The sequence below is a fragment of the Anomalospiza imberbis genome, chromosome 9 (genome assembly GCF_031753505.1).
Source record: "Anomalospiza imberbis isolate Cuckoo-Finch-1a 21T00152 chromosome 9, ASM3175350v1, whole genome shotgun sequence".
Taxonomy (NCBI): Eukaryota; Metazoa; Chordata; class Aves; order Passeriformes; family Viduidae; genus Anomalospiza; species Anomalospiza imberbis.
Genome location: NC_089689.1, coordinates 11061248 through 11205426, shown reverse-complemented (window position 1 = coordinate 11205426; position 144179 = coordinate 11061248). Strand labels below are relative to the sequence as shown.

The 144179-nt window shown below is 37.2% G+C and overlaps 2 long non-coding RNA genes across 6 annotated transcripts; both read right to left on the bottom strand.

The window, feature by feature from the left end:
* Positions 1–44992: 44992 nt before the first annotated feature.
* Positions 44993–136946, bottom strand: LOC137479296 (uncharacterized). 5 transcript variants are annotated; one of them, XR_011002144.1, is made up of 8 exons: positions 136586–136946; positions 129218–129339; positions 118897–119126; positions 116881–117024; positions 106071–106255; positions 89799–90026; positions 67166–67317; positions 44993–45288 (listed from the first exon to the last, which is right to left on the bottom strand). It is a non-coding gene; the product is annotated as an uncharacterized lncRNA (long non-coding RNA). The 5 variants fall into 5 exon arrangements; XR_011002145.1 differs by lacking the exon at positions 89799–90026 and having other exon boundaries at positions 45169–45288; XR_011002143.1 differs by lacking the exons at positions 44993–45288; positions 67166–67317; positions 89799–90026; positions 106071–106255 and adding exons at positions 113694–114254; positions 114333–114404; positions 136041–136109.
* A 3148-nt stretch (positions 136947–140094) lies between these two features.
* LOC137479295 (uncharacterized) lies at positions 140095–143447 on the bottom strand. The gene is made up of 2 exons (XR_011002141.1): positions 143338–143447; positions 140095–141400 (listed from the first exon to the last, which is right to left on the bottom strand). It is a non-coding gene; the product is annotated as an uncharacterized lncRNA (long non-coding RNA).
* Positions 143448–144179: the final 732 nt, after the last annotated feature.

Sequence of the window (144179 nt, the reverse complement as noted above, 5' to 3'; positions counted from 1 at the left end):
CTGACAAAGCAACAGAATTAAGTGGATCGCTGGGTAACAGCAAACTGGGCAAGAGATCAGAGCCAGTGTCTGTTTAAGAAGCATTTTAAGAAAAAATGTATTTTTTTATTGTATTAAGAAAAAAAATCATATTCTGGTTATAATTAATTAGATTTTTTTTTTAATTTACCCATTCAAAAGAAGTGACATGTACCCAAATTTTTCTGTCTGCCTAAACAATCTTCATGTGCATGCTGGTCTGTAAAGGCAAGACAGGCATTGGAGCTACTTCATTTCTAAACAGGGCATCTATTTCTCTGCAAATTACTATCAAGCAGGATAGCTGGGAAAGAATGTAGTTTTCATTTTGAAAGTGAGCCTCAGCAAACACATATGTAAAACTGACAGTTAGCTGATGGCTTTCTTGACTCTGGTAATTACTACATTTGAATCCAAGTCAGACTTTGCAGTGACATAAAAAGCTGTATGAAAATGCTAGCAGGGAAAAGCTTAGATAATCTACACGTCTGCAGCAAGCTATCTGTAAGAGTCAGCTGCAAGAGATAAACAGTGCTGCATAGACAGCATTAAAACAGTGAAACAAAGGATCTTGAGAAAAATGACTATTCTTAAAAATGCAACCTCTTTTTTTTTCTTTAAAAGACTTTTATGCACAAAAGTCAAGTAGCAAAGTGCTACAAAGCTTAGCCGTGTAAGGAGATGAGAAAATTTAGAGACCCCTTGGAAACCTGGTTCTTAAAGATCAGAACAATGGAAACAATATTCTTACAATATTTCAAGGAATATTAGAACAAAATATAATAGCTCTTATTGCTGTGCATCTGCATCAAAGCAGTTAAGTGCATTTAAGTAACAGACTCCTTAAACAACCAAGAAACACAGGCCATATTCCTCTTGATTCCTGCCACTGCAGATTAGTAGGAGTTTCAGTGCAGGCAGTGGTGACAAACTGATGTATTGGCAGGACTATCAGGCTTTGCCCAATACCTTTGTGCAATTACAGCCTACAGCAGGACACTGTGGCAGTCTACTTATACATTCTTGATGCTCCTGAATAAAATACAGAATAATCCATCCCAGTTATGCAGCTTGAGCCCAAAATTCTACTTTCTTTACATCCTTAAGTATTATTACAACCTTGAATTGTCTAATATAGTTCAATTGATTAGGACAGGGCAATGTGATCTATAATACTTCTGTACTATTGACCTCTGGTGTGAGTAATCATTTTTTGCTGTAAAAAATTGACTGGCTAACCACTGACTGAGACAGAGTGACATGATCTTTGACCTAAAATAAATAACCCTTAAAACTGAAAAAAATGTCAATAATACAGCACAAAACTGCAGCAAAATATTACCAGGTGATACAGAACTCTGTAACAGTGATTTTTTCATTATTTATTACAATCTCAACTATTGTTACCCATTTATTTACACCGGAAACTAAATCATTCTTTGTAAAACACTTCTAAAGGCTCAACTTGTCTCTCATGAGAGTCTGCAAGGATTATGCCTGTAGTGACATTGGGTTAGTGACATTACCATGTTCACTGACTGCTGATTGTCACCTAACTACAGATGCACCCAAATATCTTTCAGAACAGAAGAGAATTATTATATAAAATGTCTTTGAAGATATACTGTAGAATTTCCAGCACAAAGAATAAGAAAACATGATAAAAGAAAATTCCAAGGACACTGAAAGATAACTTTGATGTTATAACATTATACTTTTATAAACATGGTATGCTTCTCCAGTATACAATATGGTGTTTCCTTTGTGACTGCAGAACTGAAAAGCTACAGCAATTACTCAGTGAAAAAATCCATCCATTAGAATTCACCTGCAAGAGCCTCAGACAGACCACTAAAGTGACACAGGTTTACTTTCTGCAGAAAAGACAAGAACAGTTAGCCTTGCAGAGCAGAAGGCTAAAGACTATAAATAGACACACACTTCTGGCTTGGCTCCACACAAACATTTTACTTTGTCTTACTTGCCACTTATTCTCACTTAAAATCCACTGAGAGGAGAATAATCACCCCTAGTGTATTTAAACACCAGTAAATATTGCACTGAAAAACACCTATTTCATTCCCAAACTAGTCCTCAGCTTACAAGGCAAATGAGTTTTGCCAGTCATCTTTTCCACATCCTGCTGAAAGTGCAGGACATTTGTTTAGACAAGTGCAACCTTATCTAGTGCTCTTTCCCCATAAAATTCTAACACTCTGAGGGATAAGGAAAACTAAATAATATACAAGACCTTGAGTTTTTCAAGTATATTCACACTACCTTGATGCCAATGACGGCTCTAAATTGAATTGCTGAGTAAGCAACTTCTGTTTATGAACTGATCTAACTTGGTCTTAGGGATGGGAATTTGAGTTGTTGATTGTCCATTGCAGCACAAATTATGAAAAGCTGATTAAAAAGCAATAATTATAACAATGTGTGAGGAATGGGATGCATGAAGCATTGATGAAGGAAGGTCATGAGGAAAGAGTATCATTGTTTCCAACGCAAAGGTTTTCTTTGCTGTTAGTCCCTTCATCTAATTCCAAAGACAAACAAAAAAAACAAAAAAACCTAATCTGCATACCCCCTGGTGCAGGATAATTGGTAATACTGCTCAGTGACCAAAGAGCAATTACTCAGAGAAACAGTGCTGCTTGCCCTGCCTATTAGAATTTTTACATTCTTAAGTAATTCTGTCTGGTCTTTCTGTCCTGGACCAGTTCTCTTGCCTGTCTCTAAACAACCATTTTCAGCTGTATTTTCATCCCAGAAAATGCCATCTAGATTGTCCTAGGAAGGGAATCCTTCCAAGCTTCTTACAGCCCTCAGCACTGGTCTTGCCTTTTGGAAGTTCTTGATTTTCATTTCTTACTCAGTGTAATTCATTGTAAATATGCCAATCATTAGCACTGGAAACACTAAAATTACTGTATGAAGAAATTTTTAGATCTCAATGTTATTTTCAACCTTCACATCCTAATTCCACAATGACCTTGTGACAAAGTTACTTCTTTCTCACATTTCAGAAATGCCTACTAAGCACAGAACAGCTACAACTCCTGGTTTCCAATAAATGTATATTTGTATTCACTTTAAACATGTCCTCCCTTTCAAGAGCCATTGTCTTCCCAGCAGTGATGTCTTTCTTCTTCCTCACACTGAACAAGAGAGCCAGAGAATCACTAAGGCTGAAAAAGACCTCTAAGTCAATCAGGAGACCCCACCTGGAATACTGTGTCCAGCTCTGGAGCCGCCGGCACAAAGGCCAGAAGATGCCATGGAGATACTCAGGGGGCTGGAGAACCTCTCACAAGAGGACAAGCTGAGAGAAATGGGGCTGTTCCATCTGGAGTAAAAAAGGCCTCCTAAGGTCTCCTAGGAGAAGCATATAGCACCATTCAGTAACTAAAGGAGCTGACAAGAGACCTGGAAAGGGGTTTTTACAAGGACAGGCAGTGATAGGACAAGAGGAAATACCCTTAAACTGAGAGGAGATAGGTCTAGATAAGACATCGGGAAGAAATTCCTTACTGTGAGGGTGGTGAGGCCCTGGCACAGGTTGCCCAGAGAAGCTGTGGATGTTCCATCCCTGAAGTGTTCAAGGCCAGGCTAGATGGGACCCAGAGCAGCCTGATGTAGTGGAAGGTGTCCCTGCCCATCACGGGGCAGGTTGGAACTAGAGGACTTTAAGGTCCCTTCCAACCCAAACCATTCTATGGTTCTATGGGTATGTACATTGGGGTATTTAGAGCATCAGTATGCAGTTTATAGGCCAAAAAAGCTGAAGCCTTTTAAGCACTAGGTGAATACTTTAAAGTAGATGCGTCATAAAAGACATCAGCTCTCAAATTGAGATAACAGACTTTTGCTAAATTCCACACTAGCACTAAGGCTTTTCTTTCAAATATTAAGTAAATTATGATTGAATCATAATTTTTATCACTTAAATAAAAGACTTGCTTCTATGACATTCTTATCATTAAAAATCTTAGATGTGCCCCGTTTGCACATTTTTTTAACAGAACTCAAGCAGGTAGAGAAGAATTTAGGGAGAAGTAAAGCACAAGCATAACTTTGCTTTTGCATTATTTAAGTGCATCGGCAATACTTTTGATGCTGCTCTAAGGTATAAAAAAAGCACTTTCTAAAAAAATAAAAATTACTACTCAGGTATAAAAAAAGCACTCTCTAAAAAAGGGTAATTTATTTAAACTCAAGAGTAGTATTAAGAAAATAAAGCCACCTCCAATGCTAAGCTAAAGGAACTTGAATGAGTAAACAATGCTTTCTGAACACATCAGACAGACTGTCTGAGGAGGAGCAATTCACCTCCAGGAATTCTAGTTTTACTCTTCTATCCTTGAAGAAAGTTAATCCTTAGCAGCTCCACATCCACAGTTATCATCAGCTCTCCTCAGGAAGTGCTTGGATTCTGCTAAGAGCACACATCTAGTATAGTCAAGTCAAATTACTCTGCTTGCTCTACACATTAAATTATTATTCATCTTTTTGTTATCACTGGCACAGTTTAGTGGCACCTACTAACAGGCAATACCAACTACTACATTTTGATGAGAAAAAAACAGCTGGCCTTTCTTTCCATGCATGAACATTCACAATTAGACACAAAGGCATCCTGGAACAACTCTACAGAACTGCAAATTGTTAGCACACTACAGCAACACTTATGTTCAGAAAACTGACATTTTAAAAAAGTCTAAAAACACTAAACGCAAAAAACTCACTTCACTGCACTGACTACAGGTTAGGCATATTAATTTTACTGCCTATCCTGTAAAAAGACACAAATGCCCCAAAACAGCCATTTCCTGAGCTCAAAGAAAAGACAGATTTGAAGTAGAGTTTGAAACCTGAATAACAGCTAACAATAGTAAATCAAGCAACATCATTACAAGGACTAAGTCATCAGCAACAGGGCAAAAATATTCAGAGGTGCCAGTCCCAGTCTGAGGGATACAATAGATACAGTGTATATTCACAGATGAAATAACTTCAGTAATCAGCGATGCTGGAATGAAGCAGTGGAAAACACACTTTCACCTGAGGAGTGGAAATTGCAAAGCAAACAAACTCAATGAAACAGAAAAGGTCACAACAAACAAAGAGGGGCTGTATCTCCAGAAATCCAAAACAAAGTGGTTAAACACAAATTTGCACAAAAGTACCAAACACCATCCTGTCAAAAAAAACCTAATTTGATACCCAAATAAGGTAATTTCCCAAACAAAAGGCTTCAAGGCACCCAGTTCATTTGGGTTTGGAATTGGAAAGTTAAATTGGTAGTTTATATCATCAAGAAATAATGTTTATTTTATAATTACTAATATAACAATCTCTCATGAAGCAATAGTTTCTCATCAAGGTATTTTTTCCTAAGTATGGGGTGGGGTAAGAAAAATCCCATTTCACAGGAAAGTTAGAAGAGTTTTACATAAAAATAATTATCAAATCAGCAAGGTAAATTCCAATATGCAAAGGACTCATACTGGCATGTTGATATGTAGGGTTACAGAAGTTAAGGCCAAAGGCAAGCATTTACAACATCAAATATCCTAAGCACAAAATGCCAGTGAATCTTCATTACTGGAGAGCCAGGATCAGCTCACCACAAATAGGAATAAACATCAGAATATATCTTACACGTACTGAGATCTGAAACATCACAACCAGTTCTAACTTTCAAAACCTCTAATGCCATTTTTCCTGAATTTGTTTTAAAGAGCATAAAGCTTCAACACTTCATTATTCATTGAAAAAAAGAGCAGAACAAGCTGTTCCGCTGTCATCTGTTCCGTTCACGTGAGATGCCAAAAAAACTCTGCAAAACTCATCCTTGCTAATACAGCAGTTATGCATACCCTGTTTTTGTATGGAAAGTCACAAAGACTGCAGACAAGCCCATTTGAATCAGGTTGTGCCATTAACCCATTGCACAGTATCTCTCTCAGGAAGGAGTTTCACAAGTGTCATCAAGAAATCCACAGGTACCAGTGGAGAATCAAATATATACCTGAGGGATCCCATAGGATCCTTAAAGTAGTCCAAATATTTTCTAACTGCAAATAATTCCAAGAGGGAGTGTGCCAGCTTTTCTTTGAACACACTGTAAAAATCACTGTAAACCAGCCAAAAGAAATCACAGGCCTGAGTCTGAATCAAACCACACTGAGCAATCATTATAAGGCTTGTTTTACCTTTTTATTTGTTCAAGAACAAAGAACGGTCTCCTACAAAGATGCTCAGTTTTGACATTTGTGAAGCTCCTATTTCAGTGTGTTAAAAGATGTTTAAATTCATAGAAATGGGTAGAATGTATTATTAAAAACTTCAGGAGAAGCTCTAGTTAAGAGTAGGATGGGAGGACTCCCCACTACACGTTCTCTTGACTGGTGATATCCTTGGACTTTGCAGTTTCCCCTGGATATATTATGTCATGGATATAGACTGCATAAATGGCTTAACTTTGTCCTCAATATGACAACACATTGTTTTATGAACTCAACAAAAAAATCTTCACTGAGTCTGATGGTTCATACCATCTAAATTCTAGGAAATCATTGCACAAATATTTCTGAAAGAAGTAAACTTGATTTAGCAAAATTCAGATATGAGCCTACCAAATCTGAAAAGAAAAATATTTCTGGTATTAATGGCCTTGGCCATATGGACTTTAACAGAGAGGTGTAAGAGAAAGTTCTCATAATACATACAGGCCATTATTATTTTTTAAATCTTCATCTAAAGCAGCCACTGATAGTTACAGACCAGATGTAACACTGATAGTTACAGACCAAACCAGGTCATGTTTTGGTCACAGAAATTTTTAAGGTGTCATAAATGTCTTTTTGGGAAGAAAAAGCAAAACAAAAAACAGAACAAAAAAAGTTACAAGGATGAACATGAGTGGCAAACAGATGAAGGGAAGAGGTTAAGCATGAACATGCAGATCACAGAGTGGCCAAGAAGCTTTCACCCCTTCTTTTCACACAAAGGTTTTCATGAAAGTCTACAAGTGTTTACTGTTTGCAAGGCTAAGCACAGGAGTTAGGTATGGACACCTGATATGTTCTGTTTGGGTGATAAAGGGGCCACTGTATCAGCTCAATAAAAACACATTAAAATTTGTTAACAAGAGGAAGCTGTGACTACAGCACCACACACTCCCTGCATCAAATGTGAAATGCATGTTATACATGCAAATTCTTCTAAATATGCTAGTCTTGTGTGGTTGGTAACAAAACAGAAATGCTGTTAAGAAGCAAACTGACACATGTATCAATTTCTAGCACATCCCTGAGACCAGCTAACAAATGCAACAAAGCACTAAGCAAAGAGCCTGACTTCCCTCTCACATCCAAAACATTCCTCCTTCTCCAGTGAAAAGTCCCATACTGATTTTTTAGCAGACACTATCTAAGACCTAAACCCCATTACCTGTCCCATTTTACTAGCCTAAACTAGTACTAGAAAGTTTGGAATATTAATGCAATTCTCAAAGGGAGGGAGGAATATAAAGGTATTTTGAAGCTTACAGGCACCCAGCTTTGCTCAAAGTCTAAAGGAAAAGTGAGAAGGAACCTAAGGAATTGCAGTAGGAGATACTTAACACCTTTGGTAGGAAAAACAGATTCTAACAATCAGAAACCGCTGTTGGAAAAGGAGAGCTGAACACAAAATGTTCATCCAGAATTTGAAGTGCAGGTCAGATGCAGATTATGGAGAAAGCAACTAGAACTAAAAGCCTTCTAAATGCAGCAGCTGAGGGCTGTAACAATGAGAAGCAAAACTCATTGGAAGAGAACACCACCACCACACACTTCTCAGTCACCCCAACTCGTGAACTGCCATAAATGCATTTTAATATTAGTCTCATTTTCAGCTTTGCAGTAGCCTAACAATACAGTTTTCTACAACAAGTTTATAGTATTTTTTTATCCCAGAGATGGGAAGCCATAGTAAAGTTGGGATATACAAATACTTGATCTTTATGGAAAGCAACTAACCTGAAAAGTGCAGACAGCAGCTCACCTGATATCCTTAAAAGCAGAGTATAAAGCAGCACATGAACTTGAGCAACCACAGCTTCAAAGCTGTGATTTATATACACCTCCAGTGAAATAAATCTGATATTATCTCCTGCTGTGCACTGGTATATTAAGCATTCAACAATAATATTTCATGACATGTAGCATACGTGACAAAGAGGCTGGAAGTACATTACACACATGGCTGTAACTCTGGTAAATCACTCCACTGGAGCTCAGCTTCTCTGTCATTCCAGCCAGAAATGACCTACACAACAGGACCACCACTCCAGAGGAAAGTAAATCAGAAACTATGAAAATATTGCAGCGCCCTGCAATACCTTAGCTGACCAATTATCGTGCTCTAATGGAAACCTGGTACACAGCCGAGTTAATTGCAAGAAAAGGACTCACAGGGGTTCTGCCAACCTCCCGGGACTCGGCTCTCCGGAGCGGCTCCCAGTGACGCATCAGCAGAGGAGGTGATTCACAGGAAAACTATTTAGGATGAAAAGCCCAGAAGAGACGGGAGTCTAACGATCAGGGCGATAGCGATCAGGCACAACAGCCATTGTCCTGCCAGAATAAGGACATGAAAAGCCATTAAGGGCTCGGGGCGCTCCGGGCCTCGGGCAGGCCGATGCTGGCGACAGGAGCGGGCACAGAAGCACGGTACGTACGTACCCACAGGGGCCGGGAGATCGCTGCCTTTCTGCTCAGATCGAACAGGAAAACTGTCCCTGCGTTTATAAAATCCTGAGAATCTATGGGCGCATGTGTGTATATCGGTGTGCGTGCAAACATATATCTATATACACACTCAGGGTATTTATTCATAGTGTATTTATATTTTATACATATATATGTATATATATGTATACATATACATGTGTGTGTGTATATGTATACATATACACATATACATGCGTGTGTGTAATAAAAACCACCACTCTGAGCGAAGCCAAGAGCCGCAGAGAGGTGAGCCAAGTCAGTGGTGGGCAGAGGTGGAGCACCCCGGAGCTGTGAAGGCATCACCCGAAGGTGGGGCGGCCAAGCCGGCAGCTCAGCTGATGGGGCTCGACAGCCATGGAGAATTATTCGTCACCAGGACTAAAATTGAGCACGTCCTCTATGACAAAACAAACTTACCTGGGTGCGTGAAGAACCGCAGAGCCAGAGGAGCGGCCGCAGCTCTCGGTCCTGCGCCCCTCGGCTGTGAGGAAGGCTCGGCAGTTCCGCCCCCCCAGCTGCAGCCAATTAACCAGGTAATTAATTGCACCTGGCGCGGCCGGGCTGAGCGCACCTGAGGCACGGACTGAGCCAGCCGGGCCCCTCAGCCACGGCACGAAGCTCACCTGCGCCTCCAGGGCCAGGCAACCACCTCGGGAAGCAAAGAAACACCCCAGAGCAACTCAAAGCACACTAGAAAGATTCCATCTTCTAATACTTAGACACAATACATAAAAGCAGATTTCTTAAACTATTTGAGGTATACGGCTCTGTTGTTTTCTCGTTGTCAGAAACACAAAGTAGATTTCTTCTGTAAATAGCTTCTGGGACTCCAGGCTGCCTTGTTTTCTCTAGCAGTACCTGAGAGATTTGCAAGAGAAAGAAGACAAAATTATAATGCCTCATTCTAAATTTGTGAGGGCCTTGTAAATTTTTTGTCTTATTTAGGTGTTCTGTGGAAATGAACTTCAAAAACATTTCATAACAGGATTCTCAGACTCATCAAGTGGATAAAATTATTCCCATCCTAGTGTACACATTGAGAATTGCCCAGTGCAGATGTATGCAGTCACTAATTAATGAGAATCTCAAAGAACATGGGGGAAATTCACCTGCAAGAGTAAAATACTTGAATAGTCTTTCAGATTCCCACCCTAAATTCTTCAAACCAAAACAAACCAGGTATTCTGACATTTGTAACCTCACTGGTGCTTTGTCTTCTGTGTTGTCCTGTAAAATTTCCCTGGAATAAGAAAGGGCAAGCTAAGTTTTATCAAGTTTTTAATACTGCAGTGCTCTACACTCATACAGCACTACTGCTGGCCCAGTGAAAAAAGAATTGATTCAAAACCCAGCTGGAGAGGAGGTTGAAGTTTTAAAAGGCTTTTACTGCTTGATCCCTTGCTGCTACCTCCTCTTCAAAGCATGGGAAAAACCTAGGGAGAATCTAATAAAACAGAATCAGGCCTCTTGAGATGAATGTCTTATGTTTTCTTTTACCAATTGCCCTTTGAAATTCTTTGATGGATGGCATCCATCGCATAACAGATATGTGGCAAAGAAGTGTGGAAGGCAAAAGACCCATTTTCTGTCCTATTCACATACCATATATGTGTAAATGTTATGAGTGGATGAGTGTCCCTGTAGGCTGGCAGGTACAGTCATTGACATCATTAAACGTATTTCAGATTGACATTTACATAGATAGCTCTTTTATGTCATGGTGCCAAATGCTCGCTTAATACAAAATAAATAAATATAATGTAACTAATGAAACATTTGCTTTCTTATTTTCCAATCAATTCAAATTTAGGAATATTCATACACACACAACCAATAGACTTGCTCTATATAAATAAGACAGCACCTTTAATAAAATACCTACAATAAAAATAATGGGATCTTTTAATGGGCAGTGTTTTAGAGATACAGTTCATGTTTAGTGTAGTAACATAAATCATTAAGGTTTAAGGTTAAATTGCAGCTATCAAGTATCAGGGGTGACTTCACAGTAGAGCCTATTTGACTCAAAACCCCACATCAAAGCCACAATGATGATTTTGAAAACCTTTCCAATCCATTGAGTAATTCCTTCCTAAATAGGAGATAATTTCCTGAAAATTCCATGCAGTGTACATTTCCATTATAAGAAAACTCTTGTATCTAGTTAATAAATAAGCAAAGCAGCAGTGAATTTATTGACTGTATGTCAAAGATGTTTTAAAAATCCTTTCTGAATGTCAAATGGTCTTTCATTTCCCCACCTTGAGATTCCTGTCTCTATTCTTTCTCTATATTTCATGTCTACTTGTTCTTTCAACCTCCTTGGAGTGCAGCCAGGCTCTCAGCCTCCAGTATGAATGTGCTGCTCTATTCCTGTTTGATCTTCCTCCCTTGATGTGTCAGTTTCTTTGTGGCCTGCCTACTTGTCAAACCATTTTCACTCTTCAAAACTTTTTATGAATTTTTAAAAAGCAATGCAGATCTCAATACATTTGATGAATTTTTCAAGAGCTAATCACACTCAAATATCACAAACATTGCTGTTCATGTGTTAATATACTAAGGACAAACATTTATTTACAAATTTCTTTGCCTAAACCAGTCAGACAGCAACAAAATAGATCACAAATACACTGAGTGGTAGGTAAAAGGGAGAATGCACCTCTTCTAGCTGTAATGGAAGCAACTAACTGTTCAAAATGTGAAAACCAGGGAGAACCATAGTTAAGTGTCTATGTCCACAAGCAAAAACCTGAACTATAAATCTTAGCAATACAAAAGACAGGCAAAAGAAGAAATAACAGGCAATTTTCACTTAAAATACATATTTAAAAAAAAAAAAACATATAGTGGTGCAACTCCTTGTTACGAGGTGGCTTCATCCTTCTATGATATAGATCAGGGCTTCTTATCAGCTCAAGTATGTGATATCCTTCACACAGTAGTCCATCCATATGCATGCATAATGCAGAGACCAATAGATGAATAAACTGTTTGCTAAAGGTCATAAGAGATTACTGACAAGACATTTTTTGGAGGTTAGTATGCTTTTCAGATGGTTAAAATGACTCTTGTTATGAGTTTCTCATACAAGCATACATCATATACATCAACATACAATGTTCCCTGGGTCAGATGGGAAAATAAATCCTAGAATGCTACAATAAAGGATGTCTAATCTCTAGACAGGAAACAATTTAAAATATTATATTAGTGAGGTTGTAAATAATGTTGTTTACTTTTAAACTAGAGTCAGGAATGCCATCAGACAAAAGCTATCAATTAATCTAAAATAACTCATTATGCCCTTTCCCAAAGAAGGCCACAAAAAAGCATACTTAACTGAAATGTGCAATATGAAAAAATACTGCTAATGTCTCTTGGAGTCAGTGATACAGGAGGAGACAAGATAAGTGAATTTAAGGGAAAAAGTATATATACTAAGTTGTAATAAAGCAGGTTTTAATATACAGAACATTCCAGCCAGGAAATGGTCTGTCCTTCCAGGATGTTGAGGGGGTTTGTCATAACCTGTTCCATGCTAACCTGAGGACAACACTTATTCTCAGACCACATCACAGGATATGTTACCGTCTAGCTATAGCATGACATTTTTGAATTGTATGCATTCTATAACACTAACACTGCATAAAGGGTCCCAAATAAATTAGTAGAGTCTACATGTAAAATAAACTCTTTTTCAGTAGTCATCTCTCTCTTAGATTTCCTGTCCCAATTGTAGAAGACACAACATGAATATTATATTTTTTTTTCAAGTAAGTTTATGTGTCAATGAGACCTATGTAATATTGCTTGCTTTAGTGTATTCAATTTTTATTTTCCATTTTAAAGTGCAGATGCTGGTACACGAATATGACATTTTTGTTTTCACATAAGAGAGCTAGAGTAAGTATAGTAATGTAGTGAAAATAGATTTTAGTTTCGAAACAAGAATAATTCCTGGAAATGGATTAATAGAATGGTTGGGGTGGACATATGCCAAGAGCAGGATGTTGGTACAAACTCAATATCTGTCAAGGTTGAAATGTATCAATTTGTCTGTTCCACTTTACAAATCACTCTGATATCTGCACATTGAGGGATCAGGTTCTCAAAGGCATTAAAGTTACTAGTTCCCATGGAATAGATTTGAAAATTGGTGAAAAGAAATTTTTACAGCAAACTTGATTCATGACCACTGACTTTTATATCCCATCAGAAACAATGGCCTTAAACGAATCTTTCAGAGCAAAGAGAAGGTTGATTAAGTTAAATAATTATTAGTTCCATTGTTATAAACCACAACTTGAGCAGGCAGCCACGGGGATGCTATTTTTTCAAACCCCCAAATTCATCATAAGTAAACAAAATGTATTTTTGAAATTATTATTAAAATTTTCATTTTTTGTTTACTAAACAAAAAAAATTTGGTCTGCACCATATTTGACACAGGTGAACTGTATCAGCACTCAGAGGGGATGCATGGAAGAAGAACCTAACAAACTGTGGTATATTTAGCATTACTGAATCATCCCTTAATGACTCCAGAGATTTGACTTTCTTGCTTATGAGGTTAAAAATAGTTTCCTTTGAGATGATTGATGTGATCAACCAACAATCAATTACAAATTGTCCTGTTAAAAAACAAAATACAAAATATTGAGGAGGAAGGAAGTGTAAATTTACATCTATTAGCGACTTAGAGCACTCTCAGAAACAGCTGGATGAGAAAAACAAGGCTTCTAAAATAGGGTGAAATCAAATAAGAACCATGTTGTGTTAGAAAAAGTTGGCATCTGAGACAAAGATAATTATGAAATTTCTTCATCTCTTACCTTAGATTTCATTAACTGAAGTTTTGCTCTTATTTAAAAAAAAAGTGATGATAAAAATGAGTTCTAAGTGACCCTGAGAACAAAAAGTTTTTTAGAAAGTTAATGTCACTTAGAAGGTTATTAATAATCAAGTCCTAGGAAGTACCTGACATAATATTAATTTTAGCTATGTGGATTCTAGAACATTCATTAGCCTTCTTTATTGTCAAATAATTTTACTGAAATTCTGTAGAAGCAGTAGATTGTAGCATGGATATCAAGAAAAAATCACTCATCTCCCTCCCTGCTTCACCCTTCACCATAGATTTCACATGCCAAGTACATAATTAAACCTTACAGTATCATTAAAAAACTTAATATTTCCTTGCCATGGTGCTGTTGGCAGAGTCAACACACTGCAGTGGAGAGTTTGCTACCTTTAAAATGTCTATGACAAGAAATCACAAATTTCAAATGCCTCAGGGGTGCATGGGATGTCTAAATAGGGACTTCACATATTCAAGCCATTTTTTCAAAGGGGATCATTTCTGTTGTCAGTCTTGGAAGAACAATGATGGCAGGTCATTATGGGATAAAAATGTGATAGAAATTGAATCCTGCTCTGACTGTCAGAAATGTCAAGACTGGATTTCATTCATTTTGGTAGAGGCTTTCCTTACACAGAAATATGTTTCTCACTGTGCCTTTCGATGTGTAAACATTTGTGTACAAACACACACTTTGAGGCAACTTGCAAAACAAGTCATTCCCACAGGTAAAAAAATTATAGTGTTAGTTCCTCCTGATGGTACTATTTGCATGTATTATTTATTCCTGAGCACAATACTCAGTATTGAGCAAGCAGGATGTAATCAATTGATAGTCATCACAACTCTGAAAGTCATAATCTACAAAGAAGCTGTTTTCAAGCCCTGGCTGTCAATGCAACCTAGCTCTGTAGTGCTCAGACTAGACTAGCAGCTAGACTGAAAAAGCCTACAGATGGTAGGTTATGCCTTGGTATACTATATTTTTATAATATTTAGGTTTATTTCATAAACCAACAGGTTTTGCTCTTACTGTCATTTTTTATATTACTATTATGCAAATACAAAAAGAGCTATGCAAACAGGAACTGCTCACCTTTCTGCTGCCTACACCCAGCCAGATACAAAATACAGAGACATTATTTAATGCCTATGTTAATTCCCAAGTTTTTAGCTGAATAGGCATAAGAGCCTACACACTGTAGTAAATTGGGGCCAGTGTCTTCAAACAGAGCTGTGAAAAAAATAGATGGGGATAAAACTGTTACATTTTGTCATTCTGCTTTTAAAGGGTAGGCAAGGCGTATTCTAATTGGATGAAGAGGCTATGAAAAAACACCCTAAAAGGCCGAAGTATGCAACTGAAAGGAAAATAAAGTGCAGCAAAAGTTATTTAAATAAAAGGAATGGAGAAAAAAATGATTAAAAGAAGTGAATAGTTCTCTTTGCTGTTAAAAGCAGAAAGTTTGGAAAATTTGTTCATGTTTTTCTGTGATTACATTATTTTTCATGTATACATATGAGCATACCTATAAACATGAAAGAGAGGAAAGGGACATTTCAATAGGCTTGTATAAAGAATTTGGGATTACTATATTACTAAATTTGGGGTGCAGACATAGATAAGAATAAAAATCCAGCACATGTGAGTATTGGTTTTTTCCTACTTCCAGCCATCTTTTTGTTATCTTTTTTTCCAGACACAAACTGAAGAAAACAGCCTATATACCTATACATCCTTCCATAAATTAAATCTTAATGTGGCATATCAAAACAAGCCACTGGAATAGCTGTAGAATACAGCTTTAAATTATTACAGCATTATGCTGTCTGAGCTGAGCAGTGGACAAATTGCTAACAAAATAAAAGCTGTGTAGTTCATTGCAAGGAAAACTTTTTTGCTTGGCTTTCACAGTGGTTTTGTGATGGGAAGAAAAAGTAAAGGTTGCAATACCACAGACAAATGGACCCACATTCCACTTCACAAGAAGCAATGGATCTGTTCCTTCTCATCAGCAGTCAGAAGCAGGAAACCTTAGAGGAGGAGGGCAATCAAAAGGGGTTTCTGTCTATGTTGACTCCTAAATACCAAATACAATATTTTTTCTCAATTGCCAGAGTCATGTCCTCAGATTACAATTACTAATTTATTCTGAGCAGATTACTGAAAAGCTTTATATTCCACATTCACTAAATACTTACATCAGTATTAGAAGTTTGTTCTATCCTAAACACCAGCACAACTTCCTTTGCCTTCTTATTAGTTAGGATACTGCAAAATCTTGAGAATATCCTGTAAGAATTGGAGATTGCCAAGCTTTAGATGAAAAATTCATTGGATCATTCTTTCCTGGAATACTTTCTCACAATAAAAGGTAATTCTTAGAGGCTAACAGATCAGTTTTGGAACTTAACCCAGATGACTTAGAGCATTGAAGTAGTTCATGTAGGAAATCAGGTAAAATAAAATTAAATCTCTATGGAATTAAAAGTCCTAAAGAAAGATCTATGTATTATAGCCCTGTTTTTATCAGGGATCTAAGTATTTGCAGTAGTGGATGGTCAACAAAATTGTTATGTTCTATAACAAGGTTATTCAAATCACAGACATTGGTAGGGACCTAAACTTTGAATAAATTTGGCCTAGATCTTCCCTGCTCCTGTTTCTTGGCACCAAAAGGTCTCACCAATGAAAATACCATTTCTTAGAGATCCTAGGATCTTTTTGTCAAAATGCCTTCCCAGACAGCATGTCTTTTCAGAAAGAGAGCAGAGGTGCTATTTTAATTACCATGTGAATTGTAGTAGTTGATCAAATGAGTTATTCCACTGACTGATTCTGAGGAACAGGCTGAAGGTCAATCAATGGACAGTGACTTTCTACCTTTGCTTCACTGTCATCTTTGTATGGATTTTTTCTTTTGCAGTTGACCTTCCAGCTCTGGATTCCTGCTCTACATACTCCAAGGTACTTCAGTCTTCATAATTCACCTGAACTGGCTCTTGTTCAGTAGTGAAGTTTGAAACCTTAATTTTCTTAGTAGGATAATTTTAAGTGCAATTTTAAAAGATCTTTCAAAGTTATTTTAGCTTCCTAGTCTTTCAAGCAAATTAGATAAGATTAAATTATTTTATTCTGTATGATGCAATTGTGAGCATTTAATGGAATCTGTCTCCCATTTATTATTATTACTTTCTTATCTCTTTGTTCTAAAAATTGCACACTGTTAAAGATGATTGTATATCAAAGTAATTTCATCATTAAAAGCCTCCTTATAGCCTGTGCTACAGTAACAGTCTAGAACTTGTATTTTGTTGAACCAGCTAAGAAAAATCTGCAGCATGGAGCCCTCTACAAACCCTTCACTTGTGCATATTTCCCTCCTGACATCAGAGGACCGGGTTTCACATTGGAGTAGGTTTTCAAGTCGACCTTGCAGGTATAATCTCAGTGTGAAAACTTAGGGAGACAAGGGAAAGAAAAAGAATATGCTGTAGATTAAGGGTCAGATAATACTCCAAGTCATCGTGATAAAGTTTCAGAACTGATCTATTCGTTTCCAAGAATTACCTTCTATCATAAGAAGGTGTTCAAAATAAGGATAAGTCCCAGTGAACTTTTCATCTGAAGTTTGGTCGAGTTCAATTTTTTTCTCTTTGATAATTGTCCCAGAGAAAATGGATTAAAAAAAACTTAAATAAGATCAGAAATAGACTATCAAATCAAGTTACAAAACAATCAATCTTTCTGCTACTTAGCTATGCTACAATGTAATTTCCATGGCAAAGCTGTTCCTACCATTAATTACCTCACAATCCTCTTTGGATATTTTCATGTTGCTGTCACAAAACAGTCAATAAAAATAGCATAAACTGTTGTTGCTACTGGTTATGTTCACCGACCAACAAATAGACTTTCTTCTATATCACACAGTCATCTCAAATGAATGTTTCTCTATGGCTGCTGCTTTAGCTAACATAGTCAGTAACCTCAGCTGTATTGTGTGCTTATTAATTAACATTATACTAAGAAAATTACCATTTATTTAAGAGATCTCTTCCATGAACTATCAAAAATCTTGAAAATGAGGACTTCTTTGCCAAGGTGTGTTTAGAACAAAACACATCTCTGCTCTTGGCTAAATTCTAAGTCACAAATAATGCCAAAACAAGCGAGTGATTTTTTTTTTCAAGACTATTTATAGTTCTTTTAAATAATAAAATGGGGGAACTGGTTCCCTAAGAAAAGTGTCAAAGGTGATTCTAGTGACAGAAGTCAGAAGCTCACCGTACTTGACTTGTGATTCAGCATTCATCTCCAGGCAAGAAAATGTTGGTTAATTAAAGGCTGTGCTAATTTTCAGTTCTAGTTTCAAAAATCAGTTCATAACAATGTTTGAAAAACTGAAACATCATTCACACCAAAACAACCCATTTTTAACCAACATTTCATATCAAACTATTTCCATAGGAGAAAAATAATATTGACGTGAATTAGTTTGCTAGAAATACAGTTTCTTTTTCTTATTTTCTTTTAAATTAAAAGAATGCATTTGGGAATGACAGCTGGATTTTCGGGGGGTGTGATGTTATTTATCAACTTCAAGGACTTAATTTTTAAATTTTTGTGTGACACCAAAAACATCTGTGTTTTTTATCTTGGATGCTTCTCTCATATAAAGATATTGACTTTACTCAGTTACTCAGATAAAGATATTAAGATTGGCACAAGAATATATTATGGCTATTTAAATACCAGAACCATGTAGGTAGCAAGATTAAATAGAAATATTGTAAAAAATAATCTAGTCCATCACAGAAAATTCTGCAACATCAGATTGACAGTTCACAAATATGTAAACTCTACTGAAAATAATCATATTTTTAACTTTGAGACACCTTTTTTAGATATACTTTTGAACAATAAGACAGTTACTAATATAAAATATGCTTTCAGAATTAAGGTTTGGAGATTAAAAAATTCCATCTTTTCAATTAAAATTAAAGTCTGTGAGGATTTCTGAGTTCCTGGTACAACCTCAGATCTCTCATTTATCTTTAAATCTCAGTCATATAATAGCATACTGATCACATTAGGAGTCTTGTTTGGGGAAATTGTAAGTAATCACATAAGTAGGGATACCATTACTATGTAGGCACACAAAACAGGCAGAAAAATGGGGGAATTTTAATGTTGCAGCTTTTGTTTTGCCATTTCCAAGCTGTGAAGTACTTGACTGCATGCTTCCAATAGTGTTTATACTAACTACATAGATTAAAATATTCTCATCCCTGGATCTTTATCTTATATTACTTCTCTGTGCTGAATAGCACAGATGGTACCTGATGCCTCATCCTCAATGCTTTTTTTTTTTTTTTCCTGAGGGTGTTTAATAAACCTAAAATTCCTGGCTTGTTCTAGTTTCCACTAAAAAAAATGGGAATGTTCATTTTGGTCTAAGTGCTAGAAAAATCCAACCAACAATTAGAAAGCACATTTGTATGATTTCTGACATGTGATCCAGCAAATAATTACACTTCAATTGTTCTCTACTACATCTTATTTATTTTTCCTGCACTGTTACAGGAAAGGGAAAAAATTCATCATAGGAAATTTAGAGAATTCCTCTCATCTGCATCTTGTAAAGTTACTTTTGTTTTCTTTTTCTAAATGTATGTAGCCCCCATACCTAATGTATACTTCCAATTATTATAATCATGTAACTGTAATTCAAATGATACAGAACTCCTATAGTCAACTGTCCAAAGGCAAAAAAACACCAACTGACCCAGTCTGAACTAACAAACAATAGTAAATAAAATAAGTTGCCCCAGTCTAAACAACAACAACATCCTAATTTTATATTTTCTGTGGTTTTTTTTCTTTCCTTGAGCAGTGTTTTGATATTCAAAATTTCCTTCATATTGTCATGGACTAAATCTATATTGAAAAAATACAACAAAAATATATTAACATATGAATAGTACAATTTTCTACATTCAAAAAAGTCAAACACGATTCACTATCGACAAGACCTGAAAATAGATCAATATCTATCATGGTAATAATAATTATAATTTCTATTTCAATATGTAATGTTTTTCCCTGTCAGGCCCAGACCAAAGTCAATGCAAACCATTGCTGAATCACTGGATAATTAAATATAGTAAACATATTTCATTTGGTTTTATATCCTGGAATTTTATTCTATTGCCATATGGTTTTTGCTTTCTGCATAAATGACAGATGATAAAATGTGGACCCATCTCTAGTTTATTGCAGAGAAATAGTTTGCCAAACCCTTTATTACTAATTTTTAAGTATAGTTAACATGTGATTAGTGCAGATCTGAGGAATGAGATCAAGTTTCTGGGTTATAAGAAAGAATAAAACCATGATTTATGTTCAATGCACAATTTTAGAAATTAATTCCTTGACCAAAGCCCAACATTACTATTACATGAAGTTCTTTCAATGCCTCAAAGAGAAAAAGCAAGGTACAAGCATCCAGCACACACGCCAAATCTGTAAATTTTATGAGACAACAGGCTCATAAAATTACCATTAACCCGTAATTTTACAACCATAGCTGATGAAGAGTTAAACAGATTGATCATCCCAGGCAAGATCCAGATCTATTTTGCAATACTGCAACAAAGCATGTGCAAAACTGATACGGTGTGGCACTCGCCAAAAATACTTCCCAGAATTCTGGTTCTGTATTGAGGTTGCACGTCATAGCTAAAATTAAAGTACATTTTGCCCACTACAGGCTACATGTGAAGGAAGTGTGAGAAATCAGCTGTGTAGTCCTTTCCACTTATTTTGAAGCAATTCTTCCTTTACAATGTGCTTCAAACTGCAGCACTGACATTTTCACCTTTGAACTGGCCAGAAGCTGCACAGACTGAGCCAGGATTTCTCTGTTGTGTCCATTTGGGATCAATGGGAAGAAGCAGGATCTTCATCTTTCCTCAACAAGGCACCTGCACAGAAGTCCCAGCCAGGACAGGCATGGGAGTGGGAACATCTGACCATGGCCTCTCTTCACTTGCTCCAGAAGGATGGAAGGAGTGACTTGTGCTTCTCCAGAGACACCTGGCATTGCTGCAAGGCTTTGCAAGGCACAGCTACATACAAAGTGCTTCCAGAAACAGGACCCATCCAGATGCACAGCCCTTTTTCTCTTCTCCCCTGTAGGCCAAAACCTGACCTTATTTACCTTAGGTAAATGTACCATCTGCAAAATGTGAGTTGGCTAAAAATGTGTTTAAATGCTCTCCTATTCCTGAGGGAAAGAGCTCTCTTAAGAATATTGCCAAGGAAACTGGAGCCATTTTCATGCAAAAGGCAGACTGCCTGGAAAGGCAGAAAGCAGCACAACAAAAAAGCCCTTTGTGTTGTATTTCCTACCCCTGTAGTACCAACAGGCTAAGTACTTAAAACATCCAAGAGTAGGAGAACAAAACCTAAAATTGGTTCAATTTAAAACTAAGTGAAAAGTAACATTATTTTCAAATATATATATTGTTCTATCTAGCAGAGGGACACCACTGCTTGAGAGTTTGAAATAAGGAAAGGCTGTCACTTTCAACACTAACATTCAATAGAAAGTTTAAAATTAGACCCTATTTAATATAAGCAAGGAAGATATTTCCAACGCAGTCTGCTATCAAAACTGGTCTGTCTGTAGCTCTTTGAGAGTGCAGATTGTGCATTAGCTTCTCAATATTAGAATGTGAGTGGACCAAAACAGTGAGATGATCCTGGTGCCTTAACCCCGAGTTTGCAGAGGTTATAGACAAGTTCACTGTAGGTACAACTTATTTCCTTGCTCTTAACAAGAATTTCTGGGAGCAACATTTTAGGTTATCAGTCTATTTGCATTACTTATACAAGAAGAAAAGTAGAAAAGGTAGAAAAGTAATAGATTTGGTATCTATTGTAATCCCACTGCTGGGGTTTTCTTTATCTAGTTCTCTTAGGTTGGCTGGTTTAGATTTTTTGGGTCTTTTTGGGATTTTTTAACTTTGTAAGCACCGTTATTACATGCAAAAAATATTACTTCGAAACAGTAGTTTCATTGAAAGACACTGAAAAATGTGCCGCCATTACAGAATTTACTGAAGAAAAACAACGATTGCCTCTACTGTGTCTTACTCAGTCACCATCACAGCCGTTAATATAAAATTAAATGGAAAAAACTATGCAGCACAAGAAAATAACTTCTCCTGGTTTCCTATTCTCATCATTAATACTGAAGAGACTGATTCATATTAAAGGAACTCCAGAAATATTTCTGGAGGCTCTTTAGGCGTATATATATGTTTCATTGTGTTTTGCTAGATTCAAAGATGCTCTCAGGGCTTTACCCTGGTCCCAGTTGAGCTGATGTAATGATTCTCACTGGTGAGTGCTGATATCAGGCGTATTATCAGTAAAATTCATACAACATCACAGAGCAATAGTTTGTTCTAATTTGAAAAAATGGTAAAGAATCTCTGTTACTCTGGTTTTTCTGGCAAAAATACAAGAGCCCTTTGCCTTGGAAAGAGAACAAAACCCAAGAATTTAATGTGGCTTCAAAATGTGATAGGAGCTCTGGAGTTGCAATTTTTTTCATTATTGGACATGGAATGTACTTTCTAATTAATTCCCCAAGAATACATTTGAAACAGGAACAGACTGTGTACTCAGTGCTTTACTCTCTGCAAGCCTGGAGCTCTAAGGTAGGCTGTGACTGTTTCCTACTGAGTTGTTGCAGAAACACTTCCTTTAATATCAAGCTCTGTGTTAATTTGTGATGGAAAATAACAGGATTATTAGGGGCTATTAACAGATTATTTTGACTTTTAACCAGGATAAATCTCAATGATGTGAAACAAAATCAACATTTTCTGAAATGCTGTCATTTACCCTAACAAGTCCAATCTTGCATTGGAACTACAAAAGATTTTAATTTTTTTTAAAGTTTGTTTGGGTTTTTGCTTTTTTATTTTTAATATTACTGTAATGAAGCAGTAGCTATCAGATTAAAAAACAAAATGCCACCAAAATTCAGCGCCCTGTATATTCTTTGGAAGCAGGAAATCATGAGTGAAGTGTGTAGATCTTGGTACTTCTCAATAGCCACATCAGTCCTGTTTCCCTGGAGTTATTTTCATAATGGACTTCTTATTGTCTGCAATTTTTTTCCCTTATTGTTAAGATATCATTATTCAGAGACATTCCTTCACCTCCACTCAGGCAAATACATGACCCTCAGTGTTCATGTGACCACTGCAGCCACAAGGCCAGATGTAAATGCTTATACTTCGGGGCTTTTTTTTTGCAAAAATAAATGGTGGTCACCTGAGAACAGGCATGCCTGCTCTGTGTGGGCACTACCAGACATTCAGGAGATTTGCCCCTTGATAACTGATTCTTGTTTGCATTTTAAATCAGACATTGCAGACTACAAAGAAAAGACACTTTAAAGAAAAATTAAGACAGGATACATTATAAATCCTGTCTCCAGACTTGATATGAATCAGTACCTTAACCTTTTTAATAACCTTCTAACTCATCAATATTGCCCAATGGGGCAAATTATTTTCTAATCTCTGATTTTCTGTTGAACATAAAAAACATATTTTAACTTATTTGAGGTTCTTACTTGCAAATTACGTATCACTATTCCATATGCAATACCTTTCTTCTGGAATCCTTTTGATGGATTCCTCTTTAGTGTTCCTTTCATCAAAGTTGGTATTTCATGTCAGACCAATACTGTGTTTCTGAGGTGATTTTTTTTTTCTTTTTTTCTTTTTCTTTTTTCCTTTTTTTTTTTTTTTTTTTTTTTTTTTTTTTTGAGGGAGTGGTTATGGGTGTTTTTTTATTTTCATATGTCAACATTGTTTAAAGTCCTTCGGTTTAGCCTCACAGCTTTTCCCAGTTGGATTAAGGTTAAAATGGACTTCATGGAGTTTTAGGTCTACAAAGCATAGAAGTGAAATTTCAGATAAGGTCCAATATGCACATCAAGGTAAATAATTCATCTAAGCAAATATCTCAGTTCTAGAATACGTTCCATAAAAAACTCTGTAACATCAATTTTTACCTTGCTTAATTGGACAATTGTTCCTAAGAGCCTTGTTTCACCAGCCCCCAGCTAACAGAGGCAAATAGCCATGGCACTGAGACTGAGGCAGTGAGAAGCTGTACAACTCTCCATCAGCATGGAGCTCATCTCCTCACTGGCTCTATGCACAGCACTCCACAATTTGCACTGCTCCATGGCCAGTCCAAGTGCAGAGGCCCTGGGCAGGGATGAACAACCTTGTATTATGCCCTCCAATGCCAGCCTGATTTTTCATTCCCGCTGCACCTCGTGTTGATGACTCCTACATTGCTGCTGGGTTTTCCTGCATACTAATCAGGTCAAACCCTTATCAAGCAAAATCTTCTGCATTTGCATATGATAGAGCCATGCTGCTGCTTGTAATCAGCAAAGTGCATGTGCAGCTTCTTAATACAGATTCAAGCCTATGCCATCATTCCTTCAAGGTGAAAAATCGACTTCTGATTCTGCTCCTCATTCAATGCTCTTTAGGTCTCATTTTGATCAAGATTAAAATTTTATGATCTTTTTGAGGAAGACAGTTAAGATATTTACCACTTCATCATTATAGAAGAATGTATATGAAAATATGCTGACACATAAATGAGTTTCACCCTATAAATATTTTGGAAGCTGTATCCTCAGCTAAATGCTTCCTAATCATATGACACCCTTTAAATTATAAAGGGTCTAGGTGTAGCTAGACCTGATAGTGGTCTACACATATGCAATTACCAATGACAATTAAGAGAAAATAAAATCCCCTAGGTTACAGTTTAAAGCCTGCTATAAATTCTTAAAAATGTTTTCAGAAGCTTACATCAGAAAAAAATGTTAGTTGTGTAGACTAATATTCTAGAAAAAAAAAAGATAAATAATGTGGAATAATGACACTGCAGGAAGAGGTAGAGAACTCTCATTACCTGTTGAGAATGTTTTACTTTTCAATCTCAGCTCTGAAGATACCAACTTTCAGCAAAGGGACTGATATTAGCATATAATCAGTGGTTTTGTACATATACCCACAATCATTTAACCCACTTAGTATTCTTATCAAGGGAGAGTGACATTCAAAGTAAATGTAAACAAATTACTCTTACTTGGGTAGTACTTGAGCCAGAGCCTTTGTCACATGGCTCAGTACAGAGGTATGGATGTCATCAAGTGGGCTCCCAGCAGAGCTCTGAGACAGGAAGGTGACAGAAGAGAGTTATGAAAACAGGAAGGAATGTTTGGCACTCTGCTGTATTAAACCAGAGACTATGAACTTTAAATAAATTTTGTCCTAGGGTACACTTGGAGAGCTTGGGGCAGGCTTTGACAGCAGAAGAGAAAATCTAGCCATTTCTTGTATAGGAATAATACACTGCCCTTTTTTTCTTTTCAAGGAAAAAGTTAGATACCTTACTATAATGAGGGGACAGAGATGTTGCTGAAATAGATCTTTCCGGTGTGATTTTTAACTTCTGAGTCCATCCAGGCTGGAATGTAGGGCAAGAAAGAATAATGTTCCAGGGTCCTAATGCAGGAAGGGAAGAGCAGAAATACTTGTGAACATCTAATGTTCTTCAAAGCAACTGCTTTTTTTCAGATTTTTGGTCAAAATAGTATAGAAATTTTGCTTTTGTTTCAGTTCCAGGAAAGCTTTTCCCGTTCTATCTTAAAATGCGTATTTATCAAGTTAACATTGGTACTTTCATCTGCTGGATCTACCTGCAATTTAGCATCTTTAAGAGTAGCTGGAAGAGTTTTACTGCTGTCAAATCTCTGATTGAGTCTGCAAGATTAGAAAATCCCATTTAAAAGATTTTTCACACAAATGTATAGTATTTTTAGAGACATGCTCATTTTTAGAGATATGCTTATTTCCAGCATTGCAGTGTCTAGAATTAGTTTTAGCTACAGTGGAAATAAAATATTCTTTGGTCAGATTGTGGGCTTAGCAGAAAGTGCTGAGTCTGCTTTCATCAAGAAATTCTATCCATAAATAACATTATTTTTCAGAGATAACAGCAAACAGAATGTAGTGCCAACAGAGGAAGCCTGAATCTGACTTACTGAGGCATTCAAGCAGTATGGAGGAGTGATATAATAATTTCAAAAAACTTTCTGCTCTCTGGCTAAAATGTTTAGTGTTTGGACAAAATAAACCTATTTTTAAACTGGATTGTGTAACAAAGGCATTCTTGGTACAAAATAGAAGGATCTTAAGTTTAGCATTACCACTGTAGTTACAATGGCTAATGACCATGCAATCAGTGATAACCCACCACTCAAGCTATGAGGAATTATCAATACAGTTTATCCATTTTGAATCCAGAGAAGAGAAGCCAAAGAAAATGCACATTTTTTTTTTCTAATGGAAGCAAGGAGCCATGAAAAAGTAATTCAGTGCTAAATGTCTTAGTTATTTGCTTATTATGTGGCTCCTTTCACAGAAACCCTGGAGTAAAACTAATTATAGTGAAATTAAAAGCATTACATTTTGGTAAATATTTGTCAAAGATCATTGAAACTATAATTATTTGTTGGTATCAGAATAGCCCTTACAAACTCCCAAGTTCCATTAAACCAATCATATTCATGGAATATATTTCCGCTGCACAAAAACTTGTAAACTAGAAAATGAAAAAAACAGAAGAGGCAGACAGAATAATTGTGGTTTGGTAACATGTAAATGGGAACAAAATGAGGGAAATTAGGACATGGGAAATTACCTGCTACTGGTTAGAGGAGGATTCAATCGCAAAACCAGCAAATAAATCCAAGTTCTTCCTTTGCATTACTGAGCACCCCTCCTTCCCACTCAAATCACTTGCCATTGTTATTTGTTTCAATTAGTTTGATGGAAAAAGGAATTGTCAGGTTTTCTTTTTCATTTGATCATTCTATCCTTTGTTATTATTTCTCAACAATAAATCTGGTTTATTGCAAATACTTAGTTTGAAAAAAATTTCATATGTATTATTTTTAATAGAGTAATCTGAATAAACACATCAAACTACAGGTAAATCACTAATATCTTTACAAAACTTTTTGTTCTATCTCTTTTTTCTCAAAATCTTCTCAAGATCATAATCTATATTATTATAAATGGTTTAAAGGTGAAATACTGAAATACTGGAAACTTTTTTTACAGAACAGCCTATTTTGTTTCTTTCATTCCCCCCACTAAAAACTGAATAATATCTTTGCTCAAATTCTAAAGTAATATAATATTTCATAAAGTCAAAAAATGCCAAAATTTCAGCAGGTCTCTGCACAGGTATTTCATCCTTCTCCTTTCTAGAATTACAACATTGCTTCTAAAAGATGTTTCCATTTTAACTCTTGAGGAGCTTTTAGTGTAAATCCTTTTGATGATTTCTCTAGAGGGTAATGTCAGATCTTTTACATTTTAAATCAATATTTGTTAAATCTGAATAAAGTTAATTCTACCCACAGCAATATCTTCCTGCTTATTTGTTCCAATGATAAAATGCAACAGATCAATGATAATTTTTAAATATGACTGAAAAAATATCTGCTTTTTTATTGTCTACTCAATTATCTGTGGAACTGTCAACTGAATTAGAGCATATTCTTAGACAAGTTTTCAGGTTTACTGTGGGATGTAAACACAACTAATTTTTACAACTTAAATTAAACCAGGAAGGGATTGCATTTCTGCACTTCCTTTTTAGTGAATTATTCTGGTAATACAAACTGAATTTTTTTTTACAATCTTAAAATCAAATAAACAAGAAAAAATAAAGCCTCTGCCCTCCACTGAGCCTAGAGACATCTTTTTTCCACCTTTAATACTCAGTTTGGTTTTTGCAGTATCTTAGAACAAGCTGCTGCCCCCCAGCTCTATTTCTTCTGGGAGAAAAGTGACTTAAGGTGTAGAAAGATTCAATCATTTTTCTGTAAACATTACTCTAAGCTGCTTCCATGGCTTTAAAGGGACTCAAGAAAATGACACCATAGCATCAAACATCCTGCACCACTGTCCTGTAATATTCAAGTACAGGCTCTCATCAACCCCTTACAAAACGTGTGTGACAGGTCTTTGAAACCTCCACTGATTGTCAGGGTCCTTTGTTTGTATAAAAACAGCCAACCCACCTTTCAGAGTTATTCAGCAATTAAGTACATAGACCTTCAATTCCTTCTCTCTGAAGAATGGATAAAACTATAAAAGGGACTGCAAACTTTGTGCTTCCTGGAGTGCAGGAATAGTAAATAAAGATACAAAGCCGATTAGATAGTGCAACTGGAAAGGGGAGGGAAGCAACTCTATCTCATCAAAAGCACATATTTATAAGACTAAAAATATGCAGTTCAACAACCAAACCAATCCTAAACTAGATGCCTTAATTCAGTCCACCCTGTATGTCCTAGCAGAGAGACATCTGGCCTAGCTAGAATATGGGAAATAGTAAACTTTACAGATATAAAATGAACCTGTTTAACTTTTCATTTCAACAAGGTGTTTTATTTCCAACTGTCAGTTTTATGAGCTGTAAAGTGCAGGATCTCCAAGAGTACTGTAAAACCTGAATACATGAACACTCATTTTCTGAGTGACAGCATTGTAGGCCAGAGTAGGAGAAAGGACAAGAGGAACACTTCCCAAGTTATTCAGAAGAGAAGCCTGATCAGTCTTGCCAAATGCTTAAACACCTCCATTAATTTAAAGGCTTTGTTACAACAGATATCAAAATGCCCACGCAATCCCTGCTACATAGCACAGTGTCAAAACTCTTCACCTCTTATAGTTACCAGGGAGGACAGTGATGTCTCTAGAAAATTGTTCACTTATTCCAGAAACAAAAACTCAAAAAGCTGGAAAATATTTGGCTCAATATACAAAAAATACATTCCAAATCTACACTAAGCTGAGAGTAAAAAGGAAAAAAAAAAAAACCAACATAATTTTAGAGTGCACTCACTCCAGCAATTTAATCTGAATTCTATTGCATGGCTTTAGGATCAAGAAAGCAGAATTTTATCAGTCATGCTGCCATCAGATTAACTTAGCCAATGTTGCTGAATTTACAGGAATATGAGAGAATGAGTAAGTTAGACATAAAGCATTCCTACCTTTACTGTACTTAACAGGTAGTAAAGAGATGGCAATAATATCACAGATGCAGAAAAATTAATATTTGAATGTTAATTTAGCCTTGGCTGTGAGTTTTATAAAGTATTTAGCTCACTACAGCATGATTTAACACCATGAGATATTCCATATCTCAAACACAGAATGTATGGTCAGTGAATATATTCACCAATGAAAAATTAATTTTACTTCATAGTTAATAACATATTAGGCAATTAGGTAATGAAATAATTTCAGTATACTTAAACACTATGCAGAAATATGCTTACGAAAGATTGCAGAAATTAATACTGAAATTTCCAACAGCACACATATGCAGAATTCTGCATGTTTAACTAGTATTTCTTTATTTCAGAAGTGGCAATAAATTAGAGGAAATTTTGTTTCACATTAATTACTATGATGAAGCAGTACATACAAAGCCCATCAATTACAGTGATACAAGTAATTAGGCTTTCAGTTTCTATGAATTAACAGCATGTCATGTTCTCAGGGATAAGTGGCATGCATGATTATCTCTGATTGTATCTATCCACTTAATTTTTAATGAATGTCATAGGATGTATGCAGATTCTAATTAACAATAAAAACAAGGAGATTTATTAGTAGTTTTCAACTTTATTAGTTAAACTTGTGCTATGTTAATGATCCTTATGCTCAGTAATGGAGATTTCTCAGTGCATTATTGAATGGCCTCAGTGTTACTTACAGGGTGAGAGCTGTGACAGTTAATAAATAGTTAAACTGCTAAATATGGAACAAACCAGCTGCATTCTGACTCTGCATTCCAGTAAATGAGAATCCATAATAAAGTCATAAAACGTCCTGTTGTGAAGCATGCTAATGCTAGTAGACTCCCAGGAAAATTGTCAGTTTAAATAAGTATTCAACAGTAGTTCAAATGGTTCCTTCTCCCTTTTTATTTTTCCATATAATACAAATGTATATTTTTTATCCTTTTGTAAAAAAGTTTTTCGCCTTGAGCATTATGAAGCATCTGAGTATAAGTGGACAGCTTATAAAACTTAGTATATATTGTACCTCTTATACAATAAATATTACATGTAGCTAATAATTAATTTTTTTCAGAATTATGAGGCTGGGTGCAAAAAAGTTAAGATTGGGTCCATTTTGTCCAAATGGGCAGACTACTCCACGAATTTTTTTTTCTCAAAGCTAAACAACCTTATTTTATAGAATCATAAGCCGAGGAAGACAAATTTTAGCAGAGATAGATCAAATAATTAAAAATATCAATATTATTGTTGACCTTGATATACATGAAATCTCTGCCATGCATTTCATTATATATTTATTTATATCCATTTATATATTAGAAAAATGTCACACAAAGTATTGCTTTCCAAAATACATGTTTCCTTCTTTTTTTTTAATGAAACTATAACTATTCACCCTCCACACAAACACGGACATACACACTGTTATAACATAGAAATTGCTGTAAAATCATTTAATCAATATGATGAATCAGTGCAGCACCATTTTCACAAGAATACGAACTGTGGTCTCATTGAAAATGTACCAGCAATTCAGCTGTGATTGCCACTGGAGAAATGCATTAGAGTAATAGCATTACTCATAACATATGCTTAGGGCTTTTTTATTTACTTAAACACATTTAATTATAGGATATTAAAGAAAGGACAGATGAGTAAGGGTCTACTTCCAGGAGAATAATGAGGAAGGTATTAACATAATTTTGTTTTTATTTCTGTACTTGTATACATCAACTGACATTCCTTTAAATGTTTCATGCTCACTTTCATGTTTGCTTTGCCATCTTTCATTTCCAAGCCTTTTGGCACCTAAAACACCCTGGGCAATAAACAACTTTCTTACATTTGTCATGGAAAAAAAAGTCTTGCATTTTAAGGCTGAAGGACCAGAGGCCAGGAGCACATGAAAGTCACACTTCATTCACCATCCATTACTCCAGCCTCGCCTTCCCCTCCTCCCTGCCTCTGGTAGGCAAAGTCTCCACTGAGTGTTTATGCTCCCCTTCAGGGGAGAAGAGCTCTTGGACTCTTTTGCTATGTCATTCTGCAAATTGATGTTTGAATCAACTCATTCTTTAAAAATTCATGAATTTAATTAATGTCACATCCTGTTGCCTGTTTCACTGGACTTAAAACATTCACTTAGCTTTACTGGACACAGATTTTTCTCACTGAAAGCAGCAATCAAAAGCAAACCATGGAGGGCTTTTTTGTTGTTGTTATTTTATTTTTTTCTCTTATTTAACATCAAAGAAATAAGTGAGGAAAGAATCAAATTTAACATACCACCAGATGCATATTTTAGAATTCTAACTTAATATGGTCTTTCATGAAAGGTAGCTAATTGGTTGTCTTAAGGTATAATGCAGCTCTTATCATTAAGTATTTTCTACATAAATTTGATCAACTTCAAGAGGAATGGAATGTGACAAAATTATCTTTTTCTTTTTTTCACTGATCACGCAAATATCTTTCTGCGACATAACTCATCTGGAAAAACAAATCACCTTATTTTCTCCTCTTCTATTTGATTACCTGTTTTTCTCATCTTATCCTCATGGGGTTTTTTACCTTTATTTTAGAAGGTGTGGACACCTGCCCACCTCTGCACATGGCTGAGCAAGAAGCAAGATGTTATTGGGTGATCCATAAGTGGAGAGATTCCACAGCAGTCTGGAAACACTTCCCCAGTTGCACACCAAAGATTACATGCAGCTCATAGGCAGGACAGCTCAGCCACTCCAGTGCTGCTGAGCTCCTGCTTCCAGCCTGCAGGGACACAGGAAGGTCATTGGCACTCAGTGGCACAGCAGTCACAGTTTCTTCATAATAAAGTAAAACATTTCTAAAGCTAAATTTTAAAACCGTCTGTGCTGGCGAAAGTAGTGTCAATGTTATCAAAGTAAATTTTCATTCTATGGTGACAACTCAACAGAATATTTTAGGTTAAAAAAATGGAAATGCAGTTCTTACATAAAACACATGTTATTTAAGTAAACAGAAAGTACAAGGTAGGAACCCAGTGGGAGATATATTGGAATTTAATCATAGATTACAAAAAACCTTTAGAATTTCCCAGAAAAGGTTTTAGAGAGAAGATATAAACAAACCTCATCAAATTAATCTCTTCATTGTTCCTAATCTCATGTGCTGTCATAAGATTACCAATGCTTGTTCTCATATCAGATATTAAATTACACCCCTACACAATGTCTTGTTGGAGAACGGGGTGGTTTAGTGGAAGCCTAAACTAGAACAGAATAACTGAAATTAATTTTTTGGTACCCTCTAGTTGATATTTTCTCTCCTAGTCCATTATTAAATAACCATAGGAGCATCTCTGAAGAAGGAATTGATGCAAAGAATATCACAGCTGGAAGACATAGGTCACACTAAATAATTTATCTTAGGAATGTTAAGGGAAATACTATATTTAATGTGGAACATGTCCAGGAAACAGGAGATAGTTTCACACGTTTACTGTGAAGATTTTTAATTACAAACATGATGAAAGACGGGCAGCAGCAGCATTTTTATGGTCTGTCTTGTTCACTTTTCCATTTGCTAGAACAAATGGGGGTAGGGAAGACCGGGTCTGAAGTTCTGTGATGGCCTGGGATATTTTATGAATAGCATAAAGTGATAAGAGACACACACTCACATGCAAATTGACACTCATGTAATCCCTGGAAAATCCTGCTTTAAACAAGGTTTTTAGTTCTCCATTTCTGGAAACTTTACAATTGTATCACTCTCTCCATTATAACTGCTTCATACCATCTTTTGTTTCAATTCAACCAATTTTTTTTTTATTTTGAAGGAGCACAGTATTTCACTCTCCATTTTTGCAGAGCTGCAAAGTGTCTGTCTTTGTGCCTGCTGGTCCAGTGGGTTCCGGGAGAATGAATCCCCACTGCTCGGCAGCAGGGAAAGGTGCAAACACTGTGCAGAAGAATGATTACCAGAAACCAAAGGAAAATATAAAGAACAAAACCAGGCAAAGATAAGGACTGTAGAGTTATATTTTTTAAAACCCACTCAACCATCTGAGGTTTGGATTAAGCATAAATCTTTGGCCTAATGGGATAGGCTGAAGGCAGAACATTAAATATCTCTGCCGTGTGACTCAGCTATTCAGCAGGTCAGAAGAGAAATTCAATGCAACTAAATAAGCAGATTTTGGATGAAGTCTTGCTCTGTCAGCCAGGAGTTGACAACAGACACAACACTAACAGACAGGCAGGACTGTCTACAGCAAAACCCAAGTCTAATACATGTACCGTTTGTGTTTGCATCCTGTGATGTGTAGCATTTGGTTTATTTTAACAACTGTTTTAAAATAATATGAAACACCCCAATATGCTTTTACAAAAGTACTTTGTAGTTTTCAGAGTCACTTAAATAGCTTAAATAGATAATTCCAGAAAGCCTCACTTGTCAAAGATTCTCAGATTAATCATACAGAATTTCAGGTGGTAATATGAAAATAGAATCAGTCTGCTCGCTTCAGCTCGATTTTTACATGAATTTCAGTTCAAGAATCTTTAACATATTATTAAGTCAGACTCCACTTTACCAACACATCATATTTTTCATGGATTCCAGGACACATTGGTGGTACAATCACTAGCTTTTTACTCTGCTAAAGCTTGTTGAGCTCTACTTAACACGTTTGAAACACAAGCTTCTAGTTTGCAATTTGCAGAGCCTCAGTTTCAAAGACTGTAAATTAACTACAAATCTTTAGAAAGTAAAGACCTGAGAAATCTCCTAGCAGGACCAAAGAATCTTCAACTTTTTTCCAATATTATGCTCTGACATTTACCAAAAAACAGGAACCAGAGTATGACTCTCATACACAATAATATCCAAAAATTAGAAGATGAAAGTACATTCAACAATGAACTATTAAGATTGCCTGATAATAAACTGAACCGTGGGATATCAACACCATGATTTTTTTCCCCAGTTACTGACACAAAAAATCTGACCTCATATGCAGTATTTCTTTATACCATTTGACTGAAAACATAACCAACAGAAAAATTTCATAAAATAACCTTTTGAAGTATCACAGTATTGATAAAGGAATTGGATCAGAAATAGAATAAATTTAGAATTCTCATCATAGGCAGTACTAAAGATTTGCTCTAATGAAATCCCTTAGATAAAATGAAAAGCGATAACAACTGCAAAATATTGGGGTACAGACAAACTGAGAAGAAAACTGGTGAGGCAGCTTGAAAATTCCTCTTCTGTCTGCCTGGCCTCAGGGCTATTGCAACCATATGATTGTGGCCACCAACCCTGTGCTTCTGCTTCAAACCTGATCCTGAAAGTCCTGGGCAAAGAAAATACTGCTCTGGAGTAATAAATAGTACATTTATTGTTAAAGGAATTTTTAACTGTCAATGTGGAAATTATTTAAAAGTAGAAGAAATTAAGAATCATTAAGTTTAGGCATTGAATGGCAGTTTTTTAGAATAACTGCCTAAGCAGTGTGAAATACCCAGATACATGTTTCAAGTACATCTAGTACAAGAAAACATCAGAGAATGAGGGAGAAGGAGGGAGGAAGGGATACTTGAAAGCATCTTGGACCCTGAAATCAATCTGACTTTAGATGTGTGCCCCAAACCTATTAACCTAAGAGCAAAAAGCAATTCAGCCAACTAGAGTGAAGGGGTTTACTGATTGCACCTTGTCTGTGCATTTGTTGCAGAAACCCATGGGGTTCAATCACAGGAGTACAACAGGCAGCCAGATTCAGGTGGATATCTGAGCTAACAGCAGAAAACTAGAGACAAGATCAGAACCAAGATTCTCCTCAGAGACATTTTCAGTCCACTGACCAGAACAGACTCCTTCACCTGCTCTGGAGAGATGGTTGACTACTGTCATTGCTGCACTGCTTTTTCTGAGTGCAGGGGGTGCACTGCCACAGACTACAGCTCAACAAAAGCAGCTGGGCTTTTGCCCTACGGTGGGGGATTCCTCTCTATATCCAACACAGTGTGATGGCAGCCTTCCTTCAAGCATACCTTTATAGAGTGGAAAAGAGACAGCATTTCAGAGAAATCAGAAACTGGACAATACAATGAGAAGGAAATAAGACAAAACCAAAGATCTTTATGGCAAAATAGAGTAAGCCTGCTCAAAAGGAAAGAGCAACATCAGATAGTATTGGTTGAGGGTCTAGCTCTAATTGTGGGGTTGGTTTTTTTCCTTCTTTCTTGCAAGGAGCTATTAAGAAACAAAGTTACTGAGAATATAGTCCAAAGAAAAATAATGTAAGTCCTGTCTCCCTCTTCTCTCAGTTTCACACTGTTATAATTTCCAGATCTACCTGATCCTTGCAATTTAGACTTCTGCATTAGACCAAATTTTGTTCTGCTAAAATCACCCACAAACATACCAGCTAAAAAATGATAACAAAACTAACATTTCTTCATTTTTGAATCACTAAGCTAAAATTCTAATTCTCCTACTTAGATTAGAATATAATTCCTGGGTATGCTACAAGCATTCATCACTAGCAAGTTAACTGGGCAATGATCCCTGACATCAGAAAACCTTTCAAATGGGATTTTTACCCTGAAATAATCCCTCCAAATACAAGCCACTGGAGCCACTGAAACATAACAAATATGCTCTACAGAGGTTTATATGTACTAAGAGAAGACTAAAACTGTTATTTCTGTGGCAGTTGTATGATCATTAATTTCTCTTGCTTTTATGGAAAATTTGGATAGGAATATCAAATTTGTTTACCCTTAAAGGAAAAAAGGTTCTGATGTTTCATTTTGTTTTGCTCAGTTGCATAAAAACATTACATACTGCAAACAATTCCTTAAAACAGCAGAGAAAACTTTTCTTGATTAGAAAGATGTATTTTTTAATATGTTCTAGTGAAACATTTCTTTACAAACATATATTTTGGAAGACTCATGTGTAAGAAAGAATCTAGAGTAAGGTCTGTAGAACAGTGCTAGACCTGGGCTCCTTTAAGCTGAAGTTGTCCTTTAAACACAGTATTCACTGACTAAAATGTCTTTTATATATATGAGATATCATTAAGAGAAAGTTCTACATCCCTTCATAAAACTGACGAAAAAGCACATTACATCCTGTAATCTCAGTTTTAGTCCAGGGAGTCAAAATAATTCTTATACCATATTTTTGAAGTCATAGCTATGATTACACAGTATTTCTCAAGTGAAAAGCAACAACAATTAGGCAGCTTCTAATTTATTTCTGACACTTAAAATCTAATGAAGATAATTGGTTTAAATTACAGAATTTACCTGAGGAATCAACATCAATTTAACAGCTGATGGATCAAGTTTATGATATGGGGCTTTTTTTTCCACTTCAGAAGTGGAAATTTTCAATTTAAGCAAACTTTAACAGTAAGGAGGAACATGGAGATTTTCATAGTTATTTCTGAGGTTCAGAGGTCTCCTCAAAAGTCAGAATTCTAAATTCCTTAATTTAATAATGTTATTTCAGAAGTCCAGGTACAGTGAACTGTCTGAAGTTCATGGTGCGTTTAAAAGTCCTCTACCTTGACTTAAGTATGGGAAGGGAAAAAATTAGATTCCTTTTAAGTCTTTTGCTTCTTATATCTATAACCTAGAAATGAGGGTGAGCTAAGCTTTCCCTGCTTGTTTATGACTGTTAATTGAATTCACACACTAAATTGATACATTAAGTTAACAAAGCCATCTTGGTGTTTGTTTTCATGTCCAGATCAATACAGAGAATTTTATTTTACTACTACTGAAGTTGTATCATGCAAAATAAGAACATATTTGCCTCTTTCCATCCATCAGTCTTGTACTCTTCAAAGATAGATACTGGGGTGCTTAGAGGTCAGGATGTTATTATTTAGTTGTTAAGAAAAAATTTTAGATTTGTTATAGAAAACATGAATGCTACTCACTGGATGTCTGCAAGACATTACAGTTTTGAAAAAACATCCTCCCCCAACCCCTTAGAAATATACACAAAATTCTTGGGTTTGACCTTTAAGAAGATGTGGATAATGGGATAAAATATGAAAATGAAATCACAAATTTCACACAATTCTGGCATCTGAATTTCAGTTTTTCAATTGTTCTTGATGCTAAAAAATTTTGAGGTTTTATATAGCTGAAATTGTTCAAACTAATTTTGCCTTGGTGTTGGTTTAAGAAACTGCAAGAAAAAAGCATAGAGCTCCTGCTATTGAACCAAAAAAAAGAAAAATCCATTCTGACTTAGATCAAGCAAATCACTCGAGGTGAAAACAAATTATAACAAAGTTCAATTGTAGAACAAGAGGAGTGGTGGCAGCTCACCTGTAATTATGAACACCTCTGAAGTAAACCAGAAATTGATGTGGCACTGCCATTATGTCGAGGAGGCAAAGAGCAGAGGAAAGACTTTTTTTCACTTTGTTTTTCCTCAGCAGACCATCTTGTCTCATAAGATTTGTGAAGAAAAGCAGTCTAAATTTGAAAACATAGTCCTGAAAAATGTTTCCTTTTATTGGTGAAAAACTGGACAAAGACGCCCCAAAAACCTGCTACAACTAAGAAACCCAGGTCCCAGCAGCAAAAATAAGAGATGGTAAATTAATAAGTAAGAAGCAATGATGAGATCATCCACATGTAGTATTAAATTTAGAATACCAGTGAGCTATCAAGTAAGAATAGCTTTTGATAACTAATGGCCCCAATGTGAAAGGCTTCTTATCCAATTTCAATTCTGTTTTGCCTTCTCTCCTTTCATACATCCTTTCCTAGTTTAGAAAGCAACTTTCATAGGCAACAGGAAATATTCCACTGAGTTTCATGTATCTAATGAATGCTGATAAGTTATTTTTCTGCCCTACTGGATACTGGAACTAAGCATCAATCTGAGAGCAAAATAACAGACAAAAGTTCATTATATTCAGAGATTAGCATCAAAATTCATGTCTGCAGTTACAGAGAATTGTGTTGTAATAGTTATTTAAAATTTATATTATATCTGCTGCAGATATAGACTTTTCCTTTGAGAATTTCTAAAAAGCTAGAAAAGGCAGAGAAAGTTTCCAAAGCCATAGGTCAATAAACCAAACTCTACTGAAGTTAATTCAAAAAATTTGCATTGTTTTACTTGAGCAAGGGATTTTTTTTGAGCAATCAGCACAGTAATACATTCAGTACTCGTGGTGAGGAATAGATGGCCGTTAGCCTTCTGCCTTGTGTTACCTCTGGCTGAAATAATTTCTTTCTCCCTGCTAGCTGCAAACAGCTGTGGATGTGAATTCTGCTGCCTCTAACTGAGCAGTCCACTGCTCTGACAGCCAACCTCCTGCAGGCTGTTAGCATCTCCAGAAGGGTAATCAAAACCCACCTGTTTAAGATATCACTGCAATGTTTTTATTCAGGCAAAAAATACCAAAATTTCACAGACCATCCAGGTTAAAACAGCACAGCTAAAATCAATGGAGGTATAATGATCAGACAAGATGATCTAGCCCAAAACCCTTACAAGAGCTGTTAACAAAAGTCTAGTAAAGCCTGTATTCTTTTACTCTCAGGAATTCACAGGTCAATGGTTATTACCATAAAGTGGAAAGGCTCCATTGACAAAGTACTAGATATCAGCAAGGACCCATCAATTTCAATATAATGTTGATAAAAATATTGATAAAAATATTGGAGGAAAATTATTGATAAAATACTCCAAACACAATTGGAATAATAGTATAAACCTAAGTCATTAAAGTCAGAAGCAACACATTCAGGTACTAACATGCAAATTACTGTTCAATCTAAGCATTTGTCTGTGAAAACTTGTAAAATGCATATTTTTACTTGATTACTGAGAGATTAAAGTAGATATGCATCCTCTTGGATTCTGTTTAAGACATTTGTATTGAAAATGAGGTAATAGAACCAGTCAGCATATGCATGTGATTTATACTACTAATGTTTTTAAAAGGCATACTTATTATTATTATTTAAATGTTTCTCTTCCGTATAAAACCGGGAGTGGGGAGGGGGAGTAAGGGGGACAACTCCCATTGTTTGGGTAAACAGTTCTGCAGGTTTTCCTAGGCAATAGAGGCACTGCTTCAGCCTGAGTTTAACAGGTGTGTATTGGCACCAAGTCATCATGTGCAATAATGTTATGAGAGGTGCCAGGAGCCACGGCCCTGCCTTGGGAGGGAAGCTGTTCCATGTGAAGCCCAGGCAGCAGGGAGGGGAGGGACACACACCCTGCAGCACTCCCAGTGCCAGGGTGCTCAGAGTGCCCTCTCCAGATGTGTTCTGCCACCCCTGCCCTGAGCCGGCTGCAGGGCCAGGCTGGCACACTGGGATTTCCATGTACACCTCTTCTTGTGGGATTTCTGCTGCGGCATTTCTTTTCATCTTTCCCTCGATCTCCCTTTTCTTAGGGTCATTGGGCTGAACCCACCAGCACACTGACGTGTTCTGCCCCGTGCTCCAGCGCTGCCAGCCTCTGGGTCAGCACGGTGAAGTGCCACAGCTCCCTGCTAAGCAGCACATGCCAGTACCAGAGCTGAGACTAGGAACGTGTTTCATCTACAAGGAAACCACGCATGAGGAAAAAAGCTGATATGTAGGACATGTTGGAAACACATGTTGTACAAAACTCTTACATCAATTTGATATAATTTTAACATCTCTTAGGGGTTTATCCAGTTATCATCATTTCTTAACACTGACAAGAAGAGCCAAACTCCAGAACTACAGGAAAATTCACAGAGCTGCTGCTATTTTCTCTTCTCTGAGGGACTAGGCTCTTGCTAGCATGTTTTTATTATGAGGAGATGGGACATGAGATGAGAAGAGAATGTATCCATAAGAGGAACCACTTGAGGCACTACAATTTTTAAAAATAATAATATATGTTACATGCAACAGAAAATGCTGCATTCCTGGTGTTTTGGAACAGTATACAAACACAGAGCTGCTCTTTCATAAACTAGAAATGAAAGAACTAAAATATATACTGGAGATCAAGAAGAGTGAACAATGCGGAATCTCTTAAGTCCACGGTACCACTTCCTGTTCAAGTAAAATAATACTACTTCTACTTTTTTGTGGAAAGAAAAAAAATTTGAAAATGGAGGGTGAAGGTGTGCCCATGTTACAGCTCTGCAGGCAGAGTTGCATGAAGACCCCCAAGTGAGAGAAAGTGAGTGAATTCCTTTACCTTGTGCCTTCTCTATCCACTGCAGGGAATGCCAAGCTCAGCATCAAAATTCTTTCCTCAGAAAATAAACCTAATGGCACATCAATGCAACTTTAGTCCCCATCCCAAACAGGGCCACAACCAAAATAAAAACTTTTCAATAGCATAAGATCTAGAACTAGTTTTGGGCCCATTTTCAATTTATAGTTATTAACATAGTAAAAATAACCCATAAAGGCAAACTGAAAAGAAAAAACACTTTCCTGATGTGAATTTCTTCTCAATCTGCCATAACTTCTTCATTTCTACATGAAGAAACTCCATTCCAAATTGGAAAAGGTTTCAAGTTATGCAGTAAACCTACAGATTATGGTTAAGAGCTCAGAGCAAAGGTCAGAAGAAAAACACCACTCTGTGTCTTATGTATATTTAAGTGTACTTCACAATCGGTGCAATATTTCCATAGCTCTATCGTCTGGGAGCTATACATAAAAATCAGATTTCCTGAACTGAATTTCAGCTTTTTTTCTAGTTGTGTAGGAACAGTTTTCATCCACAAGTACATATTCACTTAACTTACACCACAGTCACAATTATTTTTGAAAAAATCAGACTCACATGTTGCAAATCCATAAATGCCCTTGGCCAGCGGCATATTTCTTAAATTGTTTGGCTACCACAACTCAGTGCAGTTCTTCAGACACCTTATATTAGTAGTCTTCAGTCCATCATCATACTGTGGTGCCACCGTTTTTTCATTCTTTTCAGTAGAATAATCGTAAGCACAGTAGAGAAAAAGGAACTGAAATTACTGCTACAAAGGAAAATAAAGCCTATTCATGCTATTATGCTCTCAAACCTCAGTGTTAACCACAGTTCATTGCAAGATCAAAATACCCAACAAATAAACCATAACTTTATCTTAGACAAAATGCTGCACAGCACCACAGAACGCTATGCTTGTTAAGGTGATAGCACACAGTGTATTATTTCTAAACATTAAATTACTGTATGATTCATGACCGATTCACTGACAATCAAAATACACAGAAGTTAACTGCTCACATATTTGAGAATTTTATCTCTGCTTTGATCCAATACCATCAGAATACTTGTTAACTCTTCCCTGGATTTGTTAGAAACTGGGATCAACTTCTCTGTCGTATTTGCTTAGTAAGCCTGAAATTGCTGATTATTGCTATGCATTATTGACTTTGTGTCTCTAGAACCAGTGTTGCTGGGACTTATCTTCTGTGTGTGTGTGTCTGCCTAAGTGATCTGTATATTCTTCCTAAGTCACTGTTAATTACATCTGTGTTTCTTCATTAAAGAGAATAGAGTGATAAAAGGTGACTGGGATCATAAGACAATGCAATTCACAGATAAACAGGCACACGATGATTACAGATAATAATTAACAAAAACAATATAATACAACTGAATTTATTGTCCTAAAGTTGTTCTAAAGAACCTGGAAACGAGAAAGTAAAAATATGCCTCAGTTGTAGATTAAGTCTAGTATATGAATATTATTGACTAGGAATTGAGCAGAGTCAGTTTTGAAAGTTCAACAGCACTTTTAAAAATGTGTACTCAGTCTTAACGAGATTTAAAAAAATTAAGATGAAGTTACAGTATCTTTCAGGTTCTTTTCAGCATGCTAGTCTTGTCTTAGCAAAAAATACAGCTCCCCCACCTTTATTGTAAATATAAATAGCCATGGATATATGCATATACACATTTGCATTACCCACATTTAAATCCAATCATCCAGAGTTCAGAAAGGAAGGCTCTGAAGATCCGCCTCTGAAATGTTAATGTTAATGAAGTGTTGAGCCCAGTTTGCAACCAGAGGAATAATAAAGCAAAGAAAAAAAGAGACCAAAGGTCCTTAGAGCTCCATCCTCTGTAGTGGCAGAGTCTTCTGAATGGCTCCGTTCACTGAGTTGTCTGTATTTAAACATGTTGCTGTTACCAAACCAACCCACTCAAATTCAATGGGATGTAATGGACAATAAACAACAAAACAAAAAAATTAATTTTATATGCTTGTGCTAATCTCACTTTTAAAAGCACTTCATCTATCTTTAGCAAGAGATCTCTCAAATGATAAAAAACACAGCCAGAATCTTGCCAGGCACTAACTAGCTATGTCTTTGATTGCACTGTTTGTAAATCTATAACAGCACTTCTTCCATCTGCTCTGCAGTTACCTTCTATACATTCCATTTTCAAAATGAAACAGATTGTTTACAGATTTGTTCCAAAGACCTCTTCCAAAGTGGTCTTCCAGAATATTGACTGTTGTGGACACTACTGTAAAATTTGGACAAAAATAATAGAGCCTTGTATAGGAAAAAAAAAATTAGAAGAGCTGATAGGATGTTCAAGTGAAAATTTTAAAGAAATATATATCACTAACTCAGGCATTGACTTCTTCAACATAACGTACAACTAGTTTACAAACCTGCTTTGTTTAAAACCTCAACATAAAAAATACTAGCTGGTGTTCAAAAGCAGAGTTAAATGGAATTCCACACATTATCTATAATAATTTTATGGTAAAATTATCCATAGTTTCTGATATCAGAGGAAAAAGTTCCCTGTTATTCTAGGTATGACTCAGCTAAACAGTTTGGAAGTTGATTTTAAAAGGCTCAGATGCCCCTCAAGAAGAAGTTCAGAATTATCCATTACTTCATGTAGGTGATAAGTCTTGTCTTGCTCAACATCCTCTAGATAAGAGCAAACTTTGAAATAATCGTCACAATTTAATTTTTATATCTATATATATAGATATAGATATAAAAAGCCTAAAATACACGTTAACAGTTTACATTACATAGAAAATGACTATTACAAAATTACAGGTCTTTTTCTGATGCCAAAAGGCAATGAGATAACAACTAAGTTTCTTTAGAAAAAAATATTCCTCAGGAAGAATAACATTTAATGTTTTTTTCACTGGGTGACTGGGTTTTTTTGTTTAATTAGCCAAGCATTCAAAACAGGATCAGATTAGAATTATGTTTATGGCAAGTTCTCTTTTAAACTCATTTTAATGTTTGTGTATGTGCATGTCTGTTTGGAACTCACGTAATAGAGCCAAAAATGAGATTTCCTTTCTGTTATAATAGGACACTACCTTTGCCATTTTTGTTCTTATTGCTTAAGCATGGCACTTAAGCCCACAGTTATATCTAAAATGCCAGTAACTCTGTTAGGCATTACTACTGTTACTACTAAGCAAGGGCCTAACACTTCAAAGGGCTCAGTAGCTGAGCAAATCCTCCAAACACTGTTGGAATTAAATAACATGGCACTGATGAATATAATATGAATATAGCTCATGTTTCTTTCTTCATTTACAAGATGCAGTGAGTCAGAAAAGTAGCACTTTCTGACAGCCTGCTCTGCAGTGAATAGTGAGCACTGAGTCACCCACGCCACCCCAGAACAGCATCCTTTCCACTTGATATTTGCCATTCTATAATTACAACAAACGACATTCTTGGGACACACCAAAATGCTTTTAGTTAACTTTCTGCTTAAACCCATTTACAGAGTCTTTACTGTTCCTGCCTCAAAAGATAAGGTACACAATCATGACCTGTGCTATCTCCACTTTAGAGACAGACCTATTATTATAAAAGTAAATGCCACCCACTTGCTAACACTGGAGACTAATTAACTCTGCAATGGCTGCTTACCAAAGAGGGTAAAAATCACACTTGCCTGTACTAGCAGCCATCCTAGAAAATCAAAGGATTAGATAATACTTTGTCTTTACTGATCCCCCCCATTCCTTTTTCTTTATTTTTTCTTTATTTTTATTTTTAATTTCAACTTATTTTGTTTATAACTATATTTTAAATAGTTTTTTCTAAAAGTATAGAAGTTCGGTCCTGGTTCTCTCTGGTCATGAACCCATTTCCTGGAAAAATGTTTTGAAATCACTTTTGTTTCTTCATTATCTGGTTCATTTTTTGAAATTTTCTCTTTTAAAAGCAAGTCAGCTTGATTTCAATAGCTACACTGAAAACTGACAGCTGTATAGATTCATTAACCACATGGTATTGAAAGTAAATATTTAAAAATAAATTTGTCCTAAATCTTTTGTATTTAGGACAAATTTGTTAAAGTAAAAGTCAGTAACTGTAACTTTAACTTGCACTTCACCATCTACATATCTGTTTAAACCAAACTTGCTCAGTTTGAGAAAAAAAATCCAAAAGCATGTCAAATAAATATGCAACTCATCCAAAGAAATAAGACCCAAAAAAGTAATGGCCAAGGTTCACAACACCAACATAACCCATACCTGGAGGGAAATATATTAGTTACACCAGTATCAATAAGAATTATGCAGTTCAATTAATTGGCATTGGGAATAATAGCATAAACAATTTGCAAAAAGTCTCTGAACAGGCTATAAGTCAGCAATGTGCTTTGAGTTCCTACTTACTTACATTACTTTCTGTCTCCAGCAAACAATGAGCAAATTAGCTTGTCCTGATTCTCGAGAACAGCCAGCAGCAGGGAGGGGATGAATACAAATACTTTAGAACTTCAGTTCTATGAACACTTTTAATGAGAACTCTTTTCTTTTTCTATCTTACCATTTTTTTCGTGTCTAATATTGAATCCTTTTGAAAAACAGAAATGGTTTTTATGCAGGACAAAGCTGTTCAGAAATGGACCTCAGTCACTGCTGGCTGCAATGATCAAGTGAAACACATCTCTGCTACCAACTGAGCTGGTGACTGGATGTAAAGAAGTCTTCCTTTTGTTGTTCTGGTGTTCTGTCCCAGCTCTATGATACATAAAGAAGCGAGAGAGTTTAAAGTATATCATATTGCTGGTTTAGAAGGGCTTGCATGGTAGAGCAGAATTGCTAAAATGTCCCTCTGTTGCTACTTTTACAACCTCTTGCTGTAGGAATCAAGTGGAAACAGGGAAGGATGTAGAGGATAAGTGGAGGGGTCCAATAGCTGGTATGTGCCACCAGCACCACCCTAGAGCAACCATCTTGTCAGAGAGTTACAGGAGGTACAAAAGAGTTTCAAAGAAATGGCGTCCCAACACATTCCAACAAAAAGCACAACATGGCTGCAGTGCAGGAAGGGAAATTTGACTATGAGGTTCTGCTTGGCTTATCAAATGTGATAGCTGAAGTCATGCAAGAGTCACCCAGACATGTCAAGCTCTCCAGAAGGCCCTGAGATACAAACAGGAATAATTTAGCAATTGTTGACCTGGTATTTTTTGAAAACAGAACATATGGCCTGTGAAGGCTTCTTCTTCCTTTGGATCTAGTCCAGCAGTCAGGCAGATGAGTTCAACCTTGCAATAGGACACAACAGTCAGAGAACAAGTGCTAAAGCTCCCTCTTTGCTGCTGCTACTACCAGGGTCATTCTCCACAGCCCTTGGTCTATCCCACATGACCTGGCTCAGGAGCACAGGATGTCCCTGTCCCTGTAAGCTCTCCCCAAGAACTCTGGTGCCACCTCTGAGCATCCAGAGAGCCAAAGCTCCCCACTCAGAAATCCACACTGATTTGCATTCCACACACTTGATATTAATAATAAGACACACCAAGGGAATTAACCCACCCCAGCATTCTTTAATACAAAAATCAAAGTGGAATCATGCATTTATTTCCATTGTGGTAAATTCTGTGGCTAACTGATACATTATTTCATATAGACACGAGTCCAGATTTTCTGTCCTTTCATGGATTATACAAATCAGCATAGACACACATACAAGTGACAACAGTAACCATAGCAGCAACAAAACTGCATCTGAAACATTAAAGAATTGCTATTGTATAAGATATTAAAAAGTAAAAGGATCACTTACTATAGTAATAAACTGTCATTTTGTTCATCGCCTATTGAAAATTTTTTTTTACTGTTCAGAAATATTCCATCATTACAAGATTTTGATTCCAATCATGGAAGATTCTTTTCAAATTACAGAAATTCCTCATTCAGGCCAGAACTTTATTTTCATACACCCTGGAAAATATACTATAAATTTTCTTTACTCTTGAAATCAGTTGTGAATTAGTCCTGCTCAGATAGTTTTCAGCTAGATGAAAAAAAAATGCCTATTTTCTGGCAGTATAGAATTAAAAAACTGCAAGAATAAAAGTGTCTATTTACCTAACAATTATAATAACTACATTTGTTCTGTCAACTTTGACTTGAGCTAAGTGACAGATGCTGTTTCCTCTATACATGATTATCCAAGGGCACATTAGGGACACTAATTAATAAGCAGGGACAAATGTTAGTGGCTAACTCATATAACCAGACCCAGAAAGGAAAATTAGTTTATTTAATGTTTCACTGAAGCTTATAAGAAATCAATAGCAAATACTTTACTTATGTAGGAACTCAGTGTTGCAGACAATAGGGTTGGCTTGGGCTATAAATAAAATTAATACTTCAATATTTTTGGGTAAGTAATTTCATTACATATTTATATAGTATTAAATATAACAAAGATTCCATCTAGATAAGATCTGTGGTACTACAATATATATGAATATACGAAAAACAAGAAATTACAAACAAGCTACTACTCTCTAAGTACTTAATTTAAAATATTTGTTTACTTACTATGAACTGTGGGTTTCAGATTTTTTTTCATGGCATATCTGTAATATTTATTAACATAAATCTTATTTATAATTAAGAATCTTATTTTCTTTCAAGTTTTTCCCCTACAAACTGTGGCCCTATTTTCTCTTCATGGAACACATATAAGTTATATTAATACTAATGAGAGTTTAGCCTCATGAAGGGAAGGCAAAACCCTTTTAGGCTGAACATTTAATTAAAGTTCTTTAAAGAGTTTCATGTGTGTTATAATCTGCAAATTATTTTTATACCTAAAAATTTAAAAACTTGGAGGGAAATAATAGAAGTTGTCATTCTGACCACTAAGACTGCATACAAGTTCACAAACAGTCCAGATTCATGTAGCTACAAAATCAGGGCACAGAGAGTGATATAATTAATTTCTTGAGAGCTTTTCACAGTGCACCACTCATAACAGATGCTCCAAACCACCAGTTATGCCTTATTTGACTGTAATAGACAAGCTGTATTTGGGGCTTAGTGTTTTCAGCCTACGTCAGCAACTTACCAAACATATATTTTATGATGAACACCTTAATTTCTTCCGTGTAGAATGCAAGTGAGACATAGCAGAGCTCTTGGCAACAGTGTGTGCAGGCACACGGAGTGTTGTAGTAACCAATGACAAAAATAAAATTATAGTGGAAATACGTATGTAGGACTGAATGACATCCAGAGAGTAACTGAGAAAGGACAGCTTGGTGATTCAGTGGGGGCTGAGCTGTGCTTTGTACATTGTTCTTGTGATGCAAGAATGGCTGCCATTAATCATTCTGAAATCAGGCTGAGAAACTGTTCATCTGACTACATCCTACCCTCTGCTACCGCCTCATCATGGGGCTGCTAGAAGGCTATGAGGTGTCTGATGGTTTTTGGAGTTCTGGATTTTCTCCTTGCTGCTTTCATCCAAAAGACATTAAAGGATCTTTCCAAGCATTCACTCAGATATACATCTGCCATATGATCTATGCTCAGGTGTCCCCAAACCTAGTCAGAGGAGATACAGAGTATGCACAGGTAGACTGGCTGTGTAGTCCTCTCCATAGAAGAGAGCCTTGGATGGCCTTTAGCAGTTCATTAAAAATTACAAAGAATTCCACATAATTCACAGGCAACATGGCTATTGTGAGATTTACTGTCCAAAACTCTCCAGCCAGACCACTGCTAGCCTAAGAATTGAGGTAAAGCTGACCTGATAACAAAAGATTTGATACCTGCACCCAGTGCCAGTGAGGTGTTTTGAAAACTGCGGGGTGTGGGAAGAAAATCAAAGTGAGGATAAACTCAGTCTGCAGACATGCAACATCATATGCAGATATGACAAAACCACTCAGGGATGAATCAGATCCATTGTGCATAACTCCTAGAAGACTTAAGGAGTGGCTGATGGAGGCCTGAGAGAAGGCAAGAAAAGATGGCCTAGCATCATTGAAGAATAATGGGAGACTGCAACATAAGAATGGGAGAAAACAACATAAGAATTAGGACTGCCCTGTGGCTAGGCACCACATCTGATCAAATGTCATTGAGCTGTAGCTTTACTCATTGTTGTAGGTGTTAATTAGCAGATTTGGAAGCTATGGATTATAAAATCACAGAATAGTTGACTCCATTTTCATTTAGAAATGCCATGGAAAGCTGTAATTTACTCTCACCTTGGGGGCTCCCCTGCCCCCTCCCTTACAAAGCAAAGGGTAAGCAGTCAAAAGGATCTTAGTCAGCAGGCTCAGCTCATGAACACCCCACAGCACTATCTAATCAAATATTTAAGCATCATGCTCTTAAAATTTGCTCAGACTGTGAAGGACATTTGATATGTTTGTTAAATTGTTTGTATCTACTGCTGGCAATTTTTAGCTGTGGATTTACTCTTGAAACTTGACACTGAAGTGAAGTCACAGGAAATCTGGATGTTGACACTGGCGGTAACAGTACTCGCTCTAAAGTGGGAATAATAAGGATTATATATATCATTATTATTTGACCAAGTGTTGTTCACCTGAATTCCCATGTGTCTATTCCAACAGGAAACCTTTTTCCCCCCTTGTAATATACCACCTGTTCCTCAGTTGAGACTCCAATTATTTATTTTCAGCCCTTTTTGAATCACTAGCTAATCTAAAAGCAAATATGTCCTTTAATTTTGTTTCTGCATGAGAGCTGGGAAGCTAAATGTTGACCAAATTTATAACTGCCAAAACTAATAACATTTTAAAACATTGACATAAGGGAAATGAATAGGAAACCATTAGGACATATCCCTTAACCACACTGAAAAGGACAGAGGAGAAAGATAAAGTGTTTGAATTGGAGAAAACAGGTTCAAGCTCATGTCCTCACAAGTGTACTGGCCCTATCTCTTCATGCAGGAAGGGTACATAAAAGGGATACATGAAGATTATAGGATCTGTGATAAAAGAATTTGCTAAAAAGATGCCCCAGATTGTCAGAATTACTAATGTATCTTTTTCACATCTAAACTCTTAATGATACATATACAATTATCTCCGTAACTACTGCATGCACAAATCCATTTGCAAAATAAGGCCTTATTCTCTACAAATTAAATGCAGTCCAATGCTATTTTTGATAAAAACTCCAGGCAGTCTGAAGGCTGCTGCACAGCCTACCCAGCCTTCACCCTCCGACATAATCTGTCACTCTACAGCACTACAGCCATCTTATCCTCTGGAAGGCAAGGGGAAACAAAGCTCTCCTCTTTCCCCACCATGCATACCATTTCCTCTAACAAGGACAGTGTCTCCTTTTGAAGTTTGATTTACAGGTGCTATAGAGCCATTGTGCTGACTGCATGTCAGTCTCCAAGGAAACAGGTAGCAGATATATTCTAGAAGCATCCCAAGAAGAAAAGAAGTGTTATCAAAAGTATTCTCAGCATAACCTCTGCTATGAGTAGAAGCAGAGTTCAAGGTCTCCTCTTGAATGGTTGAAGGATGCTGTGTTCAAATAAAAGGCTCCTAAGGAAATAATAGCAGGTCAAGCTGTGGATCAGGCAGCCGTACAGTCTCCATTTCTGAAAGAGTTGGAGATTAAAAAATAATCTATTTAAAGTTTTAGAGAATCTTGATATTTGTTATAAATCAGCCAAATTTTACGTTGGCATCTCCTCTTCCTACTTAGCACTTTGTGTAATACATTGTCTTTTTGCTGCAATTACACTTCTCAGCCCAATCCATACCCGCTTGCCCATCTATATTTAAAAGCTGATGCTTAACCTCTGCCTAGATTTTTTTCTCACTCATTTAGAAGACTGAAGCACAAGATATTGCATCTCAGCCATCTCTGCAGCCCTCTGCTCCCAGGAGCCAAGCAGACAGGTGCCCTACAGCTAGGACAGACAGACAGTGTAGCAGCAAGACTTTGTAGTTGGAAAAGGCATCACATCAAAGTGTGAACTTCCATAATCATTAAAAATTGTCTGTGGCATTTTTAAAGTATGTACAGTAGAAACAATATCATACTTGAATTTTAAATGAGGAAATAAATTCCCCTCTGAGTTCCCATCTGAGTAAGGTATGTTTACTTCTTTTTGTCTTAAAGAAGTAAGAATTATTTTATCTTTGTGAGAGTTTTATCCAAGAACAGCTGAACTAATCCAAATCTAAAGTTACTAAAGCATTTTGGGAACACATGAAATTATTGATATTAAATAGTATGACATTTTAATTATTGTTGCTGTTGTTCTGAATGTTAGAAACAAAGCTTCTCAACACTGAAGCTAATTTTCTCTATTATTGGCACAGTTCAGTACAACCAAACAAAAGAAAACAGAAAACAAAGCAAATAAAAAAAGAATTCCATGAATGATGAATAGTTTTGTTCCCAGCTTGGATCCAAGTGGACCATGCTAATTCCAAGCATTTCCACAAAATAATTTAATTTCATTTTATCAAGAATTTGCGATTTCATAACCCTCTCTGCCCAAGTATGTATTTGAATAGATACATAATTACAAGAAAATATCTGAAGACTGAAGAAGGAAGATGTAGGCATTAGCAAAGTTCAAATATGATAGTGAATTAAGGGCACTGACTAGGAGATGAAAAGAGTTAAAGAAATTTTTCAGAGAAAAAGCAGTTAAAGTAATCAAATACTGCTGGCAATTCTTTTAGCATTTTTTTACTACTAAATCAGGAAAAAAAAAAAAGGCATGTCATAGACTTAAGGTGTCATTTGCCCCTGTTGTACTGCTTATCTTCACCTTTCATAACTATGAATCCTTAGGATACATATAAGCAACAACTTCAGTCACTCTCATCAAGAAAATGAAGATGTTGCAATATAACATGGCCAATCTTTAATTTTCTACAGCAATACTATCAGACCCAGAAATTAAACAACTCTAAGTTGGCACCATGGAACAAGACTTACCACTTCCTGTACACAGAAAAAGATCCTTTTACCAAATAACAACCATGCATACATCTTAACCTGGCTTATATTTTCTTCTCAGAATTGGCAGTAGGACAAATCAGTATTGACAAGACAGTCCTGCCAATACTTGTTCCCAAATCACCTGCCTTGCGGCACATCATCTGCAGTTACCATTGCATTATTCTCCCATTATGAAATATGATTTAACATGACATTGTGCAACACAAGAATGTTTTCAAATCCCTATACTACCCTTTTCTATTTCTTATTGAATTTGTCCTGCATTTGCCATATCAATAGACCTTTGTTATTTGATGTTAAAACATTTTAGGTAAACACAGATATATTTTTCTATTGATTTCCAACATCCCACGTGAAAACCAGATTAAATTTACAAGATTCTACCAAATGTTAACACTTCATGTGATATTTTACACTCAAAAACGTGCATCCAAAGTAGACAGCAAAGACACACTGCCAGAAATAAAATAGCAAAAATAAATTCAAAAGCTTTTTCATCATGATTTGCATCAGTTTTTCTCTTTTCCTTGGAAAACCTTTTGCAAGTAAAGAGACAGGTGATGAGAGTTTGATATTCATATACATAACAGCATCAATGTATAGCATTTTACTTGGTAGAAAACACAAGTCTATCTAAGCACCAGAACAAACAGACAGGGAATCCCACACGCTTGTTTAGAATCACGCCCAAGTGGGGAAAGCACAGAAGATCAGACATTCACAGGGCCTAATCTAGTAGAATAGCAAATACATTCTGAGAAATTGCCTATTCCTCCTCTATTTGAAAGGTGATCAAGCCTTCAAATATCAAAGGAACAAAAGAGCAATGTGCAAATTTACCAAACTCAAATTCTAAGATCTCTAGTGAGGGAGACAAACAGGGAGCAGAAAGTAATTTTCATCATCTGGCAAGGATGCAGATTTATGTCAACACCTGAAAACATTCTTGTAACAGTTTGAAGAAATAAAGGACTATTAGTAGTAGTTTACTCATTACAAGTCCCTCACCAGAGTGAACAAACCAAGTCATCTAAAGAACTGGGCAACAGTTAATTTTCAAATAAACCACAAAAAGTTTATATGAAATGATCCTCATTAAGATCCATTAACATTTTAAAATACTTGATGGCTTTATGCAGAGAAGCACAAGAGATATGCTTTTCAAACTGTAGTGATGAAAACATAATGAGCAGATTTTGTCTCCTGCTATCGTGTGTGATACAATACTGGAGGGATAATGAGCGCTCCTTCAGGCATCTGACCATGTGTAACAGAAAATCCTTTTCTACTCAAGTCTGAAAGATCTGAGAAAAACCCAACTCATTCTCTAGATGAGTTAACTTCTACTTAAGATGTTTAGTTAAATTCAGTCCTTCTCCATGCCCTTACCAATTAAAGGAGAATAAATTTCTGTTGGAGTTCTGTTGTTAGTTCAAATAAAAAAGTCTTAATTCTTGACCATGTATTGACACGGCACTGATGCTGAAACCCCAAGTGCAACTCAATTCTCATTGGATAACCTAATCAAATGCTTAGAATGCTTTTAAAGCTGTTGTATTGACCAGTGTACCTTGATTAATCACAACATTTTAATTTTTTAATTTGGAATTCAAATGTAAAAATTATCTTCACAGTTATAGGAGTAATTGTGCACAGCAGTCATAAAGTCAGGAGTATAAGATTATGGATAATTTGAGAATAATATGAAATTATTCCAGGAGTTATGCTAGCCTTGTTCTCTCTGTTTTAAATCAGGTTATTTAGAGAACTAATCCTAATAATGGAAAGATGCATGTTACTAAAATAAATTAATTAATTTTTTCTCTAGTCACTATAATAGGAGGCAATGCTCTTTTTATCTTAATTGTACAACATACCAAACATTATGTCTAATACTTAAACAAAAGGGAAATAAAAATAAATCCAAGAAAACTGGTGTGTTTGGTATGAACATCTGCTGACTTTTATAAAGGCACTTAGTTTTACTGACACTTCCCACTGCAGTTCCTAACAAACTGACACACTAATTATTCAGGCTGAGACTATCACCATTTTGAATGTATTTATTTCCCTTTATTTACACAGATTACACATACTGACCAAAACGATATGCTAAGTGATAAAACTGGCTTCCAGAAAATAGATGGTAAGTTGCAGAATGTCTTTTGTTTAGTATCAAGATTTTCAAAGGCTGGAAGAATGATCACAGGATTTAATTAACTTTGAAATCAGCTATTTATGCTCAAAGTAATCACTATTAAAATTATACCATTGCCTGCTACAAGTATTAATAGTAAACAGAGTACCTACTCACTAGCTTTGAGAAAGGAAGAGCAGGTGCACAGTCAGTACGACTGGAGAACGTGACTTCCACCACACCAAGTCATGTGTGACATTCATTTAAGTAGGATCACAAGCACTCTCCCATTGGGACATACACTTTCAGAAAACAGGATTCTCTTGTCCCCCTTTTGAACCCATCAAGCCCATGTAAGAAATAGCCTTTTGATTTCAGGACCAAATCATCAAATTTGAATAGAAGAACTTCTAAAAACCAAAAAAAATGTAACAAAAATGAAGGTTAAACCAAATTTGCTGCTCCATTTCCTTTTGTTTCCAAGCATTAACTTTCCCTCTTTCCAATTCAGCCTAAAATATCACCCTCATCCCCATTTCCTGAGAGGAAAATGGACAGTAACCTTCACTATTCCAATTCAGTTGAAGAAATCTGGCTTTTCATTTTCTTCCCCCATGAACACACGTATCGGTCAGTGATCAGTCAGGTTAGCAGACACCAGACTGTAAGCAGAGGTACAATCCTCCAGAGGGCTCAGAAAATACACTTGTGTTGTAACCTCTTGCCCATGCCAGCAGGTACAGCAAATTTGATTTCCATAGATGAGCAAAGAAAAGAAAGACTGATATCATCAGCAGATAATGTCAACAGAATACCCTTGTCAACAGAAGCAGGACAGTAATTCCCATGTTTGCAATGGAAACCAATGTACTGACTGTTTAAGAAGCTGAGCTCACAAGTATGTGAGAAATAGATTTCCCATTTCTTTCTGCCTTTACCCCCTCTCTGTCTGAATTTCTTGAAATGAAATTTTTACATATGTATATATGTAAAAACATCTGTTGGGAATTTTTTAAGTGAACATTTTAAAACATTTCATTCATCGGTTGAAATCTACTACTTCTTGACAGAAAATATCATATGACAAAAGCCAACTCCTATTTGAAAAAAACATAGGAGTCAAATTTACAGTTTTACTGTGTCAGTGATGTAACACTAAAGCACAATGTTAAGACCTTTCAGATTAACTGAGATGAAGCTTTCAATCTCCCCATGAACTTTTAAAGAAATTTAAAAGGATAAACCTAAGCATGTATAATGCTTTAGATTTCAAATTTATTTTGTCAAAATCACCACTTATAAGTGATCTAAGTAGGCAATGTCCTGACTTTTAATTGCATTTCTATTTCAGTATTTTTATAATGTTATTTCCACTTCATATTTACTGTGTATTTATCTTCATTTTTAATGCTGAAATGCATTTTACTGTTCCCATTACCTAGAAGAAAGAAAACTAGAAAAATAAAAACTGTTGCTATAAGAACTTCAGTGATCTCTCAGTTTACAAACACTCACATCTTCAATTTTACACTTCATTAATGTACCAGGTGGTGTTAATGGGCCCCTCTGATGTGTGCACGGATCTTGCATGGTTGGCTTTATTCCCTGACCTACACATTTGCAAGTGTGGCTCAAGAAACATCTAACAATCTAACACGGATGAAATACAACAAAGCTTTTGTTCCCAGATCACAAGACCACTCACAAAAAAGGAGTCAGCTCTAATCCTATCCGAAGAATTAGGGCTCTGTAACAATTTTTTGTTGTGTTTTTGTAAAGGTCTGCAGCATATTCCCCACTTGTTCAGGGAAGGGAGACTTTTGCTGGAATGAAATGAAATGCAGCAGTGGTTGGGAGAGCTGTGTGCCACCTGGGGTTACCTGGGAAGCTGAATAGCTCCAGTGGCTGATGGGCAGGGTACTCTTTGGGAATTAAAGGGAGGACAAAAGTTACAGAGCACAGGTCTCCCACACACAAGTACCTCAGCTACTCTCTCAGGCCTGGCTATGCTTCATTCCTCTCTGGTTTTATTATGTTGTTGAATGTTTAAGAGTGAAACAATGAAATAAATCTTCATGCAAGTAATGCACTTCATTAGTTGCAAAAAGCTTCAAGAATCTACCCAGGAGCAAACAGATACAGCTAGGAATGTACTGAACTGTTGATGACATGATTTTATCCTTTTTACAAGTATCAAGACCCAAATACTGTCTTTTGTTTAATCGCAAGGTATTTAAATTTGGGTTGCATTTTCTCTGTTATTAAGTCTAACCAGATAATTAGATAAAATTCTTTTGCAAATAAAGAAACTGAGACAAAAGTCTTACCTATCCAAGGTAAATAATAAGAGCTGTGAAAGAGTTATTAACACAGCATGACAACATGTCAATCCTACAGATTTTCATCTCTCAAAGAATGTCCTTGTATAAGAAATGTATTTGAGATACCATATGGTTATTTGCTTTCTACCAACAAACACCACATACTCTTTCTGCATCAGGCATGAAGCACACCTGCCATCTTCTTCAGATTAGCACATCATCATCCAAATTGCATCAATACATCTGTTACTAAAATTTAGGGTTATGTTACCATTATTATGCATAAGAAGTTATGCACAGAAATTCCTGCAATTCAAAAGTATTCAATACACATGAGAATATGAAGATATTAAGAATTATTGTCAATGTGGCAGTCTTATTTACCTTATGTTCCCCAGACCCCTCAGATTTTTTTTCTTCAAAGCATGAGAAATAGGAACTACGATACATTTCACAGAAGAGCCGAACAAATGAAAAACCTACTTTTTTTTTCAACATAAAACTGTAACTGCCATTTTCACATCTAAGACAGGTAATTAATAAACATTAAAAATGTTTGTAATAGCTGGAACAAAACCACCTGTGTTAAGAGTACAAGTTCTTGATGTAGACTGGTCTCATAAAACACTTAAAACATGTAATTAGCAACCACCAAAGCAAAATAAAAAAACCCTAAACTTTTACAGATGAAAAAAGCCTCAGCTTCTTTACACCTATATGCATCAGAATAGGCATAAATATATTTTAATATTTTAATATATCATTCCATTCTAATAAAACAGCAAACATGTGTTGTAGATACTACATAGGGACCACATTTTTTAATAGCTGTGTGCATTACTTATGCCCAGAAGAAGGTAGAAGAAAGAAGGCAAAAACCCCCACTCACATTTACAATATGCATTCTGGCTTTACTCAGAGAAATCTCTTCATAACAGTATTGATACACAGATGGAGAACTTCAGCGTGGATAAATGGAAGAATGCACTGGGGGAAAGTGACATTTTCCAAATGCATATAAATTTCTAGATAGGAAAGATGATTTTTTTTCCTCTGTAAGGAAGATATAATTATATGAGATCATGGGTAAATATTCTGTGTCTGACCTCTTTCTAGCAAAAGGCAATAGAATTAAGCCCAGGCTTCTAAGAGGTGACTAAACAGTACTGTCCAAGGTAGACTTTTCTTTTTCAGTGTTTTTCATGGTGTTACCTGGTTATCTCTGATACTTGATGCGGATCCTGGCTGCACAAGTATTCAGCATAATTTTGGATGCTCTAAGATTAGATGTGCTGCCTCATGCTCCTTCCCAAGGGGCACAGGATTGTCTGTGTCCTGGGATGTATTTGCCACCCTCTGCAGGCAACCTGAATGCCAAAGCAAGGTACCTAACTCCTGCCATGAGGAGTAAGGAAGTGACTCTACCCTGGGGGGTGCCTTGTGGAAACCAGCCCCCGGCTCCAGGAGTGACTCCTTGCAGGTAGCTGCAGCTGGCTGAGCTCAGGGCAGCCTGAGCTCTACCTCCAGGTGGCCTGAGAAGTGCAACTCGGTGGAAAGGCTGACATTTCTGTCACTCTGTTTCTCTTTAGCTTGTTCTGCAATTTTTTAAAAAGTAAATATTATTAATTTGTAATATATGTTTTGTTTAATGTTTTGTATTAAAAAAAAAAGGAAGTCTTCTTAATTTAAAATTACTGCAAATAACAGCCTAGGAAATTTGCTTCAATTGAATAACCAAGGATGTCTGACATAGTGTCCAAGAAGCAATTTTCTGCAGTCTATAATCCTCATTTGGACTAAAATTGACCTAAACATCTCCTCATTTTATATATTTATTTGATGTTTTGAAATTAGAATGTTATAAATTTTAGTAAAATATGAGTTGCTGAAGAAACACAGGGCTACTTTTTCCTTCCTCAGCATGTCTCAGTCATCAACTGCTGAGGTTTTGGCTTTTAAACTTTAGCTTATAAAGCATCGGTATGGCATGGCTTCTGGCTCCCTGCTGAAGTGGACTCCCTGCTTCCCAGAAAATCATTAGATGCCATTGTAGCTCACTCTATTATTGTATGATTTTGCTGTCAACTGGGTAGGAAAGAAGGAAGTAAAAAAACTCAGAGCCACCTATTGTTTCTCAATTTTCATCAGTTGATCCCTGGTACTATATGCTTCTGACTGAATGAATCTGTGATCTGCAGAGCCAGTACATTCCAAATGTAGGGCCCAGTTTTAATAGTTTAATGAAATTCATAACTTCTGCTCTGTTGCAATAAACACTTAATGCACAGCTAATTCCTAAGGCTCCTGTTGTTAGGGATGATTACAACAGAAGGATTAAAGGAGATGACATTTTTAAATGCTCTAACAGTCCTTCACCTTACACTAAAAAACAGATGCAGCTAAAAATTAGGTGTGAGAGTCATAGCATTGTGGCTTTCTGATCATACCCTGGCTATCTGTCCTGCTGGCCTTTGTGCCACACACTCCAAAATCAAATCACGGCACTGCTTTGACCACAAGCCCAGGCAGGTTTGTGGCACATTATCCAAGTCCTCTAATGCTGAATCGTGGTGACTGTGCTTCATTTGCTGCCTGTATCCTCACACAGAGGGTGAGGGACAAGTGAGATCTACTTTATGCTAGGCTGCATTTTGCTGTAAAATAATCCCAGTGAAATGGGAGCAATAAGAGATTATGAATGCCAGGCATGATGGATGGACCCTTGAGAAGGACAAAAAAAGGCATCAGCACCATTGCCATGGAGAAGACATCCATAGTACTCTAATCCAAATGGTAGAATTTAGTCCACATACAGGTCCTTTATAAAGCTTTGGAGAAGTTAGTATTTAATTAACAAGTCATTCAAAGGTTTTCCTAGCTGTTTTAGAAGTGTAACAAGCTGAAACAAAATCACCCAATAAGCAATAAAAACAAACCTTAGTTATATAGAGAGAAATATTTAAAGACAAAGGTTAAAAACAATAGTTTAGTCACTACTTCTATTAAAAATAGAATTTAAATGAAGTTAAAATTGTAAAACTATTTCTGAGTACACAAATAAAAAATGTCTGACGTGCGGATTTAGCAGCACTGAGAATTATGGTTTGGGCATGTAAGGAAGGCAGAGAAGAGAAAAGGGATGAAAGGTAACCATGAACATCAAAGACTATGACCTGTGATTAAAAGAAGCTTTAAAGCTAGCAGACAAATGTGACTTGTTAGGGTAATAACAGATCAAATTTTTCTTACACCTGCACTTTTATAAAGACTTTCTACAGCACAGCAATGTCATCTTAAAACCGCATGTTTCATGTCCCAAGCAATCTGCTTTAAAGCCCTAAGAAGAGCTTTAATGATGAGCAGTCTTTCAAAAGAAAGAATAAAATACATATTTTACAGCCTCCATAAAGTCATTGTGCTATAGTTTTTCTTGATGCAAATTGAAAGGTTTAGGTATCTACTTGAAATACATCAAAAGTCAGATGAAAGCTGTCTGTACAGACAGAAAGCCAAAGAGCACATGAACATTAGAAATTCTTAAAAAATAATAAATTTATATTTATCTTAAATTATAAATGGCCACATCCTAGTAAATATGATCACTTTCCTGTTTCTTTATCATCTCCTCTCTCCTGTTGCACTGTGTTTTTCCAGATTATTCTGTTTCATGAAGCAGGGAATCATCTGCATTATACACATGCATGCAATGCCCTCCTTCTGTTCCTCAATAATCCTTCTTTCAGTGGGGCCTTGAGTGTGCTGGTTTTGGCTGCAGTAGAGTCAGTTTGCCTCACAGTAGTGGCTATGGGACTACTTTAGATTTGTGCTGAACACAGTGGTGATGATATAAGAGATGTTTTTGTTATTGCTGAGCAGACCTTGTGAGGAGCCAAGGCCTTTTCTGCTTCTTGCAGCACCCCACCAGTGAGGAGGCTGGGGAATGCAAGGAGCTGGGACAGGGCACAGCCAGGACAGCTGGCCCCAGCTGACCCCAGGGATGTCCCACACTCCATGGAGTCAAGCTCAGCACAGAAAGGTGTTTACCTTCCCAAGTAACCCTTAGACGTGATGGAGCCCTGCTTTCCTGGGCATGCCTGAGCACCTGCCTGCCCAAGGGAAGCAGGGAATTAGTTCCTTGTTTTGCTTTACCTGTTAAACTGTCTTTATCTTAGCCCACGAGTTTTCTCACTTCCACTATTTCTATACCACAAGACTACAGTGACTCCTTCTCATGATGAGAAGTTATTCTGGTATTTTATTTTTAACAGAGGTCTTTAAATATTTGTTCAAAGTGGCTTAAAATAAATCTGCAACATATTTTTAATCAAACACTGTGAGTTAACATTGTTTTCCATATTACATTTCTGAATGTGCAAATCTTAAATGTGCAAATTTATAACTCATTTTGTAGCAGTGCTAGTCATGTAATTAATGAATTGCATCTCTCTGGAGAAAACACAATATACAAAGCATAAAACCTAAGTAAAGGCCTTAAGCAGATAACTGAAGGGTCTTTTTACTTTTCTGTGTGCATGAAATTTACCTGATTCTAAATACAGACTCTAAGCTAGTTTGAAGTGGAATGCATGCCTAAAGAATCACAGCAGAGCCTGGTCACCACCAGATGTGCTGCTTTATGGACCAAGAGAGCCCCCAGAAGCCCACGGAGTTCACTCCTTACACCATCTGTGTCCAGCCTTTTGCCACGCTGTTCTCTCAGCACACAGGGAACTGAGCACAAGATTATTGTCTCTGCTGTGCCTGTGGCTTCCTTCCTCAGCTCATCAGCCTGCCAGAATTCCAGAGCTTCAGATAAGATTTTGAAGGCTTTCCCTCCTTCATACAACAGCAGACACCTACCTGCTACGGAGCGCCCTCATTTCCATTTCACGCTATGCCAAATCCATTGCCACAAACAGCACATAGTATGGTGTGGGGACAATGTTATTCTTTCCATCTTATGGTGACAGTGACTTGTAGGAAAAAACACAGGAAACATCACAGATAAGGCAGCTCTGTTCATGGTCCTTAAGGCACTACAGGACAAAACATTAAAAATAAAGTTCTAAAGATCAAAAATGATAACAAATGATGAAGTTTCTTCACCAAGGGAGATGAAAGTTACAAAGTTTTTCTTCTTTCTTTGTGTGAAGTCAGTACAGGGAAATTCCATGTCTGTAGATTAATTTTTTAAGAATTTCCTTTTAATCTGATAGTACTATCCTTAACAAGTATTCCTACTAGAGTTTTGCTGCTTTTTCCTTCTGCTTACAGCATTAATTTTTTTTTCCAGAAGTAATTTTTAACTTTCATTCAGACAATATTTTCTCCCTGTCAATTGCATTTTCATCCAATGAAAATGTTAAAAATCAAGTTTAGGTTTGAGGCTGCTGACAACCGGAAAAAAAATTCCATTATAGGATACCTGCCAATGTAGAAGAAGATAATAAAACTTGAATAATCCATTGTTATTCTCTCCAGATTCTATAGGTTAGGCTGAGGCACAGAATGAACTAAAATAGAACAATTAAACCCTTCTATTTAAGTCCCCAAAGAAGAGACACTAGACCTATTGCCATAACATTTGCAGATTAATAGTACAATAATTCCTACCAAAAACCTCCCATCTCTTAGTATCTCAGGGAATATCTCTTTGCCAGCTCACTAGACCTAGACCTTTAATGTCATTTCACTACAGGCTGATGTTCAGTCATTTAGCATAGGAAGATGCTAAACCTATTGCAAACCTGTCACGTGTGCTGTGTCTCTTCAGCTGTACAGTTTCATCCATCAGTTCAAATTTAAAATCTGCAGACTGCTTTCTGTACAATAATCAAGAAACTGAAGACAAAATATAAAAAATATCATCTCATGCCACTACTATTTCACAATATCCAGAAGGGCTAAACTCTACTTAAAAGAGATCTGTCAGTTTTCAAAATACATTGTTTAGAGATGGTGCAGGAGCAGCAGCAGAACTGGCAGTAGCACCACAAAGCAGAACTGTCACCCCTGCTTAGCTGCACTTCAAAGCATCCTCAGGAACCAAGACAGAGATCTCCAGCTGATCTCAGGATCCCCTCCACACCTACAACCTTGAAAAACACATTAAGTTTTCTATATCACTAAACCTTAGAATTCTACCAAGTTGGATAAAAATTATGCAAACACTGTAGATTTACAGCATATGTTCACAGAAGGTTAAGCCCTATTGAGAAGTACATGTTTAGCTGTGTATACACAATTACAGAATAGGTACTCTAAGCACTAAATTACATTGCATACTAAGCAAGGAGACTAGTTCTTCCTGTAAACAGTTTTTATTCTGTGCTAGAGAAAAACATAAAAGGAAAATACATGTTTAACAGAAGATTTACTGAAATAATTAATTGACAATAAAACAAAATCAAAAAAAAATTATGGAAATGTTCCAGGTGTACTGAAATTACTTCTAACAAAAGTCAATTCTCAGAAAAAAAATATCTCAGGATATTTTTGGTATCTTTGTTACCCTGTAGCTGTAAAAACTGTAGCAGTTGTGTATGTTGGCTACACATATCCTGTCAGCCTTTCAAGTGTAGCCCTATCCTCACAGACACTTCCCAAAGCTCAGGCTGCCCTCTTGCTTTTCCCTGCATTGTCAGAAGGGAGCAGGGCAGCGGTCTCATTTGAAAGACTCCCTGGGGTTTTTGAGCACAAGGATGTGCAAAGATGTCCTCTTGCAGCTGCAGGACTGAAGGCCTGAATTTCTGCTCACTTTTGTCCACTACAGGAGAGGGAACATATCTAATTCACCTTTAGAAATCTTCATCCATCCCCTCCTGCAAATGAAAGTGCATGTTGTTATGGAAGACCTCCAAAACTGCACTAGTAAAGAAAGGAGATGTGAGACAGCAAGCAGGACATGGGCAGACGAAAATTTGATGCTAGAAACCACCTCAAGATTTATTACTAACTGGCAACTTTTCTCTTCCAGCTAGTGTTTCTTTTTAGTATGCATCAAGGTTACAAATAAAAGGACTTTTGATATCTTGAATAATAAATATCATCTACTGAAAGGACTGAAATACAAATTACTCACTAGGCTACTGAACTGATAGCTAGTGATTGCCCTCAGCCTGTGTACCTATGGAAAGATAGGCAGGCAGGTACTAAAATCTCCTCCTTCTCCCTCACCCTCTTTACTTTTTCATATTTTTCACAGGTTTCTCCTTTTCTCTCTCATGTTTCTTTCACAGCCCAAAGTGGAAGGTAAACCAAATAATGTTTGAGTTAGATGTTTGACTCCATTTGGTTAAATTTGCCTGGAAGTCAGGCAAAACAAGTACGACCCACTTCAGTCACTGCTGTTGAGCTATGATTTAACAGTGGACAAACATAACAGCAAAGAATATTTACTTGAAATGAAGTAATCCCTATAGAGTTTTGTCCTTCTGGCAATAAGGAGGGTCTACACCTGGGCAGGACAATGACCACTTAACAAAAACATAAACACAAAAATGACTGTTTTAAGAAACATTTAGCAAGCTCCCACTGAGAATACTTGTCCACCAAGAAATGTACACATCCTTTCTAATGCAAGGATCATATTCCTTTTGCTTTCATTGCAGCCACAAGTCACACATGCAGCTCCAGTTCAGCTCTCCCTGAGGAAAATACACATACAATTGAATTCCCCTTGCTGCCTCTTCTCAGGTGCCCTGCACAGAGGTGCAAGCTCCTTTGCCAGTCTGGGACAGTCAGCAGGGTAAAATCACTCAGGTGAGAATATTAGAGGACATGGCACATGGCATTTGTGGGAAGAATTCAGTTACTAACATTTTGAAGGATGCACAAAATATTAACAGTAAGTAAGGATGACAAGCATGACAGTGAGGAAGCCAAGTGCGCAGCCTTGACTGAAAACTCAAACAGTGGCAGGGAGGGGATTTAGGGCTGTTCCTCCAGTTAACTGGGCCCTACTGATGCCAAATTCACATCCCTGTGTGGGCACTGTGCATAGCCCCAGTGTCAGGTTGTTGTTCTCTGCCAGAGAAAAGATAATGAAACCACAGGCTAATAACCTGGGGTTCATTAATGTTTCTGTAGTAGCTGGAATATATCAGGACAGCTTGAAGCAGCACCCTCCCTGCTCTGCCTGCTCCCAAGGTGACAGCCCAGGATTACACTCAATTACTTTAGGTCTTTGTTATACGGCAAATGGAAAGGATGGAAACTAAAACTGCACTCCAATTGAATAGAAAAGTAATTCCAATTTATTAAATTATTGCAGACCACACAGTTCTTGTGAAGCTACTTCTGAAGAGTATGTCTTACTAAATCTCTTAAAATATATTGACTTTGCCAGCTTTAGCCCACATGGCAGATCTTCCATTCAGTAACCAAACTGTTTCATGTAGAGATTAACCCAGTGATCCCACACTTGAAAGAGATCGCTGCAGGACTTCATTCATATTCTAACACCACCATTCTGTTGGGAAAGGCTAATTAATCCCCAGTAATAGCACGGTGATGAAACCTGAAAGAACTGCTGAAAGGTGGCTCTGCTAAGGTGCTTCAGTCAAACCAGGAAATTTTACATATGTGCTATAAATAAGTATTATGTTATCTTATAGGATCAACAAAATTATGGGAAATAGAGGATTACTTTAGGACACTAGCTGGTTATTATATTCATAATTGGCTCCTAAATATTCCACTTCTGACACGGTGTTTGTGTTAAAACATTGATCTCTGTGTAAGAGGCAACAGGCTGCAACAGCTAACTAGGATTTTTTTATGGTAAAATAAATTGAAGAATTTTTTTCTTTATCTTATCCTTGGAATGCAAAAGATTCTTTAAAAAACTTTCCAAATTTCAAGAGCTGTTTCAAGAGAATTCAGTCCTCATACAAGATTTTTGATTTACAACTTTACAAAGAAGTATGCAAGTTCTGAGTGAACACAATAGTAAATTCACTCTTTGAACTCATGTAGCAGTGCATAATTGTTGGAACTATTTGTAATACACTTTTTGGGAAATACAATTTAAAATGTATGCACATATGCTTATATTCCTAGCATCACACATCTGGGCCACAAACTTGGAGAGAATTACAAAGGTACCTAATTTTATACAAATTAGTAATCTTAGCAAATACAAATTTCCATCTGAAAAGATAGTTATCCTAATTTGTGGACCTAAACAAACACAAAACATTTACCTTAATAATCTTAATACTTTAAAAATCGATTCTGACTGCTTTTATCTGCCACTTTTTGTCCTTGATAATAACCAGAATAGATTTCAGTTCATATTTTCCTTACACTATCCCCTTGTTAGCATAACACAGAGAATTAAATCCAAAAATTCTATTTAGACCATGTCCTCTAAACAATCAGTTTCTGTACAGTTCAGAGAACCGTCAGGGAGCCCAATGTCTCAAAGGATTCCTGGAAAGAGATCTATTGTCAGGACACAGTTTCGAGTGCCCTGGGTGAAACAGAGAGAGTTACTCCCAAGCACCTTGGGCATTCACTAGTACAGGACTTTAAGCTGCATTTCTCACAGTCAGACTCCTCACCTCCCTTAGAAGTTAGAAATTTTAGGGGGCTAAAAGCAAACACTCAGACACTGGAAGGGCATCTGAACAGTCTCTCCATTCTGGGCTAGTGAACAGGTAGGAAAATATCTTCAAATGTTTTCCTGAGTTTAAAAAGATCATCTACAATTTTATTCTGTGGTGACTAATCAAATATTTGCATATAGTTCATTAGAATTAAGCAATACCGTGTTTCTCTAAAATTGTCCTCAAGAGATCCTGGACAAACATCTTTACACCATGACTCCTTGACAAGAGCTGCTGCAAACAACTGTGTCGGAACCGGCGCCGCAGCTTTCCAACGGGTGAGAAGTATTTGTCAGAAATAGGCTACCTAAAGGTCACTTCACCTCTCTTCACCTCTCTCACACTTGCATCCCTGTCCAAGACAGCTTTAGTTTAAAATCTTCAAGTTCAGTCTGCGAATGAAATCCTGTGTAAAAGTCAGGAGATGAGAAGGAATGTGAGTGATGCAGCAGAACCCATTTGCCAAGCCAGTGACTTTCACAGAACCCTGAGCAAGCACACAAAGCTGTTCAGTAGCACCACACCGCTGTCTTTACTTGAGCAGAAATCATTTGGCTGTCTGAAATAACAGCACAAACCCGAAGAAAATAGTTTTCTGTGAATAATTTGAATTTAGACATTCTTCCTTTCAGCAGATCAGACTCAGAGATGATACCAACTCACTCTTGCATGTGAAAAGCCAGTAGGGACGATCAGGTGCAGCAGTTCTTCAACTGAAAAATGGTGTGGGGCCCAAAACCACAAAGGGATTGTGAGGTACAATAGGAAATAGGAAGTGGTATTCCAAGAACCAAAGAAAACAGGGTTTGGGAATGACACTGTGCACCTGCTAAAACCTGGACAAGATTTGACTTTGCACTGGAAAATAATTAAGATTACTGCATTCTAATAGGTGAATAAAGTGAGATCAGGAAGTGGAAACTGCTGATAAGACTGTAGAAAAAAATCTCACCAAAATCTTGTCTTCTGTAGAATGGCCCAGATCAACCAGACAAAGCTCATTAAATTAGGGAATAATAAATAAATGCCTCAATAAACAGATAATTGCCTTGTTCCTGTTCTGAGACAGTGCACTGAGCCACACTGTCTTTGAAACTACATTTAAATAATCCTTCTAGAAACCCCGAATATAAACAAATACTATTTATCTCTTCTCCAAAGCAGGAAATTGAAGTAATGAGATTAAAATATTTTTCCAAAGCTACAATTCAAGCCATTTGCAAATAGGATTAGATCTCAAGATCCTAGACCAGCCTTCTGCACACTAGAATATATGATGTCTTTATTAAGCTTTGGGGAATACTACCTTAAAATAAGAAAAAAAAAATCACTTTATCTAAATTTGTGTGTTAGACTGTAAATGTAGTAGTAAGAACCATCAGTACATTTAACTGATTAGGAAAGGATTATATGTTGATTAAAAAAATCTGATTGGATGGCTGCGCACACTGCAGAGCAAAGAAACACTTCACACAAATGAGAGTGCGGGAGCAGGTGCACAGATTATTCTGCAGAGCATCAGATGCAGCAGTTGATTTCACCCATGCAGGCTTTGATTCTGTGGGTAATCTTAAAACAGTACCAGGGGGATTTTCTACCTTCCACTCTTTCTTGATTTGTAGTTCTGATTCCTTGTAATCCAGAAATTAATATTAGTTACAGGGAGAAAATGAGAAGAGAGAGATGCTTATCAGGGTGTTCTGAGGCTTAATTAATATTTGCAAAGCTCTTTGAGCTTCTTTGATGAAAGAAGCCATATAGGGCAAAGTGCTATCTTATTATTATTTTTATTATTATTAATCAGTTTTCTATTGAATTCATTGTGTCAATATATGGGTTGTTGAACCCACTTGCTTCACCAATTGTTGTGCTGTGCTCTTTACAAGTGCTCTTTAGAAGCTTCACTGTGGTGATTGAGAATATTGAGGAGGAAATAAAACAGAGAATAAATAAAGTCTACTTACAAGTTACAGACACAAGTTTGAAACAAGCATTTTATCCACTGATCTGGAAGAAATCGTTGCCATAGCAATGATTACATCCGATTACACTGCTTATTTCCTCGGGTACTGGACTGTCCCTTTAAACACTGAGCTTCTGGATGTTTGCGAATAGTCTGCCAGAAAAAAAAGAAAACTCAAACATGACTGTGGAAGTTTAGTTCTGTGTTGCAGTTTTTAATTACCCTGTATCCTGCCCACCCTGGGAGCAGGGTGAGGTGGTGCCCATGGGGGGTTCCAGAGCACAACTGGAGCCGAGGTTACAGGAATGCCCACAGCAGCTCTGCAGGGGCCCAGCAGCCCTGCCCATCCCTCTGCCCAGCCCGGAGCACTGCCTGGGCACCATTTACTGCCTGGATGGAAACTGGTACAATCCATCCTCCACAAGGGCCAGGTGCATATGAGCACTACAAGTTTTTACCACTAGTGACCATCTAAACCCCCAAACAGCAGATGAATCATTGAAAAGAAAAAACACATCTAGAATTCATTTGTAAATCATTCAACTTTGATTTCATATTCAAAAATTAAGGCCACTTGTTTTGGTGTTCACTTACTTAATTTTTAACACTTCTTTTCTGTAAAGACAGGAATGTTAATTTAAAAAATTAATTTAAAATTTCCCCCTAATTGTTTCTCTTTTCCATTGAAAATAGTGACCAATCTCATCACAGCTAAGCTCATTTTGAAGTTTCTGGGAAATAATTTTTTTAGCTCAGTGCTATTTTATGTACTTGCATTAACTACAGATAGGAAATCTGAAATTACTATGATCACTTATAATTGTATTTTTTAAAAATTATCAATTACTGTTTTTTATTGCTGCTGAAGTTAAAGTATTGGTCGTCAGCTTATGTAAGTCTACATTTTTACAGTGGAAGTTCATCTTCCACACCAAATTCCAAATCTTTTAGCTGTGTGTGACTCACTAGCAAGAGAAAACTTCTCCCTCCTGTACACAGGGGTATTCAAAGGCTACATTTCCATTTAGAAAAACCATGGTTATACACTTTAGGAAGTGTGCATTGATTTATTTCCTCAGCCAAGGATACAGAGGAGCAGAGACTATAGAAAAAACCTGCTTTTTCAAGGGTTTCCAGAGCAGCTTCTCTTGTGCCAATCACTCACTTCTACCAGTGACTATTCCCACAGGCATTTCCATACACAGGACAGTTTTCCAGCTGGACACCAAGCTTGACTCCATTGCACAGATTTGTCTGTAGATCACACTTCTCCCCTTTCCCCTCCCCCTATTTATGCCAGGAACAAGCTGCATTATTTTTCTCTTTGCGAGGACATACTTTAGTTTTCACTCAGCCTTTAACAAGGTTATAAACCCATTAAGAATTAAGTATGTTTTGCCACCAACAGATCTGACCGCTGGAACATACTCATTTTTTAATTTAATGCTGTTTTAAAAAAGGAAGGCAAAGCTAAAATCATTATTATGAAAATTAGACTAGCATTTGGAAAGAAAAGACAAGCAATTTCACAGCAAACAAAGAGATCTGTAATAACACATCTCTATAGTCAGCCAAGTACTTTGATTATTTTTTTTAAGCAGTCATTTTCTTTTATTTATAAATTTGGGATTATAATGAAAGTTGGCAATTGAGTAGGTTACAATTTTTAAAAGATCTGCCAATAGGAGTGACAGTGAGAGTACTGAAAGATACTATGTGAAATGAATAAACACTGTGGAGAATATACAGAATATTTTACTCTTTGGAAGTTTGCATAAAGCTTGGAAACCATGGGAATACCTGTCATTGCAGGCTGGAGAGCTGTGTGGTGATGTTCAAGCTGCTCTGCCCACAGAGCTTGAGTGCAGACCCCTCTACAGAGCCACATCCTGCAGTGCCCTGCTTCCCTTAGCAGAACTGGCATGGGATCTGGCAGCTCATCACTCCGTGCCTGCTCTGCTCAGACGCTGGGATGTGCTCACACACAGCTCACACTTTGCAGTGCTACCTCAGAAATGCTTGCAAAGCATCTGCATTGCATTACAGACATGCTAAGGGGTTTAAGTGTGGCGTGCCTTGTTCACTGATTTCCTAACTCACATTGACTTCCTTGATTTCCAAGGAAAATCCATTAGGACCAATCTCATTTGTTTCTTCCCACTGATTACTAAAGGTGCTAAATCATTCTATAAAATGTTTCTCAGTTTATTACCTAGCATGTTTTATGACTGCAATAATTGCAAGACTTAGTTCTTTAATCTTCAACATATCATCTCAATGAATTCACTTTATTAGATACATTGAGGGCTAAACTGCTTTTGTATTGAAAACCCCTGAAAGGTATCTGACTAGACTTGAAATATCAAATCTTATGACATAAGTGCAGATAACATAATAATAGCCACACCATTCAAGAATATACCCCATCAGAATGTTTTCATTCTCTAAATGAAGGACGAGAGCAAACACATATTTAATTAACCATTTGATCGTGTCTTTATAGGTCTCATTGCTTTGATGCCTAAAACCAGTGTTTCTAACAACTAAAAACATGGGCAAACAAGATTCTTGAGGCTGCTGTTGCTTTTAATCCCCAAAAGCTGGATGGTGCAATCCTCAAAGATCCTTACCAAATGGAAATACCGTACTTAGAACTTGAAAAATTTTTCACCACAGTGCAAATTTCTGACTCCTGTCCAAGAAACATTCCCTTCTCCTCAGCTTGCTTCTCAAACCCTGTAGCTGTTCTTAGCAACTGATGATATCATCTGACCTTTCTCTCTATTCTCACTCTCTGAGGGTATGTTCACATTTGGAATTGCATATACTATTGAACTGGATCTGATATTTAATTCTGAAATATTAATCCTGAAAGAAGAGAATGCACTGACTGGCCCAAAATGGATGACATGTCACTAGGGTATCTTATACATAGAAAGTATCAAAATAAACTCACAGGAGGTCAATTACTCTGATTCAAATACTATAATCCTCTACATCATCTACTTGGGTTTTGTTTCAAAAACATTAAGCATTTTGTACAGGAATAATATTTAGTGTAATGGAATTTCCTAGTGTTTAATTATTTTGCTGAAATTCTTGTAAACTTAGAGCTCAGTGTTCCCTACAATGCAAGAAACTGACACAGGCGTGACCCCTCAGGATTAAGACAGTTGCCTGCATAGTCTGCCCTGCCTTAAAAGGTGCTCAATTAATGTTGTCAGAGGAAATTGTAAAACCAGAGCAGAACTACAGGTTACCTTTCTAGAGTGTCTCCCCAGTTTCAACCTTTGCTTTTCAGAGACGAGCTCAGGCAGAAGTGATGTGTGTACGTTTAAGAGCTAGCTGACTTGCTGTATATATTATAGCATATGTACTTTAGTCTTGCTGCTGCTTGCTACATTACTATTCCAATTACTGTAAGGCTTTCTTTTACACTGATGTCTTAGATACCACCACTTTTGCAATTACTAGCAAAATACTCAGATGGCATAAGTATAAACACGTCACTTTCCCCTCCAATTCCTGCATTTTAAATGCTTTGAAAGAAATTTGAGCTTAGCAATAAAAGCTAGCACAAAAGAAAATGAAATAACTTAATTGTGGAAACTTAGTTGGATTTTTTTCCCACTTTCAAAGACACATTTATACGTCTTCCATATTTAGACACTAAGAAATCTCAAATTATTTTCACTGCTCTGTGAATATTGTTGATAATTTCGATTACACCAAATACTAGCTGCCTTGGCCACATGAAATTTTTTCACTGCCTTTGTTTAATTCAAGTAATTAAAATGCTTATTTGGCTACCACTTAAACACATAGGGGTTCTCCTATATATATATAGGGTGTAGCCAAAGGAAACACATATCCTTGTCTCTCTAATCTCTTTTTGTCTAACTGAATCAGCTTTCCTAACATTATGTAGAAGAAAATAACTTAATGTAAATCCTATTCTCTAAAGTAGTTCTTATGTTGACAGATTTATTTCATTGGGTCTCTAAACACATTATTCCTTTACAGATGCTAAGTATATCATTTCATAGGCCATTTACCTTTATAGTTATGGACATTTTAGGACTATTGAAGTATTAAAATACTAGATCTTAAGCTTTATGCACTGCAAGTTTAAAGATAAATAAGCTGAATAAGTGTATATACATCTACCTCTCTGCACACTATACAACAAAGGCACGTACCAGCATGAGGTGATATAAACATTTTATCAGCAGAAATTTAGAATAACCTCATTAATTCTGAGTGGTGCAGCCCCAAAATGAATTACATCTGTCACACTATGAAGAGCTATACAATGCCAGTAGAGGGTATTACAGGAAAGTTTTGCAGAAATGGATAAACTTCATTTACACTGTCTTCTTGATAACCCTTGGCTCTTGAGGTTGGCACTCTAAAATCAGAAAACAATAAATTTCATACATCCAGTTGCGATGGGCAGATATCTGTCTACATCACAAAGTCTGGCTTCTCTACATTTTTAATAACAATTTTATGCATGAGTGAAATGCTAGTTTTCCAATGGCATCTTCATACAAAAACAGGTAAGTATATTTTATCTCTAGGTCAGCAAAATTTCTCAGGACTGCTGCAAAGTAGACGTATCTCAAATAATTCTGCCTACAGGTTATGCACCAAGGGAAACCCGAAAGATATGAAAACTGCAGTCATTTCTGTGTCTGGAACAGATTTAGCACAGCAGATTTGTCAGAGCTGCTTGTTGAGGTGACATCGGCAACACAGCCATGGCAGCACAGGAGAGGGCTCCGCAGAGGCTGACTTTCATTGAGTGTTCTTGTGACAGCACAACTTGGCCTAGATAAGCAAGCTTAAAGCCAGCTTCATGTACGAAAGTGCAGGGGATCACTTCACACTTGTCACTCTTGGCTGTCCAGATGGTAACAGGGAAACTCTATAACCACCCAAAACCAGAACCAATTCTCTAGCACGTGATCTCTCGTGTGACAACAGCTCCATGGCAGTGATCTACATTGCTGTCTTCACCAAAACACTTTGTACAAGAAACTGCCCACACAGAATCTCCAGGGCATCCTGCTGCAAGCCTTTCTGGTAGTGATCACAGCACACCTGTATTCCATTTTCCACACAGAGGAGTAAAAATAAAAAATCAACGGTAAGTTCAGAGTAAGGTCAGTAATTTTAAAGCCTTCAAACTGGCATGGGTCAAACTATCTTGTGGTTTCTTTTGTCATCTATTACACTTTCTGGAAGTGGTTATCATCTAAAGTACTATGGGGAACATTCCCCTGAGAGGCATTCTCTGGAGCAGAGGGCAGGCTGCCCTCCATCAAAGCCCACAGCTGTGAAATATACTATACTATTGCAGAGCACCACGAGCCAGAGTCTTCAGTGAAGTCCCAGGGTAAAATTAATCTTTTTAAACAGACATTTATCCATTAAATCATCAGTATGATAGCCCAGTTTTCTTATGGAAACAACTTAAATTAATCCTATTTGAAGGAGCATTTTAAAAGGAACAAAAAAGAAAAAAGAGAATGGCATTTACTTTTTTATTTATGTCATTTTCAATATAGATAGAGCCCACAGAAATACTCATAGTTAATGTAAGAAAGCACTTCTCAATGTAAATATCTTGCAGTTGCTCTCTTTATGCTACACTTTAAATATCTGAGATTAAATTCTCCCTCTGAATGTCATTTAAAAATAGTTTTAGGAAAGTAATTCATCCATTTTTGAGACAGGGGCATTCTTCAAATGTGAAAAATAAATCGATTATGAGAAAGCTTAACAGCTTCATGATTTGCAATGGGATTTTGCAAAGTTTGGCAGCAACTTAATTTTTAGGATACTGCACTGGAGGTAGAATATGCTCTCTACCAATCAGTCCTAACTGAACTGTAAGGTTCAGAATTATTATCTGTGCATGCTCTTAAAAGGCAACATCAAAATCCTCTAAAAATTTAATCTGCACTGAGCAACCTTCTTCCCTTTAATAAATATGCCTAGCTTTAATTTCTTCATTTTTATTTATCATTAGAAAAAATTACAATCCTGGTAAGCAACTGCTACAACATAATAAAGGAGAAATGTGGTCTTTAAATTTCTTACAGAGAGCGAACCTTATACAAATAAGAAATGTAGCTTATTTACATTACATCTGTAGTCTATCTTGTTAAAACAGATCAGAGTTTTTCCCTGATTCAGAGCAAGTCAGATCATAAAAATAGAACCCATCACTTTTCACTTACCGAGCAATACAATTTACCTCTCCAAACCCTTCAAGCTACTCTCATTATTAACAAACTAGCTCAATGTTACTGCAGATGTACAGGTGGCATATGAGGTTTTTGTTGTTATTTCTTTTTATGTGTTGCTTCAGATACAGAGATACAAATATTAAACTATTGCTTATTTAAAAGATAGTACCAAAACAGAGAAATTGAAGATGAATATGAATTTCTTTCTATTCCCAGGTTTTCTCACTACTGGTTTCATTTAAGCCAGCTACCAGTTTGCTATTAAAGGAAAAAATCCCATGTAACTATAAAATTAAATATTTGTTAATTATATAATCTTTTCCTGTGTATGTTTTAACTGACAAAAAAACCATCCAGTGGCACAAAAGAGAGCTCTACTATCCATGTCAGGATGGGTGGTAAGGGCACTTCTGAGAGTTATAAATATTTGTGTGCACTCTAAGTCTGGGTCATCTAGCCCAGAGAAGGATTTGTGTGGTGGACAAGGCCACCACCGAGTATATCCCCAGCCATCCTCTCCCTAAAAGGGGAAGAGACGGAGTCCTGATCTATTGAAATTCTTGGATTGCTCAGGCACAGTGGGGCAGGAGAGGAGTCTTCTCTCCATTACTGTTTTATTTACTGCCCTGGGAAAAAAATGTTTCCCTGTTAGAAATTGATTTAAAAGTGTATCAGGAGATTTTAAAGAGAAAGAGCTGCAAAGAACTCACCACTGTTACAAGCTTTATTATGAGCTATATTGTAGTGCTACAATTCAATAATAGTTGGAGATACTATGCTGGTTTGAGGCATAAATTTCCTGTAGTGGTCTCCTGTTCAGTGCTTAGGTCAGGATCATGAAGTCAGACATTCTATAAACAGTTATTATAAAAGTATTAGCCTTCCTGGGTCTCAAAAAGAAGAGAAAAACAAGTCTAAACTATAAGTTATTTTCCTGGCATAGTAAATCACAGACAGAGTTTTGGCCTTAGTGAGCTGTAGCTCAGCAAGGTATTCCACATTTAATCTACTTCAGTCTTGTCATTACTCGTCCTTATGTCACTTTTTCTAAAGTTGCAGCAGACACATTTGCTAGCACAGGTGTATGCCAAGCTCTGCCATTTATCTTTAAACACAATAGCACTGATTTGGCCCATCAAGAGCAGGCAGGATAGACTATGACAGAGGGAATTAAAGTCTCACTCTGGGGAAAGTTTGATGAGGTTTTCCCACTGTCACATTCAAAATAGCACCAAAGCAAAAGAAATTCCTGTACAGGCTATATCGATATTGGATACCCTCCTTTGGGGTGCAGGGTGACCTGCTGGGTTGGGGTAGCTGGTGTCCCAGCTCCTGGCAGATGATCAGGTCTCTCTCAGCTCTGTGGGGCACTAAGCTGCCCCTGCTGATGTGCTCTCACGGTTCAGGCTGCAGCCCCTGGGCTGGTGCAGACACTTCTCCTCACACCTTTTCATAAAGGACAGACACATGGACATGATGAAAGGTATGGACCTTCCTGCACCATTTTGGAAGCCAGAATTAGAGTCAGAGTAAATCTAGGAGCCATGTAACCGTGTCACTGATTCTTCTCCCAAGCAATTTCCTATGGTCTAAACCGGAAGCTCTGAGCAGCCTCAGGCAAAGTGTGGCTGGCTGGGGCTGTGTATTAGGATGGGGACCAAGGAAGAATAAGCACACTTGTAGCTCACCTAAGCAGCTCTATGACCTTTGCCAGAAACTCTACTTCATCTAAGTCCATTTGATATCCTACATTTTTGTCCATTTGGGCTCACTAGACTGTTAACTCTAAGCAGGGGCCGTTCCAGGAAGCTGAATGGTTTTTAACACGTGGTACTTAGGTATAAGGGGCTTCCTAGAGGTTTGCTAAATTAATTGATAGCCAAGAAATTAACAGTGCTATATCATGATCATTAAAATATTTCAAGACACACAATATTTACCTTTTAGAACCCACTCTTATATTTTATATTAGTTTCCAACTCTCCTACTCAATAATAAGAAAATGTCCATAATTCTTGAATGGCATCTTTTACTTTTATGAACATGGAGAATGGTTGTTCTGTCCTTGAATACACTTAAAATCTACACAGAAGAGTAAATATTTAGTCCAGTACATGAGGATTTAGCTGTGTGATTTTGATTTGCATTAATAAATACAAATATTTACAGTACATTTCTCCCAGAATGTTTATGGTCAGATTTGGTGCAATAAGAGAATCATGGGGAATAAAGTATCCAAAAAGTACTCTTCCATCAAGAATATTCTCCAATCTCTAATGTAAGTAATATCCCATAGGAAAGACCTTAGTTTAAGAGTGCCCTAGGGTGTTTTACAATAAAAGCATTTCTCCATATTAAACCAGTAATATCAGAGGTAACATGAGGAGGAAAGGAGAACATTTGCAGCTTTGGAACCACCACTTCTCTACCATACAAGATCCCTTTTCTATTCACTTCCAGGCTAGACCAAAACTTTGCAGAAACTGCAACACCACTGACACACCTGAGCCAGTTTTAAAGCAGCTAACTCAGGTACTAATTGCAGTGTGTCCGTGACAACAAAGAAGTCAGTCAAGATAAGATTTGTCCTACCAGCCCCTATCATACTGGTAATATCCACCTTTGTCAGCAGTTTCTATAGTCACGTGCCTTACTGCACAGCAGCTCAACTTAAACCTCCTTAGCAGGAGATCTTCTTAGCCCATTCTAGGTGTCTAAGTTTCAAGAGTTGCCTTTTTATTGGGAGAGACAAAAAAGCATCAATAAAAAAAATGTATTGCTTAACTAACTTACTCAACTAACTCTTAGAGCTGAAAATGCTCAAAGATCAGCTCAATGTTTTAACACAGCCAACGGTATCTGAATTCTGTATGTTGAGTGGTAGCTCTGGCTCTTCTTCACTTGTTCACTTCAAAGTTCTCAGCAGCAGCAACACTTCCTGCCCCACTGAATTGTGGTGTTGGGGTTGGTGCCAGCACATTCATGTTTAGCACTGAGCCAAAGAGGACTCAAATTTATGCAGAGTTACAAAGTCCTGGTGAGTACAGACCCTCTATGAGATGAGAACTGCTCCTGGTTGTCTTACTCAGGTGACCCTAGTTAATCAGCACCACAGTATGAAGATTAACACCAAAAGAAGCACAAGTTTGCTTCTCCACATCCTTTGAAAAGATTCCAGCCATAGTCTCTCATTAACATTTGGCAAAGCCACCTTCAAAATCACTCAGATCTACTTTTTTCTTACATGCATTTTCCTTTTAAAGGCTTCCCATGACAAAGGCCCTGAGGGAATAATTTTTCCTTTTTCCCAGTGGAATTTATCTATTCAGTGTGCCACTACAATTTTTAACAGTTAGTTCCTTTTTCATGGAATTAAAAGGTAGTGGGATTATTTTCACTTGCAATCTGAACTAAAATGCAAACTGAATAGAGAATGTTTATGGCAGAATCTCAATTCAGCAATCAAAAAATTAACAGTAAATTAAGAAATTCCATAGATGACCCCATCCCATCCACCAGACAGATACCCAGTGCCTGCTGTATGGTGCCTTTCCTGTGTGTTGTCCTGACATCAGACACACCCAGTTGCCATCAGAACTGCATGTAAATAAAATGCTCACTCTGCATGCTGTGAACAACACTTGCTGTCCAGCAGCTCTCCTAATCCACCTTTCTCAATTTGCAATTGTCCACTAGGATACAGGAGCATATAGCCAGCTGGACAGATAACACAGTTGTAGCCAACCTGCATTCCCACAAGTCTTAAAGTTAAATTTCCTTTTAACAGTTTAACAGCAAAAATCTAGGATTACAGGGATAGAGCTAATAAGCAGCTCCAAAGCACTGTCTGGAAAAGAACCAATAAAAGATTAAAAACCAACGCAGTGATTAAATAAAAATATATATAATAAAACAAACACAGTCAAGCTATCGACCCCACAGCATAGGCAGAGCAGTTCTTCTCTGCAAGGAAGAACAGAGCTTTTTCATTGGCCACTTACATTCTGTTTCCCATAAGAAGAAAACTAAAACCAAAAGCTATGACCTTAAACCAACAGATAATTCTCATCTAAATGGTGTTTTAAAATCAAACCCTTCAGATGTCTGTTCTCTTGGGAAATGACACACATGAGCACGGACTGCAAATGGCTTCACAGTTTCTGTTTGCACCACTGTAAGAATAAAAACAACTAAAGTACTGCTATGGATGTCCTTGATTTTATTCCTTTGTCACTTTAGAGGAACTGAATTATTTTGACTATTTCCCAAACTTATAAGAGAAGACCAGTTTTAATACATACCAAGAGGAACTTTGATGCTATACAAATGAATCACCAGTTTTCTTCTAAAAATCAGGCATCCTCCAGGTCATTCTGTGCCCTCACATTTCAGAGGATGTTTGAAATGCTAAGCAGGTCTTCTTCTTCTGTTTTTGGTTTTTTTGTCAATCCTCAGTCTGGGATTTAAAACTGCAGTTACTCTAACATTTCTGCAGTTATTGTGCATATAGAACTTTTATTCAAAAACTCAGTAATAATTTTTTTCAGAGTTCATTAGTTAACCCACATAGGCTGCTGTACAAAACAGATGTTGCAATGCCCATTTCTCAGATTGGAAATCCTCTTCCACAGAATTGTTTCTTGCGTAGTACCAAACTGAAACAAATTTATGTCAGCATTTCCAGGCTTATTCCTTTAAACTATATTGTCAAAAAAAAAAAAAAAAAAAAAAAAAAAAAAAAAAAAACCCACAAAAAGCAGGGAGACAGACCAAGTCCAATCCAATTTGAAATTCTGGGTGTTTTTCAAACAAGAATGAATCATAGAGCCATACATAGAGAGACCACCTAAAAATTGCTAAAGAATAAAAAGTATAAACAGATTTTTGATTGTGTTCACCTATGGTTCTCTACCAGTATCACCCAGACTTCTCAGTGGGGAAAAAAAATACAAAAAAACCAATGTATGATTAAGATTAACTGAAATATTTAGATGGTTTTGTCTTTCCCCCAGAACTGTCTCTTAAAAAAAGCCCCAGTTCTTCTTTGGCATTTACAACATTTACAAGTCTTTTTGGTAGCAGCAGTATTGGTGCCAGCAGTGTGGTTATAGGTCAGCTTTGGAGCTAAACAGCTTGTGAGCTACAATGTCTCTTCTCTGTGTCCCTGAAGTATTAAACAAAATGCTTCACCAAGGCATTGCTGTACATACCTGGGATTCAAGTTGGGAAAGAAATATAAGGAAATGTGAAAACATGGGCTTTAAATCATCTAAATGAAACCCTATCCATATTTTTCTAGACATTAATTTGCTCACTTCTCCCTTTGCTGCTGCACAACCTCTAACAGAGGGTACAATCCCCTTTTACTGCAATAATAACAACAAAAAGCTTTTTCAACAGATGAATTTTGCAATAGTAGAGATAGAAAACTTAATATTTTCCTGCTAGTCAAGTAAAACAGCCTCAGGGAGCATCAGTAATTTGCTCACAGTCACTGGGAAATTCTGAAATTATTTATGTCTTATCAAGGTCTTGCTTTGTACCAAGAGCAAAAGATTACCCTTCTCATTTTACATAAGGTTAGTTCTAAAGGAGAATCTAATGTCTCTGTCTTCACAAGAATCTTAATTTCATACAAGAAAAGAGAAATTCCATCAAAAATAGATCTCATTGGTACCATTTTTCTTCAATTAGAGCACAAAATGCACAACAATTCTCACATCTGTTCAACATCTCCAATTTTCTTCTGTGTACCCAATTAAATGTGTTTGCAGTAAACATAAATAGACCTTCCACAATACTGTAACCTTCTATACAACAATCTCACAGTACATCAGGTTTCCTATCATCACAAAACACCTAGGGAAGTGTGATGTTTACAGCTGCTTCTGTATTTCAAACCTTGACTTTTTGCACCTCCCACACATAACACACTTTTTGAGATTTTTCTCAAGGTGAAGATCACTGATTGTTTAACACTTGGCATATAGCACTGGACATAACCCCTTACGAGAGCGTGGGACTGACACAGGGATTAATTAAGCAAAAATTACAGTAACTAAGCCAATGAAACACGAATTTTTGCTTTCTGATAGAATTCTTCAAGTGAATGGGTTTTTTTTCCAGATTGTCAAGGAGTCTTGGTCTCTCTTCTAAAACTTGCAAACTGCCTATCTTGAGCTTCATTTGTCATCTGGACTGATTATTGTCTTCAGGAAGGTTTACAAATCCAAGAATCCAAGATTTAGAATGCAATTTCTTGTTGATCTATAAATTGTTAAGCAATAACGGCTTCCTGTATTGGCATGGATTGCCTATCCAAAATGTTCAGCATTTTAAACACAGAAATACAGAAAACACAGGTGTTGCGCTATGCATAGGGAAGGATAAAAACTTCAAGTGCAACAGACCATCCCATGTCTGATAGTGAAACTAACAGTATCACATAGGGATTCTCTATTAATATTTTGGTTCATTTCTAACAATGAATTAAAGTCTAAATTCCATGTATAGAACTAGGGCATTCCCACTGATTGCAGAAGCAGGTACCTGAATTGTATTGCTGGTACAAATACCCGAATTCAGTTTTAAATGTTTGTAATTATTTTTTGTATGTGTTTTTCTGATAGCCCATTACTCTAACCAAAAGCACATGGCTATGTGGTGACATCCTTGAAAATCAACAAGCATTTTGTATTTGGCAGTTAAGGCCAGGGAGTCAGACTGATGAATAGTGCAGAGCACTGTAATAAAAACACTTGATTCATATCAGGAAGAGTGCATTTGATGGGAAGTGTTGTGTTTATGACACACTAACAAGTATGCAGATTGAGTAGATAGTGTTAGCATTTTCATCATTCAATCTTAGCCACTCCAATAAATAATGCTGGCTTGTGGTCGACAGGACTCTTTTACTGCAGTATCTCAGATGAGTATATAAACATTTATACTTATAGCCACTGTGCTCTCCTTTGTAAAGGAAATTAGGTTCAATCCCATTATTTATTTGCCATGAACTTGCCAAAGGTCACTAAAACGGCCTTTGGGAGATCCTGGAAAAGAGCCCAGGTTTATTGCATGTAAATCACCAAAACATTTAGCCCTCAAAACCTGCTGAGTAGAGAAATATAAAATATAAATAACTTGAAATGGTTTTTCCCATACAAGGGTCTAAGCGACAGGCTGGCTTTGGCTTAGATTGGATCTTTTGTAATTTTATCATTTAAATAGTTAAATATTTCTAATAAATAATAAATGAATTGAGCATTTCCTCTTATATTTGGACAGTATATATTATCTATGACTAGATAAAAGATACACCCAAAATAGATTAGAATTGTGAAAGAAGACTAAGGGATATAGGAACTTGATTTCTTTGGAAATACAACAGTAGTTGGGTGCCTGACTGCATCAGGCTCTAAAAAAAAGGTCTCAGGCAAATACCAAAATAATTTTCCTCTTCAGATATGTGTTTACCTGAAACCAAATGTAGTGGCTCTGTTGTGCTCCCCTGGAGTTCTAATCAGGTTATATTTGCCAGATCTGAAGTACCCATCAATCTACATAATTTTCAGAATCTCTTTTCTCCTTATCCCTAATGCAAATAAAATTATTGATGTCTATAAATACTGGAAATTAATGTAAAAAGCAATTTGTGTAAAAAGAGTTTAAGTACTGTTAAGGTACTTAAATATAGTTTTATAAAGTCTGAGGACCTTTTTTCCTCTTTGTCATTTGAAGAGTCACATGTGGAAGTTGATGATAGAAAGCATAACTAAACTCAGAAAAAAAATCATTAAAATAGAGTAAATTTGTAATAGTTAAAATGTTCTAATTATTAATTAGGAATAATTTTTTAAAAGTCAAAATGTAAGGTGGAGAGAGAAATGAGATAGAAGAGAGATGGGGAGCCAGAAGAGATGTTGATAATGAAACGGTTTGATTTACTGGAAAGGTGACACATCAGAAATTTGCCTGGCCAAAGCCAGGATTTCAGTCTCCCCTTCGACATTCAGAGAAGACAGTTCAATCTGGTGTCATGGTTTAGGAATGGTATTCTCCAATTTAGTATTCACACTAAAGCCAGGCAATTGCTTCCCCTCCCACCCCACTCCAGATGGAGGCACAAAAGGCAAAGATCACAGGTTGAGATAAGGATGATTTATTGAAAAGAGAAATGAGATAAGAAAATGAATAGTAACAACACAATAATAAAATATATAAGAAAGGAAAACAATGTACACATAAAGGCCCTGAGAACAAACAAAGACCAGACTGCTCCAGCTGCCACCTTTTCTTTCCTGGCAGGAACTCCTTTTCCCTGGCAGCAAATCCCTTTCCTTCTGCCCCCAGCAATCCCATGAGGTGGTATAGAATAATCTCTGTTCCCCCAGCAATTCCATGAGGAGGTACAGAATAATCTCTGTGTCCCAGCTGTGCCCTCTCCTGGCAACTGAAAAAAATTAACCCTGTCCTGGCCAGAACCAGGACATCTGGGCAGACTCCTGCGTCACACCATTACAGCAAATGAATATTTCATCATTAATTTTGGATGAACAAGGAAACCATATATTAAGTTTTGCATGCAAAAAAGTTCTTATTGCACAAAGTTCCTTTAGCATGCTTGGGTTTTAGCTGCTGTCTACAGTAAGAGCTGTAAGAATTTGTAAGCTGTACAGGTCGTATTTGAATCTCATCTGCTGTCACTCATGGGACTGCATTTGGCCACCAAGCTGGTGGCTTTGCTAATGGTTTATCTGCTCTAGAGTCTATGTGTTGGCAGACTTAAATGCAGTATATTCCACAGCTCATGCCTGATACTGTCCTATAAAATAAAACTATGGACATTCAAAGCTTCAAGCAAACTGATGTGTGGCACTCAGCATACAAAGAAAACATCAACTGCTTCAAAAAAGCTGAAATCTTACCTAAATGGCTTTTGCAGAAGAGAAAATAAATAGACATACAATTCCTACAGGGTAAGTTTCTGGTTCATGCTGAAAAAAGACATATGAAATACATATATACTATCAAATTATCTACAAAAGCAATAATTTCAAAACCAAATCAATTATATGTTTACTCTTTCAAATTGCAATTAGCGATGGAAAATGATCATTTAAAAAATATTTTAAGCATATCTACCTCCTTCAAAGGCACACTGGACATCAACCCTTTGGTGCCCAGAATAAACTATTACAGAGAGTTAACAGATAGCATCTCAGGAAATTAACTAAAAGCAAGACATAATGTAGCAGTTCTCCATTTTCATCACTGTTTACTGTTTAATTACACAGTGTTTTTCCTCTATTGTTTTCATGTTGCTGAAATAGAGCAAGAGGTTTTTTCATTGATGTAAGTACAATTTGCTTTCTAAAACTAAAGGTTTCTTTAATATAAATACTAATGAAACCAAAAAAAATTAAGAGTGGCAGTTTGTAGGAAAAATGAACAGTTCAATGCAGAAAATGGCAGCAATATATAGAAACCCTGGGCCAATGTTTTTTCACATGTAAGATTACACATAATTCTCCTAAATATATAACGGGTTAAACTTACCCTGTCTTATGCAGTTTGTAGCAGTCTCAGAAACCAGGAGATAAAACCTCAGGACATGTACAAATAATTGTAAAAGAGTAACATACTAAACCAAACACCATTGTAAAATATTTTATTATAGGAAAAGGCAATATGACATTACAGTTGCATGATACTATAACTGTGTATGTAACAGACTAACAGAATACTGCCCATTTAGAAATGTCCTAGAGGACATACTGAGAGAATGAATGCTCTGTTATAAATGAGAGATTCCTGGCAAAAGCAAATTTAACATGGCCCAAAGCAGCAGAATTAACAAGAGCAATGGAAACAGCAGCAAAAAAAACCCAATCTGCTCATAGAATGCAAATAGTCAAACTAAAACAGGAATCCAGGTGCTACGGTTCTAACCAGTCAATTTTATTTAACTTTATACAATAAAAATGATCACATGTTTTAAATAGATGATTAGCAAAACAAGCAACCAAAATCAAGCAAACAATTAAAAAAAACCCACCAAACTGCAAAACCCCAAAGATGGAAAGCTGTCACTAGCCTTTAACAGGCAGAGTCTCCAAAAGAATAAGGGAGCCAGTGCTTTGTGGTTATATAATAACTACATTGCACCAGAAATGGAAGAAAATGGGAGTTTCCCACAGCAAACAAGTAATTCAGCAACCAATTAAAAATATTGTCTATGAGCACAAGTCCTCCGCTGATTTGAGCTGTAGCTAACATGAATTAGTTATGACCTTAGCTGTGGTTCTCAATTAAGATCTAGCAGGTGGCAATTCTAGTGAGCACCCATCACCTTGTACTCACCTTCACAGAAAACTTGGGAGCCTGAGAGAACATAACAAGTTCTCTTGTATTTATAATCAAAATCAGAAAGAGATATCAAATTATATCCCTGAGCTCTTACACCCCAGGAGATAAGGCATGAGAAATGGGGCCAGGTCAGCATGGTCTTCCTCTTGTCACTGATTTAGGAACACCACATATTAATGCTAAGAATGTCTACAGGAATTGGAAGCCACAGTGAAGAAGATCACCTGTCACTATTGGACACGAAATGAGTACACAGAAGCTTGGTACATTCAAAAGAGAAAGACCCAGTTTTATTTAAACATCTGGTATTTACAGAATTCCAAAGGTGACCGTGGATTGGAGGATGGAATTACCGCCTCTCCAACCACACTGGTCCAAAGATCAATCATTTCTCTCCACCCACACAGAAATATGTAAACTATTCTATTTATACATGAAATTGTGTGGGAATTCTGACTCTCAAATATGTAAACATTATCAGTAGGCTAAAGAAGTTTTATGAGAACTTTAAAACTTTCAAAAGAACTGTAAAAGAAAACTTAACACTTTTAAAATCAGGGCAACAATCACCAAGTTAGAAATTAACATGCCCCATGAATAGACAACATTAAGTAAACCTTAATATGATGGTGAGCCAGATATCTTACAATGCCAGAAAAAAAAAAGAGAAAAATAAATAAAAAATCCCAAAAAGCTATAAAAAAATGTGCTGCTAGAAATAGTCACAAGGGGTCTGTATATTAGGCTGCCATATAGAATATTGTTTGGAGTTTGTCACTTACACTGAAAATTTGTTAAATATTACCCTGCATCTTGGAATCAGAATTGGCAATGGCTTTGCCATTTTGACCTGTGATATTAAATATCTGTCAATGCAAAGAACATATTCCAAGCACTGGAGGTAGTAGTAGTAGTTTTTAAAGACAAAATAAATTTTTCTTATTGCTGCTGGAAAAAAACAAAACTGAGCTAAATGACAGCAAAGGAGGATATAGTAAGAGAATTAATTGCCCCAATACTGTCAAGGGCCACAGAAAGAACAGAAGTGCACATCAGTAGGATGAACAACAACAGACATCAGGTACAACATAGGAAATCTTGATTTGTAAGCAAACATTTTCACAAGGAGGATGTCACATTCTGGGAACACATCTCTTAGAAAGGCAGTGCAGCTCCTGTCCTGTAGGTACCAAAAGCCTGGCTGGACAATGCTTGGACCTGCTTTGTGCAGGGTGGTGGACTAGAGACGCCTGACGGTACTTTGCAGCCTGCATGGCTCAGTGATAAGGGACAGAGCTTTACAGAAGTGTGAAAAGCCACTTCAGTTTTTCAGCATCTGTTTCCTCATTTTAAGATTTTCCCAGGTATTTCATAGTTCTGTATAAAGGGAAAGAAAGGGTTCCCCAGCACTAGGTGGGATAAGATGAGATGAAAGTATAGTAACCAAAACCAATCCAGTTTATTTGAGGGTCTCTGTTACCAGAGACTGCAGAAAGTGAAGTTGTTCATCTGTACACAACAGTATTTTGTGAACTACTGCGACTTAGAAGCCCAGGTTACAAAGGGATAACAGGTACATTTTAAAATTATATTTGTATAACTTAGTTTTGTGAATGAATGAAGGCTTACTACAGTCCAACCACATCAAAGCACATATCAGGCAGCTATCCAGCAGTACAGTTGGAGTTTAGTTCTGAAACAAAAACCCTAAATTATTATATGATAAATTATTTTCTTAATTAGTTTTTATGACTTACTGATTCTTAAATTATACCATTTTTAGATAATGTATTTTCACTAATTTAAAGAGACACTTTGTAACTGCTCTCCTAACACTGTCTCAATAAAACAACCAAAATGAAAAGCAAGAATTGATAAATATGATGACCTTGCTCCAGGCACTCAGAAGTGTTCCTCACACCCCATGCAGCAGCCAGCAGTTGTCTTCCTTAAAGTCCCCACTATTGATTTCAAATCTGTGGAAAGTAAGCTCTTTATCAATTCTATCCCACAGTTCCTAATGCATTCCTGAAGAGATTGACGTTCTCTGAGTGTTCAGATTTGGACATATTGGAAAAAAATCAACATTTCGGAAGCTAACATTGTTTGACTTGAATATTTTTCATTTACTTTTTTATTGTTTCTATCTATCATGCACAGCCATGTGTAATAAGCAGTTACAAAAGATCCTTGATGAAATTGCATTATATTGTGTTATGCTTTGTGCTACATATGTGACACAAGACATTTATCTCCAAAAAATCAAATCTATTAAAATATGGGATGTGTGGAGGATAATAAGCCCTAGTCATACAACTATTTGACTTGTAAACTGTTGGACCTGATTTTCAAGGTAGTATGAAATACAGTAGAATGTTTCTTTTATTTTCATTTTTCTAGTTCACAACCTTATAAAAAATCAATCACAAAAAACATGGCAGTGATGTTAATTACATTCACCTAAAGCTAGTTTAGAACCAGCCAATTCACACAGCAGTTGTACAGCAATTTTTTCTGGTTTCCTTGAATTGGCACCAATTAAATATATTCAATAGGTTTCTTCATTGTTATATCAACCATTGCTGCCTGCATGATGTACCCTGCTGAATTTTGTAACTTGACAGCATAAAGTAAAAGCAGAGAGAAAGAAGGTCAAAAATAATTTCCTTAACTAAATAACTCCATGCCTAGGATTAAAATGCCACCAAGAATGCCAGCTTTTTCCTCAAAAATGTACGTAACTTTCCACATTATCCCAGTCATTTGAAAACTACAAATTCCACATAGAGTCTACAGTTCCAGGATTCAAGTAAGATACGCATCAAATAACTCTAAGGAATATATTAATATAAGGAATATTTGACTATTTTGGAGATATTCTCACAAGTCTGCTGGGACTGATGCATTTCTATTATACTTCCTGCCTTAGCAAGACAGAAATCAGACACTGGCCCATTTGCTCTTTTTTTTTTGTAGATGACTCCCCCTGACCTCCCCTTCCCCAATAGTTGTTTTCCAGAAATACCTCAGCCTTTTACACAACAAAATACATAAAATACCTTCACAATAAGCAAGAGACCCCAGAGAATATTTATTCACAAGTATTTAAGGTTTTGTTCATTTATTCCCATAAGGCTCTCAAATATTACTCATAGCATTCTCCCTAAGCAAACCTTTTCCTCACTATCATTCTGTTGAGAGCCCTATCCTGTGAATTATATCTCAAGAGTCTCAGCAGTCCTTTGCCTTTCAAAATCTTTTGTGCAACTCTCTTTTTCTTTAAAACTGCAAGATGTTCCTTCATCATCTTCTCACACAGGCAGAGTAACTTCAGAATTCAATCAGTACCTGTAGTGAACTGCCACTGTTTCAGAGGACTGGGAAGCGATGAATACTGTGTTCTAGTTTTTAAAAAATGTGCAAATAATCCATAGAATTATGGAATTAAATGTGACATATAACACATCAATATTGACATAAGAAAGAGTTTTACTTGTGAGCCTAGTGGACACGTACAAGGCCGATTAAGAGAAACAAAGTGTATGGCATATCATGATCAAGTAAGGTACAATCAGTAAAACAGTTTCTCTAACTTTATATTTCTCAGAGCATGAAACACAATCACATGAGTTTCCAGACTGAACTTCCAAGAAACCTGTGAAAGGATGATTGGTTTCATGTGAAAGCTAGTTTTCATTTATCAAGAAAGAAGAAATTTCCCTACAAAACTACCAAGAGCACCACAAGCAGTGATTTAAACTTCCTGACAACAGCTTTTTACTCCAGACCCAAAACAGCCAATGACAATATGTCCATTTGGCACATCCTCCCACCAAGTTGAAGATGTGTACAGCAGTGATGCTGAAGACCTGCTTTTCTCGAAAGGCCAATTGTTTATCACTTTGAAGTGCCTGATTTCTTTTACTTCAAAGCATCTTTCAGAAACCTGTCAGCAATTCACTGTGGAGATGGCTGAGAAAGTGAGCTCCTGGTGCTGGAGTATTCCTTGCTGGACATGCTGTAAGTGATGGTGAAGTGTCAGCCTCTCTCCTGTGTGGCAACATGAGGTGCAGGTCCCTAGGGGAGTTGGCAGCTCAGCATGCAGCTCAGCCAGACAAACTGTCCAGGGTATCCTGGGGGTGTGGAACTTGCAACATTGCAACAATCTCTCAAAGGAAAGGTTCAGAGGATCAAAACAGCCTGAAAAGTCTGGGAAGAGCTGCATGGCAGCTCGCTAGGCTGGCAGTGCTGCTGCTGAGAGGGCTGGCTAGAAACTCTGCAATCTGACCAGCTCTCCTGCCAGACTTTCTACAAAACCTTTTGATGTCATCTCTGTAATCTTGAGAAAAGTTTTAATATCATAGAACCTTCATTTTCCAGGAAGAGACCACACAATGGAAATGGAAGTGAAAGCTGCAAGTCCAGAAATGCAGATGGGGAGAAAAATTTAAATCTATGTTACACCAATTACGATTCTCTTATCATAAAAACACCACAAGAAAGGGGTGGAACTATCATTGTGGGCAGCTCAGTGAGAGTTTCTGTCAAAAGGTAAAGAAATCATAGAAGAAATGTTAGGTTGTCCCAAGAGTAGGACAGAAGTAATATCAAAACATGCATATCTTTTCATACATCACTGATTTTCTTTCTTCAAACACTGGTCCAGTCATTTTATGTAAGAAAGGTTATTAAAAGACTGAAGGAGCTCCAAAAATAATCAAAGGTTTGGAAAGACATTCACATAGCAAGACATTAAGTATTTGAAATTATTTCCTATAAAAGGCAAAGGAAGCAGAGGGAGCAATAGTGCATGAGTTTCTTAAAGAAACTGGGATAACTTCTGTCTTCCAGGCCTCACCAAAACCACTCATTAAATGAAATTAAACAGTGTAAATTCTGGTAAAAGCTGATAAGTAGCAGATGACAGAAAAGCAGCCTAAGCAAATACCACTAGAAGTTTGTTCTTATTATACCTCGCCCTCTTCAGACTGAACATTTTGGAGTTGCTATGGAAGGAATCATTTGGATCTGGGCCTCAAATCTAAAATTAAATCTAATCTTAAATAAATAAATGAAGCAGCAAGCAAAAATCACCAGCAACAACCACCAGATTTGGGAGTTAAAATTGTTTTTCAAAACCTCTCACGCTGCTACTCATTTGAATTATGCCATCCTTTTGTCATTACATGAGCTGTAATTTCCTAAAGTCTAATTCAATGAACAATCCCTAAAAACTGGACAAGTAACAAAAAATGTATGGCTTCTTGAATGCAAGGTAAAATGGAAAAAAATCACATGTAATCTTAAATATACATCCAAATCCAATAAGTTATAAAAATAGAAAAGCTGATAAGAAACTAAACTATTATTGGCCAGCTGGAGGAAGCCAAGATTGAATACTGACAGTCGCTACTGCTGAAAATGATAGTAATAGCAGTCTTTTCAAACTTTCACTCCAGAAATTTCCTGTTTCACCATCTATAGATTATAGAGCATGCTCCAAAGACCATCTAAACTGTATTTTCAGAAGAATTTAGCATGTATAAAAAGAGTGAAATAAGTAGTAAAATATGTAAAATACCTCTGTTGCAGGGGATGAAGCATGTCTTGCAATCTGACCTTCCATTTTTTACTGGAATTATGGGACACTGCTTCCAAAAATTTCTTCAAGTTTACTTCATTGAACATTTAAAACTTTGAATTTGAGACATTTTGTCCTTTCTCAGTTTTTTACTTACATTGACATCTGTGCCAAATCTACTGCCATGACTGCAGTCTGTACATCCAATGTTCTCTTTCATTAAAAATGTTAAAATATACTATGACCTCTCTTCCTGTTATTGTGCTTACACACAATAAAAGCTGGCAGTAGTTCAAAGGGGCATAGAGACAGAACTGTGATCCCTGACAAGCTGGGTGGGGACAGTCTGCCTCTGGCCAGCATTCAGGGAGGGCTGTGGGCTGCTGCCCATGCCCTGTTCCCTGTATCTCAGCCTGTTGTTGGGACCTTACCTCACAGCCAAACCTGCTTCTGTGACAAAGAGGATTAGGAAGGGAGACATTTTTCCCTCATGTATGGGTACATCTGAGATGGAGGGGCTGAGCACCCAGGTATCCAGTGTGGCAGTACCCATTCCAGACCTGACAGGATGGTCTTCACCTGACCGGGCACTTCCCAGCACACAGATCACTGAAATGTCCTGTAGATGACCAACTGCTGTCACCAAAGAGATGAAAGACCTGTAAAGTGAGAAATACTGAGTTATAGCTAAAAGGCACTAATTCAGGGGTGTGTGTGAGAGGATGAAATTTACTTATGAACCTTGTGTGATTCTTACTTTTCTTAGACAACAATCCTCCTCTGAGAAGCACTAACTATGGAAAATACTCCTTAGCCAGAGTACTCCATCTACAAGTGAAAAAAGAGACAAATCCCAAATGGTCCTATAGAACAAAGCAGTGACACTTCTCAACACTTTTTCTTTCTTTTTTCTAATGGATGGTGTGAGGGACGGGGTTGCAAAGTGTAGGGGGGAAAAAACATAGCCAACACTGGAAATAAATCCTGTTTATAAGATGACCACTGAAGAAGGCAGAATTTTCAAGCAATAATGGAACATTGAATAGCAGCACTGGTATGACTGAGGCAGCTACAATGTATAGGATGCTCTGTTGACCTTCTCTAGCTGCCACATGGCTACCCAGTCTCTCTATCACTCCCCCTTCTCAGTAGCACAGAGAGAAAATGAGATGAAAAACCTTTTGGGTCAAGATAAAGACAGGGAGATCTCTTGCCAATTACTGTAATGGGCAAAACAGACTTACTTGAGAAAAATTAATTTAATTAAACAATTAGAATAGATTTGGCTGGTTAGAATCAAAGACCAGAGTTAAAACAGTAGAACTGGCCTGTCTGCTGGGATGCTACAGAGAGATCAAGAGTGGAATGCCGTCACACGGTGAAGTGAAGCTCTTCACACATAAAAGCTCCTAACCTCATCCACCCCCACACATTAAACCGTTTGCTCTTAAACTGCTTGGCAGCTCCTGCCTTTAAAATGAAGAATCTCTGATTTTGTTTCTAAGTAATGAAGTAGTGACTGCTGCCATCATCCTGTCAGTCTCTTTCCAGGGCCAGGAGTGCCCTGGCTGACACCGTTCAATTAACTCATCATCAGAGGGTGCCATCAGAGCCCCACGCAGGCACACACTTTATAAATGGCTCTCACAGATGCTCACTGCACTGCTGCAGAGGTAATAGGCAGCCCTCACGTACTGAGGGCTCACTAAGTTTTGTTCTTTTCTCTGTGCCTATAACACTCCCTGTAATAGCATTCATTTTGTCCTCTCAGCTCTAGCAATTCCTCTTCAATCAAAACAAGTGACCATAAGAAAGCATATTAGAGCTTGACACAACAGACAGCAGGCACACTCGTTGCTACTGCTTTGAGGAAAACCCTGAAAATGGTCCTGATAACATGAATACAAATTATCTGTGTCCCTCTCTTACCACAAAAACAATGATCGCTAACCACTTTGTTCACATGTAGCTTACGCACAGATTTCTGAATAGTAATGAAATTTGATTTACCCCACTGTGAGGATACAACTTAAGGTAATAAAATGTTTGAATTTAGTAATGCATTCAGTCTTTTTCTTACTTGCAACTGTGGAAAGGAAGAACTCTTCAGATCAGATTTTAGGACTATCAACCCTACCAAAGTTATTATTAGCAGATTATTAGCAGCAGCTATCAAAATTATCTACCAGCTAAAGATGGTGCAAAAACCATGAGGCCACAGTCATGGCTGGCTCCAGAGATGTTAGTGGGTCTATCTTCCTTGCTCCACCAAAGTGATATGAGAAATGATACCACTCAGGCACAACGCCCTGTGGGCATTTGTAACTAAAAAAATCATTCACTAAGAGAGCACTTTAAATCTAATTACAGAAAACATCTACACCTTGAATATGGATAAACATTAATCTCCTTATCCTGTTGAAAAGACAAGAGCTTTTCTTTCTCCCAGAGACAATAGTCAGGCCTGTGTGACAGGAAATATGCTAATATTTAGAAAGCTCCACCAATATCTAAGCAACATAGAAAACAAGGAATTGTATTACTAAGATTTCTTGAACATATTATTAATATTTTCTCATGTAATTGGCTAAGAAAACAATCCCTGCCATGGGCCTCCTCATTTTTTTTATGGCACACACTCAAGAATACTTAAGTTCATCATCCCTTCCCTTTGGAAACATTTAGGCAGAACAAGAGAGGACCACAAAAGTTGATCATGAATTCCAAGATCACTAACCTCAAATGCCATCACAGTTTCCTATTTTAATGATGCATATCCTTGATTCTGCAATGCTATATTCACTGCTTTCCTCTAATGATATTCTTTACATTTACTTAAATATCAGCACTTAATAACTGCTTGTCCTTTATTAGAGCACTACAAATCTTAAATTAAGGAGTGAGAGCTTTCCTTACTGATCTTACATGAAACTTTCCTTAGTGATCTTATCTATTTAGGCGGTTCCTATTTGGATTTTACAGGAAGGGAAGTAAGGCAGAGAAGAGAAAGGAGGCTCATGCTGTAGGATTGCACAGCTCATGGAACCAGACCTAGCAACTAATCTCTCAGATGATAAAGCAAATTTGCACAATTGCCCTTGAAGGGGATACTCTGTGATTGGGGTCCAAATCTTCCTGAAATGTTCACAGAAGGTTTAACTGTCACAGAAGAAAGCTCTGAAGTCACTGCCTCTCCTTAGGCTTGTCCTCTTTAATTCTCGAGGCAAGATACAAACAATGCTGAAAATTACATACCCAAAGGGCATCATCCGTTTTGTAAAAGCCTCTAGCCTGCTGAAACGATTTGGCCAGAAAACTCCCTCAAGAATAATCCCTTAAAGTCTTTTCCCAAAGGAATTATGCTCTACAAGAAAGTTAAAATCTACAGTCTCCTACACACTCAACTAAGACTCACTAACTAGTGCCAGTCTTCTGAAGGCCTGCAGGAGCCATGGCAAACAGGTGGGAATGTGGAAAAGGGTTTCAGTAACTCACCCCAGCAATGTCTTAACATGTATTCTTTTTTCAGACTGAAGTGCAAAGTTATCAAAGACAGAAATTAGAAAGTTACATTAGAACCCAGCCCCACCCCCCCCATCACCTTTTAGTGGCTTGGGAAATTAAATTGTTATAGTGAAACAATAAATCAAGATCCCTCCCCCACTTTATTTTCTTGTGTATTACATCACTTAATCACGTTGACTTCTGATACAATCACTGTCCATACATATATGGCCCAAAAAAATTGGTACAATATTGATATATCTTTTCTCCCTCCCTACTATATTTAAAAAATGGTTTCATTATTAAAATATGTCAGTACATCCTGACTTTTTAATTTAAAAAGCTAGACTTTTAAAAATGTTAAAAATCCATGAATCTAAAAACTTTATGATTTCTAGCTCTCCATAATTTATTGCTATGTGAAGCCCTCTGTCATTTCAACCAGTAGCATGTATAGACTGCAAATGGTGATGCATTCCTGTTTCTTCTCTCTGAGAATCAACAGATAATATAATTGTTCTTTGCTCCTAAAGGTAGACAGAAGTGCAATACTCCATTGTAGTACTTTGTTTTTAGTTCTCAGTTTGTGCAATTTGGATTCGCTCTGTCAGATCTGAACATAAAAATTTCAGAGATAGGAGCAGAAAGAGTATAGGAAGTAATAATCAAGGATTTTCAAGGATCTAAAGCACCTAAATTGGGCAAGAGAGTTTGTTCGGATTTGGTTTTTTTTTCCTCTAATCATCATATGAAAAGAATCACCATCAATAAAAGCAAAGATACTCAAGGACACAGAGAATTTTTGGACTGAAGAACCTCACCGCTCTATACCTATAAGATGTCTGTAATTACCAAGAAAGTTTTGAGCTTTACCTTCATCTGGGGCTACCAAGAGACAGTTTTAGTATTAATAATCACATGCAATTATCAGAACTAATTTGATAGTCTGATTTTTTTTTTTTTCTTTTAAATAAAAAGAGGTGAAATTCCATCTAACCTGTAGCACACTTTAAAAATTTATCATTTTCCTTGAAATATTTCAATTCTGTCTAAACACTTTCTGGCAGAGAATATTTCCATCTAAATATAATAATTATTCACATAAAAATTATTCTGTTATTCTTTTCTACAATTTTACAGGAGAAAGAAAAAAAAAACCCAACCAACTATGGCAAGACAAAAGGCTTATATTCATGAAACAAAACCAGTAAGAATGCCCAAACTAATTCCAGATCTTTAATCTACTACTTGACGATGACTGAAAACAGTCTTAGGTGACAGACTTCAGGTGAAACAAACTTTGCATTTGATTCACAACTTTTCTGAATGAAATTCATACCAGAAAAAAGACTCAATAAAATGTATAATAGCTATACAAAATTACACTTCAGATGCAGAACAATGCACATTTCTCATTTCTACCTCAAAATCCATGACTCTACTTGTTCCTTACAGAAGTGACTAACATGAAGGAACAAGACAAAGAATCTACTGCCAATTAACACTGTCTAAAGTGCAGAAGGATTATTAAGACCAGATGACACCAGCAGAAATTCACATGTTCAGTGAAACGGGTACAAGTCTCCAGGCACAACAGGGAACCCACAGGCATTGCTCAGTTTTTAACATCAAGCATTCTAATTAGAAAGTGTTGTCTTTACCACAAATACATCTAAGCATTGCACCAGAAACAATTTCCCCCTTAAAAATAAGCACATTTTAGTTATTAACACTCATCCTTTAAATTTAACTGCCTTAATTTGAATTTCATTTCTATAATCCAAGAATTTTTTGTTTTGCATTCAAATTATCCAATATATAGAAAAAAAGATAGAGTTAATATAGAGTTAATTACAAATGAAGTTACAATTTTAAGTTCAATTCTATGTTGTTCCTTGTAAAATCTTCCAAGTTGCATTTAAGAGCTGCATTTGGATATTCAGTTTCATCTACTAAAATACATTAAGAACTGCACAGAATTTGTTTGTCTTTTCTATAGCCTAAATGAATGTAGATATATTAAAATACTAGCAAATAATTTTAAGAATAGATCAATTTCTTTTTAGAGCTTCAATGTACAAATGCACTTATAGCCCATTATAGCACAAAAGACTTTTTAAAAATCTATATATACATAACAACCAATATCACAAGTTCAAATTCAATCCATAAATCACATTTTTATCTTTGCATGGTACTTCATTTTCTAATCTTTAAGTAATTTCTCAGTGACTGCAGATCATTGGAAAAAATGAACACCAATTCACAGCCTCCAGGTTCCAAATGAAAGAAGTTCTCCTGCTATTTCACTAGATGGTTAATAAACTGTCCTATAGGTCTGCCAAGGTGTAGGAAGGTACATTAATATGTATATTGTTACAAGTTCATAGCTGTGTAAAATTTATCCAGCACAACGGAGATGTGGGATTAACCTGCTCTGAAATTTAGCATGGAGACTCTTCTTCTATGAAAATTACTGAAGGATAATGATTGTTAGAAAGTTTTAAACCACTAAACCTGAGACATCAGAAAAGATTTAAGACTTCAGTACTGCAAACAGCAACTTGTAAAAAGACTGAGCTGACAGGCACTGCCAAACATTCTTTGAAGGATCAGCAGCAACAGTGTGGCCAGAAGAACACTTCTGGAAAACCACAACCTCGGATCTCCTCAGTGCTGCACTTTTAACGCCCAGCATCAGCTGGGATTGTGATCCACTTAAGGCATAATCCTGTTCCCCACATACACACACTAGAATACCTGGCAAGGGTATCTAATCTTCCAAGGAATACAAATAAAAGCCTCTGAGATCACAATTGATTAGACCAACAATTTGATGAAAATATGGATGCATGTCATTCTCTGAAATCTGTTCTAAAGTAACAACCATGCAAATGGAACAGTGTGATACTGTAGGTGATATGAAGGTGAGCAGACATGAACATGCCATTACTTTGGTTTTTCTAGGCTCCAAAATTTTAGATGTACAGAGGTAGGATTGTCCTATCTTAAATATAGTATGGTACAATTTCTCTTTAAAACATTTCATCTTCCCAGGAAAGACTTCATTGAAGCATATTGTCTGATGCCATCTTCAGAGCAATTCTAACATTTTAGTATTTGGATTATGCTCATAACTGTACTTTGAAATCAGTTTGCTGCTATGGCACATTTTATTTCAAAACAACTAGTTTTAAAAATGCCAAAAAATATTTAACAAAATGCTGTTTAAGACTGAGTTAAAACTGAATCCATATGGAAAGTGCCAAGTTCTAATAGCTGAAATATGCCTGTAAGTTAAACAGCTTGCAGGGAAAATATACTATATTTTCATTAAATATATACTTCTATTATGTTAGAAAAACAGTTTAATAAAAATATTCAAAAGTTTTTCTGAAGGACATATTCTATAAACTATTTAAGAAATACAGAATTTGTCATAGGGCAGAGACTGTAATACATATGTAAATAACCAACCCCAATGTAGTCATCATCTGAAATAAAGAAAAGGAAAAAGATATGGCAGTGCTCCCTCTATTAACAACACTTAGGTTCCAAGAAATTATTTCTCCTGCTTGTGGCTGGTAAACCAAGCATGCCTGAGGCAGCAGGCAGTGCTCTCTCCTTTCCTAGCTCCATGGCCCAAGCGCCTGCACACATGCCATGACCTCCAGAAAGGCGCTCCCTTCCCGTGTAACTCGCGGCAGCGCCACTTTCTGCTCACATCATCACAGGCACTGGGAGCACCACGTAGGGATCTTCCTGTGCTGAGAACAGTGGATCATCCCTGCCACATCAAGGCACGTTATAAAAGGGGGCATGGAAAGAGGCTGTGAGTACAGCCCTGGCTGCTTTCAGGACTCCAAGGAGTGTTTTGACAACAGCATTTGGATTGAGACTGATGCCTAGAAAGGCTGATCTGGAACAGAGCTAAATGGACAAAATAGGTATTTATTGAAAGGCCTTAAAGGGCTACACCTTGGGCAGCACAAGAGCCTGGCCAGGGCTACACCCAGGTTGAATCCAAGATGGGATCCCAGTCACAAGTTTTTACACTTTTATACATTTTGGCTCATCTACATATTGGGCTCAATTGTCTAATTACAGCTCCAGGTCATGAAGTCTCAACCCACTGTCTTGCCCCCTTCTCTTTGCACTGTTAATGCTTTTTTTGTCCTTGATTCTCTAGCCAGGAAGGGATAGTTTTGTCTAACTACCCTGTGAAGAGAACCTACTAACACCTAATATGAAGTTTCAGAGTTACATGCCAGGCAGCAGAGAATCTGAAAAATACTAAAACTAAAGCCCAAGGCATCAAGGCTTCAGGCTCTTTGGTGCTGGAGTACAACAGACTTTGCAGCAGCAGCCTGGCAACTGCAGCAGAATTTCCTGTGTACACCTTCACCTTGGGGATTATTAGCCAGCTAATACAGCTTTGTAATTAAAAATACCTGTTTCCTGGAGAACTGGCATAATTATTTTTGGCCCTTTTCCCGAGTTTTGCTGCAGTTTATGGCTTAGTAGAAGGGAAGTGCTTTGTGTTTTTTCTTTTGTTGTTGCTGTCAGTCTTTTTTTTTTTTTAACATTTAAAAGTCATATCTCTGAACACCTTTCGCAGTCTGAGATTGTTTTTCAGTGCCACCTGCACATCTCTTATATACAATATATTCATGCAGTCACTATATTGAGCTATACTTCTTTTTAGGACTCACGCACCAATGCTCTGGTATATCAGTGGGACCTACAAGAGCAACTGAGGATAGAAAACATTGAGAGTATAATGACCATTATGTGCAACATTAAAATAACTCTTCACAGTCCAAATCCTGCCCTTTTGTGCTGCATCATTTTATGAAACTACAAATTTACATGTTATTGCATTTTCCTACTATCAGCATCGGTGCTTGGCACCAATTGACTGACCATCAGTTTATCATTCCACTGTAAAACTTTCATACCTTCTCTCTGTGAGCTCTCACAAGCAGCTCCTTGCAACACTGATTCCTTTTCTTTCTTCCATACAGCTGGCTGACTTCTTCCTGTCCCTATCACATCTACCTGACCCTTTCTGTCCCTTGCAGACACACTAACCCTTACTGTCCCTAGCACGACCACCTGACCCTTGCTCCTCCCAGCAGAACAGCCAACCAACTCCAATTCTCCTCTCAACCAGCTAACTCACTCCTTTATAACATCCATCTTTATTGGACCCAGCTGTGCCCTATTAAGGGCAGGGCTGTTCCTGCTCTTTGCTAATTAGTATAGCTGCAACTCCTCAGGGGCAAGATTGCCTTCAGCACTATCTCTATTCTCTTACAATCCATCCTCCCATATCTTACACCCACTATATAAAAATTCCTTGTCATATATCATAAGTTACTGCAATAGTGTTTGAGGCAAACGGGGCCATGCCCTTTTCCCTATTCAACAGGACTGACACATTGCACTCAGGGAAAAGTAGAGGTCAGGGGGATGCTTTACTGCAGCACAGCTGAATCACCTGTGTTAGGTGAGCTGAACTATGAGTGCAGATTAGAAACTCCAGTAAGGTTGGAGACTGACTGGAGAATCAGGGAACCAAAACCAGCTCCATAACAACCCTCCTACTGCCTCAAAGAGTGAAAATCTGTTATTAGGCCCTCACCAAATAGAATTGGCAATCAATTTACAAAGTTGTATATAAAGTTTTCAGCCCAGTGTGCAGTGATGCAGAGGAATCCAATGCAGTAGCAGAAGCATACAGTGATCCAGGGTATTACTTTAAAATCTCTCCTCACTCCTGCTAATCATGCCAGACTACAGCTCATAATTTAAATTATTCATTGGGGAAGAATAAAAGTTTAATCAATAAAACCAGGGTCAAGTGACCCATACTAGAGATTCAGGAAAATAAGATGCCTTGAAACTCAGCTTTAAAATATTGTATGTTTTGAAGGAAACCTTAATATCTCCCCTTGTTCCTATATTCATTAATAATAATAACCCACCACCTCACCTGACCTTTGCCTTCACAGGTTTGAAAGACAGTTTATGAAAATCTTTAGCGTTACTAGGTTTCTTTACCACTACTTCAGTACTAACAGTACCTCCAAGAATCCTTAATGTTACAAAGACAGCTCTTGATCTTCCTTCAGAGCTATGTGTAAAACATCAGTTATAAGAAAAAAAAGCTTCAAAAGAGAAAGATATTCATAAAGGCGGTCACCACTGATTACTTTTTTGTCTTTTGTTTGATGCTTAAGTGCTACAGCACCAGATTGCAATGTGCATTGATACTCCATCTTTTCATAATTGGCAGGGCCATAGGCAAGTGTTAAAATATTCTGTGTAGCTGTGATTGTAGTGCTGATCGATCACTCTCCAAGGCTGCAGGAAAAGCTGGCAGTTAAAGTCACTGCATAGAGCAATCATAGCAGCACTGACAGGCTGCTGTCAAGCAGGCAGGGGCATTCTGGAGACAGATAGCAGAAATGCCAAATCTGAGACAAATGCTCTTGGAATATGTAATAAATCATATTAGCTGTCTGATGCTTCTCCTTGGTGTATTGATCGTGATTAAAATAAACTAATTAGAATCATAATCATGATGCAGTGATACAGGAAATAAAGAGGTGAGCTATGCAACATAATCATGAAGTGTTTTGTAGCAGTCAAGCCGGACCGCTTTCTATCTTCTCCACTTATCAGCCAATTACAGCAAGCAGTACATTTTGCATCAGGCTATAGAAATGTCAAACAGAAGCCTGGATATACAGCCCTCCCCTCTTAACAACTGCACATAGGTGCTATATTAAGTTCTCAATTTGGGCTGCACTTCCAGGGAAGCTAGAGGAGGATTTGAAGGTGAAGTGTAGAAAGTGGATTCCACCTGTAGCCTTCCTGCAGGGCTACAGGGGATATGAACAGAGTCACAGCCTCCCTACAACCCTCAGGCCAGAAGCCAGAGGTGAGGACAACCTAGAGCCAGAGGAGGTACATGAGACTCCTCTGCAGCAGGAGGGGCCTGCAGAAAGGCAGTGCCTTGCAATGGGGGTTTTACATCTGTGACTTGACCAGGCATATAGCTATAGTCATTTTGAGATAGCCAGGATCAAACAGCACTGATGATGCAGTTGGATATGCAGGAGTTTGTGCTTTCTTGCATTAAAATTCTAATAATTCATGTCATACTATATTGAGATGCATTTGCCAATTTTGTGACTTTCTATATCCATCCAGCACAACCTGAAATATTTAACACTTTTCCATGCCATGCCATGCAAAAGAAAGTAGAGCAGTCATATTAAGTTACCAAGGATAGTTGACTAACGAAATACCCTTATCCATACTAGGAACACCATGATAAGTTTAAATAATCTTTCAGAACTCCTGGGATAACTCCCAAAAACAGCTCTTTTAAATTTCTAGCACCCAAATATTTTCAGTTCCCTGACATGAATATGCAAGTACACAAAATACAAGGATGTCCCAATGGTTGGTTTAAAGGGATCAGAGGAGCAACTTGCATCTGGAAGCAGATGCCGTGCATCGGTCATCAGAATTTTTACATATAACAGGTTCTGTATTTTTTTCTGAACCAATGACTCAATATTACATCTTCGTCCTCTTTTCATGCCAATTTTACACTGACTTAACTCTATTAACATATCCCTTACCTTTAAATGGCTTATTTCAGACTCACATTAAAGTAGATGAGACAGAAGTCAATGCTTCCTGGGGTTGGCTCCTAATACATTGTTGATGCTGTCATCAACAGCTTAGAATAAATATTTTACTGCTTCATTTAACCTGACACTTCATTTATATGCTAAAGGTATAATATAAAAAACATTCAGATTAACATGCAGATTTGTAAAAACTAGAAGGTCTGCAGTAAATTTAATCTGTGCTAAATGTATGTGCAGGGCAATGGTAGTATCAATGTTAAATCATTCACACAACTTCAGTTATGCAATTCTACACAGATTTCATGTATGCTAATTTCTCAGCAACTGTAATTGCCCGTTTTTAAAAGGTCACAGAATTTCATCTCCCGTCTCACTTAACATAGCAACCAATGAAGACAATGTAATGCTAGGATTTTATCTGCTTGGCCAAAAAATTCTAACTCATCTGCCTTCAGGAAGGAACATTCTATCTCCCATCTTTACTCAGCCATTCTCAAAAGGTGCTGATTAGTTACATGATTAATGTTAATAGTCACTTCTCTAGGTCGCAAAATTGGATCTAAATGACTAAGTGAAGGCATTGCTATTTGAACTGATTGGGCCCAAATCTAAATACAAAGTAATTGACAACAGAGTGGAAGGTAGCTGCAACTAAAAAACTGGTCTGCAGCCAAATTAAAATAGAGGTATTCAAGTAAGTCTTCACAATACATGCAGATAAAATTGAACCTTAAGAATTCAGTTATGGGTCCTGAGACCACATAACACTAGGCAGGAGTGTGAGTAATCCTACCTGATCTGAAGCACAGAAAGAGCCTGACAACCCTACAGGAAGAATGCTCTCCCTTTCTTTCCAGTACTGATCACAGCCTCCCTGGAATAAAGCCAGTCAGGCTCACAGCTCCTCCTCATCCTCTTCTCTGTCCCCAAGCCCTTGCCATGCAGCATGTTTAGGGTACCCAGGCTGCAAGGCTGGATGTCTTTGTGTGTGGGGAAACAAAGGGAAAACAAAGGAGTTTCCTATGTAAATATAATTTAACCCCAAGAATAGTGGCACTGGTTCCATTCTCCATGTTTGTGGTGGTTTGTAATCAACTGACATAAGTAACTGTGTGACAAGGCTAATATGATTGATTAACTCAGAGGAAAATGAGGCTATATAAGATACACATGGCTTTATCTAGACTGCATTTTGTTCATTTAGTTACAAGATCAAAAAAGGAGCTGTTTTCCACATCATAGGAAGCAGCACCATAGAAATACTCTCCATGATTTTTATAATGGCATAACTAGACTTATAGCACAAAAATCAGATTAGTGTAGATAACCTATTAAGATCAGGGAACTGATTTAATTGAGGTAAAAACCTACACTTTGGCTTTCATCAGTTGTGCCACAATGGAAGAAAAGTGGAAAGAAAATAAGAAATTAGAAAATGAAATTAAATGTGTATCGGCATATTTAGCATTTAAAAGGCACAGTTTTTACTGGCATGCTTTCCTGTTGCAATTCCAAATTTTAGATTTTGTAACAGTTTCATAGGTGTCAAAGTTGAGGTCAGTGAAGCTCTACTGGTGTTTATCTACCAAACAGGTCAGGATGACCACAAATGCAGAACCAGACGAATTATTACAATGGAAGTTAAACTTTGAACCTTCAAGGTCAGGGGTTTTGATTTGTTTGTTTTGTTCTCCTCTCCCAGACCTAAAAATGCCAGCATTCAGCTACATGACTTCAATTAACAGATCAATTTTCCAAAATACAGCAATAAACACCCTCACAAGAGCAAAAATCTTCCAATCTGTTTTGTAACTAGACAAACCAAAATACAAAAGGTATTTCCCTTTATCTAATGAACATTAGTTTTGTTTTTCTTCAAGTCACATTATTATGTAGAAATGGAAAGCTGGAAAACTCGTTAATCTTCTTTCCTTCCTTCTCTTTGCTTCATATTGGCATAACCTTTTCTGGCAGTAGAGGGAATGCCAATGTTATGTGTTTCTAATAAAAGAAAGAACCTTTTTCAGATTGTACAACAGCTGCTAAGCATTTCTACAAAGTTTCATTTGAGAATTAGTGTGCTTTCTTAAACATTTTCTGCAGCTTTTGCTTTTTTTTTTTTTGCATGAGAGTTCTTTTGACACAACAAAATGACAGTTTCAAAGAGTCACTTGGAAGATCTCTACAAACTCTGCAAAATCTTCTCCACTTTCACATTGGACTAGAACTCCTCTTGTGGTGAGGAGGAAAAACACTCCTGTCAAGTGAAGCTCAGCAATTTCGTATACAGGCTGAAACATTGGTCACTACAAGAAGCAGATTTATTATACCAAAAAAACCTCAACCAAACCCTACCTCTCAAAATGTGTCCCTATCGACGGCTTAAAAACACAAGTCCCACACAAGTTAACCGGCTTCAAAACAGGTCTTGGCAGACAGCTCTTTTGCACAGGCAAACATCAGGCCTCAGAAGTCAGCTGGAATGAGATACCTATGTACAGCTAAAATACTGATTTAATTTCTGACTTCTCTATGGCTTTTATTTCCATTTGTGCAACTGCAAAAACAGTGTTTCATTTTCTGTTTTGTCTTTTTGGAGTGTATGAAGCACTGATATTATAAGCCAGCGAGTGATTAAATTTCCTTTCAACTCAATTATTTTATTTGTTCCTTTTTCCCCCTTTTAATCCTTCCCCTAGCCTTTCCTTCCTTAACATTTAATATTCTATTAATACAAAATTTCAAAGAAGACAGTGATGTTTACCCTCACCAATTCTTTTTTCTGCTTTTGTCATTTAGAAAATAGTGGTTTTAAAAATAAGTAGCACCCATCAGCACATGAGAAAATGACACCAGCTGGCAACAGCCAGTTCTCAAACAGCTCTAGAACGGCTGTTAAGAGTCTTCATTGCCAGCTACATGTTCCAAATAAATGCAGATACTCCCAACCTCAGAATCACTATGAACTCTATCAGCTGGCTACAGAGACACAGCACTTCAAAGACTGGAGTTGGAGGAGGAAGAGCAAGCATTAAAAAAAGTAATGATACAAACAGCAGAGAGGCACTACAAAATTTTCCCTTCAAGGATGCTAGCTGAGTATGTTTCAAAATACTTGGACTGAAAGCCTGTAACATGTGCATGAGATCTTAGATCACAGTTCCAATGGTATAAACAGCATCCAGTGATATAAACAGGATCCAAATTCAACTGGATTTATTTAAACATCAGCATTTTTGATTGAAAAAAATATGTTGCCATTGTGAGGAGACTGTACTTAGAACTTAAAGATATTTTGCAACTGAATTATTACTTAGTGACAATTTAACAAAAGAATTGTGGATTATAAATAAAGTTTTTCCCTTCCCTCTCAGAAATTATCAGCGTTTGTAGTAGAGAAGCTGCATCAATAATCAGACAGTGAATGGGCAAAAATACTTCCCTAACTCTGAGTGAATTTACTGTCTTCTTATAAAAAGTAATCATAGCAGGAAAATCTCAGATCTGTCTAACCACAACCACCAGATTTGGACACTTTACAACTAGAGTGATTATTGCTTTCTTTTCCAATGCAAACCAGGAATTAAAAGAATATTTATCAACAGGACGTACCACAATCCATGTAAATGTTGGTGGCAAAAAGAAATCTATATAGGGAAACACCCTTTTTTTTGCTCATTAGTGGGATAATTGCACTGTCAGAGTAATAATGGAACAGGACTGTTCTCAATAAAATATTAATATATTTTCTGAAAAGTCCATTCACAGTTGAAATAAAATGCAGTGCAGAGAGGAAAAATACTCCTCACACAGAATGTTTCTCTTTCATCCATGTCAATTGTTAACTAATTTTTATTTTAAAACATTTTAATAATTTTTCAAACAGAAAAAAATTATGGAACAGGACATAATTTGTGTGTAGAGGATGAGTGAAGTATGTCATGTTCTTCAGCCAGTCTCCAACAAGGCCTCATAACAACAACAGTTTGCAAGTATAGATAATTACAGATGTAAATTTGTGCCAGCAATGATGCATATGCATGATTTGTGGCATTTAGGTGTCACACACTTCATGTATAAATGACATAAATTGTGTTCAAAATAGTTGCAGGCGCCAAATGATGAAAATGACAAGCAGAAAAGGGAATATCAACTGATAGCTGAGCTCCTGTCTGGGAAGAGTGGCAATTGCTGGCAGGAAAACCTCATTTGAAAAACTTGCTCTGTGCAACATGGAAATTAGATAACAAGTAAAAATACTTGGGTGTTAAGTAAACTTAATCAACTCAAGTGTCTAAATATTTATATCCAAATATTCAATTTGGTGCACATATGAGATCAGCTTCAAAGACAAAGCATTTCAGAGTGACCTGGATGTGCAGATTCCCACACTGTTCCCTTTGAATCAATGGCATTCTTTTGCAGACAGTCACAGCAACATCTAGCTTAATTTTTTTAAGACAGTATTTATAAAAAGGAAGAGAGCAATGAGAGACAGAGCACCTACTCTGGCCCCTGGCTGGGAATGGCAAAGCCAGGTGACCAAGTTTCACTACTATTCCTTAGCAGTAGAGTATCCAGCTGCTCTTTGTGTCTCAAAATGTAAGCAGAAGGAAGAGAACACTACTTTTACTAAGAGCATAGGTACTTATTTTAGTAAATACTTGACTGAAGATAAACCTTGAAAAATAAAATTACTTTGAAATTTCATCAACACAAGCTTAACAAATTAGTCTGCCATTTACAGACTAATTTATGCGTTCACATCGTAAGTAACACTATTAAAAAGCATTTATGAAAAACTACAGAGTAAAGCCAGTCATGTGATATTTCTGTTTACTTTCTTTTCAGCAGTTTCAATTGAGTTTTTAATGAAGTGCCATTCCCTTCCATCAGCAGATCAGGAATACACTATTTGTGGTTGCAGTGTTACCCCCCCTGCCCTTCAGCCCATAAAACATGGCAGTGATAAAAAAAGAAATTAGCAGCACTGCTTTGCTGTATTACTGATTTTCTAAATATAATTTTTATAACCTATGTTTTTTTTCTAGTGATCTCAAAAATACATCATTCTGCACTGTTTGATAGTATAGAGAAATGTTAGCTTGCTACAAGTGAAAAGATTTGGCGTTTCACTCAGCTGTGCAAATGTTACCTGAACAACCAGAAGCATAAGGTCTGAAAAAAGTAACACATTATGAATACTATGTTGAAATATGTCCATAAATAAAATACCATAACATGAGTTACTATGGTAACTATTTGGATTTGAGATCATTGGGTTGGGGGTTTTCTTCTACTACGTAAGAAAAAAATATTCACATATTCATGGTATTATCAGGTAGGTTTTATTCCAAGTGGGTTACTATTTTAGGTATTGTTCCCTTCTCACAAATGACTCTGGGAGAAAGCATTTTTGACTCGGCAAGCTTTTCTTAGGTCACTTACTCCACACTGTTTAAGCAAACATTAACATTCAGAAAAATAAAAAAAAAAAAAAAAAAAAAAGAAAAAAAAAGGCAGATCCTTTACCTGGAAAATGCTCAAGTTGGGCAAGTTTTGTTGAATAAAACGTTTCTTCAGGAACATGTCTTGTTTCCATCCATGGTACATTCTTTCAAATTCTGTAAAACCATTAGATATGTGCAAGAATGAAATGCAAGGTGGTTCTGAATGTAGTGGCTGGAGAGGTGGTGCAAAAGTGTTCAAACAGCAACCTGCAAGTGGGCAAAATACAAACAACATCATGTCATCTTTTGCTTTAGCTAAAGAAAAAAGCAAAGAATTTTCTATTTTGTTTTAGCTTAATAAAAGAAAATGCAGCAGTAACTGTTAAAAAAAAATAATAACCTAAATTTTCTCATAATGTAATTATGGCTTTGTAATGGTCCATATAATTGAAATTTATTTTTAAAGATCAGACATAGGAAGGAAGAGAATCCGCAACAAAGACTTTTAAGAATCATTACTTTACAAAAATTGCATTTTCAAGGTAATATTCAACTGTGTTTGGAGATTTCTCTTGGACAGAACAGTAATTCAGTGAGGTTTTGGCTACACAAGTGTCACAAAAACATTTCTGAAGCTTCTTGCAGAGAGCAAAAATCACAGAATATTCTAAGGAAAACAATAAAGAAATTGGTCAAAGTTAACAAACAGTACCTGCTCTATACTTAAATGCATTTGCATATGGCAGGTACACACATATATATGTAAGTGTGTACACATAAAATAAAATGGGATTTAAGACAGACAAACAACCCATATCACTCAGCAAATATTTCCTCACATTAATCTTGGACCATTTTATAAAAATCACTTTTCACTTTTTTTTAATACATAAAACCACCTAACATTAGAATTAACTCTTGTGAATACCTTTAGTTTCACCTGCACACTTTTAAGCTGAGTAAACAAAAATATAAGTCACTAAACAAAAAATATTATTATTAAAGTAGAATGGTGGATTTAGAGATCCTATGTGGATTTAGTCCTTGTGATTTACCTTTTTGTAAAATAACACAAATAGTTAAGCAAGGATTCACTTTGTACAAGGCCTACTGGTGATTTTTGCAGGGGTATTTTTTGGGTTTCTTTGGTTGGTTGATTGGTTTTTTGGTAGTACATTATTTTACAGGTGTGTTTCTCACTCTTCCCTAACAGCCCAGGAAAACACAGGGCCAAAAGGCACAATCATTTAGTGCACTACAGACATATTTTTCAAGGCATAATTGACCAGGGCTCTTGTACGTGAAAACAATAATTCACAACTCCACATTCTACAGCCTCGCTGGGGAAGGGCGTGAGTGGGGCGTCCAACCACCCCTCAGCACAAGACAGAAATTTGTACACACAAGATTTAACATTTTTCTGCACTGGATATTGATCAGTGAAACAGTCTGTATTCTGCCTTGTGCAGAATATACAATGCTTTTTTTCACGTTTTAATTGATCATTGATATGCACAGTAGAAGGCAGTTATCCCTAAGATTTTTTTTAGGAGAATTATCAGAGAGTGTGATGCCTCATTTGCTGGATAATAAATGTTCCATCGTGGTAATAACTGCAGGGAAGGGTATGTTTCTGAAACAGCTTTTCTAGCTGGAGAAATGGATTAGAGAGATTACCATTTCATCAAAGTGGCAGAACAGTTGAGAGGAAATATGGAAGGAAATTTTTGTATAATTTCTGTAGAGTTGCTATTTGTCAAACCCCACTGGCATCAATCATGCTATATCTTTTCTCCTGATGCAATCACATCAAAAAAAGTTTCTCTTTAATATGCATGTGTTAGAGTAAAAGAAGAGACATATAATTCAAATTTCTTTGAATTGTACTATCATATAGATAAGAAATGCACAGATGGTACTATAATTTTAATTTCATTTTATAAGTCTTTCCCAACATTAAAGAAATTTCTTTATCTTGATCATCTTTAGTATAGCAGATTTTTAAACTAACATTGTACCATGATTTCCAGCAAGGTACTCAGTCCTGTGTATAAATAAGGAACGCATCGATTCTCAGACATGAAATTCACATATAGAAAACTTGAGAGGTCTGACATTCTTGAAGAATAATGGTGATTAACATGCCTGGACTGCATTCAGTCAAGAACCATGTTAATGGATTTTGGAGAAGGCATTCCTATCGACCCAGGCAACCCTGTAGTGAAGTCACTAAAGAACAAGAAATAACCAATAAAAGGATTTGCTGCATGTAAAAAAAGTAGTTGCTGAATTAGAATAGGGAAGCTTAGAAGTCAGATCATACAGATTTTTCAGAAGTGTCTTTTTTATCATATTCTGTTTTCCTTATCTCCCTTCACCCCAAGTTTCAAACAGAACAAATTTTCTTTACAAAATAATATCCAAAAAATATAACTAGTTTTAGTATGATTTCCATATGTTGTTCAAGTGAGATTTGAGAGACATCCAGAAGCTTAAACTGGTGAAAATGCTGCCTAGTGCCAGAGAAGCTGTGTCTGCTAGAACATAAAATGTCTGTGACTGGGATATAACATAAGTGTAGTGAAGATTAGTGTATCAGAGGAGAATAGTGAAAATAAAAAGGAAAATACAGAAAAATCAAATAGCTTATCACTCAAAGTTTTGCAATTCAGCATATGTATCAGCTTATCTGAATAATCACAGCTCTCATGCATTTTGGATTGGCCATGCAGAAAGCTACATGCAAGCTCCTGAAAAGTAGACATCTGAGAACAAAGACTGCAGTTCCTTTGAAATTTTCCTAATAATACAAAGGATCTTAAAAATTATAGCATAGAGGCATAATCACTTTTAAATGGTGTTTGTCAGAATCTTTTATGAGGTGTCCTAGGCCTTTAGCTCCTCGTTAAAAGGCTATAGCTTGTTTGTATTTTGTTTAGCTATTTGCATAATGTAAAATTATTACCTAGCAATTAATGTATGTAGATTATATCCCAGTGACACTTCCTCACAGTGAATTCTGTGTTTCCCCAGATGTGTTTGTTACTGTGTCCATAATTAAGCAGTTTTTCTTACACACACCTTGGTATCTAGGTGTCTCTGTAGACAGTGTTGAGACCTCTGCTTACACAGCAAGCTCCATACTGTGCAGCTGTAGTTTTCCAATTATCTCCATGACTTGAAACACAAACCTGGATAAATATAACCCAAAGTGACCAGGACAGTGTGTTATTCCTGAGTAACACTGTGGGATGCTCACTTTGTCACATCCTCAGCAGGATTCCAATGGAGGGTCACATGCCATGCAATATTATCATGCTGTACACATTTAAGGTTGAGGACTAAGCCTGATAGATGAACAGAACTCAATCCCATTTTCAATCCATGCATCATCTGCAATGCCAGATCTGCAGCAGGTATAAAATAGGGCTAGCCTGGAATGGGATCTGGTTTTGCCTGCTGATAAAGTCAATCATACCTTTAATCTAGTTAAATTAATATTTACACAAGCTTAGAGGGTTAACAACAAATTAATACCATTGTACACAATCCCCCTCAGCATTACCTGAGGATCACAGAGATCAAATCCCACAGAATTTTAGGTCTCCTCTTCCCAAAAATGGGAAGTTTCATTGGGGTACATTTTTGGATAGTTTCACAATACTGCAACTCAACAACTCAAAAAATTTGCACAGATATGCACTCAATGGATCCCTTTGATGTAGGAGACAGAAGTGAAAAAACAGGAGCTTTCACTCATTTTTGAAAAATTCAGCCTCAGTTCCTTGGTCCAATGGTTTTTTTGGTGCCTGGGGATCTCAGTCTGGATAAGGGAATTAATTCCTGGTTTTGGACAGTCAGGGCAGACTTTGGTGTGAAATCATTTGTAATTTACCAGTGGTTTAACCTCTATTCTTTGCCAGGAGTAATGCACCTAGATCGTTCAAGATTTTGGGGTGCCTTTTTGGTCAAATTGCCCTAAGTTTTTAAACTAAAAATCTCATAAAGCATTACATTAAATAAATTTTAAAAAATTATTTGCTGACCATAACATATCATTCAAGACTTTCATGTTCTGAGGAAGAATATTCTTACATAGCTACATCAACATTCACCGGGTTTTCAGATATTTTTGAAAGGGAGATCACCCTAAAAAAATGGCATATATTAGAAAATAAATAGATTAAAAAACAAGCACTTTAAATAGTTTTCAAACTGTAATCCTTCATATCTTTTGAAAAGCATGTTTCATTATTTTTCATAACTTGCCATCTTTACACATTTACTATCTTTCATTGATTCTTCTGATGTCACAAAAAATTGTCTAGAAAAAGTAGCAGTTTTGTTCTTAATAAACAAATGCTGGTTTTAACTGGCATTGAAGTTCAGTTGGAGAAACACATGTCTCCATTAACCAGCTGTTTTTTCTAGTAAGAGAAGTTTCACACACAGGAAATGCACTGTGCCAGACGTGTACAAAGAGTTTCTGCACGTGTATAGCTTTTGATAAGATAGATTTTCCTGGCTTCTCTGGGGGTTTTCCTCATCCAATGCTGCCCAGAAAACTCAAACTGATTGCAGGCCATACTGAAGGACCTCATGTTTCTGTGCTGATTGAGCATGCAGACCATCAGTAGTTCAAAAGTGTGCAACTCGTGCAGCACTATTGCAACACCATTTTATCAGATGATCTGAAGATGAGCTGTCCATAATTTGGGGCACTCAAAGTTTATGCAATTCACAATCACAGTTATGGCTCAAGATATTTCTCCAGGCAAAAGGAAAACAGTGACACTAAAACTGCCAGGCTGTCCCTGGGCTCTGTCCACTGTACTCAAGAGCTGTCTCCCTTGAGAGCAGCATATCCACAACTGATCTACCAGAGTGGTTTCAAACATCGATCTCATTTGTGAGCATGGCACCTATGGAACATGATTGCAGTGCAGAAAAAAAAAAAAAAAAACATTTACTGTTGCTACATATCATTAGTCTATCACTGGTCCACTGCGGCATGCAAACACTTTTGAATTCTTTGCCAAGACAAAAAAATTGCAATAAATATAACACTGCCAACAGCCTGCATGCTAGAAAAAGGAAAAAGAGCAAAGTTTGAAATTCACAATGCATCCCTTGGAAAAGAAATACTGCATTTAGAGAGACCAACAGCCCATGTCCTTGTGGTCAGCAGCTCTCTGTCTGGAGAGCTCCTGTCAACTCCACTTCCTTCCTCTTACCAGAAAATGACACTGCTCAGGCCTCCTGCTTGTCAGGCAGGGAGGCAAAGCTTCAGATTCTTAATTCAGCCACTCTTAGAGAAAATATTTTATTTTCTAAAATGCTGGGGACTTTTGCTTAATTTGGATCTACTGACAGCAAAGTAGCAATGTGATATGTGACATGGCCTCTTCTAAAATCCTCTAATACTTTGCTTTCTGTCTGCAAAGAGATTTCCAAGCCCTCATGAGAAGGTTTATGCCACTCTCCTTTAACTGGAGATGTAAGTGTGTGGTTATGGGACCAGGTAAAACAACAAAGCCATGCAGCATGATTTGTTGAGCTCATACTTGCTACCAGAAAAGTAAAATTCAAAGTCAAAAGTTCTCCAATTATTGCCTCCTTAATTATTTTTAAAATTGCCATATATTTATGGCTAGTAACCACTCCTGAAGGAACACCAGCCAGGACAACAAAAGAAAAACAAGTTTGCCCAAAAGGATTATGAGGACCTCACCCTCTAACAGAAGCAATGAATAGGATTAAAGGATTAGTTAAGCAAACAAACAGCAGTAGCAAAAATGGTTGAACCAGCTTTTAAACAGCACCACAAGAAAAGGTGAGATAAACTGGCCAGAAATATCACAGGTCTAAGCCAAGGGCCAAAACCCACACTGCTTCTTGTCTCCCAGAAAAGAGAGACCTGAAGAGGATGTCTAGGAAAGGATAACTACAAATGTCCTAGTCTTACTTTTACGCACAAATAAAAAGCTTGAATGATCAGCTGAGACTGCTTTAATAATGTGGTGACTGCTTGTAATCTCTTGCTGCATATATAGAGAGAAAGCTAATAAATAGTTAACTACCCCTTTCTCTCTTCTAGGGCATATCAGGTCATTGGCATCACACTATAAAAGCATCAGGAGGAACACCTTGACCTCATTACACGATCAAATGCATGGAGTTTACAATAGAAATCATAATGCATGCTTCTTTCCACAGTACAGCCAGGGAGGCACACGCTTGCTGTGAAACAGAGTATTCCCTAGAGCACCTATGGAATGAGGAAAATGCAAAGGAGCTTGGTATAAGGGCAGCTGGAAAAGACCACAAAATAATTACAAGAATCTCTGAAATACCATCAGAAAACAAATCATCTTCTTCATAAAAATGTACAAGTTCAAAGACTACAATAATTTTTAACATATGATTTCCTTCTTTACTTCAATATTTAATTGTTGAGAAACACATCATAAATTCAGTAAATTTCCTGGTAGTCTTTTCTTTATGCATTAAAAGCCAAATAACTCTGCCTATAGTTCCACCCATGTGGATAGTTACACAACAGATTGTGACTCTAAAATTCAGTAATAAAAAGAGTAAATGTAATAGACAATACTAAAACCAGCATTCTAGAAAAGCCAGACATAAAAAAATTAATTTAAAATCTCATAATTAATACCAATGTTAATTCTTCACAAATTAATGCACTACACTAGTAGCATGACTAGTTATCTAAGGTGCCCTTGCTGTGCCAGCTAACCATACTGTGACCACAGTGCCCTTTGATCCTGCCACTGGTCACTCAAAGCTTGTCAGCATGTTTTCCATCTGGCTGATGATGATGGAATGAAATCATGCCCAACATATTAAAACAGTCATTTGTTTGATTTCAGCTTCTGGCAGACCAAACAGTACCTCTCTCATCTTCTCCAGGAAAACCATTAAATATCAGTCATTCTTTAGATTCCTTTCCTGTCCCTCTCTTTCTGCCCCAGTTTAAGGACAAGGACATTTACAGATTGAAATGTCACAAGGCTTTTGCAGAAGTAAAATGTAGGTTCTTGAAAGTGAACAATGCATTCAGTCAGATTTCCTGACTTTCATTTCACAACAAAGTTGGACAGCCACAAATGTTATGGAAATATCATCAAACAATGCAGTTACAAAGCTCCTGTTCAGTTTTGGAGTTACCAAAGCTGAGAAGATCTCAGTAAGGGATGAAATATTCTTTGTTCCCACACATACTATCCACATCTTGCATGGTATCTCTAGCTGCTAAAATAGTGATGAAAGACCCTCGAAGGAAGTAATCTTACTCTTTTTTTTAAACAGATCTCATGCTGATTTAATTTTCATTTCCCCAGATATTAATAAAGGAGTTATTACAATGCAAATATATATAGTATATACAGAATATACCAGAGTAGATCACTGCCAGAAGATTTATACTACTGCCCATCTCTGTAATAACTTAAACCTTGTTGTCTAAACATGGCAAGCATGTGAAATCTGAACTAGGCTGCATGAATGAGCTTCCTGCAACAAAAATCTATGAAAGCCAATTGCAAAACAAAGTGTAATAGGAAAACTTTTTTCTAAGTTGTGGTATGGATTTTCCTTAGTCAGCTGAATAGCTCTATAAGTCAAACAAAGCACACATAAAAGCATGGCTCCAAAACCTATAAACAAACATGCAGCAAGAATTCTTGTTTCATACTGATGGCTGATGGTTCAGTTTTCCTTCACAATTATTTAAAGTTTCTAAAAACTGTCAAGGACACTTGACAGACTGAAGCTAAGTATGAGGAACTGTAACCAGATCTGACTTATATGAGACTTACTGTCCTGATGTCTGCATACAAGCACTTTCTGAAAGGAAGAACAATGGAACAAATGAGGAAAGCAAGTGGCTCTAATTCCATCTCTTTACTCTGCCTAAAAGATCCCTTATTTCTTGTCTTTATTATTTCCTCCCTATCACTTCTATTCCAAAAAAATCTACAAGTGGTTATACTGTAGTTCCAAAACATTGAACAGGTAATCCAAGAGTTTTAAGAAATAAAACAAAATAAAAGTATATTTAATATATGTTGAATTCCAGAAACTAACTTAATTCTTCCCATTTTTCAATGCTTTTTTTCAGTCTCTCTCCCTGTAGATCCTCGAAGGACAATTAACACCCTTGCAGATATTTTCAGCTATCCTTGATAACCTTAGAGATGGGAGGAGTTTGGTTCTATCATCAGAATCAGAGACACTGAGAGACACTCTTCCAAGGAAATTTCAAGTTTTCAATATTTTCTCCAAGAGTCAAAAATTCATGTATACGGAGATCTGTCTATTGAACTCAGCAATAAAAGGTTTAAAGGACAAGTTGGACCATGGATTCAGTTTGTTCTTTATCTGTGATGATGTAAATCTAGAAAAACCCCTAATTAAACTAACTCTCAAGTTTCATTCATCTATAACTAATAACAGTGTCCAATCAGCAAAACTTCTAGAAAAATTGAGCCGTGTTTTACTTGACATATCTTCTACTTGAGGAATCTTCTCTTCAGCCTGCACTATTCCATGAGAAAGTTCAGGGAAGCCTCTGCATCCATCAGTTTCCTATATATGTGCCTACATTTAAAGACTAAAACGAGAGAAAAGGTGCTTCAGCCACAGGCTACTGATGTTTTAAAGCTTTATTTTCCTCTTTCTTTGGGATTCAGACTGATGATAGTTACAGTTTATTTGACCTGAACCAACCTGCTTTAAGCCCATTTAGCTAACACTACAGTTCCTTTATCAGTGAAATGAAAACTTCTGCTACTGACATATAGCAAACATCACCTCAGCTCCATCTCTCCTCCACTCATATGTGATGCACAGTATAAAGGTCATAATATGATTCCTACTGAAAATATCATGAAAAAACATTCATACTTTCTTTTTCTGAAGGACCATATTAAAGAACAAGAATAAATATATTTTGTCAAGCTAAATGATTTCTAAGGAGAATAATAGAAAGAGTAAGAAAATTGTTTCCTAGTGTATACCAGGAATTAATCGCCAACTCAATGATAAAGAAATCTCTAGCCTGCATCTGTATGTGATAGCTCTGCTTCTCCAAGTTTTTGATATTAAGTTTATAATTTTAATATATTTTAATAGCCATTTGAGATGAGGTGAGATTTTGGAAGTTCCACTGCTAGTTGGTTATGGGACATGACAGTACCCTCATCACTACATGCCACGAAAAAGCATTTCAAGAAATGTTGATTTGCCTTGCTTGTGGTTTTGGATGCCTCAGACTGAAAGATGACAAAAACATGAAGGGGGAGGGGAGAATATTCTCAATAATTTTCAAATTGTTTGGTTTTTATAAGGCTATATTTTTACACTTTAAGGAAAATATTCTTGAACACTTGGCACATAAGATCCTGGCCAGATTTTTCTTAGAGTTCAGCATTCAATTGTTCCTATTTACAGAACTTACAAACACATTTTCAGGTTTTGAAATAGCTCACATATTTGTTCATCAGTGAAAGCTCTCCAAATTTCTGATCCTAAAAATTACCAAAATTATGAATGAAATATTTATTTGTGCTGTTTTAAAAACAATGGGGGAGGAAAGTTGCAAGCTAGACTCATTTTCTGTTCCCTGGTTATTTACTGAAATTTAATTTGAGCCAGAAATTCCAAAGCAGATCTCATTATTTTTAGTGGGGAAAAAAGTAACACTACTCCTCTGAGTTTCATGTGTATTCGTTGGCGGTATATTCTAATATGACTACTGATTCTAAATTATCTTCCCATCTATTTTACTTTACACTGAAAGCATATATAACTTGAAGAATGCAATCTGTTGCCACAATGTATTTGAATTAGTACACGTTTCACATTTCTCCCTGGGGAGGACAACCTGGGGGCTGAGATGCTGAGCATGACCCAGCAATGTGAGCTTGCATCCCAGAAAGCCAACTGTACCCTGGGCTGCATCCAAAGCAGAGAGGGGACTCTGCCCCTCTGCTCTGGTGAGACCCAGCCTGCAGTGCTGTGTCCAGCTCTGGGGTCCCCAGTGTAGGGAAGAACATGGACCTGTTGAAGCAAATCCAGAGGAGGCCACAGGGATGGTCAGAGGGCTGGAGCATCTCTCCTGCAAAAACGGGCTGACAGAGCTGGGGCTGTTCAGCCTGGAGAAGAGAAGGCTCTGGAGAGACCTTAGAGCCCCTTTGAGTATCTAAAGGGGGGTCTATAAGAGGGACCTTTAACAGGGGTGTGCAGCGCCAGGACAAGGGGAAATGGCTTTAAACTGAAAGAGGGCAGATTTATAGTAGATATTAGGAAGAAATTCTTTATTGTGAGGGTGTTGAGTCATTGGAACAGGCTGCCCACAGAAGCTGTGGCTGCCCCATCCCTGGCCATGTTCAAGGCTAGGTTGGATGTAGGTCTGAACAACCTGGTCTAGTGGAAGGAGGGACTGAAACCAGATGATCTTTATGGCCGCTTCCAACCTAAACCATTTTATGAGATCATAAACATGTGATAAATGTATGGCATCATAGACAGTAAACAAATATTACAAGGTAGAGGAACACTCATATTCCATTTCTAAGAGCTTCATGAAAAAAATAAGCAACATTGGCTGGAATAATGAAGAGGTGAGAAAAAGAACCCTCTATGGTCACTGATATTTATAAGGAGTGCTCTCAAATACACAGCATACAGTCCTAAATCAAAAATGTTAATTTCACTTCATTGCAGTATAAATTAATTTAGCCTCTCTCATTTTTGATCAGTTTAATACAGGAGTCTCATCAGTCGAAAAAAACCCAATCATCCACGGTTACTTCATTAATAATATGAAAATCATTCTATGACATATGGCAGGATTTTATGGATTCCATTACCTGTAAAGCAAGGCCTTAGGTCCTGGAAATAGCTATATCAGCTATTAAACTTGCAAGTGCTCCAACTGAAGTCGAAAAGAGCTCATTCCTTCCTCTGCTAAAGCCGATGCCAGATTTTAAAATATCCTTCAATGAAAGTAAGACCTGAATGTGAATAAGAAAAAGGCTTTTGTTTGTTTGTTTTCAAATCAAAGATAATAAACATTTCTATGTACCAAGAAAAGTGAAGTGCCTCTGACAGAAAATTTTGAAGCAGTAGAGAAAAGTATTTTATCTGCCAAATGGGTTGGCTGTAAACATTATTGAAATCTTTTACAGTGTATGCCTTCTTCAATGTTCATCTATGCCTACTAAACTTTAATTGTATGGTATTTTCCTCTGAAAAAAAATAATCACTGAGGAATTGAAAAAGCATTTGTTAGGAAAGAGGAAAAAGTGCTAGACACTTCATATTGTTTTGCTTTGCTCACTAATCATTGCATTTGTTTCAATATTTTACTTCTACAGCACAAGCTTTCAGGTGTGAAAAAATCTTTTAAGCCTGTCATTGAATCTAGACAATGTTGGCTATATCTTCCCCTTCTCTTGGGTATGCTGCCATAACCTCTGACTCCACACAGTAAAGTTCACCTTTACTACAAATTCCTTCATCTGGTGAGAGGTCTCAACTGAACCCTAACCCTAATAACCTTTCCTATGTTTCAGATGCTCCCCAAAGCCCCTCAGGTACTGTGCCTGTAAATGGATGCTATAAAATACAGCCTGCCAGCCTGAGGGAAATTTCTATTTGCCAACCAAACCCTTGGTATTCCAATAGAATTTACAAACCAGGATGCAAGTATGAGTGAAAGTCATGCATGCTTCTGCAAGACGTTTTGCACACAGGTGAATTTCACCTGCCTTTTATGGTTTTTCCTTACCTCATCCTTGATCTTAGTTATGGCCTGTGTATCCCACTTTTATCTCAGCTTGTACCCAACCACTCTATTCAAAAGCTGCTGCTAAAATTATCCCTTTCCTGCTAAGACCCTGCCAGACATTCATATTCAAATCAAACCCTTTATCCTCTGCCTCAAGTTCACCGTTCTCTCAAATACAAGGTCCAGAAAAACACAACACATACTTACAGCTTAGCTTTCAATTTGCTCTGATTATTTTAAAACTTTCCTTCTCCCCATTATGCTCTTCAGACTTTCATGCCTGTTTTATTTTCTGTACTGTTCCTAAGTTTAGTGGTTCATCTTGCTGACTGGATATAAACTCATGAGTTCACAAATGTATGTTCTTCCACAAAACACACATGCTTGAAGAGAGGGAGGTTGTGTCAGGAGAAGGGGAGTTTAACCACCACCTCTGTGACCACAACAAAATCTAGAAAATTAATCACAATTGTGTTTTCACAGTTCATCACACTTCTGAACATTTTAACTTGAAAAGAGAGACTTTTAACAGCCACATAGACACTCAAATTTTAGGTTATCTTACCTAAAAACATTGAGAAAATCCAAGCAACTTGATGGTGTCAAGGTATAATCTTTTTAAAACAATGCAAATATTCTGCAAAACTGTTCTGCTGTAAGAAAGAAACAACTTGTTTTACCTGTAAAACAAGTAATAGTTCATTTTCTTTCAGAGTGTATTCTTGTTTTGTTTTCACTTCTGACTCAAAAAGCTCCTGACTCTGGAAAGCCAAAAAAGAGAGCTGAGTAAAGTAAAAGTAAAATAATAATGCCCATCTTAAGCCTAATTTTATACTCCTCTGATTTCTTCTCCTATATCAGTGAATTCAATTAGCTTACATTTATTTTCATTTAATCTATTTAATCTCTCAGTACTCATCTGTGACTGACACAAGGCACTGTTGCCATTACCCTGCAACCGCCGCCTGCTCGCCCACGCTTTTTATCACCAAGGGAGCTCATCCCTTCCATTTCCTACCCATCAACAGCCCAGACACCAAGGCAGAGATGGAAAAAAGAAGATCAATTAAAAAATCAGTTTTATGAAACTCCCCACCTGGTAATGTGTGTTCTCAGACAAAGACCTGTGTGTCACTGAGGCCCTCCCTGCAGCAGCTTCCCAGGGTTATCAAAACGGCACTGAGCGTCCAGAGATGCTGCCCATCATCATTTTCATGCTGAAAGCTGGGAGGATATCTGTTCCTTGACTATGCTTCACTTTAATTATCAGGTTGCAATTAACACCCTGCCTCTCTTTTCTGTTTGCTTTGCTCCATTTCCTGCAAACTGATTAAAAATGAGAGAATAAGGCTTCCAGAACCTTAGTTTATCCAATAACATGATTTTCTATCTGAAAGAATATTTTCATCTTTTAATTCTTTTTCTAATTATTTTCTGTGCCCTGCATTCAGCATTTCCCAAAATTTGCCTATCAATGACATAAAAAGATTATCTTTTTCATGTTGCTAGCAGAGAGTCAGAGAGCTAAATCAATCTGAAATTATTCTAAACCTTCAACTCATTTACCTCAGCCTTATTTTATCCCCTTACTTCCCAATTCAGGATTTCTGTGTTACACTGTTGTTATTGAATGCCTAGGGTGAATAGTTCCAGATATTGAAAGAAGTTTAATACTTAAGTAAAATTATTACATATTATTAGGTTTTTACTGTAGAAAAAGAGAAAATCTTTAAAGATGTTATGTTGAAATCTTGAAAGTATTAACAAATGTTTTATCTAAGGATCAAACACCTTTTGAAGAATGATAGGTAAAGCACAGCAGCTCTGCTGGGTTCAGCTTGCACAATTTCTCCTTACTTAATGTCTTCTTCTTTTTTCCCTATGTAGAAGGCTTAAAAACTCTCAAAACCAAAGGCATTGGGGCAATTTAATTCACTAAGTTTCTACAGTAGGATTCAGGTTTCGGAAGTCTACAAATCCCTGGGAATTTTTTCCATAATTCTTACCTTTATAGATCATAAGTAAGATGCAACAGAGTTGGAAGAAGGGTGCTACACAGCAAAAAAGGCCATATAAAAATCACAAAAGAAACCCAAAGATGTAAGTCTGTGTGTGTGTACAGCAAATTAAATAAACAAATATTCTTTACATATGAAAAAAAATGTTTACTTCACAATCTGCCTATGTAGAAAAACTGAGTAGACCTCATAAACCAGCACAATACACCTGCTGACCCACAATATAGCAAGTCCTATTTCCCAACAAGGAAATGTTTCAGCAGATGAAAAAGCCTTTCTGGTTCTGAACTCCCAGAGACTTGCTGCATGGGTGAGAGGTGCTGTCAGGGCACCAGTGACAGGGACCAGGCTGCAGCAGTCCTACTGCAAACAGGTGCCTTTCCAGCTCAAGTCCTGAAGTACAAAGAAGCAAGAGTGGCCCCCATCTCTACAAGTCGCTATAGTGAAAATTGAAAACACCTTCTTCACCTGACCATTGAATTTTCCCTTCTTCAGAACAGTCCTCTAAAGGAGATCATATCTTATAGTGCAATATTCAAGGCACACATTAAACAGGGAAAAAAGCAAGAGTCATTGTGCAGTTGTTGATCTGCAGAGTCAATTCTCTCACATTACATGAAATGTACTAATGTGTAATTTAATTTTTGTAGAAGCCCTTCGTCAGTAATTAATCACCTTTCCATGGTGCATAGTTAAGGTCAAATACAGCTACTATAGTTCATTATCAGTAAGGCTTAAGAACAAAACACTTGTTTTGTTTATCCTCAATTGAACTTTGAGAAGCACCAGCTTCCTCCTGTGTGGAATAGAAAATGTTACACTGGGTGGGGAAGTAATAGGCCCACCCTTCTGCCTTGGACCCCCTCTTGCCACCTATATAAATGCATATCCAACTGCAGTTACACTACAAGCTTCCAAAAGCAATTCCATTTGCAGAGCACTCCAGCCAAAGCAAGGTTCCTCGTATCCTTTCTCCTCTCCATGCAGGAATGGCCAGCTGTGGCAGTATCCTGTGCTCCTCCAGCCATGTTACCATTTCACAGTAAGCTAATAGGAGCAAGAGGAGGCTAACTGCCTGGAATAAGAGGATAAAGGTAATGGAGCAGAAACAGAATAGGAAATATGAGACATTTTAATGCTGTTGTAACTGCCTGCTTCTAGCAATTTTTGGCCCCGTGATTGTCTCATCTAAGATTCAGACTTTCTGAGTTAACCAAGCTGCATAACCCTGCACAGGGTGTTCATGTTCCCTTCCCTCTGGGGAACACTGCTCTCTTTCTGAGAAAGACAAAGATAACCTTATGTCAGTGTGACAGAAACCTGGGGACTCAGCTGCATTTTAGCCAAAACTCCAGGTGAGATTAGGCTGAGTTTGAACCTCAAAGCAAGGGTAAATCTGAATTTGTATCCTCAGCTTATGGTGAAGCTCAGTGCAGGCATCCAAAAATCAATGCACTAAAGCTAAAAGCTTAGTATGGAGTCCCCCAACCTGATTGCTCCTGATTTTTTTCACTTCTTTTCTTTGACTCTGAGCAGTACTTTTCAATCAGTAACACACTGGTGTCACAGAAGGCTGTACATTCTAACAAACAACCCTGAGGACACTCATTAACCTGAGGAATTCATTTTAGATCTTGTCCATTATGCAAATAAGAGGTACAATTTGTTCTCGTTTTCTGTGTAGCATTATTGATTTACGTAACTCCAGGTTAGTCTCGACAACATACTTTTTAATCAGGAGAAGAAAACAAAATGAGGCTTCTGAGTTCAAATAAAAAGGAAAACTGAAACACAGTTTTTAATAAAGTAGGTGAATCTGCAGCTAAAGGTGAGGTATGAAAATTATATTGACCATACAATATCTATTTGATGCCAATCAATGAAGTAAATAGCCTGGAATGGATGACAAAGTATTTATCACCCTAGGATTGATTACATAAGCAAAATATACTTATTTTGATATACCAAAAATGGATTGTTCCCCAGGGATTTGATTCAGTGACAGACTTCTAAATACTCCAAACTCTATGCTTTCTAAAACCCACAGCAACTGATCCTTCCCAACAGAGCAGTTATCAGCAGCCTGCTCACAGATCTCAGAGCCTTGTGTGGCTTTGGTGCCGCAGGGCAGAGGGAGTGAGGTCTCCAGCCACCCCCACTGCACAATCCTTTGGGACAGCTCCAAGTCCTGCACATACCCTGCTACCCACCTTGCTGCTTCCCAGTTCTTATCCCATTTCCTTCAGATAACATGAGTAACGAGCTGAGTAACTTGCTAAAAACACATATATAAAATCAGTTTTCCTTGCAGCTCGTGGAAAAACTCGCAGCAAGCCAAGAGCCAAGATAAATCATTTAAATGGAGACACCAATCGATGCAGTGATCGTAAACCTGCAGCACAAATGCCGGCATTTGAACGTGGCGCTTCATCAGGGGCACGCACGCACAAGCTAGAACTTCTCCTTGCTGCTGTCCAAATAACAGTCAAGTAGGGACAGGAGGCAGACCAGACAATATGGGCAGGGGAAGAAGGAAGAACCCTTGAACATGAAAGTGTTGGAGAGCAGCTCAATGAGAGGACAGGACTGAATACTTGGCAAGAAGTGCATTTTTCCTCCTCTGAACACAAAAAGCACGTTCAAGCTCCCCTTTGAATTTTGTGTCTTCACAGAAATGCAGTTCACAAAAGTGTCCTTTGTATGAGTGATTACACAGGTTTTACTCTACATTTTCATCAGAATTTTTTACACTACCTATTAAGCACAGAATGTCCAGAATCACATTGAGCTTTCCTTAGGGACTAACTAGAAAAATAGGAAAATAAGTTCCACATGCCAAAATAAGACCACATGCCAAAACAGACAAAATGTCACCCACAAGCAAGGGCCTTGAAGGATTTTTGTATATTTTTTCTAAGAGGTAGGACCACCCCAAAAATATTCTTTCTTTTTTCCCTTCCAATGAAGAGTGGATTTTGATTTTTTTCATGGGGTATTTAGGAATCTTGATGCAGCTATTAGAGATTCAATTTCAGAGGTTTAAACAGGAAAATTCAAAAGCCTATTGGGGAACTATATGAAATAAGAAATAATCTGTACTGATATAAGGTCTAATATCCTCCTGAGTCCAGGTTAAAGTCACGTTTCAAGGCTCCTTTTTACTCCGTGTTAGCGTTCCTGCTCTGCCTGGCCAAGAAGGGCACCACAATGGGTAAATATGGGAATGTTGCACTTTTGTGGTTATGCAGCTGTGGTTTAAATAAAATTCTCACAATAAGATAAGCAATGGAAAAGACCTGAGGCACCGTGAAATATCCATCTTTGGAGATACTCAGAATCTGACTGGAAAATGAATCAGGTGACCTCCAGAGACCCTTCCATCATAAATTATTCTGTGGTTCTATGAACTTTGGGTTTTTGCAATCTAATAAAACAGTTGATTGAAGGGTTCGTATTGGACTGTAGCTTTGAGCAATTACACTTTAAAGCAAGCAAACCTGACTGTGACCAACCACAATGAACCAGGAGCCCCTCTGGGACAGCTCAAGGCAGCAGCCCCTTCACCTGCCAGCAAAAGAGCTCCTACCACCAAGAGGAGCTGTGCCCAGACACCCAAAGCTGCCATCTGCTCTCCTCCTGCCTTTTTCAGGTTGAAACATCTCTTTAAGCATAAGTTTTCACTGGAAGAATATAAAAATATTATATTCCCTTTCAGTGCAGCTTTCTAAATGCATCAATGGCTTTTTAACTAATTGAGGCTCTGAAATGTTTTTCAAAGCATTTTCTATGTAATGTCAGTGGGAGTTCACTCAACCTACCGGTTTAACAGTTCCCTTTAAGAGGGTTCATATGTTAAGTGGTTGCTGGATCAGCTGGGTAATGAGCATGGCAGCCCAGAAGGATGATGGGCAAAACACTGCTAGCACACCCACCTGCCCTTCGTGTGTGCCTCCAGCCCCGGCGGCACGGAGCCATGTGTATCACTGGGGCTGATCTCCCGCAGCCATCCCAGACAGCACCATCCAGAGAGGGGCAAAGGGCCAAGCACACGGGGCCCTTCCCTTTGGCAGCAACCCCAGAAATGCTTTCCTGATGTTTCATGCACTGAGATGCTGGCATGTTTGCAAGAGACAGATACTCAAGGACTCACCATTGTGACACAGTGCAATTGCAAAGAGCTGGACTAATAGGTTCCTAAGCACCATCTGATTGCTTTGGTTATCAAAGTTAGCTCCATGGACCCCAAGTTCTAAGAATGCAAATTTCAGTTTCTCAAAATATGCGACACACTACTTTAAATAAATTAATTAAAAAATAAATTCCCTGAAACCAAGCCTTTCCTAGAATGATGAATCGGATGAAGGCAGTCTTTGCTGAAGAAGACTGCCTATCTCTTGAGCACTTTGGTTGTCAATGATGTCAGAAATATTGCTTACCTATGTTGAAGGTACACTGTTCTCTAACATGTAAATCTCCTATCACAAGATTCTTACTGGAGAAAGCTATTCAATCACAGCAACAGTCTGCTCATGTTTAAAAAAGGGAGCTGAAAGTTCAAAAATAGTTATAAGGTACGTCAAACACAGCCGATGCATTAACCAGCCACTTGCCTTACTCTCCTGAGGGCTGTGAAATATTCAGTTTTACTGCAGGAATAAAGGAGACTAGCAATATGATTTTTTCATCTGCCTGTGCTTTCTGCCTGGGATTTAATCCTGCATATAGATACACAATATTATTCCCACTCAAGCTATCTGTTTTGCATCACAAAATGAACCCTTCCCCATTTGAAGGGGCTGTCAGTTATCCGTGTTTTGTTAAGTATAAAGCAATACTTGCTATTTCAAATCCCACACTGCTGACAGTCACCTCTTAGGAATCTGAATAAAATCATTTGAATTATTTAGAATAGTGAATAGAATGCATTATTCCATTGTTCCATTTCTACAATTAAATCAAGATAACAATATAGCTTTCAGTTAAGTACATGCCAATGTTTGACCCTGATTGAGATTGAGGTAGATTCAACCCGGGCTTCTGTGAGGAATTAATCATGATACTCCAAAACACCAGAGGTGAAAAACAGGGTATATTCTGATAACCATTTTAGGAACAAAGGCTGAGACACTTCAAGCAGATGGGACATGTACAAGCAAAATGTAAAACCTAGTTATGGCAGAGTTTTATTGGTGTAGACCTGCTGGAGGACACATCTCTTGGATAAAACTGGCTATGAACACTAATAACTGCTGCTTACATAGCCCAGAACTAATGTGTTTCCAGAAAGCAATTCAGTTGGCTGATAGATAAACTGGATTTTTTAATAAGGTGTTTACCTTTTTTATTTAAATTTAGGAGGCAAAAGATATTCCTGTATTCTTCTTCAGTATATTTTCTTGTTAAATTTTTCATTTCCCCAAAAGCATGGCCAACTCACAGCACTATAGCTGCTCTATGTGTGCTCCTAGTAATCATTTATGAGGTGTTTTTTTTCCCTAAGGTCTTTGAATCTTATTCTTTAGAAACACAATATATTGCATTTTTTTCAGAGAAAAAAAATTCCTAGAGATGTCTTTCCCATCATAAACATTAGATAGAATTAGTAGTTCCATATAAAGAGATTAAACAAGCTGGAACAATGTCTATTCCAGCCCAGAGATGCAGAGTAACAAAGGCTTAAGAGAAAACATGGTTCTAGAAAATGAAGCTTTAAAGCTTCTCCATCATAAATCGAGTTTATGTTTTAAAGTAATGATATTGTGAACAAGGAGGCTGCCTTCAACCTGTGGTTTATGAAACTGTCAATACTTGAGTCCCACTTCTCTCTAAAGCACAATTATTTTTTTTTTTTTTTTTTTTTTTGGTAAAAGCAAGAAACAGTTTTATGTGTTATCATCAAAGATAAGGAAAATTTGTAACATAACTGTCTCAAACATGGCACCTGAAGTCAAATTTGATAAGGAACTTCTCTCTAATGGTTTTGACATATTCAAAGGATTACACTGCTCTATCTGAAGTTTGCTGAAGCCACTTCTATGAAGTAACTTAACTTACTATTGTCCCCAAGCTATTGTGGATGGTGTTACAAAGCAAAGATCTACCGAAACAAAAAACTATCCAAAAGTTGTCAGATTGTCAGATGTTATCTTAGAAACACCCATTGAACCATCATCTTAAAACATGTTTTGAAAGTATCTCTCAAAGAACAAACTGTATTTGGTCGTGTAAGTAACTATGCTCAGTAAAAAAGATTACTGGGGTAGCAACGAGGTTACTCAGAGGATAATAGTAATCCTGGAATGAAATGAAATTCCAGAAAAACAGAAGAAGCAAGCCAGCTCTCTTCTCCAAGCCACCTTTCCTAACACACCCATAAATAACAAACCTTCACAAACATAAGCAACATCTTGTCACAGAGAAGCACTACAATGTTTATACAAATTTTCCACAGAGAAAACATGACAGAATAAACTATATGTAACAGATTAGTAACATTACTAAATGTTTTCAGGGAGAACACTCTAAACCACTGGTAGAACTAGAAGGAACAGTTCAGGTTCAACACTTATCCAACAAAATAGTCTCTCATGATTTTTACAACATAATTTTCCTGAATGGAAAAAAAATATTTTAGAAAAAAATAATGAATAAAGAGGATCTATAGAGAATGTTAGTAAATATAGCACAATGACAACCAAGAGAAGTAGATCTTTACCACCAGGGAGTTGAGGAAGAAGCTGAGTGGCAATAAATACCAAATTTCCCTAACTTACCTGCGTTACAGAGTTAAAAATAAATGCTACCTGTCCAGAAGACTGCAGTGTGTCCTGTGTTATTAGTTTTTGTACACAAGTGTGACAGTTTGGAGACTATGCCAATGTCAACTCCTCAATTCCACTATTTCATTTGACTTGGAAAATAATCTTCACTATGGACTGAAACAGTCATTCTCCAATTGTAGCTTGACACTTAAAGACCATGTCTGGAAAACCCTGACAGAGAGATCAGTGCCCACAGTTACTGAATGGCTTAACCCCAGGAAAATAATGAATTTACTACCAGGAAAGCCATTAGTTTTTCACTGAGTTTCTTCTTGTTGAAGTAGGAGTCTAGGACTCCTGCTGCATATGCAGTAATATAAAAATTGCAGTTTCTCTTCCTGCCATTCCAAACCAAATGTCAAGACTCAGTTTTAAAGATAATTCCTTTTGAGCTAAGGAGATTGTTTTGCCTCTAAAACCAAAAGCCCAGCAAAAAGAAATGTGGAGAGACCAAACCCAAAAAGTAGCTTTTAGGCAACCTGCAGCTCTCTTGAGAGGGCAGAGAGCAAAGCCAGTTCTTAGCACGAGTTAGAACATCACAACCAAGTAGGCAGGTGTGGCCACTGAGGGACCTATCCCTGCTGCAAGGAAACCCAGAGTGCCAGCAGCCATATGCAAAAACCAAGTAAGGGATAGCAGACAGGAAAAGCTGGTCTGACCATGCACAGCACTTTCCAGACTGGGAGCGGTGACTGGCAGCATGTGCTCCAGTTGTTGTCTAGACAGCAGCATGGCTCTTCTTGCAAAAGACATTCTTACAGTTAGATTTTGGAACTACCTCATGAAGCTCTTGCAGAAGGAAGAAGCTGTCTGAAACTCATTTTGACTTGAGCTTTCAACTTCTCTGTACAAGTTTCTGGTTTCAAGCAAAATTAACATTAACCTTGGTTTTCTCCATTCTCCTCAGTGCAAACCATGTCCCTCTTGGTGTCTCCCAAGGAGATGGGAGTTGCAAAAACAATTTGGTTTTGTTGAATTGGTTAGCCAAAGCAGGAGGTGTTTTTTAGCATTTTAGCATGGTTTTGCTTTCTTCTTCTTTTCAGATGACGTTAAAAATGATGCGCTTACGCTCTTATGCTCTTGGTGTATTTCAAACTCCCATTTGAAAAGATATGCAAATCAAGCTTCAGTGTCTGAAGTAGCCAGTCCAAGTGTTCTATTTTATCAATTTCAAAAGTCAATGCTCTGTGCTTTCCCACATATTAAGTAAATCTTTCTATATATCCCTTATAAAAATTTAAGCTCATGCTCTTCAAAAGTACAAGTGCTAAGAAAAGAGGGGACACCTACAGGATTAGAGCTATAAGAGTTCAAGCAATCCTTTTTCTCTCTTGGCTTTTTCAGTTATGCCAGGTTTGGGAGGAAGGGAATCAACCGTTCCTCCAGCAGTCCATTCTGCATCTAAGGCAGACACAGCAAGTCATCAATAACAAGAGGAAGAGATTTTATATCTACAACACATATGCTGATAGACTTGGAAAAGAACTATTTTTGCTTAATATTTAACCTCCTATGCAACCATGCACTGCTTACAAAAAATGTCTCAAGCTTATTATCAGTGCTGTAAAAACATGAAAAGGTTGATCAAGTCCATTGCACAGCCCTGGTTTGGATGTTTATTGTAAAAATTACAGCAATAATTATAAAAAAATACATATTTAATAACCACATTTTCGTCTTACCCTAATTTATGAAGTGCAGTTTCCCAGGCAACAGACTAGTCCAGGGAGTCTGTAGACCTCTGAAATTTTTTCATTCAAAATATGAACCATTGTTAACTGAATCTACATCAGCTTACACAGGTTTGTTTTTCTTAGCCTGGTGTTCACTGCTCACAAGTAATCTCTATATATGCTGCAATGGACACTCTATGTGTCCAAGCCCAGTATAATAATTTGATTTTCCAAGGCAGTAGAAGACTTTTTCTGGTTAAAAAAGGTATAAAAATGGGTGCACACAAGTTTGTGATCCCCTCATCATTTCCCCTTTCCCCACTGCTTTCCTAAGCATGCATAGAAAATAAGAACTTTGACAAACCCCAGATTTGGCATCAGTTTTTGGACCAAATAGTGTAATGGCTTCTGTCCGAAATGTCAAAACCAACCCATTACACTAGTAAAAGAAAAACAGTCAACAAAATGTGTATTTCTGCATTCAGAACCTCTATAAGTCTTGCCTATCCCTAAACATCACAAATATGCTGAAGAAGCACATTTAATTAAGAACATGAAGTGTCCAAAAAGAAAACATACCAATTCTGTTAATTGTGCCATCATTCCTGTAAAACATACCTGAGGAGAAAGCAGTCTGTGACCTGTAAACATATGCACAAATGTGTCTCTACTTCCAAGCTGTCCTTTGTGGAGAGTCTGAGATGACAAACTAGGTCTACAGTGAGAAGTTTCACTGCTATATGCCTGCTCCTCAGCTGAGCTAAATGTGCATCATAAAGTAAGAAGCTATGTAAGAGCCAGTTATGTCTTCCTATTTTAGGACTTTTTTTTTTTTAACTCACTCAGAACTTATGTAAACTATGTCACTTAAAGCCTAATGCATGTCATAATCTGTTTTTTCTTACATTGGTCATGTATCTTCTTCACAGTCTTGCCAATGAGGCAGTGCAAGAATCAGCATGTCAGGGACTCCTCACAGCAGTGAAATTCCCATTTGGCTCCGTAGGCTGCTGTCTGTCTCCATGCACTACACAGATGGAAGACAAGTTCACAAATTGAAGACAACTTACCAAGATCTAAGAGTTCAACCAAACACTAAACATGGATTTCTGTTACAGATAACTCACACATGCAGCCACTGATATCTCTATGGAAAACTGTCAGATACATTGCCTATTTAAAAACAGTGATTTACATTAAAACAGAAATCCAGTAAAAGACAATGTTAAACAGGTGGGGTTTTTTTCTGATTTGTTCTGTTTGCTATTATAAAAATAAGGAGATTTATTTTTACTGTTATATTTTTTCTCCAGATTATTATAAATATAGGATAAAGTCTGATACCTGGGGCCATATTTGCATTCACCATCACCATCCCAGTGTAAAACCTTTAAATCTGGCCTGAAAATATATTAAGATTGCTGGACCTAAAATAACCTGCAGATAAACTTTGTGCATCTCAAGACAAGACTATGATTTCACGGAGTGTAAGTTAGAGCACTACTAATTATTTTTTTACTTAACATCTCTGACCAACATCTAAATCTTGTTCTAATTTTTGTCTATCTATAAAAGAATAAGAGAATGGAAATTTTCCCATCTTACCAGCTTCCCCTCAAAGTCAGTAACTCGATATCTATACTGCAGAAGCCTTGTTTAGAAAGCAGGTATCATAGGGACATTGTCCCCTAAAAATGTCCCTATGACATTTTTAGATGTTGCTGCTCAACCTAACAGAAAAGCCCCTTTGAGTGAGGTTTATAAGCAAGGTAACTTGTATAACTTTTTTATGTATAGAAAGAGACTGCTAATAAAAGGCAATAAAGTATTTCCCTCACCTCCTTTTAGACTAAGCAATGGATTTTCCCCATTGTAATAGATAACCTAAAAGCAATGGCTGCCAAAGGGTTAAAGGTACAAGAGCAATTAACTGTTCAAATCACAAGTGTTAGCACACCAAAACGGAAAGAGTTCAAACTTCTGTGCATCCTTTGTTTCTACTGCTACAGACTTCCAGCTTTCCCACTTCTTCTCTTTTCTCACTTTCAGATTTTCACTGCTGTGAATTATAGGAAGAGAATATGTTTTCCAACAGCCATTTTAATTTTAGGAACATCTACTTGGTAACTGAATTTTAAACTCAAATTATGATATGAATTCAACTTTACTGTCAAGAGGCATTTCACAAAACAGAAAACACAAAAGGATTTGTGGATGAGCTCTTAATTCTGATGACGACTTCTTTTGGAATGCCAGGTAGCCCAGGAGTATAAAGCAATGTTGAAGTGAAAGGGGAGGTAATTCTACCTTCAAGAGTGTAAATGCATGTAATATATAATAACTCTCTACAAAAGTAGGGACTGCTGACAAATACTAACCTTGGAGAAAATGGCAAAAAAGATGTGCAAAAGCAAAGCTTTTGGGAACTAATACAGGAATGGCAAGAGGCAATCTTGGAAGGCCACTAGGGTTAAAGATCTAATTTCAAAAGAATGTCAATCAAAAAACAGTTTATGCAGTCAGAAGATCTCAGTGGCCACAGTCTACTGATCTGGGAATTGGAGGAAATTAATCATGGGAAGCATAGAGTAAATCCATGATATGCCAGGTATACAAAAGCTCTTAATAGTCACAAAATTCCAAATGTAGCAATTATTTCTCTTTCCCTTCTTCTAGCTGGGGTCATGAGGAGGAGTCTGTGGCCCTCAGCCATCCTCCCAGGAGTAGGTTAACAGCCTCATTAATTATGATGGGCAGTCTTTTAAGTGCTATTGAGATCAGTGTAACTTTCTGCATGGTGTGAGATCATGCTAACAGTGGCCACCTCGCTGTGACACTGAGCTGTTAATGCATTACTCCTGTTTCAGCCTGTTCATGCCCCATGAACAAATGCTAACATAGCAAATGCCATCATGATTGCTCAGTGCACTCAGAGCAACTTCACAGGCACCCATGTCCTGGGAATTTGGCAGGCAGGGAGGCAATCTGGTGTTTATACTGCACGGCACATGTATGAAACACTTCTCCACTGGTGATGAAGCTAGCAAAGAAGGTCCCAGCTGTTAAGCAAACAAGTATCAGCTGTCATATTCATCAACCCCCTGAATGTGTCTGCACCTCCTTGGATGAACGTCCTTGCGCACCTTCCCCAGGTGCCCCCAAACCCCAGCGGCCTCTCTGAGACATGGCTTCATAACTGCACATTTTGTGCCCTCATTTTGTTAAGCAGCTGACCACTCTTCTTCAGGGAAATAATGCTGATGGAACAAGGTAGAGGAACCACAGAAAACGGTTTCATGATTTCAAGATGCGTGCAGATACAATAGGCAGTGCAGCAGGGATGATCCTGACCTCACAACCATGGCTCTGCAATTTGTCAGCCCAAAACTGCTTCTGCTTCCCATCCACTCAGCACAGACCCCGTGGTGTCTGCTTTCACTGTCTCACTTCAGCAGTATAATGATGCAAATGCTAAGTCATATCTGAATCTGAGGAATAAAGGTTCTATCCATAAATGATGAAGACTTTTTTTTCTTACTGATTCATGTTTCTGTTTAATTCTTCTGATTTAAGAAAGAAAACAAATTTTACAAATTCCTTTGAAAATTCTCTGAATTGTATGTTTACAGTTGTAATTTCAATTTAGGGTCCTAAAAAAAAAGTACTGATTGAGCTACTGGGGTCCTAAATGTATTTCTGAAAACTATCAGAATAGCAATATATACTGGACAAATATACAGAATATTTCTGATTAAAACCAGAATATTAGAACACCAGGAATTACTTGCCATGTTGGTCAGTAGCTGTGGGGCCTTCTGCAGTTTTACAAGATGTGAACAATTTAATTGCTGTCTCCAACTCTCAGTCAAATTTCTGTTTTATTGACCAACATTAAGCAAAAATATTACAACAGGACTACTGAGACAGAGCCCAATGTTAAGGCAAGGTGTATAAGGCCATAGGAGAGAGAGAAGAATAACAGAGCAGAGAACTGAACTTGGCTCTTCCATGTCCCAGGAATTAGATGTAGTCACTCAGCAGAGGTCTGTGTAGCTCCAAGCCAGTAAATGAGATACCTTCACTATGGTAATGTGAATCAAACACCCGCATCTTTCCAAATAAGTGCACTGCTGGGACATAATACAGGTTCATTTCCTCCATTTCTTGTGGAAGCAGATAAGAAAGGTTAAAATTCAATTTCCCAGCAAGGCAGAGAGAAAGAATTTTTTTACCTTGAAGATTTTTAATAAGAAAACTGTTTCATCCATTTTCAATAATCAGCATTGCTGAAGCTAATTCACAATAAGGGACTAAAAGTTGCTAACTTTTCCAAGGCCACTTGGCTTTCTTCACACAAACAAGTATCCTGAAATACAGGGTAATCTGAATTTTGAATTTGCAGTTCACTTAGTCTCAGTTGGTTATGCTGTTCATACAACTACTTCTATACATTTCACTGATGATGCATTGTGCTGCTCTAAGCTGGCATATTATCAGGTAACTTGAAGGGCACCTTCACTCTTCTTCACTGATTCCTTTTGCCTTTCCAAACATTGTCTCTGCTCTCCTGGCTCCCTAGTCTTTGTCTTACCCTTTCAAAACATTCACTTTTTGGGGAGTTTTCAAAGCAAAAATAATGAGCCACATCCTGCTAGGAGTCTTGGTGTCCCAGCCCTGACAGCCGCTCCTGGCTCTGCTCGTACCCACTCTCCCTGCTGCTCCCGAGATCCAGTGAGTCATGGCAGGGAAACACAGCCTCTTCCTCTTGCACCAGCTGCTCTCAAACTCAACAACAAACTGGAAATAATATTATCTTTCTCTCATAGGATAGAACAGTGTTTTCTGGCCAGCCCCACTGGCTTGTTTGGGTTTTTTCCTCCCATTTTTCTTAAGGCTTCAACTGTGTCATTCCCTCTCCCTCACCCTTGAAAACTGAAAAACACAATTAAACCTCATTGTCAACTACCAGCAAGAAGATCACTTTTAAAGTTTCAACATGCAAATTTTATAGTTGGAAAAAAAAAAAAAAAATCCCAACAACCTCATCATTTTCTCCTAAATCCATATATTTTCTTGGATTTCATATTTTCTACATACCTTAGAAATTTATATTATGTTCTCCATGTTATGGTAGAAATAATTGCCTCTCCACTGACAACTTGTCAGGTTTCAGGATGATGCAATATGAGAAGACAGAGATATAATCTTCCAGATTTATAACAGAAATACTCCTCACAGACCCTTAACTAGTGCAGTGGTATCGAGTGCCACTGCAATATACAATGATAGTAAAAGTTATGTTATCTGAGGTAAAAGACTCCCTGCACACACCTGAATACTCTCCTAATAACTTTTAAAGTTATCCATAGCATAAAAAAATTATAAAAAGTAGCTTCTTTTCACAGTGGTCTTTCCTGTTTTACATATGAGTCTTCAGCTTCTTCAATCAGGTTTTTTACTGTTTTGGTTTGTTTTTCTTCTTTTTTTCCACTGTCTCTACCCTTGGTCTTCATCAAGATTTGTCTATGAACCTTTCACCATGATGATATCAAGTACATAAGCAGGCTGCTGAAAATGGAAGGATTAAAAAAAAAAGTACATGTGTGTATACGTATGTACCTACGTATCTGATAGCTCCTCAGACATGCTTCCAATTGTATATGTGTAAGCAGAGTATTCACCAAGTTCCCAGATGCCTTTTGTAAAGAACTGATTAAGTTCTGAATATTTAGAATTCGAACTAAATATACACAACTGATGTTTCCTACATGAAATATTCTGTTCATCTAGTTTGTTTCCAAGGGATAAAGAGCCAGTAAGAAAATGCACAGATAGAAGCAAATGAAAAGAAACCTTCCATTCATAGTTAGAGGCATGATGTATTTTTTTTAGATTTGATACACACAGAGAAACCCTTGAGATACTTTTCAGTTACGGCTGGATAAGAGGAATAGCCAGAGGTCAGAGAATGACCAACGAGCAAGTAAAGCAAAGCACAAACAGGACCGTCCCCCCCAGTGTCACAGCGCTGCTCCCAGGCAGGATGCTTCAGGAGCTGGCCTGGCAGCAGCCCCCACATGAAATGAGCTGCTGGCAGAGCCCAGCAGAGGTGGCTGCTGTGCTCTGCCCAGCCAGGCCCCCAGCTCTGTGCTGAGGGGGTGTGCAGCTGCCCAGGAACTGACTTGGCAAGGTGCAAGCGGCTGAGTGCACCCAAGGGACTGCAGTGCTTGTCACAGAACCTCTGCTGCTGCATGGGACACGGCGTTTGTCCCATGGAAATCTCTGCTGGAGACAGTGACACCAAGCTGGGCATGGCACAGACTGGGGTCTGCCCCAGGAAGGGACACTTCACAAAATTCAAAGCCTGTTACCAGCTGCAGAAACCATTCAGATTCCATGGCTAGCTAGATCAAAAATGCCACAGAAGGTTAATCCCTGTTTTCAGAAGGCCGAGAAATGAGTGCAAAGCGATTAGGCAATAAGCACAGCAAATTTCTAAAATAATGTAATGAAACAGACTCTGATATTGAGACATGCTGGAGACAAACCTCGAACCAGTGCCCAGTTGAAAAAGCACACAGTATAGGACAGGAGACACAAACAATACAGGGCTGGCAACAGTGCTCAGGGAATGTGCTACAAACCTTAAAATCCTAGCTAAGCCTCAGAAGAGGCTGAATCACAGCTGTTCATTTTTAATGCTAGAAATTATATAAAACCAGCCTGGCTTTATTTCAGTTACTGAGGCAAAGACTATGTAGCTGATCAAGTGAAGATTATTTTTCCTGAGCCAGACTATTTAAGGGATTGAGCACATAGGTCCAAGACCCTGTAGAAGAATTCAAGTGACTGACTAACAAACAGGAATTTGAATACCTTTTCCTGTCTACCCACAAAGTAGCAGGAAGGCAGAGCTGATAGAATACACCAGAAAAATGTAATTAAATTCATAATATTTTTTCTCATAAAAATATCCTGTCATTAAATACCAAAACCCTTTCTAAAACAAGATCAATATCTCAAAACTGAAATAATTATTAGGTTAAAATAAAAACCTTAAAGTGTCTCAACCAAACTTTTTCATATTTATTAAATAAATACAAAGACAACACCTTCTGTTTGGGAAATGCCCATCCCACTGTTGCCAGATTATAGTAAAATATTGGGACCAAATATGTATGTCTCAGCTTTTGCTTTTTCCCCAATGCCTGGTCCTGATCTCTGCTAAAGAGATTTGTTCTGAAAAAGCACTGTCTCAAGAAAGACAGTTGGAAGACATTTCCAGAAGTTTCCAACCCCAGTGTTGACTAAACACAAGTCCAAAAAACTTCCAAGGATGAAGAAATACATACAGCACTCTCTTCGTGCTGTACACCCTCCGCACAAAGAAGCCTTTTTCTAATGAAAATATTTGCACTTGCACTGATCACCTCCCTAATTTTCTTCATGCTTAGCCCAAGCCAGGCTCCTGTTGCTGGATCAGCATAAGCAAGTAGAGCCTGTATGCTGCCTGTACTAAAAGCACAGTACATTTATGTTCTGCAACCTCTCAGCCTACAGGAAATCCATCACTTGGGTCTGGCAGGGTGCTTACAGAATCCTGCCCTTTGGCTTCTCTGCCAGGAGGAGTCAATGCAGGGAGCTCTGGGGGCTGTGTGGTTACAACTCTGAGCTGCAGCCCAGCACACACACAGAGCACAGTGGCGACAAAGAGGCAAACAGCCTTACCTTTCTAATAAAGCTACACCTGCTAGGGCTTATCCTCAACAGTAAAATGAATCTCCCATAACTCTATAGCTGCAGCAGGATGTAAAAACTGTTTCTGTCACATAACACACTTAGTGTTGGGTTTATGTGCAAGTAAGCCAAGAATGGGGTTACTCACAGGCTTATAGTTGAACACTGTATGAATGCAAGCACTTGCTGGACCAGCTCCCAAGTGCCTCCTTCATTATCTCCATATCTCAAAATGATGACTTCCAATTCAGACTGCTCAGTTTCTCCATGCTATTGTACTTCCTGCTATGCCAAATAGAACCTTTTCATATTAATTTTAGCAGATGCTTTAATTTATCCTTTATACTATATTTTATTAATGCCTATTGCACTGGCATCTAGCAGATGGCCAACTTCAAAACCAAAGTTTTATGGAGGAATTACAAGAATAGTCAGGCAAATGGGTTCTTCACAGCTGGGAAGCTGTTACAGTATGGTATATTTATAGTATATAAAAGATACTTGTGAACAGAACAGATGGTAACTTAAGAAATTACCTGAATTTGGATTTTGTCCTGAATTTCAGTAGATCTTCGTGAGTTTGACATTCAGCAGTTTTATTCTTTCAATCTCTTTACTTTCTCTTCTAACATCACACACTCAGATTTTCTGAAAAAATATGCTTTCATAAACTTAAAAAAAAAATCTTTCAGAAAGGTTAAGCAATGACTTGAAACTGTTAAGGAATCCAGCAGGTCAGCAGATTTCTTACAGTCAAAGTTATGAACAGCTGCAGTGTCTCCCACAGATGTGACACAACACTTTATAAACACATGGCTACCTAGGTACACAAGTGTGACAAACATATCAGCTCATCCTCTCCATGTTTGTTTCGTAAGCTATTTGGAAGTAAACTTTTAATTTACAACCAGTTAAGCTTTGAAGTTCAAGTCTAGCTGGGAAACTTTGGAAAATGAGAGATGCTTTTAGAGCAGTTACCTTGCCGACTGTACCTGAGGCACAGTTTACCCTTCCTTTCTGAGGTGATTAAGAGGTTTCTACAGGAATGAAAGCCCTTTGGGATGTGCATCACAATTTTTAGACATACATAGTATTTACAAGTTCCTTATACCAAATCATGTACATTACACTTGCAATATCTAAGTTTTTCAGCTGAATTCAAAGGACAGATTTCCAATATCCAAATGGGCATAAGACCCTCACTTCCAGTTGATTTACAAGCAAAAGAATATTGGTATTTAAACGTGAAATTCTACTTCACAACAATTAATCTATGGTGACCATTAACTGGAGTGCTCTGTGCTGCAAGGTCTCTTTTCTTGGCACAGCCACCCTTGCAGATTGTTAGGTTACCTGTAGCAGCATTTTCTGTACTACAGAATACAAAATATACAGTCCTAAGTTCAAAATTAACTTAAAAAAATAGTTAAAAGATTTAATAAAAATTATCTCGTTTACACAGAAAATTTCAAGTCTATCATCTTCGGTCAATTCAGTAGTTAAACTTTACTGCTCACTATCCTAAGAGAGCCTTGGGCTTTTACACAAGCATAAATAGAGATCAGCATATCAGGTATTGCATAACATTTGTTTGATCTGTTTTGTGTATAGTCTCTATCCTTCGTATTAATGAACTAAAATAGTTATTATAAATTCTCTCCAGAGGGACCTGTGAGCCTTTTCTGTGGAGCCACAGAATCTGATTAAATGTAAGAAAATAGACTGCATTTATCTCTTGATTCTCAGATGGCTACACGTCCAGCAGGCTTCCCTAACAGGACAGCTCTGAACTCTTCTAATTCAGCTCTTGCTTGTTTGGATCAACAACAGATATGATCAGCTTGTTGCACACCTCAATCAACTAACCTGCACAAGGAAGCTACCATCCAGATAACTTATACAAAATGAACTTTCACTAGCCAGTTTTGGGGGCTGCTTGGTCGTAAAATCTAATCATGTATTAGGATTTAAGGAAAAAACTATTAGTTGTTTTGTCATATAATGACTTGAATGTACTTTTCCACAATGACAAATCATGTTTTTATTGTACTGGGAAGCCAGGTCTAGGTTGTATGTCACAAATATCCTTGACACATTTACTTCTTCCCAAAAACTTTAAAAGGAGCCTATGGAGCCTTGTCTTCATAGTCTCTCCAAGTAATGCATTTGCCTTCCAGTTAAATATGCATTCTACAAGACTTGACTATACTGCACTGAACTGAATATTAAATATAACTGAATAAATAACTGAATGTTAAAGCAGCTGAATGCTTTTTAGTTCCCAAAAAGTTTTCTTGACATTTTTATATATCTATATATATTAGACTTATGGATCATTCTGGGAACATCCTGTTTGCTACTAAGGTAGCTAGTAAGTGTAAGCAGTCAAATTTGGTTTAAATATACAGCAGTTGAAATATAGGGTTTAATTATGAAACATCTCATATATGTTAACATGAGCAAGAATGCAAAGCAAAGAAAGACATATTCTATGTTTAAGTTCAGCATTATTGAAACTCTAAATTCATTTCAGATTTCTCCTTTATCTCAAAGATTAGCCTTCTAAATTCTGACTTTTTTAGAATTCACTTATTCTACTTTATAGAACAGGAAATTGCTATCTGGAAAAAACTGTGAAACCATCTCAATCCTTCTGCCTCCCTGGCTCGTTTTTTGAGGCTGGCTTTGGTTCTCTTTGGGTTTTTTTAGCATCCATAGAAAACAAATTCTACTTAGCACTAATGAAAATTAAAAAAAAAAATCCACCCAACAAACAAATAAACCAACCCAAGAGGGAAAAAAAAAAAAGGCAACTGAAAAACAGAATCCAAAACAAAAGAAACCAAGAACAAACTCTGCATCTCTTATTTCCACTGAAATCACCTAGGTCCAAATTCAACAAAGGACCGAAGGACTTGAAAGACAATTGCTTCCGGGCTTGTCTTTTCAATGCCTGGAGATGATGTCAAGACAGCAGGTCCCAGGATGGGCTGTGCAATGCTGTGCAGAGCAGGAGCAGAGCATGGGTCTCACACGGGTTTGCAGCAGCCGGGCTGTGAGAGGGACTGTCCAAAACCAGGTACTCATCTCTGGGAAACAAGAGGGTGAGCTCTTTCAACCCTTCAGCTGATCTACACAGGACCAGATCCATAGCAGCAAGCTTCTCCTCCAGACTTTGGAGCAGAGAAAGAGCTGGGATTTTGCCTGTGACAGCATCTCTGCCTCAGTCAGCATCCTGCATCCCAGCCCTGCCAGAGCAGGGACCGAGCTGAGCAGGGATGCAGAGACAGGCTGAGGCACCAGGCTGGAGGGGCTGTGGCTCAGGCAGCACAGTGAGCACAGCCTGCTCTCACTGCAGCCCTCTGGAGCTCAGGTGTAAGCTGCAGCTCAGCCTGCAAGCCCCCCCAGGACAGAGCTGCTCTGGGCACACACAGACACCATGAACCATGGCTCAGCCAGGAGAGCTCAGCAAAGTGCAGGGCTTGCAGAACAAGGAACAGCTAGGGCCTAAACTCAAAGTGAGAATCCTGAAAACCCCTCTGCAGCTACTTCCTTACCTCCAAGTTCAGTTCAAGGATTGGTGGCTCAACTCTTTCCTAACACAGGTCTCAAAGTCCAGAGTCTGATTGCCTTTACTCACCTTGGCAATATTTTTTACAAGGGGAGTACACTAATATTTAGGCTCTCTGCAGTAGAACGTATTGCTCAAAGTGAGCAATAGTGGCAGAATCTATTCCAGGGGAAGGGGAAAAAAAAAAAAAAAAAAAAAAAAAGAAAGAGCAATTGCAAACACTGTGGAAAACTTAACATGGACATTTTTTAGCATCAGAAAATTCTGGAGGCTTCAAAGTAAACTCATAATTCAGAAGCATTTGAGAGACAGCAGTGCATCAATAATAGATTTTTAGTAGGTTATATCCTTGAAAGAAGGTAGATGGTAGAGCAGACAAAATAAAGTTGTTGGTGGCCTAATACATTGCAAGTGGTTTGTCACCTACAAGACTGAATTCTTTAAAGATATCTAACACACATATACAGAAAAAAATATCTCAAGTGAATTTATTGACCAAAACCAGTTCCACAGAACCAATTAGTATCTTACACAGGCTGCCCTGCAAGGCTTATGAGGCTATCCATCACTTGTCCATTTAACTATTTAGCATTTGTTCCAGCAATTTGTCACACTGTCAGAAGGGTAGCATTTCAGAATAGGAGTTTTGGTTGAAAGAAATCTAACTCAGATAGTGCAGATATTTCTTTTCTAATAAGACTTACACAAGATTTATGTTTCTATTATTTTTAACCTTAAGCATCTTGTCTGGAAGGTGAGGTTAATTCTTTGTATTTCAGAGTTTCCGCATTTAAATCAATTGTGTTAGATGAGAATTTAAAAATATTATGCAGAATGGAATTACTTCAAACTTCATCAACAATTCACAGTTCTGACATCAGGGAGTGTGTTATCTTACAGCTGCAGTGCTTACATTTTTATCACTTTTACCATCTAGTCATTGGCTTTTATGTTTATTTTTGGTGACTTTCTTAATTTCACTGTACCAAAAGAATCACAAAAAAATTACCTTTCTCTTGAATGAGAGGCAAAGTTTCAACATAACATTAGCATGTCTACTCACAAGGTATTTCAGATTTTTCAGGCTCTATACTTCTAAAGGGAAAGAAAAAGGATTGCTGATGAGTTTCAATTACTCACCTCCAGATATTTATAAATACAAATTTAATGTATAAAATGCATTAAATGCATAAAAACTAAAATGCAAAATAAATATTTCAAGCTCTGCTATCTCTAAAAGAACGTTTGATGTCTATAGCGCAGGTACTGGGAACTGTTTCAAAAGACTGGCACTTGCTTTTAAACACATCCAGAATATTTTACCTGAACAACATGTAGGAAATAGACTAACACAATTCCTACATTAAATGGAAGCAGCTACAATGAGTATGTCAGGCAACCTGTTAACACCTTGTCAGAGAACTCTCGTGGTTCTACCACACATGGTGGTGTGTCCACACACCTGCAATTCTGCCACTTCAGACTCCACCAAAATAAACAGGAGCTATTCCAAAATAACCTTTAGATTTGTTTATTGTTTCAGAAGCAGGACTCTGTTTTTAATGCTGCGAGTGCACAGTTCAGAGGTCTGCTTTCCTGATACCCTGTAGATTTTCCTGATTTAGATTTTATAGAGTGGCTGCAGCACAGAAGCCTGGGAATCAAATGCCATCTCTGCATCTGAATGCTGTTAAGTAGCTCCCATGGCATTTCTCCCTGACTCTCAGTGTGTGTCTGTCACTAAGCTCACTCCCAGAGATAAAACAGCAAATGTGAACTCCTGCGGGAAAGCACGTCAAGTAAAAACCTTTCTTGAAGCCTTGAGAATGCTCCAGCTCAGTCAATCTTCAGGCCTTCAATCAGTACACCCATCTCACCTTGTATACAGAAGGTTTTACAGTGTACCAGCATTAGGTAGGGATAACCAAATGTTTAATAAATAAAGAGAAAAGTGAGTATCTCTGTGTAAAAGGCTTAGCAAATAGATAAAACAGCAACTAGATAATACAGATTAGGCCTGCTCAAACACCCCAAAACATTCCCCACTCTGCTTTGCTGAGTAATCTTAGTATTAAGCATGCTTGACAGATTTGCCTATTTCTGTCTATAATTAATTGCATCAATTATCTTGGTATCTGTTAAATATCACAGTTGTATTAGTCTGCCTGTAGAGGATGCATCTACCTTAGATGTAGGTTACTCTGCCTTCAAAATAAATAATATTTCCAGTTACACTCAGAATAGCACAGCAATTCTTTAATACTGGACAGGAAAAGTGGGAGAAGGAAAGAACCTGCAGGACAGACCATCAGTTCACAAGAGCCAAGGAGTTGGTTCCAGGCAGACACAGCCAGAAGGCCCACTTCAAAGAGAGAAAGGTGCTCATGTCCATAGCAGTGCTGAGCCCAGCAAGCAAGAATGTCCAGCTGCAGGTCTTGGGGCTGTGGAACACCTGCTTACTTACCTTTGGAAGAGGGCTTGCTTGTTTGCTCTCTTAAATATACATCAAACATTACAAAAACAAAATACACATAGAAAATTGTTTCAGCTGCAGAGAGTGACATGGAAAAAAACTCAACCAAAAAAAAAAAAAAAAAAAAAATCCCTGAAAACAAGTTTGCTGTGTTAAACACAAGCCTGAGGGGAAAACTGCCCACAACCAGCAAACTGTCAGTTCATCTAACCTGTCTTTAGAGAGAACTTGAAAACCTACCAGTAATAGGACAGACAAAGAAAGCCAGCAACAAATACTACAGCCTGAGAGACAGTAGCAAGTCCTTCTACCAGAAACCAGAAGAAAGGATATTCTGATATTTACATACCTCATTCCCCTCTACTCACACGCCTCCTGAAAAAAAAAAAAAAAAAAAGGAAAAAAAAATCCTCTGCAGCTTCTGATTTTCTTTTCATTCCCTTTTGTAAAGGAAGTTCCAGGTCATCTCCCAGAAGCTGCAGAAAAGCTTTTGGGGGTTTAATAATCCAGAGTTAATAGCCATTCATTTGGCAGCCTTGGTACAGAAGGCGGGTCAGAATTAATTTCTTGCTTAACCAAGGCTGAAATTCGCATTTAAAGTGTAAAAAGATATAGCTGTTACTGAAGTCTCATTCAGCAAGAGACATTCAGAGTGAGATGATCGCAGCAAGAACTTGTCCTGAATATAAAAATCTTCCAGGAACAGGTACAGACTCAAACAAAAAGATGGAAATTGAAAGAGAAAAATAAGAAATAACCCAAATTCATCATGAAGGGCCAAACCAGCCTTTGCCTGCCTGTGTGTAGCTGATGTCAATGACATGAGAATTGACCTCTAAACCATGGCTACTCCATCAGCTGGCACTCAGGGCAGTTCAGTGCAGAACTGATTGGAATCACCTAATCAGTTCAAAAAGGTTTCACAATGGCCTTAAATGTGGTGGCTATCAGAAAGGGGGCTCACAGGTATAAAGATCAGTTACTATTTAAGTAACATTCAGTGAGATACATTTATACTTCCATCAAGATGGGAAGAGGAAAGTAAGTCTGAAGAAGCAGGATTTCAAAAGGAGTACAGAAGCACTTTCCACTATAAGCCTTTCCAGAGAAAGAAAATGCATGAAATTAAATAAAAGATCATCTGTAAATAATCACATTAAGCATTAAAATTTCCTGAAAACAGAATCTGGAACTAGAAAAGCTTATATAAACAAAGCAAAATGAAACTATTGGACACAATATGCCTTGTTCTAGGATGCCCTTCCACATTTTCTTCTTACTGTTCAATCTACCTCTTTCCATCTGGTTTTCTTGTCCAACTGGCAAATTTTAAGGCAACTATGAGGAAGAGGACAGTTTTTTTACTGTGTGTATCATGCCAAATGTAAAAAAAAGACAACTATCCAAAGTAGACACGTTGATTAGACACCGCCATTTAGAAAACGCAATTTTAGAAATCATCAGGTACATGGTATAGACATGCTGCTTTGAGTTTCAAATTCTCTAGGCATCTTCTTTATCTAATCCTTGTTGGGATTAAATATTTTACCCCACTTAATATTCTTGGAGTGCACTTGCTACAAAATTAGACATGTATAAATAGCTCTTTTGTGGATACTGGCAATGATTTATATCTTCACCCCTTTCAGGTATGGAAAAGTAAGTAGAAAATCTGATTCTGGAGCCAACGATGGTGTATTTACATTCATCTTTCACATAAACAGGTCCAAAAGCTTGGGTTCAGAGGAATGTCTAGAAAGGAGCAAATTCAAGAGCAATGCTCCTGGTTTCAAGCATTAAGAAGTTAAGAATGTTCTGCTACACCATGGAGATGGGGAGAGAAGCTCTGATGAAGGAAATGCCAGGGGCCATGTCACCAGACCTCTGTTTTCTTGACCTGTTCTTCTTTGCACACTTGCTCTCTACTCCCAAAATACATACAGGTGATCGCTTTTTTGAAGTAAGATGGAAGTCAAAATTGCCGGTGCAACTGTAAAAAGCCACAAAACTGATGTTTGAGGCAGCAATAGAAGCTGATAACTGGAGTTCACACTGTTTCCAAGGCTTGCTGAAGATCTCTGCATAG